Source organism: Equus caballus, chromosome 20 (genome assembly GCF_041296265.1).
Source record: "Equus caballus isolate H_3958 breed thoroughbred chromosome 20, TB-T2T, whole genome shotgun sequence".
Taxonomy (NCBI): domain Eukaryota; kingdom Metazoa; phylum Chordata; class Mammalia; order Perissodactyla; family Equidae; genus Equus; species Equus caballus.
Window position 1 is genome coordinate 31,815,048 of NC_091703.1, and position 144,179 is coordinate 31,959,226.

The following is a 144,179-nucleotide window of genomic DNA, read 5'->3' on the forward strand; positions in this document are numbered from 1 at the left end:
CTGCTGTGTTCATCAATTACTGTGTGAATTGCTGTGCCTGCCTGGCAATCTCGTGACTGCTATAAAAGAGACCTTCCAATCGTATGTGATACACGCTCTTTGATGATATATAAGCACTCTGTACACCCCCACTAATTTGGAGTGCTCCTTTCCTTTGTGAAAGGACTCTCCGGGGCTATAGGGTCCTCAGATCTGGCTCCTAATAAACTCACCCCAATTTTGATTTATAGAATTGTTATGGGTTATTTGCATCAACACAGACATATTTCACTTCACCTGTAAATGCTTCCATGTGCTTTTCTAACAGATAGGGACTTTGCTTACATAACCAAAATGCCATGATCACACCAAACAAAAGTATTCAGATAATTATTCAATATTTTCATAATATCATTTAGTACCCAGACCATGTTCAAATTCCCTGATTTCCTCAAAGATCTCTTTTTACAGTTAAGCTGTCTGAATCCAGGTGCAAACAAGGTCCACACCATTAAGAAAAAAGTCCCAAACTTGGAAATAGGTAACATGATGACTGTGTGTCTCTTCTGTGCGACACTGGAACATTTTCCAACAGGCTGGCTCATGACAGAATTATCAAAGTCTCTAGGGTAGCTTTGCTTTGACTTACTCTTTGAGGGTTTTTAGAGTACTCTTTAAAGGTAGATATTAACTTATAGAAAAGTGATATAGATGCAAATAATACGTGGTCAGTAGCAACGTAAGTGAATATTGTTTATAGAGATTAAAAGATGTACGTCCAGTGCCCATGTGCATTCAGTCTTTTGAATTCTTTTTGAACTAGTTCTTTTTTACTGGTCCCCTTGTTAACACATCTTCAATACGTGCTCACTATATATTTGTATATGACAGTGTGTTTAACTTTTTCAAAATCATCTTTTGACAATATATTGCATATTATTACTATGTCTCTTAATCCTTTTCTTATCTATAGCAATCCACCCTCCTTTTATTTTCATACCATTGATTTGGTGGAGAAACCAGTTCATTTACCCTGTAAAATGTTCCACATTCTGGATTTGTCTGGTTTCCTCTGTCAAAATTGACTATAGTGGAGTCGTCTTAACATGGAGTCAGAGCTGCCTGTCCAGAGAAACTGCTTTGCTGTCTGGACTGTGGAGCAGGCCAAAACTTTGGACTATAGCAAAATGGCAATTGTTTTACACCAATAGTCTGGAAGTCAGCAGGAGGATGGACATCCTGATCACAGAGACTGGGGATTGCGGACTTTCTGAAGATAAAATCAATAGTCAATCCATGTTTAGTCAAGACGACTAACTCTCTGCCTCCAACTCCGATTAAAATTCTTTGTAATACATCCCCCCTTCCTTGCCTTTAAAAGCCCCTGACTTTTACTCCCTAGTAGGACAGTATTTTGATTTCTACTTGAATCTGGGCCCCCCAAATTTCAGTTCTTTGAACCAAAATAAATACCTTGCCTTTTAAACTGGTTTCCTTTTTTGTAGATCAAATGTCATGGTGTCAATTAACTTGTTCCTCTAGCCCCTGTATTTCTTGTAACTGGTAGTTAATCTAGAGGCTTTGTCAGATTTGGGTTCAATCTTTTAAGGCGAGAATATTTCATAGGTGGTGCTGTGGACTTACTGCCTCACACGAAGAGGTGCATGATCTCTGTCCCACTTTTAGTGCTGGTAAGTTTGATGGAAGGGTCGGGTATTGTCAGCCTGATCCCTTCATTCCCCATTGTGTTGGTGATGGATTTATTGCTTTTCAGCTCCCAAAATGGACTTGACCCCTTTAAATATTTCTCTTCTGCCAGCATTCACTGAGCTTTGTCAGTAGAGGGCACTAGAGAGTCATTGCAAGAAAAAATGATTTTTGCTTCCTGCTTCTAGGGAGCTTCTTGCCAGGCTCCTGCAGGGAGCGCCTGGCTTGTACAGCACGGGCTCCTGAAGCACCGGAAACTTCCCTAGCATCCAGCTTCTGCCGTGCACGGTGGTCAGCAACGGCCAGCGGCCAGCGGCTTCCTAGACACTTCCCTCGGGAGGTTTTATATTGGAGCATCCCTGGCTGGAAAGGGCTTTCTCTTGCACCGGAGAGGGTGGATTTCTGGAAAATTCCAGAGGGCAGGTTTCCAGCAAGTTCTGTTGTGGCAGAACCACCTTGACTTCCTTCCTCCTGGTGAGCCACAGTCGCACCTTCACCTAACAAGGTGAGATCCCACCCCCTCTGTTTTCTCAAAGACTATGCATCTGTAAATACGCTGTCTCATGCTTCAGCATTTTTTACCTCTTCACTAACTTATTCTCATGAGCATACGAATGAAATATCTCCCATAAAAAAAAAAAGACTCCTTTATACCTAAGTTTTTCAAGGATTTTTGCTCAGCGAACCCTTCCGCCCGTTTCTCTGCTCCCCGTAACTTGAAACTCTTGTCTGTGCTTGCCGTCTCAATTTCCTTTCCTCCTTCTCTCTTACCAGCTGTGACAGATATGTTCAGAAGAGTATATATAATCGTGTATATGTTTTAAAATATTAATAATAAGATAATAATGTAGACTCTGGCATTCAACTTTCATTCTAAGAAATCAGACATTTCCAGTCTCTTTCACTGTGTGCTCCTAACAGATATCTCACTCCTCGTCTCCTCTAGAGGAAGCATCATTCTGCATTTTTGTGATCATCATTCCTTAGCTTTTCTTTATACTTCTTTTACACATGTATGTATCCCTAAACAGTACATTATCTGGTTTTGCCTATGTTTGAACTTCATGTATGTGGAATCATATTGCATGTGTTCTCCTGTGACTTGTTGTCTTTATTTTTGAGATTCTCCCTCTTGATGCATTTAGCTTTGGCTCATTCCTTTTCACTGCTGTGTAGTATTCCAAACATGAACAGTCTACATTTTTTTCTTCTCCATTCTACTGGGATGGTTCGTCTGCATCTTTTTAGTATTATGGACAGTGCTGCTATAAGCATTCCCATATGTGTATCCTGGCACATACCTGTAAGACTTTTTAGGCTATGTTAATAGGAGTGGAATTTCTGAGTCTTAGAAAGTGTATTTATATTGTGTTACTAGGCAAGGCGAGACTTTTTCCCAGGAGTTGTACTACTTACTCTCCCTCCGGTTCCAGATGAAGTTCCCATTGAACCACATCCTCAACGTCACTTGGTATTGTCAGACTTTCAATTGTTTGCTAGTCTGATGTGTGTGAAATGTTATCTCCTTTTGGTTTTAATTTGCATTTCCTGATTGTTAGGTTAAGCATTTTTTATTTCTTTTCTCTTTTTTTTTCCATTTGTGTTTCTCTTTCTATATAATGCCTTTTATCCATTTTTCTACTGATCTGTTTTTAGTTTTTGTGGATTTATGAGAGGTGTTTGTTTTTCATATATTCTGGACACTAATTCTTTGTTGGTTTTGTGTGTTACAAATATCTTCTCAGAATTTCTGGCTCATCTTTTCACCCTCTTGATGATGTCTTTTGACAAAGAATGTTCTTCATTCTAGAGTAGCTGAATTTGTGAATCTTTGTATTTTGGACTCTGGGTCTAGTTTAATAAATCCTGCCCCGTCCTGAGGTCACAAATATCATCTTCCATATTATTTCCTAAAGATTTTAAAGTTTTTTCTTTCCAATTTAAGCTCTGAATATCGCTGCAAGTATTTCATTTTTGTATTTGGAGCAAGATATGAGTTTGTTTCTCTTTTCTTGATGGCTCACTAATCATCTAGGACTGTCTATTGCTTCCCCCTCATTGCCCCACTGCTCTGCACTGCCAGCTCTGTCATATTATTTACCCATTCGCTCATTCACCAATACTCATTGAACATCTACTTTGTGCTAAGTACTTTTCTAGATGCTGAGGATACAGCAGTGAACAAAACAGACAAAATCCCAGCAGAGCTTATATTCTACTGGGGGAAGACAAAGAATGGACAAAACAAAGAAATAAAATATTTGTTATGTTAGACGTTGATAGGTACTATGGATAAAAACAAACAAGGAAGGAGAATAGGGAGTGGGGAGAAAGGATTACCATTTTATTTTCATTTTTATTTTATACTTTTTTGGCGAGGAAGATTGGCCGTGAGCTACTATCTGTTGCCAATCTTCCTCTTTTTGCTTGAGGAAGATTGTCCCTAAGCTAACATCTGTGCCAATCTTCCTCTATTTTGTATTTGGGATGCTGCCACCACATGACTTGATGAGTGGTGTGTAGGTCTGCACCCAGGATCCGAAACTGCGAACTCCAGGCTGCTGAAGTGGACCGCATGGCCTTAACCACCGGGCCAGCCCAAGTGTTACCATTTTAAATAGGGAGGTTAGGGAAGGATTCATGGAGAACGTGACCTCTTGACAAAGACCTGAAGGATGTGAGGGAGCCAGACTTAAGAATGTCTGAGAGAAATGTGTTCTAGGCAAGGGGAAGAGCTTGTGCAAAGCCCATAAGGCAGGAGCATGCCTGGTGTGGATAAAGGACGATAGTGGGCCAGTGTGTCCGGAGCAAAGTGAACAAGGGAAGAGCGTAGGATGTGAGGTCAGAGAGGTACCTGGGTCTGGATTGGGTAGGGCCATGTGGACCATTCCAAAGACTGGTTCTACTCTGAGTGCAGTGGAAGCCATTGGAATGTTTTGAACAAAGGAGTGATAGGCTCTAACTATAGGCTCTAACTTAGCATTCAATTTCTCTGGCTGCCCTGTTGAAAATGGAAGCAGGGAAGCAAGGACGGAAGCAGGGACACCTGTCAGGGGACTGTTGAAATGAACTAGGTAAGCGATGATGGGGTTATGAGAAACAGTCAGGTTCGGAATAAATTTGAAGGTAGAACCAACAGGATCAGAGGTAGTGTGACAGGAACAGTGGAGACAAGGATGACACCCAAGTTTGTGACCTAAGCAACGGGAAGGACAGAGCTGTGCTGACATGGAGGACACTGCAGGTGAGCAGACCGGGGGAGAAGGTCTGGAGTCTGACTTTGGGTACGTTCATTTTGAGGTGTCTGTTAGAGGTCCAAGTGGAGATGTGGGGTAGACGCTCAATTCATTTGAGCTGCCGTTAACGGCAGCCCTCTTCTCCCTCCAGATTCTTCTTCCAGGCTCTGGGCAGCACTTTAGTCTTCTTGATGCGTAATCTTGGGGTCAGCCTGGGACACTACATTTCAACAAGCAAGACATCCTTACACATACCAAAGTTTGAAAAACATTGCTTTGGGCCTGCTCCCTTCTTCCAAGTGCCACCAAATGTATATTTAATACTTTTATAATCAGAAAAGTGTTAGAAAATCAAATACCCAATAAAAATTCCCTATTTTCACAGCACACTATACAACTACTTTAGATGGAATCTCTTTAACATTTTGCAGTTAAGATCATTATTCAGAATTCCTTTGACCATATTTTATGACAAATGGTAAATACTATTCTATGACAAATGATAAAAGGTGGCTGGGACTGAGGGGTTTTCTAGGATGCAGGACTTCTGGTGCTAAAACCAGGAGAGTCCTGGGCACCATGGACAAGTTGGTCACTCTGCGTGTGAGGATGAAGCAGGTGGCAAAGTGCCCCGTTGGGGAGGGCAGCATGGGGCAGTGCTACCGTCTGAATGTCTGTGTCCCTCCAAAATTCACATGTTGAAAACCTTCTGCCCAGGAGATGGTGTCCGGAGGTGGGCCTTGGGAGGTGATTCAGTCATGAGGGCAGAGCCCTCATGAATGGGATTAAGGCTCGCATTACAGAGGCTCCAGGGAGATCCCCCCACCCCCTTCCACCCTGGCCATGGATTTCCAGCTTCTAGAACTGTGAGAAGTAAATTTCTGTTGTTTATAAGGCAGCCAGTCTGTGCTATTTTGTTCTACCGCCTGAACTAAGGCAGACAGTGAATTGGGGTGGACAGTGAGGCTGGGTTCCTTTGTGGGAGGAGGTTCTTACGAATCATAAAGAGTGCGGTCACTCACCAAGTTCTGACCTACACCCTTTCCTTCCCAGAGAATGTCCTTCAGGTGTCCTCCCTGCTCTGGGAAGCCCTCTCCATCCCCTCCATCCCCATCAACGGGGACAGAGCACACTGCAGCTTCCGTGCTCCTCTAGTAACAAGAACAGGCCTCTTTTAGCCATGGATTTGTTTCCTGTTGCTGCTGTAACAAATTACCACCAACTTAGCAGTTTAAACAATACAAACTTGTTATCTTACAGCTCTGTAGGTCTGAAGTCTGACGCAGATCTCACTGCTAAAATCCAGGTGTCACAGGGCCGCGCCACTTTCTAGAGGCTCAAAGGAAGAGTCCGTTTCCTGCTCATTTGGGTTGTTGGCAGAATTCAGTTCTTTGCAGTTGTAGGACTGAAGTTTCCATTTTTTTGAAGGCTGTAAACTGAGGGTTGTTACCAGCTCCTAGAGACCGCTGAATTCCTTGTCTCTTGGAATTGCAGTAAAATCATTCCTCTGTCTTCAACTACAGGTCACGCCCTCCTCAAGTCACATCTCTCTGAACCACTCTTCTGCCTCTTCCCTCGGCCCCTTCCACTTTCAAGGACTCATGTGATTAGACTGGACCCACCATGGCCTAATAATCTCCCTATGTTAAAGTCAGCTGATGAGTAGGCAACCTTAATTCTTGTAGCTCTGTAACGTATTATAGTTACAGGTTCTGGGGAGGGGCATTCTTTGGCCTGCTACAAGTTGTGTGGGATTTATTGAACTCCTACCATGTGCCAGGTGTTATCACAGGTACTGGGGATACAGTACTGAGCAAAACACAGCCCAGCCTTCATGGAGGTGGCGTCCTAGTGAAATCACATAAGCAATAACCACGAGTATGTATCTGTATTTACTTTTAGTACCCTTTTTTACAGCTTTGCTGTATTTACAATTGATGTTGAATAAACTGCATATATTTAAAGTATACAATATGATGTGTATTGACATAGGTATACACCTGTGAAAACATCACCACAATTAAGACAGTGAATATATCCATCACCCCCAAAAGTTTCTTCCTATTCCTTGGTAATCCATCCCTCCTCCAACCCATCCTCAGACAAATACTAATCAGCTTTCCGTCATTGTAGACTGGTTTGCATTTTCTAGAATTTTATATAATTAGACTCATAGTAGGGACTCCATATTTGCCTGGCTTCTTTCATTCAGCATAATCATTTTGTGATTCATCCATCATTGAGCTTATCAGTAGTCCATTCCCTTGTACTGCTATAGAGTATTCTATTGTATGGATGTACCATAATGTGTCTATCCATTCACGTGTTAACGGAAATTTGAGTCGTTTCCAGTGTTGGCTACGCCTTGTTGGATTTAACAAGATATTGTAAGAAAGCATGAACACTGGCAAGAAGAGACCAGACTGCAAGAAGAGACTGAAGTGAATAGAATGAATCCAGATATGTGGGTCCTTATAAGGTTGGGAAATCCACCTGCTTTTGCACATCAAGTAGTAGGAGATAAGACTTTAGTTGCCTGTGGTGAGCAGAATAATGACCCCCCGCCCCAACAATGATGTCCACATTCTAATCCCCAGGACCTGTGAATGTGTTACCTTACATGGCAAAGGGGACTTGGCAGATGTGATTCAGGTTGAGGACCTGAGATGGGGAGATTATCCTGGTGGGTCCAATTAAGAGACAGGGGCCTGAGGAAAAGATTAGATTAAGGGTGCTATCTTCCCACCCAAGGTTGTTATCATAAAGTTGAGAGAGGCATGGATCACTCAAGGACGTATAGAACTAAAACAGACCGAAGAACTAGATTGAGACAAGGACTTTGGTTGTGGTTACTGACACATGAAACAAATAGACAAGAAGCTCTGTGAGTTTCTGAGGGGATTGTTTTGCAAAGAAACCTTGAGCAGTACCTGAAAAAGCCTGGGGCTGAGTCTCAAAATAAACTGACAGCCCCTAAACTTCATCAACAGAAGGCAGGCTGCCAAACCTATACAGAGCAATCCTAAGAGATAGATACTCCTCAGTTCCTCTTATATTGGCCATGGTGGATAATGGAGAAGGAAGAATCTTCCAGAAAACAAAGTCAGGAGTCACACAGTGACAGACAAGAATTTCCTCCCATTGGGAGCACCAGGGACAGCCAGAGGGGCTAATCAAGGAACTCACTCCACTGGTAGGGTAAGGAGTATTTCGGATTCCCACCCAGCAAGATTTAATCATCATTATAGACCAATGACTGCTGTGTGTTTCCCTTTGCTTAATGGGGGTTTATGTCCATGATCCTGCACTTATTCCACCATTGTATATCGTCTGTGTGTATCTGGAGGGGGGAGTAGATAATTTAGGCTTTATTATTTTATAGGTCACTGGTCCAAGAGGAACCATGTGTGGGTCCAATAGAGATACCTACACGTTACTTCAAGAGCCTGGATTTTGAGCTGGAGGTCATAACTGAATGAGACTTAAATTAAATGTCCCTCTAAGGATGAGGTGAGTTTTTTTCTAAATGTGGAAAGAAGGGTATGTGTGAATGTTTGGTGACCAGAGGCAGACTGTGTAAAGGCTTCTAACTGTCTACCAGAATCCATTCTTCCTTCTTCCACATGAACAGAGCTGTAGCTGAGACATGGCTGCACACGGATCACATTTCCAGGCCCCTTCGCAGCTTGCAGCTAGATGTGACCATGCGATGAAGGTCTGGACAAAGGGATGTGAGTTGTGATAAGTGAAACATTCACCTCACAAGCTTGAGGCCTTGAACTTCAGTTCAACCTGACACCCCTCATCATTGACTGGGAGCAAACGGACCTTGGAAATGATGTGTTGTAGATGGCAGAACTTCCAGCAGCCTGGATCCCTGAGTGATCGCGTGGAGTACAACCACTTACCCTCTTGGTAAACAAATCCTGGACTGTGAAGTGAGAAGAAAATAAACTTTTTTGTTTGAGCCCTTTAATTTTTCTTACTATTTCAGTTTTGTTTTCTATCTTGATAAACTGAATAAATTATCAATAGGAAGAAATAAATGGTTTTCATATACCTTACAACATGTAGGGAAAAGATAAAATGTAAGAAAAAATACCATCTACAAAATAGCAACAAAAAGATAAAATACTCAGGAATGAATTTACTATGATGTGTAATTCTTACATGTAACAACTTTAAAATGCTTCTGAAAAACAAAAATTGTTCTTGAATAGATATACTAATCATCATAAAGTTAATCCCCCTGGTTAGTATATTAGTTTAACTCAATAACAAATAAAGATATCACAGTCTTTCTTGTTAACTGGAGAAGCTGATTCAAAGACTCATATGCAAAATAAGCAAAGAAGAATACCAAGGGACCCCAAACAAGAGGAGCTTGAGGGAAGCCAGCCTCACTAGACGTGAGAACATCGTAAAGCCACAACAATGAAACAATGTGACAGAGGCGCATAAATAGACAGACGAGTGAAAAAGAAGAGAAAGTCCACAAATACGACCCAAAGCATATAGCAATTTGGTGAATGATAACAATGAGATATTAAATCGCTGAGAAAGATGGATGAGTATTCAATAAATGATTTGGGAATAACCAGATACCTGCACAGAAAATAATAATGAAAGTTGGAGCCATAGCTCACGCTGTATACCATGATAAACTCCAGTTGGGTCAATGTTTTTAATGTAAAAAGAGAAGGAAATATTCTTTTATAATTTTGGAATGGGGAAGCCTTTCTATAACTCAAAATCCTGAGAAGTCATAAAGGAGAAAATTAATAAATAGAACTACGTAAAAGCAAAAAACAGTACTGAATGGCAAGGAATATCATAAGAAAATAAAAATACAAATGACAAACTGGTAAAAATATTTTTACTATATATCACAAAGAAATGATCTCTCTAATATATAAAAAGCACCTAAAAACTGAGAAGAGACTAATAAGCCAACAGAGAAAAGGATAAAGGAGTGCTACAGACAGATCACACAGAAAAGCAAACAAAAACAGCTTTAACTATGAAAAAATGCTCAACCTCATAATAAAGAAAGAGCAATAACTACAGAGATTCCATCTCTCTCTTGTCAGATTGGCAAGAATCCAAAAGTTTTACGTGGACTTTCTGGGTGAGGATGTGGATAGAAAAGCGCATTCGTTTATTGTTTCTAGGAGTTCGACTTGGACAAACCTTTTGGAGGACAATTAAGCAATGCTCGTCAAAATAGTAGGGTATATGCCCTTAAACTCTGCAATCCCATTTCTTGGAATTCTTCCTAGAGATATACTCACATAGATGCAAAAAATATTGTGTTCAAGTTTATTGACTGCAATTTGTTTTAACAAAAGATTGAAAACAATACATGCATCCATCAATTTTGGACTAGCTAAATTTTTACACATACACACTGGAATACTATGCATTGAGAAACTCATCGCAATGCAGGAGTTCTCTGTGTACTTTTGGTAAGATCTCTAAGGTGTATTGTAAGTGAAAAGAACAAAGTGAAGAACACTGTTTCATAGGCTACCTCTGTGTTAGAAAAGAGGAGGGAACCAGAGTCTATCTACATTTTCATAAACTGGAAGGTACACAAGAAACTAAAGAAGGTGGTTATGTGTCTGGGGATGAGGTGTGAGCTGGACAGATGGAGGACAGGATTGGGAGCAAGACTCTTCTCAGTGTCTCTACTGTGGCCATGAGTGTTTCTTAAAGCCAAAGGATAAATAGAGGAATGGTGTGGGCATAAAGTGAAGCTGCATTCTGTAATACACAACTGTCCCAGCACGGCAATGTTTTGTGCTGAGTAGCAGCAGCTGAATGCAAAGTACCAAATGCAATTGAACACAGCCAGCTGGGGAAGAATGCAACGCGGAGCGCGAGGCCATTCACCCTCCTCCTCCCTCTTCACTCCGTTTGGACATATTCTCTGTCTTGAAGTGCTTACTAAGTAATCCCCCCAATCTTCAGGCACATTTTTGAGAACAATAAATTAAGGTGCTGATGTAGTCCCATTCTACACAAGGGCCGCAACGACTTGTTGCTGAGGTCCCCTCAACAGTGCAGAAGAAAAGTGTCATTAGGCTGCCCCGCAAGAGCTTTCTTAGGTGTCTTCTGCTGTAAGTGTCAGTGAGATGCGTTTTTGCAGTGATAGGAAACGATGATGTCAATGCAGACCGCACTTTGTGGCATAAGGTTGTATTGGAGCTGTATAAGCTGCTTGTTAAGGAAGGAAGGAAGCAGGACAGCAAAAACCCAGATGTCTTTTCTAAGCCAGTGCGAAAGAAACAAGCACAAAACAATGAGCCTCAGCCACCCATTGTTGGCATCTACGTTTAGTGCTAAACCTCGGCTGCTTGTCTGGACTTCTGATGGTGACGTCCCTCCTCCTTGTCTCCATAAACACTTTCCTTACACTCTCAACGTATCTTTACCTTTCATTAAAAAAAAAATTAGTAAAAAAAAAAAAAAAATTTGTAAAGTCCCTTATTTCGTATTATAATCTTTATCTTCTAGGAATTTAACAAGTCTTTTAAAAATTCTGCTAGTATTTTTATTTGGATTGTTATTATTTTGCTGGTGTACGGCTACAAAATGCATAGATTCCATGTTGTCTGCCCAGAACCTATTTTCCCTATAAACCTTGTTATTTTTGTGGACACTTGGCAGCTTGGGAGGTTTTTTCCAGGATGCATACATGGTATTAGGGCAGAAGTATCTGTAAATCTTTTTATACTGTTTGATTATAGAATCATGTCAATGCCCTGCTATTCAAAACTTTTTAAACAAAGAAATGAGTAAACCATAGCAAGATTAAAAAACAGAATAAAAAAGTTACCTGTACTCCCAGCACAACAGGCCTCATAGCAGGACAGGAGCACCTGGCTGGAGAGTGACAAGCTTCCCTCTGGCGAGAGGATCAGTCTTCCGTCTGGCCCAGGAGCGGGCTGGCAGCAGCTGAGGCTGTCCTGCTCCATGGAGAGGAAGGCCTTGAGTTCAAAAGCCCAGGGGCTGGCGGATGCTGGAAGAATCTCGTTGCCAGAGACTCTAGTGGGGTTGGTCACAGACACCCATAGCTCTGTGAGGCCTGAAGGAGGCGGAGCCCAAAGGCGGGGCTTGCTTTACAGCTGATTGGACGCTTCCAAGTCTTCTTGTTCCCAGGTCCCAAGTCCTGTTCAAATTTTGTTGCTTGTCGGGGAATTTGATACAAAGTCATGGGATGTGCTGCCTCCAATGTCCAAAGAGGTTAATCAGATATTGGCAGGAGGGTGGGGGCACTTTCTCTCGGAGGCTGTAAGGCTAACGGTTCATCCTCACTAGGTTGTGGCATGTCTCTTTGGGCTCTGCTGGGTGGCTCCCAAGAAAGATAGAGAGCCCTGGATTTGATCTTCACTCAAGGCCCACCCAGCCTTAATCAGGTGTGCAACGTGATCTGAGCGGTTTCTTCACTAGGGGCTGCTATCAGTATAATGCCAGCAGCTTACATTGTGCCGAGGTCTATTCAATCCATTGATGCATATTGCAGAATACTTTAAAGACTCCTGCAGAAGTATAGCAAAACTTATTGCATGACTTGCTAAATAAAGAAAAATGTTCCTGTTTGGAGGACTATAGAACAGAAGGTGTTAGCAACGTCCAAGGCTGCCTCCCAAGGCCCGTGGTGGCAGCAGTTTGTCCACCCACAGTAACGATACCAGGGTCTGCAGGAATAGTGGTAAACTGCCTCCATAGTGCACAGTGAGATGCCAGGCACCAGCGACCTTTTCATTGGCTGGATGGGGTGGGGGCCGGGATGAGTAGCATCTCACCTGCTTTAACTACTGAATGAAAAGGATAATTTCCTTTTCACCTTCGGGATCGCAAGTCTGTTTCAGTTGCACTACCTCCACCCACCTTGGAAGCACAGACAGGCTCTCTCGGCCAACAGGTATCTGAGGCTGTTGAGAGTACAGACCTTGAACCTGGTCAACATCATCTAATGCTGCCAGCAGGGGTCACAATGACCTTGTCCAACCAGCAGGTAGGTATACATTTCAGGACTTAAGTACCTCCAAATACTAATTTTACAATCTGATAAGGGGACAATCGCCACAATCCAAACAAAGGAGTCAAATGCCCTACAGTGACATGACTCTCTCTTGGCTCTCGCTAACACATGTACCAACTCTGAGGGGCGATTCTTTTATGAAGGCCCTCCTCTGATCCTGGGACAGCAGATCATTGAGCTCCTGGGTCCAGCAAGCACAGGAATGTTTTGAGACCTCACCCTTTTCCAACATATAAAGTGTAGCGTATGTGGATAATCTCCTGGAGGTGGTGGGGCACCAGGCCCAGCCTTAGACCTTTTGTTTGAAAGAACTGTAGTTAGGATGTAGGGAAATTTGAATTTTCAGAGGCAGGGCTGCAATTATTTCCCCAGAAATCCTAATTAACTACAGTTGGAGTTATAGTCCCTCAGTGTTATCCCCTAAGAGCTGCGCTGGGGATTCTGGGGGCTGTGGGACCTCAGAGGCTGGGCCTTGGGACACAGACCTAACAATCCCAGGCTCTCAGAAGGACCCCACCCTAGGGACTTCCTCAATTCATTTTTCTGATTTTTCTCTTCCAATAACTCCTCAAGCTCACAGAGCACTCTCTTTTCGAGCCCTCACATGTCCTTTCCCCATGGCTTCTGCAGGGCCTGCTCACTTTCACACAGGCCCGCCAGCCTCCTTCCATCTCCTCTGTAATTTCTGTCTTGTCCATTTGTTCAGGAGCCATCGCCACGTTTCCCTCTGCAAAGGGGCCTCTGCAGGGAATCCAGCCATTGGTCCTCCCCTTCATGCTCGCCCTTTCCTCATCTCCCAGAAAGGAACCCATGTCACATTATGGGGCCCTTTTTACTGCACTCCTTCTCCTGAGGTGGGGCATGACTATTCTGTTTCTGACAGGCCCTTCCCCTACCTGTCAGAGGAGTAAAATCAAAGCCCGCGACCTCTGGTGGATGGCTGTTATTAAATCACCCAACATTCTCTCAGGTCAAAGGCTCATATTGTCAGGGGGTCTCCTCAACAGCTTCTCATAAAACACAGTTGTTTCAGGGGCCGGCTTGGTGGCACAGCAGTTAAGTTCACACACTCCACTTGGGCAGCCCGGGGTTCATTGGCCTGGATCCTGGCATGGTCATATGTACTGCTTACCAAGCCATGCTGTGGTAGGCGTCCCACATATAAAGTAGAGAAAAACGGGCACAGATGTTAGAACAGGGCCAATCTTCCTCAGCAAAAAGAGGAAGATTTGCAGTGGATGTTAGCTCAGCGCTAATCTGCCTCAAAAAAAAAAAAAAGACAAACCCCAGTTGTTTCAGAGAGGCTGTAGCTCTGTGCATGTATCTCAGGGAAATCTCCCCAGTGGGAGTAGGTATACCCAATTCCCCCAAGTACCCACTTTAGGAATGGGAACAGGATGCTTGACCCTGCATTTTCACCAAGGTCACTCTTGATAACAGTTATGGGTTCCCCCTACAACCCTCCATTCAGCTTCATTCAACAGCACCCATGTTGCTCCATCATGCAAAGGAATAATCCACGCTCACCAGATGCCGACAGTAGTAATTCCAGCTCCAGAGGGAACCTTGTTCTTATTCTGTGCACTGCTGTGCCTGCTCTTGCTGATGCTGCCCTCGGCCCCTGTAGAGTGTGCTGCACAGAACTGGCTTTAGAACTAGAGACGGCTGCCTCCACCTGTTGAAACAGAGGCTCAGAGGAGGCCTATCCCACTTTCCTCCCGGAGCAGCTAGTGTTACTCCTCCTCATTTTCCTTTCTTCTTCTTCTCCTTCTTGGAAGAAGACTTCCACCTAGAAAAAGGAGTCAGGGAATTGAGTTTGGGCCCCTCGTCTGCCTCAGTTGCCCTTTCCCGGAGGAGCCACCTCACTAGTGCTTTCGTGGTCTTTAGACTCATTCCCACAACCACCAGTCACTGACCATCCAACAAGGCCAAACAAACTTCCACTGCCTTCGGGGGGAAGTCTTCGACTCTAAGGGGGGCCAGGTCAAACTTTCCCCCACTTACAGAATGCCATGACACCCAATCTGGATGGCAACCATGGTGTGAGGTGTGGTGACTCACACTCCTGGTGACATATGATGTTACTCATATTAAGATTCACTGGTTGACAGTTACTTATAAGAGTAGGAGGCACAAAATGTAAAGGATGCACCAAGCCCCTTAGTTATTCCATAGAGACTAGGGTCAACGCCAGTAAGGCTGGAAATGCCACGAAGAGTCGTCCAGTAAGGGGAAAGTGCCCTGCAACAACTTCACATAGTTACAAGCTGGCCCAAGGGAGGTTTGGGAGCACTTAGTCTTCTGTGCAGCAAAGAATGTAAGAAGAAACTTCCCGGCCCAGGAAACAACCTTGAGGGCTTTCCAGAGCCCTAAGGAGTTCACAAATCAAGGTGGCTGACATCAGCGAGAGGCCCTGCTGTCCTGACATGAACCAGTTGAATATAGTTCAGTGTCAGGCCATAAAGAAGGACAAGGAGAGGAAGCCCCCATAACCATCCATCCAAGACCAATGGTTTATCTCTCCACACTTTCAGAGCACTTACTTCTGGTTTCAAGGAGGGCAAGATGGCAGCTTAGTCCTAAATCTCCCCACTTACATTAGTCAAGATAGGCTAGCTATGGTAACAAGCAGTGCAAACTTTCTGTGGTGTAATACTATAAAGATTCGTTTCTCACTGATGATACAGGTCGATGCAGATCAGGTGGCTCTGGTTCATGCTAAAGGACACAGGCCCCTTGAATGCGTGGCTCTGCCCGTACCTTAGGGCTGCAGAGTCCTCCACTGGCTCCTCTGCATCTGTCCAGCTGATGAATGAAGGCAAAGGGCATGGAGAAGGCACACGCACTCTTGATCACCTCCACTCAAGCTGACACACCTCAGTTACACCTTGGGCAGTTCTCGAATGAATGGCTTCACCTAACTGAAGGATAGGCTCAGAAATGTAGTCCTCATGAGTATCAAAAAGAAGAACAGATTTGCTGAATAGACCCATCTATGTCTAAACATCTCCCCCTCAGAAACCCTGTGGAGCCGTATGTTCAATAGGTAGCTACTAGTCACATGTGGCTATTTAATTTAAATAAAGTTTAAAAATTCAGTTCCTCAGTTGCACTATCCGTATTTCAAGTGCTTAATTGCCACCTGTGGCCAGTAGCTACTATATTGGACAGTGTGGATAGAAGTTTCTATCATCACAGCAAAGATCTATTACATGGCACTGATATAGAGTCTATTAGACAGGATCTCAGACAGAAACGGATGAAATATTCAAATAGAATAATCTTAGGAGAGTTTAATAAAAGGAAAATTTACTTAGATATGGGCAGGTTTTAGGATAAGTTTAAGAGCTAGAGCAGTACCTTGGGACTAGTTAGGCAATGGTTACTGTCCCTGGGCTTGAAGCAGTGGTGGGAGGGAGCAGTTACTGGAACCTGGAGTAGAGGCTGTGTGGAGATGGCCATCTGAAGGAGCTATCACCTTTGGCTGAAGTGTCAGTCAACATGTGGCCACCCTGCAAGCAGGGAGCTAAGAGAATAAACAACCTGATCTCACTCTCCTCCCTCCATCTGATCTCCTTCTGGAATGTCCCACTAGCTGGACACAAACAGACCCCAGTGGGCAAGGGAGTTCATTGAGTTAGTACTTACAGGTCAGTAGTTCAGGACACTGAGCAGGGTGGAGAAGGGTAGATAGTGGATCTGGAGGGACAAATGGGGAAATTTCAGTAAAGTCCACCCTTTTTGTCCCTTAAAGGGTTGGGGTTGAGGGGAAGGTCTTACTCTGGAAGAGGGGAAGCCCCATAATCACCTCCCCTCTCCTCTTCTTTTCCTTGTCTTCTGTGTTTGAGTTATACCACATCTGTAAGAATGGAAAAATGCCTAAACCTACGTTTAGCTACTGACCAATTACAGAGCTGATACCTGTGTAATTACCATCCAGGTGAAAATAGAGACCTCACTGCCCCAGCGAGGAGTCCCCGTGCCTCTGCCCACACAGAACCCATCCCTCTCCGCACAGTGTCCACTAGGTTGACTGCTTCCTCTGCCCCTTTCCTTCCTGGTTCCTCCCCTTCCACTCCTCTTGGCCTCATCCCCCTAAGGTCACTGTTTCCTCTCTCTCCTCACTCCTTCAGGAGCTTCCCCATCTTCCTAGGCCATTACCCTGGGGCTCTCTTCCTCCTAGACCCCCTCTTTCATCCCATCCTAGGGATGGAGAACCCAGAATTGATTCCCTGGAGGAGGAGAGTTCACCCTGGAAGCGGCAGCAGGAACAAGTGACATGATCTCCAGGGTTCAAGGTCTCATCCAGGAGACTGAGGGCACCCAGTATGTTTGTGGGGTTCACCCCAATCTGGGAACTAGCCGGTACAGCCTGGAGATCTTGCTGCTACCTGTGGACAAAGTCCACAGCCATTCAGTGGGGAGGGAGACGTCTCTGTCAGCATGTAGTTTGGGAAACAATTCAGACTGTGAACCTGACACTGGATGGGGGCTCCCCGTTGTGTGCACAGCCCTGTCCTGCTGCTGGGAGCCCAGGGAGACCCTGCGGAGGTTCTGGGGAAGAGGCCAAAGGGGAGCTCTGGTCTTCTGTTCTCAGCCATGTGGCCTCACGGGGACGCCACCACTCTGCTCTCTCCTATTCACACAGCCAGGGAAGAGGATGGGCTGTGGTCTGATCAGGCAGACGTGGTTGACCTGGAGGCTGGGTATCAATGGGGGATGAAGATGCCTTCTGAGCAGCCCTGGGCTCAGGCTCGGGGGTGGGGCAGGGATTGGCGGAGAGGGGAGCTCTGGAGCCCTGCCCTGCGTCTGAGGTTTCCATGGGTTCTCCCCACAACACCTCTCTCCAGCCCCTGGATGACAACACTCTGGAAAACTGAAAAGTAGATCATGTTTTTCTTCTACTCCCTATTCGTTTTCCAAGGGCTACTTTAAAAAATAATCTCTTTTATTTTAGAATACATAGTTTGAGAGTTACAGAAAAGTTGCAAAGTTAGTACAGAGTTCCTGTATGTCCCACACTCAGTTCCCCAGATATTAACGTGTATATCACTATCATATATTTGTTACAGCTAATGAAGCAATACTGATATTAAAGTCCATACTTTATTTGGATTTCATTAGTTTTTCTTTTTTCTGTTCCTGGATCCCACCCGTGATACCACATTAAGTGCCAATCACGTCTCCTTCAGGCTCCTCTGGCTGTGACAGTTTCTCAGACTCCTTGTTTGTGATGACCTTGACATTTTTGAGGAGAGCTGCTCAGCTATACTGTAGACTGTCTCTCAATTTGTGTTTGGTTGACCGGGGCTCTGGGGTTTTTGGGAGGAAGCCCACAGAGGTGAAGTGCCATTCTCAACACAGCATATCAAGGGTATGTAATACCCACTCGATTGATCACTGATGATGTTAACCTTCACCACTAAGCTGAGGTCATGTTTCTCCCTGTGAAGTTCATTTTCTTTCTTCCTGCCCTTTCTATACAGTAGTCTTTAGAAGGAAGTCAGTCACTATAAGTAGCGCACACTTAAGGGGTGTTCCTCTATAAACATTGCATGCAGATTTTTGTGCAAATGTAGGTTTTCAAAGGAGTAGGTGAATACCTAGGAGAGTGATCAGGCTGTATGGTAAGTCGATGTTTCGCTCTGTAAGAAACTGCTGAATACCTTCCATGGAGGCTGTGCTGCTTTGTGTCCCGCCCACAGTACATGAGGGCTCCTGCAGCTCCACATCCCGATCAGCCCTTGGCATCAGCAGTTTTTGGATTCAGGATGTTCTAATAGGTGTGTAATGGTTATCACTGTTGTTTTCTTTTGCATTTCCCTAAGGACATATGATGTTGAGCATCTTTTCATATGCTTATTAGCCATTCATAGATCTTCTTTGGGAAGGTGTCTGTTCAGACTTTTGCTCAGATTTAATTGTTATCTTATTGTTGAGTTCTAAGGGTTCTATAGATATTCTAAAACAAGTTCCTTATCACATATGTGATTTGCAAATATTTTCTCCCAGTCTGTCACCTGAGCCCTTTTACTGACATAACAGTATACGTTAATGCATCCATACATTTTTCTGGGAATGGAAATGAGAAGCTACTGAGTGATGATTTCTGGATAGAGGACTTGGGTGAATGGGAGATGGGGAATGGATGAAGTGACATTTATTTTTGTATGTTCTTGAGAATCGTTTGAATTCTCTTGTGTGTGCATGAATAGTGTTTTCAAAAATAAATTACATTAAAATTCCTTAAACTTGTAAAACACTTGACAGGTCACCCTCAGACCAGGATTTCAGACTCCGATTCTGATCCTGTCCTCGAGGATCTCTTCACTCAACTATTTTGCCTTAGAATGTCCATTTCTGAGAAAGGTGGGCTAGATTATATGGACCAATCCTCCCACTGGAAATAGCTAAAAATGCCGTGTAAACTACAAAAAGCATCTTCTTAAAAGCATCAAAGAGCTGACAAGATACTAATAAATGACCACTCCCCAAAAAGAAGGGAAGATCCTGCTTGGCGTCCACAGAGAACAGCGTCCTGAGAGATGGAGAAAAGGCTCTGTGAGCTCATTGCCCAGACAGGGAACCCTGCACTTCCAGCTCTGAGCCCCGAGCTCTGGCCTTTCCTACCCATCTGCTTCCCTTTTAAAATTTAAACAAAGCTTTTATACTCTTCTTATGATGTCTATGTATAATGAACAATATATCTGATATAATGTATACTCACTGTAGGAAAACTATAAAATGTTAAAAGTTATAAGTGATAAGTAATAATAACTGTAATCCTCACACTTGGAGATATTTTGTTGCAGTTTCTCCTGGTCTATTATGTACCCTCCTGCTGCTGCCCCAGTGCTGGAACTCTCTCTAAGTTGATGAGCACAGAGCTCAGTGACCCCAGCCCTGCTCTCTCCAGATGCCACTTCCTGAGGCAGTTTACTCTCACACCTCCTGAGGGGGCTGTTTCTCTTTCTCCTCCCTCCTCAATCCCCTCCACTCTCTCCCCACTCCCCTCTCAGGTGATGAGCTTATTTCTTTTTTCACTCAGAGAAAAGGACTAGGTGAGAATTGCACCATCGTCCCCCCACATCCCACATCTGTACTGTATCCTCTGCCTTCACAACAGTGATGATGGATGGTCCTGCTCATTTCTAAGGCCATCTCTCAGCTTGGGGAGAGGATCAGGTCCCCTCCCTCCCCTGTATCATCAACCTCCTGCTCTCTACTGGCTCCTTTATTCCTGCATACAAACGTGCTGTAATAGCTCCCATTTAAAAAGAAAAGAAAGAAAGGAACTAAATAAATCAAAACAAAATCCTCCCATAAAAATCCACCTCTCAATCTCATGTCTCCTTCCAGCCACCGCCCCATTTCTAGGACACTCCTGGGCAGACAATCCAAGAGTCTATTCTCTCACTGACCATGTTGTCTTTTTATTAAAAATCCATGTGCACATAGTTTAAAAGGTCCAGCACTTCCACAAGGCTTGTTAGGAAGACAGATGCCCACCCCCACCCCCTTTTTCCTGAATCTCAGAGACAGCGTGTTTCAGTTCTTTTAGCAGATTCTCTGATGGTTACTTCTATGCCTTTAAATAGAATATTTCCAATACTCCTTCTTTGTTATTCAGTTTTATGCATCATCTTTAGTGAACTGGCTTTTCTTTCACACACCCCCATCCACCCAATATAATTACTTTACAGTTTTGATTAGCTCAATGTCCCATGTTTGCATTATGACCACGTAAACACTAGTCACAACTGAGCATTTTGTAGACTATGATTACTTTTCCTTTCTTGAATCAACTTTTTATGTTCCCTAGAGTTAGTACATGTCTTCTTTCTTCATTTGCTTAGTTTCTGTTGGATTCATTACTAAATGATTCCACTACTCTCTCCAGAGTCTAAATGTCCATGAATATATTCAAGCACCCCTGACAATCCACCAACTTCCTCTTTGTGAACACACATGTCCCACAGCCCTCAGTCCTGCCCCACGTGGACTGGTTGTCTGCACACCTGGGGCAGGGCTGACATCCCGGATCTCCTTCTCCTTTTGTCTCTCCTTTGTCCTAGCTCCCCTGTTGCCTGGATCTGACTTTTCTCCCTTTTTTCGTTTTCTCCATCATTGTTCCCCACATTGCCTAGCAGTATCGTGAGGAAGGGAATGTGGAAAGTAAAATATTGAAACCCTAAACATCTGAATTACGTTTAGGCTGCCCCAGCCCTTACTCACATCTTGACTTGGTATAGAACTCTGCCTTGGAATATGTTTTCCTTGGAATCTGGAAGGCACTGCTGCAGCGTCTGCTAGCCTCCAGCCCTGTGCTTGTTGCCTCTTAAAGTTTTCAAGGACTTGCTTTTCCATCTTCTCTCAGAAATTCCATTGTGTTTGTCACGGTGTGGGTCCGTTTTCATCTAGTGTAGTGAGAACTTGGTTAGGACATTCAAAATGTAAATTTTTGTCTGTAAACTGAGAAATTTTCTCAATTTTTTCTTATTACTTCCTACTCTCCATTCTTTTTGAAACTGGTATTACTAACATGTTGGAATCCCTCGACTGATAGATTAATATTCTTCTAGGTCTTGTCTTCTACTTGCTGTGACTTTTCCATCTGTACTACCTCATGGGAGTATGACTTTAATCTCCCAGTTCCGCTATTGAGTTATTCATTTCTATGATCATATTTTTAATTTTCAAGAGCTCTTTCTTGCTCTATGACTGTATATAGTTTTATATAATTCTTTCTTGTTTCATATACCATGTATCTTTTCCATCTTTTAGATATTATTGATAGTAGCGGTAGGGAACCGGTCAGTTCTTCTGGTTCTCTGCTTTCAGGTCAACATGAACGTTTTCCTCACAGCACTTGCTCAGTAGTGATTTCATTTATCTTTGTCATTTCTGCTAAATGTCCATTTCGCTCAGGACAATGCCAGAGTCATATCACAAGGGTCTTCTTTTGCTCTTCACTGTATCTCGAGAGTCTAGCTGATCCTGATTCACTGGAGGCCTTGAAATATACACTGGTTGATGGACTTTACCCTGTCTTGGGCAGTTAAGTCACAGTGCCCCTTGAATATCCTCCTAGCTCTGAGTCTGGCAGCCCATCACAGAGTATTCTGGAACACTGCAACAATTCACTTGCATGGAGTGCAGAGTCATATCCACCACCTGAGGGACAGGGAACCAATGGGAGACAAGTCAACAAGGCCTCTAAGAGAAAGTCCCTGGGTTCAACCTTCAGTCTATCACCTCCTAAACCTCTTGGAGTCTCCCTTTCCCTGTTCATACAAAGGGATCACATGTTGGGAGCCTCATGGGTTTGCTTTGAGGATTAAATTTGACCTTCTATGTATATCATATGGCATTAATCCCTGAGACATATTAAGTGTTCTTCTAGTCATAATTACCATCATTATAGTGATCATAGCATTTAGGTAAATTTCATTCTTTGCTTTTATAAACCATAATCAAGAAACATCCTTGAATATATACTTTTAAGAACATGTGTGATTATCTTCTTAGAATAAATTTTTAAAAGAGAAATTTCTGTGTCAAAATGTAAGCACATTTAAATTGCTGAGACATTTTTCAAAAGCATCCTTTAGAGATTTTGCACCAGTTTTCAACCCCATCAATCTTTATGACAGTGTATTCTCCCGGCCCTCTGGTTGATACTCTCATCACTTACTTTCATCTTTGCCAAGCTGGTAGATTGTAATTTTGATTCCCATTTCTTATTCTGCATTCTCTTTGTTTGCCATTTATTTATTTAATATATTTGTTTGATATTGTCATTTCTTCTTTTCCAAATTGTTTTCTAATATTCTTTAATTAGTTTTTGATTGAGTTGTAGTTATTTTAAAATATTGAATTTACAAATAAAAAGGAGCCCCAGCATCAGGAACTGGTCTGACACTTACAGCGGGGCCTCAGTGTGGGCAGAAGGCAGCCTGATACTCACAGCTGGACCAGTTATTCTCCTGTTGGACACAGGTCATCTCACAGAACATCAACAATAGACAAGGACACTCTGAAAACAGGTAAAAGTGAGACAAAATGAGACCACTACAGCACTTTGTCTCAGCACCGACAAAAACAAGGCACTGTGCAACTCACAAAATACCAAACATCTCCCCGTGCTGGCTCATATGAGCGACTGCTGCTTCTTTCCAGTCAGAGCTTTATCCTTGCTCTAGTCGGCCCTGTCAGCAGATAACATTTATTGAGATGCCCAATCATAGAATTGGCCCCACTTCCAGACAACACCCAACCTAGAGTGAGCCTCTGTTTCTATAGACCCTACCCCAAATCACCCAACCAAAGCCCAAATCCTATATAGATTCTAACTCCTTTATACTGAGATGCCCACTGGTCCCTGATGCTGTGTGCTCTCCCTCACAGCAACAAGTAATAAACCCAACTTGGCTGCCCACAGATGTGCTCCTGGTGGTCTTTGGTTGAAGAACATTGAGGCATGTTATTACCCCTTTGTCTGTCAAAATTTTTTACTTGTATTTGATTATGGGCATGTGTTCGTATGTTGTGAGTGTGTGGTTCACACAGAGAAGTTTTATGTTTTTCTCTATGGTTTTTCATCTTTGGGTCATGCTTAGAGAATTCTCTATTCCACAACTGTAAAAACTTAATGTATATTTTCCTCTAGGAGAGCGGTCCAAGGGTGAAGGGAAATGGAACTGTTTGAACTTTGGGGGAAAGCATGGGAAGGAGCGATAGGTGAAGAATTCTAAGGTGGTGGCATTCTAAGGTTGACATCTTCTGCTCTATAATTTTACAAGTATGTAGAGGGCCTACAAGGTAGTCAATATACGTTGTGTTCAATAAATCTTTTCTCTGGGGCTAAGTGAAAACATACATGCCTGCTTATTTACCAGGTTAATGAAAACACCACCAAGAGTCCCAATGTAATATACACAAGGATTAGCTCCAGTGACGGGCATCTTTGAATACTTATGACATGGATTTGATAAATCATATTTTGGTTAATGTCTATATGCTCTATTTTTAAAATACAAATTAATTCAACTTCTTGGGGGCTGTATTTTAAGGATATGTCTAAGACCCACATGGACAAATCCATGACCCCCACATGAAGATAATTTTAATATACATCAACCTCTGAGTCACACAGTATCTCTGTTGGGGGAGGAGACTGAAAACTAAGAACATTCTAGATACACACTGTCCAATATGGTAGCTACTAGCTACATATGGTTATTTAAATTTAAAGTAAATAAAACTGAAATTTCAACTGCTCAGCACAGTAGCCATATTTCAAGTGCTCAATAGCCACATGTTGCTTCTGATTTCCATATTAGACAGTGTAGATAGAGAACAATTCCCTCATCACAGTACATTCTATTGGACGGTACTGCTCTTCATACTTTGTAGGCCTCAAGTCAGATGCATGAGACCCAGGTAAAAGGAAAGGCCCAATATCATTTCTCTTAGAGATATGTCAGATTTCTGTCTGAGATATGAATACATCCTAAGCTGATATACAGCGAAACCAACATAGGTCATCAGTGGTTCTGGTGCCTTCAGGCACAAATTGTTTCTAGTTCCAAAGGGAAACACCTGTCCCTCCACCTCACTTCCCAGACTGAGGACACATTCTGGCATCCAATTTCTAGAGGGTGAGTTCTCTTCTAGCGGAGACTGGGGACAATGCTCTAAGCTAAATTTTTGGAGGTGGGGAGTCCAACTCAGTGAGAGGGATTCTGGGAAATGAAGGGGAGACAGAGGTGGAGACCCATTGGGAGACTCTCCCTGGTTTATTTAGAACAGCGTTCTCCAAGTGTGGTCTGTGGAACCTTTGCAGTCCCCGAGATCCTTTCATGGATCCATGAGTCAAAACTCTTCATATTATTACTAGACATCATTCGCCTTCTCACTATGTTGACATTTGCTGAGGTAAAACTCAGTAAGAATGGAGGCCATGGTGCCAAACTGCAATAGTAGTTACCTCCACCACCTCTTACTTGCAGAAAAAAACAAAACACTTTCACTTTAAAATGCCCTGAAGCAGTAAAAATTATCTTTACCAAATCATTATCCTTAAATCCACATTTTAAAAATATCTTATATGATGATGTGGGAAGTACACATAAAGCCTGTCTGCTACATTCCAACATACTATGTCCCGAGGAGAATAATTTGAGTGAATTCAGCTAGCCTCTTTTCTATCGAATACCAGTTTCACTTGAAAGAATGAATGACAGAAACTATGATTAGTCTTGATTATTTGTCATACACTTTTCAAAATGAATGTGAGCTTCTCCCTTCAAGAAAATCCACTGACAGTACTTATTGCCTTGATCAAAAGGAAGCTCTCAAGAGAAAACCAGAATTTTGGAAAACTTGTGTCCACCAAGTAAGCTTGACAGCTTCCCAGTACTGACAGACTTTCCCGGTGAGATCTGTGGTAATATTAACAAATGTGATATTTTGATAATTTCTAGCTAAATGCATCAATAAGAGAAGATCTATATAACTAGGGAAACAATGCATTACTTTAAATCATACATTAGAATAAGAGCCACTCAGTATGTAAAATAGGCCTGTGGATTTTAATGTAACAGAATAGGAAATATTCAATGATACTGTTTCAGGTTCCACTGCAAATAACCATTGAGAAACTACCACTGGTGTAGTTTTATTTTAGTATCAGAGTGGAATATTCACAATTATCTGAAAAAGTTATTAAAAGTACTACTCCTACACATTTGTGTGAGGCTGTAGTTTTTTTTCATATACTTCAACCAAAATAGCAGATTAAATGCAGAGCAAATATGAAGATCCAGTGGTCTTCTAATGAGACAGACAAGAAAGAGACTTGCAAAAATGTAAGATGTAAAAAGATCCACTCTTCTCATTACCTTGTCTATTTTGGGAAATAGCTACTTTTCATAAAAACTTTCTGTTAACTTGCAAGGGCTTAAGAATGTTACTCTAAAGAAATTAATAAAAGCATTGAAAAATTTTTATTCCTAGTTGGTAAATACGGATAGATATAACCAAGATAAACAAAATTCCCCTTGGGGCCCTCGCTAATTTGAAGACTGTATGGATATCCTGAAACCAAAGTGCTTGAGAATCGCTGACTCAAACAGCCCCCGGGCCAGGACTCAGGGAGACGGTGTGACAAAGAGCTCTCGGTGCAGGAGGAGAGGGGTCAGGACAAAGTCCCAGGTCCCCGGACTTGGCTCTTAGGGTCTCAGGTCCTAGGGCGGAGTCTGCAGGTCAGTGTTGGGGAGTCCCCGTCTCCCTGAGTTTCACTTCCCCCTCTCACAACCTGTGTCAGCTCCTCCTGCCTGGAGACTCATGACGCGGCCCGAGTTCTCACTCCCACTGCGTGTCCTGTTTCTACAGAAGCCAATCAGCGTCGCCCCGGTTCCCGATTATAAAGTCGCCACCGTCGTGCGGAACTCAGATTCTCCCCAGACGGCGAGGATGTTGGTCATGATGCCCCCAACCTTCCTCCTGCTGCTCTCGGGGGCCCTGACCCTGACCGAGACCTGGGCGGGTGAGTGCGGGGTAGGGAGGAAACGGTCTCTGGGGGTTCGCAGCGAGGGGACCGTGCGGCTGGGGGCAGGACCCCCGGGGAAGGCGCGTCTCCGCGGACCCAGCCCCAGATCGGCCCACCCCGCCCCTCCTCGGCCCCGCCGCGTCCTGACCCCTCTCCTTACACCCCAGTCTCCCGCCCTCTCCTCTCACCCACTGGGGTCTCCCGCGCTTCTCCGTCCGCCGCCCCTTTTCCGTCTCACGACCCCATCACCCTGGGACCCGGGACCCGCGCCGGGAGGAGGGTCGGCCGGGTCTCAGCCCTCCCCGCCCCCAGGCTCCCACTCCATGAGGTATTTCAACACCGCCGTGTCCCGGCCCGGCCGCGGGGAGGCCCGGTACCTCTAAGTCGGCTACGTGGACGACACGCAGTTGGAGCGGTTCGACAGCGACGCCGCGAGTCCGAGGGCGGAGCCGCGGGCGCCATGGATGGAGCAGGTGGGGCCGGAGTATTGGGAGATGAGCACGCGGAACGCCAAGGGCACCGCACAGACTTTCCGAGGGAACCTGCGGATCGCGCTCGGCTACTACAACCAGAGCGAGGCCGGTGAGCGACGCGGGCCCGGGTCCAGGTCGCGATCCCCCATCCCCACGGACGGGCCGGGGTCTCCCCGAGTCTCTGCGTCCGAGATTCACCCCGAGGCTGCGGGACCCGCCCGGCCCCCGACCCGGGAAGAGCCGGCGGGAACTTTGCCGCGGTTTCATTTTCAGTTTAGGTTTAATCTCTGCGGGGGGGCGGGGGCGGGGCCGGGAGCGGGGCAGAGGGGGCGGGGCTGACCTCGGGGCGGGGTCAGGGTCTCACACCTTCCAGTGGATGTATGGCTGCGACGTGGGGCCGGACGGGCGCCTCCTCCGCGGGTACAGTCAGTTCGCTTACGACGGCGCCGATTACATCGCCCTGAACGAGGACCTGCGCTCCTGGACCGCGGCGGACGCGGCGGCTCAGATCACCCGGCGCAAGTGGGAGGCGGCCGGAGCGGCGGAGCAAGAAAGGAACTACCTGGAGGGCCCGTGCGTGAAGTGGCTCCGCAGACACCTGGAGAACGGGAAGGAGACGCTGCAGCGCGCGGGTACGAGGGGACACGGGGACCCACTCTCTCTCGTCTCGGGCCGGGCTGGCTTCCCACAAAGAGGGGAAATGGGATCAGTGTCAGAATACTGCTCCTCAGGAGGGGGAGGAATCCACCCAGGTTTTCATGTTCTGTAATGAGTTACCCAGAAAGCAAAGAGAGAGGCCCGCCTTTCTCTAAAGGACGGTTAAGGAATCCATTTTCTTCAGGAATAGGAGGGGAGATGATCCCTGAAATCACCGTGATTGGTTCCCTTTGACCCTAGCAGCCACCTTGTGAACCCTGACTTTCTCTCTCAAGGCCTTGTTCTCGACCTGAGAACATCTGTGTGACTTTGACTCCAGCTTTTCTGAGTCGTTCACCCTCCACCCACGTCAGGACCAGAAATCTGTGTTCTCCTCTTTTGAGACCTGGAGCCTCCTACCCTGGGCCGTCACCCTGATTCTAGAACTTTCCAAGGGGTCTGAGATTGTCGCATATCCCCAAGTCCAGGCTGCTGTCTGCGTTTTGTTCTTCCTCCTTCCAAACCAGTTGTCCTGTCAGTTTTCAGGATGGTCACATGAGTGCTGCTTCAGTGGCCCATGGAGGTAACTCAAGGTGAATTTTCTGATCCTTCTCCTCAGACCCCCCAAAGACACACGTGACCCACCATCCCATCTCTGACCGTGAGGTCACCCTGAAGTGCTGGGCCCTGGACTTCTACCCTGCGGAGATCACCCTGTCCTGGCAGCGTGATGGGGAGGACCTGACCCAGGACACGGAGCTTGTGGAGACCAGGCCTGGAGGGGACGGGACCTTCCAGAAGTGGCCGGCTGTAGTGGTGCCTTCTGGGGAGGAGCAGAGATACACGTGCCATGTGCAGCACGAGGGGCTGGCTGAGCCCGTCACCCGGAGATGGGGTAAGGAGGGAGCCGTGGGCTCAGAGTCTCTTCTCAGGGAAATCAGGAGCCCTTCTGGAGACCTTCAGCAGGGTCAGGGCTGAGGCCTGGGGTCAGGGCCCTCACCTTCCTTTCCCTTCCCTTCCCAGAGCCGCCGCCTCAGCCCACCATCCTCATCGTGGGCGTCATTGCTGGCCTGGGTCTCCTTGTTGCTGTGGTGACTGGAGCTGTGATCTGGAGGAAGAAACACTCAGGTAGGGAAGGGAGTGGGGATCTGAGTTTTCTTGTCTCACTGGGGGATTTTAAGCCCCAGGTGGAGGTTGCCCTGTGTCATTAAGGGGAGGTACCACCCACACACATGTGCTTGCCACTCTGGAGCTGATTGCTAATGCTCTTCTGTAAAGCTCTTGTGAAAATGACAGAAAGATTTTTTCACCTCGATAATTCTGGTGCTGGGGACCTGATTCCCAGCAGTTGAAGGTCAGAGGGGAGGGCCCTGCTGAGGACGGACCTCCAGGAGGGTAGTTGGTGCAGTCCCCACACATCTCATTTCTTTGTGTTTCCCGACCCTGCCCTGGGTTTTCAGTCACATTTCTGGAAGCCTCTCTGTGGTCCAGGACTAGGGGGTTCCTCTAGTATCTCATGACCTAGTCTTCTACCTGTTATCTTCCCACAGGTGGAAAAGGAAGGAGCTACGCTCAGGCTGCAAGTAAGTTTGAGTGGGGGGTTCATCCCTGAGACCCTTGGGATAGTGCAGACAGGAGCCCATGAGGGAGCTCACCCAGCCCATAGTTCCTCCTTTAGTCTCATCTCCTGTGGGCTCTGACGAAATCTGGTTTTGTTCTACCCCAGACAATGACAGTGCCCAGGGCTCTGATGTGTCTCTCATGGATCCTAAAGGTGAGCCTCTGGAGGCCTGAAGTGGGGAGGGGTGTTGGGGAGAGGGGATGGACCTGGGTTTGGGGATTCTTTGAAGGGGACATTTTGAGCATACTGAGGGCTGTTGAGAATGTCAGCATGTATGTGACTGGCCTGAATTTGTTTATCATTATTCTCTTTCATAGTGTGAGGCAGATGCCTTATGGGAGACCGAGTGATACAAGATTTGTTCATACCTCTGCTTTGTGAATTCAAGATCCCCTGACTTCTCTTTCTACATTGGCATCTGAATGTGTCTGGGTTCCTGTTAGCATAACGAGAGCAGGTGGAGAGACTGGCCCACCCCTGCCCTCCATGACCCTCTCCCCACACTGATCTATGTTCTTTCCCTGATCCACTTTCCTGTTCCAGCAGAGTCGGGCCTGGACTGTCTCCATCTCTGTCTGAACTTGATGTTGTGCTGAGTACCGGTGACCTGCTTCCTTATTGATAATACAAATCTGGATATGAATTTGTTTTTTCTAATTCTTGTGATAAGGGATTGATGTGTTAATTAAAGGAGAAATTTCCTAAAGTTTGAGAGAGGAAATAAACGGAAGCACTGAGAACCTTCCGGAATCCGTGTGTTTGCTGTGCTGAGTCAGTTGCAGGTGGGGACAGGAGAAGGCTCTGAGGAGCTGAGCATGGATGGGGCCTGTGCCCAGTCAGTGCTGAGTGCATCATGGGCTGTGATGTTGTCATTCCTTGCCTGGCGCATCTTTCTGCTCCTTTGTTCTGGCTCCTTGTATAGAACCTTATTCCATCAGTACCTGTGATCACAGGGATGAGGACATCACCTGGGCATTGTCGTGTCTTCAGGACTGTGGGCAGTGAGGGCTTCCTGTGGCCAGGTCAGCCTAGGCTCAGGCCTGGGTCTGGCCCTCAGCCCCTACCTTTTGTGTGTTTATACTTTGTTTCTTAGGGGTTTTTTTTTGGATTATGCCTGTTCTTGTTCATGTTTAGAGTCCTGGTCTCATTCTCTTCTGGGTGTCCCCCATCTCTGACAGCAGCAGGAGCCATTTGACCTGTCATTGTCCCCACAAGGCCTAGGTGGACCCTGCACACAGAAGTCTGTAGTATTGAGAGATGAATTTTTAGACTTATCCAGCTCTTGCCCTCCTTCTAGGGCTGTTTCCAGAATATTTTTTCCATCTTTTACCTCTTTTTAAGGAACCAGATTCTAGAATTAGTAAAGAGGAAGGATTCATTAGTTCCTCATCTTAGATAAATTCCTGTTGGGTTTCTGTCTTCTCTGCAGCCTGCCCCCTCTCTCCCTGCCGTTAACTCTAGTCACCCTAGTGCTGGCTTTGATCCAAACTCACGATTGATTGGAAAATAGGACCCATAAGCATAGGATTGTCTTTCCTGAAGAAAGAAATATAATTGTGTGTGAGTGTGCAGCAGGGCAGCTGTGGGAGAGAGGGGAGAGCAGCGCTTGTGAGAAAGATACAGGCGGCACTGATGTCAGTGTGAGTAGACATTGTGCTGTAGTTGCCACAAAATAGCATGTGGCCTGAGGTTACATTAATAAAGATACTGTCTGTAGAATAGGGAGGTGCTCTACACTCATCATTCATTCAACTGATGATTGTTGTTTGCCAGATATATGACAAACTAATTTTGCATCTAGGAAACCTCAGTGAACTAAAAACAGGCAAAAATTGGCTGGTTTTGTGGAGCATGTGTTCTCGTGGGGAGGGGCAGACTGTGTGCTATAAGCATAGTGAATAAGGGAAGTGTTTATGTTATAAGTTGTAAGTGCTTTGAGGAAGGTGACCCAGAGTGTAAGTGTGTGGGGACAGAGAAGATGGCTGTTTTACTAGAGTGGTCAGTGAGGGCCTCACTGGGAAAGTGACCTTGAGGAAACATTTGAAGGACACGAAGGTTGTCCATGAGGATGTCTGGGGGAAGTTCTTTCCAGGCAGGGAACCTCCAGTGTGGATGCGCTAGGGCAGGAATGTGTCTGTGTGTCCTGGAAAGAGGGAGGAGGCCCGTGTGGCTGGAGCAGAGAGCAATCGAGATGAGATAGAGGTGCGGCCAGACCACGTAGGCCTGGAGGACGTTAGAAGAGTTTCACCTTTTCTCTGAGTAGGATGTGGAGTTACAAGATGGTTTTGAACATGGTTGACCTGATACAACTTCTCTTTAGAAGCATCACTCTGGTGCTGTGCTGAGAACAGAACTGAGAGGTGAAGGGCAAGTGACACAGAGAAAACTGCAGGAAACTAGTGCCATGTCCAGGCTAGAGAGGTTGCTTGCTTTGTCTGGGATGAGAGCAGGGACAGTAATAGGAAGTGATCAGATTCTGGGTATGTTTGAAGATGAGCTTTACAGCATTTCCTAATAGATTAAATCTAGGTTATAAGAAAGAGAAATCACACCCAAAATTTCAGATGGTGCAAGTGGAAAAATATGGAGCACCTTCAGTGGAAATGGGGAAGACTCTGGACAGATTAATTTTGAGGAAGTGGCATCATCCAGTTAGGAAATGTTGAATTTCACATATTTATTAGAAATGCAAGTAAGCTGGCAGTTGGACAGAGGAGTCCGGAGTTTAGGAGAGATGTCTGGGCTGGAGAAATAAATTTGGGAGATGATACCATAAAAATGATATTTAAAGCCTTGAGAATGGATGGGTCACCAAGGGAGTGATGGCTATAGAAGAGAAAGGAACAAGGACTGAACCCCAGTGCTAAGGGCTCTGATCAGACCACATGCACAGGGTGGACTGAACAGTTCTGACACTGTGTCTAGAAGGCTCTAGACCAGGGAGTCACAAACTTTCCTGTGTACAGGAATCTCCTGGACATCTGGTTAAGATTCAGAGTCTGGAGTAGAGTGTGAAAGTCTGTATATATAGCAGGGTTGGTGCTGATGCTGCTGGTCTTCAGATCACACATTTAGTAGCAGAGTGTAGACCAGGATTCTCCCAGGCTGTGCATCAGCCTCACATGTAGCTTGTTAAAGAAGTGATTCCAGGACTCTGTGCCCAACATTCTAAGATGGTGGGTCTGGGGAGAGGCCTGAGTATTTTGTAACAAGCCCACAAGTAATCCTGGGGCTCAGCCAGATTGGGAACCGCTGAGGTTAGTGATCAAAGAGCACTCAAGGTGGGGAGGGGTCTTAAATCCACATTTAAATATTGTTTTCTCCTGGGGAGAAAAAGACAAGACATATGCTGGGAGATATGTGTTGTTTCTTCTACCATGGGGCGTAGCCAGGTGGAAATGAGGAATGGTTATCAGTTCAGCAAAAGAAAATCTCTGAATCCTCGCTCTCTGAACCTATTCCCTAGATGGATTTATTTCTTTGTGTACACAATGGAATCCAAGTTTTTCTACTTAAAATAAAAATGAATATTATATATATATATACACAGTTCTGGATCTCATTTTATTTCAAGGAAAGCCATAGAACAAGCTTGAGGCTACACGGCCAGGAACAGAATCCATCCAGCCTTGGCCAGGTCCCACGTAGGAACCACTGCCCCTACAGCTGTGTATAGATGCCACTACTCACCCCAGTGACACCCCTGATGCAGCCCCACTGGGCTAGGACTGCTATCATTGCTTGTCTTGGCAATTGGATGACATACTGCCACTCACACCACCTTTGCCAAATGCATTCTGCACTGTCCCAGCTTCTCTGTGTCACCACATCCTGAGTCAGAGTCCAGCATGTGGTCACCTGCTTGATGGAGCTTCACACCGTGACCAAGAATGTTTGGGAAAGTGGGTTTTCCTCTCTTGTGGAGGGAAATGGTCTCTGCCTCCTTCCAAGACTTTAAGTGTGGAATTCTTCTAAGGTGGGAAGAGGGTACAGGTTCTAAGAGTAGACGTTGGGGGTGAGGGATGGAAAAAGAACAAAAAATTCCAGTTTGCCTAAGTGTATTTGAACATTGCGATGGACTGGCGGCTCTTTGTGCCTCCCATTTCCCCCTTTTTAGTTGTGTATAGCGGTTATCCTATGCCTGTCCCACCATTGTATATCAGGTCTGTTGGGGGAGGGGAGCAGATAACTTGCCTCTTTACTTCACAGGCCTTCATTCCATGAGGAACTGTCCTTGAAGGGCTTCATTTGCATGAATACACGAGGACACTCATCTGTGCCTGATCCTGATTTAGATGATGACATTCTGGACTTTACGCTGATTCTGTAATGGAATGAGACTTTGGGGGCCCTTGTGTTGGAGTGAGCTGATTTTGCATGTGGGAGGGATGCAAATAATTAGTGCCCAGAAGGTGGACTGTGGTGGTTTTCAAATGTCCACAATTTCTTTGATACTCAAGAGGCAGTGACAATTCCCCTCCCTGTGAGTGTGGGTCAGGCTTATTGGCTCATTCCTAACGGATAGAATACAGCAGAAGTGACAGTGTGCAACTTCAGAGACTGGGTCTTAAAAGGCACTGTGATTTCCTGCCTGGTCTACTCTCCTGGTCACTCAATCTGGGGTAAGTCACCTGCCATGTTGTGTGGACATTCAGCTAAGGAGACACCCACATGGCAAGGAGCTGAAGCTTTTGCCAACAACCACACGAATGGGCTTTGAAGTGGGTCCTTTCATGCTAATCAAGCCTTTCTGTTCTGGCCGACATCTTGATTGCAACCTTATGAGACCCAGAGCTAGGACCACCAAGCTAAGCCGCTCCTTCTTCCCTCACCCACTGGAAACGTGTAAGATGATAAATCTTTGTTGTTTCAAGCTGCTTAATTTTGGAGTACTTGTTACAAACCAGTAGATGACTAATGCACAGGGGAGCAACTATGTGATTGATGGCTGGTTTCTCATTAAAAGCAATGGAGGCCGGAAGAAATTGGAGTGACCTATTCAAAGTCCTGATGGGAAAAGGCTGCCAAACAAGAACTCTTGAGAGCACTGCAACTCTCCTAGAAAACAAAGATGATTTTTTAAGTTATTTATATATTTTTAGAGTTCCATTTTAATTTTGCCGTTAGCTTTTTTTTTTACATTATTTTTTATAGTAGGTATCTATAGAGATTACAATATGCAAGAGGGGCTCTCCAGGTTGCCAAGCGCTAGGAGCCACGGCTGGACACAAACTCACCTGTGAAGTCATAGTGCAGGGAATGGGGCCCTGGAAACCCCAGAATCAGGACCCAGGGCTGGTCCCTCCACGGCGACACAGGCCTTGTTCTCTCCTCCTCTTGGCTCCTTGATTCTCCCTGCCATCCTAGCACTGGGGAATCGAGGGGGGTGTTCTGGCTCTGGAAGAGGTGGAATCTCCTTAATCACCAGGCCTCCCTTCGTCTCTTTTCTCCGTTCGTCCGCACGTGTGTGTGTGTGCATGTGTGTATGTTTGAATTATACCATCCGTGCAAGTACAGAAAAATGCCCAAAACTTAAGTATAGTTTACTGATCATTTATAGAGCCAACACCTGTGTAATTACCATGCTGGTGAAAAATAGAGACCTCGGCGCCCCAGCCAGGAGCCCCTCTCCCCACACAGAACCCATCCCTTCGCACACAGGTGTCCACTCAGCTGACCCCTGCCCCTGCCCCTCTCCTCTCTGGTTCCTCTCCCTGCACTACTTTCAGCCTCTATCCCCCTAATGACCCTATTTCCTCCCTCTTTTCACTTCTCCAGGAGCCTCCGCATCTTACTAGCTGGTGTCCTGGGCACTCTCCTTGTCCCCTCTTCTCATACTAGAGTTGGAGAACCCAGAGTTGATTCCCAGCAATAGGTGCCTTCATCCTGGAAGCAGCAGCAGAAACAAGTGACAGGGATCCTGGAGTCCAAGGTCCCATCTCAGGAGATTAACGGCACACAGTATATTTGGGGGCCCATCCTGGACCTGGGAACCAGATGTTATGACCTGGAGACCTGGCTCTGCCCTGAGGCGGGAGTCCAGGATCACTCAATGCTGGGGAGACATCAGTGGACTTAGAACCTGACACAGGCTGGCGTCGCCCCCTTATGGGCAGAGCCCTGTGCACCTTCTGGGAGCCAAGGGAGAATCTGTGGAGGTCCTGGCTGAGTAGGAGAAAGGCAGGCTCCCCTTGTCTGTCCTCAGCCCTGTGGCCACACAGGGGCGCCACCACACTGCTCTCAGAGTCTAATGGAGCAGCAGTGGAGGGGACTGGGCAGTGACCTGAGTCGGGAAGAGCTGGCTGACTCGGATGCTGGGCTTCAGTCTCAGGATGAAGATGCTTTGTGAGGAGTCCTAGACTCCACGGAGATCAGAAGAGAGGAGAGCTCAGGAGCCCTACCTGTCTCTAACGTTTTCATCTCTTCACCCCACAACCCCTCTCTCCAGCCACTTGATAGCAACCCCCTGGAAAACCAGAGTTAATTTTTTTCCCCCACAACCTATACCTTTTCTGTGGGCTATTTTAAATATAAACTTTAATATTTTAGAATACTGTTAAATTTACAGAAAAGTTGAGAAGGTCGTGCAGAGTTTCTGTATATCCCACTCAGTTTCCCCTGTTAACATCTTACATTGTTGTCATTCATTTGTCACAGGTAATGAAGCAATATTTTATGTCCTGCCATGTGGTGACCTTCATCCAGATCCAGCTATCCTAGGATTTGCTGACCACATCAAAATCTCTTACCCCTCACACTGGATGCAGGAGAGAGTGAGCACAGAGACAGTGCTGTGGGTAGGACCCCACCTCAGCTTCCTCCCTCCTCTCCCAACTTTCTTCCGCTCACAGGCCCTTCATCCTCCTCTAGTCTCCAGGATTCCGTGAATCTCACAAATGGGGAGCAGGTCATGAGATGTACAAACCCAGATCCCCATAATTCCTCTGCAGGAAGTCCTTCCTGAAGTCTGCCCACTCCCATTCCTGCTGTCCCCTCAGCGTTTCCCCAGTAGAACCCCAGGCCTGTGCAGAGGGTGATCCCAGAACACGCTTCCTCCCTATAACCACAGGGCTCACTCCCTCACCTCCTTCAGGACTTAGCTCAAATGTCACCTCCCTGGAAAGCCTCCGCTGAGGATAATATTTAAAATTATAACCAGCTCCCTCATCTTCCCTACCCTGTTCTTCTCAGCATGTAAGCTCTGTGAGGGCATGGATTTTGCCTGAGTTGGTTTGATATATCCCAAAGGACCTAGGATAGTGCCTGGCACAGAGCAGATGCTAAATAAGTATTTGTTCATGAATGAAGAAGCATAGGGACCAGATCTCCTCAAAGCTGAGACTGACACAGGAGAAGTGAGCAGTTCCCTGGGAAGTGATTGGAGGAGGGGGTGTCTCTTTCAGTTGGGAGGGGGAGGAGCTGCTCACTGGCTTATCCCAGGCCAGAGCCAAGCAGGCAGAAGGCCACACAGAGCCCCGCCACACTTCCCATGCAGCTAAAGCACAAGGCCAGAGCACCTGCTGCCTCTGCAGACCCTTCCACTCCAGAGGGGCACCCAGCCAGGTCGTGGGGTTTTAGACAGTGCAGTCCTCCTGGTGGTAGACTTATGTGCTGAATCCTCTGATTGTGTCGGGCTTGAAGGCAGGGCTCAGCTGCAGCCTGTGGGGCTTTGGGGAGCCGTCCCCTGACCCATGACCCCCAAATTCCTAGGTCATTCAGCAGGCCCAGAAATCAGTTTTGCATCTAGGATAGCAAAACCTGTAATTTTGGGGTTTGGAGGTAGCAGGGAGAGGGGCGTGAGAGATCTAGACAGCAGGCCCATATCTGCTTTGGTCCCAGAAGGGGAAGAAGAGGCAGAATGCTGGGGTCCTGGGCTCTAGGGAGGGGGAAGAGGGAGACGCTGTCCTCCAGGCTCCAAGAGGGTGAGTGGTCTGATGCCTGGACAAAAGTGTCCACTCTTGGCGTCATTGGGTGTGGTGTTTGGACATGTGGGTCCTGGAAGCCTGGGGAGGGGGGTGGGACACATTGGAGTTCCCTGGAAGATGTTAGGCAGAAGCCTGGGCCCTGACTCATCACTGACCTCCTTGTAGCCCGCTGTAGTCTCCAGACTCCATCCGACACCCTGCCCTCCGCGCTCCAGGAACGCTGTCCCAGTGGCCTCCAGAAGCTGGACAGCTCCCTGTCCTTTGCCCAGGGGCCAATCTTCTGGGAGCCCTGGTTCCTGCTGTCTTAGCAAATAAAGAGAAGGTGTCCAGGTAGCTGAGGGCTGTGAAATGGGGATGAACTCAGACACAGCTGTTAAGTCATGGCTCGGGGAGTGGGACTCTGGAAACCCTGGAAACAGGCCCAGGCTGTCCCCTCCAGGGTGACAGAGGCCTTGTTCTCCCCTGCTCTCAGTTCCTTCATTCTCCCTGTCACTCAAGCCTAAAGAAGTTGAGGGTGGAGGGAAGGGTCTTGCTCTGGAAGAGGGGAAGCCCCTTAATCACCTCCCCTCTCTTCTTCTTGTCCCTTTTTTCCCTGTGTTTGAGTTATACCACACCAGCAAGTATGGAAAAAAGCCTAAACCTAAATATAGTTTAATGACCAATTATAAAGCTAACACCTGCGTAATTACCACCCAGGAGAAAACAGACACCTCAGTGCCCCAGACAGAAGCCCCTGTGCCTCTCCTCACACAGAATCCAGTCCTTCCCACCCCGATGTCCACCAAGCTGACCCCTTCCCCTGCCCCCTCCTCTGTGGTTCCTCCCCCTCCAGTCCTGTTGGCCTCCATCTCCCTAATGTCACTGTTTCCTCCCTCTCCTCACTCCTCCAGGAGATTCCCCATCTTCCTAGGCCATTACACTAGGGATCTCTTCCTCCTCCTCCGCCCCTCCCACCCTATCCTAGGGATGGAGAATTCAAGTTGATTTCCAAGAGGAGAAGCCTTCATCTCTGGAAGCAGCAGCAGGAACAAGTGGCAGGGACTCCGGGGTTCAAGGTCTCATCCTGGAGACTGAAGGCACTCAATATGTTTGTGGACTCCTGGACCTGAGAACCAGGTGTTATGGTCTGGAGATCTGCTCCTCCCTGAGGCCAAAGTCCATGGTCATTCAATGGGGAGGAAAACGTCTGCATCAACATGTATTTTGGCAAAAAATTCAGACTCTGAACCTGACACTGGATGGGGGCTCCCCCTTGTGTGCACAACCCTGTCCTGCTGCTGGGAGCACAGGGAGACCCTCGGGAAGTCCTGGGGAAGAGGCCATAGGGGAGCTCTGGTCTTTTGTCCTCAGCCCTGTGGTCACACTGGGCCTCCACTTCTCCGTTCTATCCTATTCCCACAGCCAGAGGAGAGGATGGGCTTTGGTCTCAGTCAGGGAGAGGTGGCTGACCTGGAGGCTGGACATCAATGGGGGATGAAGATGCCTCTGAGCAGCCCTGGGGCCAGGCTTGGGGGTGGGACAGCGATTGGAGGAGAGGGGAGCTCTGGAGCCCTGCCCTGCATCTAAGGCTTCCATCTTTTCTCCTACAACCTCTCTCTCCAGTCCCTTGATGACAACACCCTGGAAAACTGAAAAGCAGATCATATTTTTCTTCCATTCTCTCTTCCTTTTCTGAGAGTTGTTTTAAAAGATAAACTCTTTTACTTTAGAATACGTAGCTTCAGATTTACAGAAAAGTCGCAAAGTTAGTACAGAGTTCCTGTATGTCCCACAGTCAGCTGTCCCTGTTGTAACATCTATATTACTATAAAATATTTGTCACAACTATTGAAGCAATATTAATACATTATTACTGAACTGTGTACTTTATTTGGATTTCATTAGTTTTTCTTTTTTCTGTGCCAGGATCCCATCCATCATACCACACTAAGTCCCAATCACGTCTCCTTCAGGCTCCTCTGGCTGTGACAGTTTCTTAGACTTTCCTTGTCTTTAATGACCTTGATATTTTTGAGGAGTACTGCTCAGCAATATTGTAGACTGTCTCTCAATTTGAGTTAGGTTGACTGGGGCAATAGGTTTTTGGGAAGAAGACCCCAGAGGTGAAGTGCCATTCTCAACACAACATATAAGGGTGTGTAATACCCACTTGATTGATCACTGATGATGTTAACCTTCACCAGTGTTTCTCTCCGTGAAGTTCCTTTTTTTCTTTCTCCCTTTCCACATGGTACTCTTTGGAAGGAAGTCACTATGCACAGCCCACACTTAAGGGGTATTCTGCTATAAACATTTACACGCAGGTTTTTGTGCAAACATAATTTTTCAAATGAGTTCAAATAAATACCTAGGAGAGAGATCAGTAGATTGTATGGTAAGTCCATGTTTAGCTTTATAAGAAACTGCTATTTTCCGTAGTGGCTGTGCTAGTTTGTATTCCTGCCCACAATAAATGAGGGTTCCTGTTGCTCCACATCCTGGTCAGCACTTGGCGTTACTAGTTTTTGGATTTAGGCTATTCTAATAGGTGTGTAGTGGTATATCATTGTTGTTTTCATTTGTACTTCCCTAATGACATATGACATGAGCATCTTCTCATAAATTTATTAGCCACCCTTATACTTTCTTTAGTGAGGTAACTGTTCAGACTTTTGGTAATTTTTAATTGTTATTTGTTTTATTAGTGTTGAGTTTTAAGAGTTCTATATATATTCTAAAACAAGTCCCTTATCAGATATGTGATTTGCAAACAATTTCTCTCAATCTCTGGTTTGAGCCCTTTTCTTGACATAACAGTATACATTAATGCATAGAAATATTCTGGGAATATAAATGAGAAATTGCTAACCGTGATGGTTTCTGGGTAGAGGACTTGGATGAACGGAAGATGGTGGAGGAGTGATTTACTTTTGTATATTCTTGAGTATTGTTTGAATTCTCTCATATGTGTATGAATAATGTTTTCAAAAATAAATTACATTGAAATTGCTTACACTTATAAAACACTTGACAGATCATCCTCAGATCATGTGTTAAGACTGAAATTCTGATCCTCTGCTCAAGAACCAATCATCTTTTCACTCAACTATTTTGCCTTAGAATTTCCATTTCTGAAAAAGTTGGGCTACATTATATATGGACCAATCTTCCCACTGAAAATAGCTAAAAATGCCATGTAAACTTCAAAAACCATCTTCTGAAGAGCAACAGAGCTGACAAGATACTAATGAATGACCACACCCCAAAAAGAAGGGAAAGATCCTGCTTGGCGTCCACAGAGAGCAGCGTCCTGAGAGATGGAGAAAAGGCTCTGTGAGCTCATTGCCCAGACATGGAGCCCAGCACTTCGAGCTCTGTGCCCCAAACTCTGGACTATTCCTACCCATCTGCCTCCCTCTTAAAATTTAAACAGAGCCTTTTTATTCTGATTATAATGTATATGTATAATATACAATACATATCTTACAATGTATATTCACTGTAGAAAATTATAAAATGTTAACGGTTATAAATGACAAAGTAAAAATAACTCTAACCCTCACACTTGGAGATATTTTGTTGCATTTTCTCTTAGTCTATTATGTATCCTCCCGGCTGCTGCCCCAGTGCTGGAACTCTCTCTCTAAATTGATGATCACAGAGCTCATTGGCCCCCATCCCTGGTCTCTCCAGATGCCATTTCCTGACACAGTTCACTCTCACACCTCCTGAGGGAGGTATTTCTCACTTTCTCCTCCCTCCTCAATCTCCTCCTCTCCCTCCCCACTCCCCACTCCCCACTCTCAGGTGATGAGCTTATTTCTCTTTTCACTCAGAGAAAAAAGGACTAGGGGAGAACTGCACCATCATCCCCCCACACCCCACATCTGTACCTGTATCCTCTGCCTTCACAGCAGTGATGATGGATGGTCCTGCTCCTGTCTAAGGTCACCTCTCAGCTTGGGCACAGGATTACCTCCCTCCCCTGCATCATCAACTTCCTGTTCTCTACTGGCTCATTCAGTCCCACATACAAACAGGCTGCAATATCTCCCGTTTAAAAAAAAAAAAAAAAGAAGCTAAATAAATCAAAACAAAATCCTCTCATAACAATCCATCACTCAATCCCATGTCTCCTTCCAGCTATTGCTCCATTTCTATGACACTCCTGGTAGGACAATTCCAGAGTCTATTCTCTCATCTACCACGTTGTCTTTTTATTTTTTTTACTATTTTTTAAAGATTTTATTTTTTTCCTTTTTCTCCCCAAAGCCCCCCGGTACATAGTTGTATATTCTTCGTTGTGGGTCCTTCTAGTTGTGGCATGTGGGACCCTGCCTCAGCGTGGTTTGATGAGCAGTACCATGTCCGCGCCCAGGATCCGAACCAATGAAACACTGGGCCACCTGCAGCAGAGCGTGTGAACTTAACCACTAGGCCACGGGGCCAGCCCCCGTTATCTTTTTATTTTTAATAAATATTCATTTGCACATGATTTAAAAGGTCCACTACTTCTACAAGGCTTGTTATGAAGACAGATGTCCCCTCCCTACCCCATTTCCTAAATCCCAGAGACATCTTGTTTCAGTTCTTTTAGCTGATTCTCTAATTGTTACTTCTAAATAGAATGTTTACAATACTCCTTCTTTGTTACACACTTATGCATCATCTTTAGTGAACTGGCTCTTATTTCACACACCACCAGCTACCCAATGTAATTACTTTACAACTTTGATTAGCTCAGCGTGCAGTGTTTACATTATTATGACCATGTAAACGTTAGTCACAACTGAGCATTTAGTAGACTATGATTACTTTTCCTTTCTTGAACCAACTTTTTATGTTCCCTGTAGTTAGTATATATCTTGTTTCTTCATTTGGTTAGTTTCTGTTGTATTCATTACTAAACCATTCCACTACTCCCCCCTGAGTCTAAATCTTCATGAATATATTCGAACAAATCTGGTATTCTACCAACTTTGTCTTTGTAAAGACACCTTCCCACAGCCCTCAGTCCTGCCACACGTGGACTGGTTCCCTACACATCTGGGGCAGGGCTGACAACCCAGATCTCTTTCCCCTCATCCTGGGCAGCCCTTCGTCTTCTTTGTTCTGGTTCCCCTGTTGCCTGGATCCCATTTCCCCCCTTTTTTTGGTTTTCTCCATCATTGTTCCCTACTTTGCCTGGCAGTATCCTGAGGAAGGGAACGTGGAAAGTAAAACATTGAAACTCTAAACATGAGCAATGTCTTTAGGCTGCCCCAGTCCTGACTTGCATTTTGACTTGATACAGAACACCGTGTTGTAACATTTTTCCTGGGAATTTGGAAGGCATTGCTGCAACGCCTTCTTGCCTCCAGGCCTGTGTTTGTTGCCTCTTGAAGTTTTCAGTCTCTTCTTTCCCACCCTCTTTCTGAAATTTCATTGTGATTGTCATTGTGTATAATTGTCACACTGTTTTCATCTACTGTAGATTCACAGACAAAAATTTTCAGTTTGTAGGAGGGGGGTACAAGGGTGAAGGGAAACAGAATTGTTTCAATTTGGGGGGAAAGTAGGGGAGGAGCAATAGGCAAAGAATTCTAAGAAGTGGAATTCTAAGGTTTACATCTTCTGCTCTATAATTTTACATGAATATACAGGGCCTACAAGTTATTTAATATACATTGTCTCCAATAAATACTTTCTCTTGGGATAAGTGAAGACTTATGTCCCTTCTTATATTTATCAGGTTAATGAAAACAACACCAAGAGTCCCAATGTAATATACACAAGGATTAGCTTCAGTGATGGGCATTTTTGAACATTTAGGACCTTAAGATGATAAATCATGTTTTGGTTAATGTCTATATACCCTAGTTGTTAAAATACATGTTAATTCAACATCTTGGGCACGCTGTATTTTAAGCATATGTCTAAGACCCACATGGACAATTCCATGACACCTATATGAAGATAATTTTAGTCTACATCAACCTATGAGTCACACAGTATCTTTTGGGGTGGAGGAAACAAAACTAAAAACATTCCAGATATTCACTATTCAATATGGTAGCTACTAGCCACATATGGTTATTTAAATTTAAAGTAAATAAAATTAAAAATTCAACTGCTCAGCACAGTAGCCACATTTCAAGTGCTGAGTAGCCATATGTAGCTACTGGCTACCATATTGGACAGTGTAGATACAGAACAATTCCTTCATCACAGAACATTCTGTCAGACAGTACTGCTCTTCGTATTTTGTGGGCATCAGGTGAGATGCATTAGACCCATGTGAAATGAAAGGGCCAATGTTATTTCTCTTAGAGATACAACAGATTTCTGTTTGAGATAGGAATACATAGTAAGCTGGTGTATAGCGAAACCAAAATAGGTTGTCAGTGGGTCTAGCGCCTTCAGGCACAAACCGTTCCCAGTTCCAAAGGGACACCACTTGCAGAAAAAAAACCACGAACAAAACACTTTCACTTTAAAATGTCCTGAAGCATTAAAAATTGTCCTTACCAAATCGTTGTTCTTAAATCCACATTTTAAAAATATCTTATATGTTGACGTGAGAAGTACACATAAAACCCTTCTGCTACATTCCCAAGTACTATGTCCCAAGGAAAATAATTTGTGTGAGCCAAGCTAGACTTTTTTTATGGAACACCAGTTTTACTTGAAAGAATGAATGACAGAAACTATGATTAGATGTGGTTATTTGGCACGCACTCTTTCAAAATGAACATGAGCTTCTCCCTTCAAGAAAATCCCCTGACAGTTAACAATTGACAGTACTTATTGCCTTGATAAAACGTAAGCAGTCAAGAGAAAACTAGAATTTTGGAAAACTTGTGTCCAACCATGTAAGCTTGACAGCTTCCCAGTACTGACAAACTTTTCTGTTGGGATCTGCGGTAATATTAACAAATGTGATATTTTGATAATTTTTAGTTAAATGCATCAACGAGGGAACTTAGTGAAACAATGGATTACTTTAAAAATCATACGTTAGTACAAGAGTTATTCAATATGCAAACTAGGTCTGTGATTTTAATCTAACAGAATAGGAAATATTCAATGATATTGTTTCAGGTTCCACTTTGCAAATAACCTTTGAGAAACTACCAGTAGTGTAGTTTTATTTCAGTATCAAAGGTGAATATCCACAATGCTGTGAAAAGGTTATTAAAAATACTACTCCTACATAGTTGTGTAAGGCTGTATTTTTTTCATACACTTCAACCAAAATAACAAACTAAATGCAGAGCAAATATGAAGATCCAGTGGTCTTCTAATGAGACAGACAAGAAAGAGTCTTTCAAAAATGTAAGATGTAAAAAGATCCACTCTTCTCACTACCTTGTTTATTTGGGGAAACAGCAATTTTTCATAAAAACATTCTTTCTGTTAACTTGCAGTGGGTTATGAATATTATTCTAAGTAATAAAAAATATTTTAAAACTTTTATTCCTAGTATGGTAAATATTGATACATATAACCAACATAAAATTATCCTTGGGGTCCTCACTAATTTGAAGACTGTATGGATATCCTGAAACCAAAGTGCCTGAGAATTGTTGACTCAAACAGCACCTGGGCCAGGACTCAGGGAGACGGTGTGACAAAGAGCTCTCGGTGCGGGAGGAGACGGGTCAGGGCAGAGTCCCAGGTCCCCAGGCGTGGCTCTCAGGGTCTGAGGCCCGAGGGCGGAGTCTGGGGCGGGAAAGCCGTGTTGGGGAGTTTCACTTCTGCTTCTCACAACCTGTGTCAGGTCCTCCTGCTGGAGACTCATGACGCGGCCCCAGTTCTCACTCCCATTGCGTATCCAGTTTCTAGGGAAGCCCATCAGCGTTTCCGCCGTTCCGGGTTTTTACAACCGCACTGATCAGCCGGGACTCAGATTCTCCCCAGATGGCGAGGATCCCGGTCATGGCGCCTCGAACCCTCCTCCTGCTGCTCTCGGGGGCCCTGACCCTGACCGAGACCTGGGCGGGTGAGTGCGGGGTCAGAAGGAAACAGCCTCTGCGGGGGGCGGAGCGAGGGAACCGCGCGGCGGGGACTCAGGACCCCCGGGGAAGGCGCGTCTCCACAGACCCAGGCCCAGACCCCCGCCTCGGCCCTGCCCCTGTCCTGACCCCTCCCTTCTCCTGCCCCCTCCTTTTCCCACCCAAGTCCCCGCGCTTCTCCATCCACCGCCCCTTTTCAGTCTCACGATCCCTTACCCCCATCCCACTCCTGGCCCCATCACCCTCGGACCCGGGGACCCGCGCCGGGAGGAGGATTGGGCCGGGTCCCGGGTCTCAGCCCCTCCCCGCCCCCAGGCTCCCACTCCCTGAGGTATTTCCTCACCGGCGTGTCCCGGCCCGGCCGCGGGGAGCCCCGCTTCATCGCCGTCGGCTACGTGGACGACACGCAGTTCGAGCGGTTCGACAGCGACGCCGCGAGTCCGAGGATGGAGCCGCGGGCGCCTTGGATGGAGCAGGAGGGGCCGGAGTATTGGGAAGAGCAGACGCTGCTCGCCAAGGACGTAGCACAGACTTTCCGAGTGGACCTGAACACCCTGCGCGGCTACTACAACCAGAGCGAGGCTGGTGAGCGACGCGGGCCCGGATCCAGATCACGCCCCCTCCCATCCCCACGGACGGGCCGGGGTCTCCCCGAGTCTCCGGGTCCGAGATTCCCCCCGAGGCTGCGGGACCCGCCCGGCCCCCGACCCGCGAAGAGCCGGCGGGGACTTTTCCGCGGTTCCATTTTCACTTTAGGTTTAATCTGGAGGGGGTGGGGGGACGCTGGGCCGAGTGGGCGGAGCTGACCTCGGGGCGGGGTCAGGGTCTCACACCCTCCAGGTGTTGTATGGCTGCGACGCGGGGCCGGACGGGCGTCTCCTCCGCGGGTACAGACAGTCCGCCTACGACGGCGCCGATTACATCGCCCTGAACGAGGACCTGCGCTCCTGGACCGCAGCGGACGCAGTGGCTCAGATCACCAAGCGCAAGTGGGAGGCGGCCGGTGAGGCGGAGCGAGAAAGGAACTACCTGGAAGGCAGGTGCGTGAAGTGGCTCCTGAGACACCTGGAGAACGGGAAGGAGACGCTGCAGCGCACGGGTACGAGGGGCCGCGGGGTCTCCTGATCTCCACTGGGGCCGTGCTGGCTTCCTACAAAGAGGGAGGAAATGGGATCACTGTCAGAATACCGTCCCTCAGAAAAGAAAGGAATCCACCCAGGTTTTCATGTTCTGTACTAATGACTTGCCCAGAGGGCCCGTCCTTCTCTAAAGGACAGTTAAGGAATCCAGTTTCTTCAGGAATAGGAGGGGAGACCATCCCTGAAATCGCCGTCATTGGTTCCCTCTGACCCTGGCATCTTGTGAACCATGACTTTCTCAAGGCCTTGTTATCGGCCTGAGAACATCTTTGCAGGCCTGACTCCAGTTTTTTTGAGTCATTTATTCTCCACCCAGATCAGGACCAGAAGTCTGTGTTCTCCTCCTTTGAGACCTGGAGCCTCCTACCCTCGGTGCTCACTTTGATTCTAGAACTTTCCAAGGAATAGGAGATTGTCCCAGATCCCCATGTCCAATCTGGTGTCTGGGTTTTCTGTTTCCTCCTTCGAAACCGGTTGTCCTGTCCATTCTCAGGATGGCCACATGAGCGCTGCTTCAGTGGCCCAAAGTAGATGTGAAGTTCTTGAATTTTCTGATCCTTCTCCTCAGGCGCCCCGAAGACACATGTGACCCACCACCCCATCTCTGACCATGAGGTCACCCTGAGATGCTGGGCCCTGGACTTCTACCCTGCGGAGATCACCCTGACCTGGCAGCGTGACGGGGAGGACCTGACCCAGGACATGGAGCTTGTGGAGACCAGGCCTGCAGGGGACGGGACCTTCCAGAAGTGGGCGGCTGTGGTGGTGCCTTCTGGGGAGGAGCAGAGCTACATGTGCCATGTGCAGCACGAGGGGCTGCCTGAGCCCCTCACCCTGAGATGGGGTAAGGAGGGAGCCGTGGGCTCAGAACCTCTTCTCAGGGAAATCAGGAGCCCTTCTGGAGACCTTCAGCAAGGTCAGGATCAAGACTGAGGTCAGAGCCCCTCAGCTTCCCTTCCCTTCTCAGAGCCGCCTCCTGAGGCCACCATCATCGTGGGCGTCATTGCTGGCCTGGGTCTCTTTGTGGTCACTGGCGCTGCAGTAGCTGGAGCTGTGATCTGGAGGAAGAAGCGTTCTGGTAGGGAAGGGGATGGAGAATCTGAATTTTCTTCTCCCACTGACGGATTTCAAGCCCCAGGTAGAGGTTGCCCTGCCTTGTTAATGGGAAGTACCATCCACACACATGTATTTGCCACTCTGGAGCCAATTGGTAACACTCTTATTAAAGCACTGGTGAAAATGACAGAAAGATTTTTTCACCTGGATAATTCTGGGCTGGGGACCTGATTCCCAGCAGTCGAAGGTCAGAGGGGAGGGTCCCTGCTGAGGACAGACCTCCAGGAGGGCATTTGATCCAGTCTTCACACATCTCCTTTCTTCGTGTTTCCCCATCCTGCCGTGGGTCTTCAGTCATGGTTCTGGAAACTTCCCTGTGGTCCAGGTCTTGGGGGTTGCTCTAGGATCTCATGGCTCAGCCTTCTCCCTGTTTTCTTCCCATGGGTGAAAAAAGAGGGGGCTGTGCTCAAGCTGCAAGTAAGTTTCTGTAGGGAATTGATCCCTGAGACCCTTCAGATGTGTAGACGGAGCCCATGGGGGGATCTCACCCAGCCCATTGTTCCTCCTTTAGTCTCATCTCCTGTGGGCTCTGACCCCATCCTATTTTGTCCTACCCAGGCAGTGACAGTGCCCAGGGCTCTGATGTGTCTCTCATGGATCCTAAAGGTGAGACCCTGGAGGCCTGAATTGGGAAGGGTTGGTTGGGGAGAGGGGACACGACTGAGTTATGGGGATTCTTTGATTGGGACACTGTGCATGTGGTGGGCTGTTGAGAATGTTAGCACTTATATGCTGACCTGAATTTGTTTATGATTATTCTCTTTCACAGTGTGAGACAGCTTCCTTGTGGGGGACTGAGTGATGCAAGATTTGTTCACACTTCCTCTTTGTGACTTCAAGAACCCTGACTTCTCTTTCTGCACTGGTAATTGAATGGGTCTGTGTTCCTGTTAGCATAATGCGAAGAAGTGGGGAGATTGATCCACCCCTGCCCACCAGGATGACCCCTGCCCACACGGACCTTTGTTCTTTCCTGGATCCACTGCCCTGTTGCAGCACAGGTGGGGCTGGGCCATCTCCATCCCTGTCTTAACTTCGTGTTTCTCTGAGTGGTAATGACTTGTTTCCTTATTTAAAATATGAATCTAGATATGAATTTGTCTTTCCTAATTCTTGTTAAAAGTGATTGATGTGTTAATTAAAGGAGAAATTTCCTAAACTGTGAGAAGAAATTAATGGAAGCACTGAGAACCTTCCAGAATTCATATGTTTGCTGTGCTGAGTCTGTCGCAGGTGGGGACAGGAGAAGGCTGAGAGGAGTCGAGCATGGATGGGGCCTGGGTCCACTCACTGTTCAGTGCTTGGGCTCGGGGCCAGTGCTCAGTGGGCTTTGGCATTATCATTCCTTGGCTGTCATCTCTGCTGCTCTGTTGTTCTGGTCCCTTCAGTAGAACCTTGTTCCACCAGGACCTGTGATCACAGGGATGAGGACATCACCTGGACCTTGTCCTGTCTCCAGGACCATTGGCAGTGAGGGCTTCATGTGGCCAGGTCAGTCTAGACTCAGGCCAGGGCCCAGCCCTCAGGCCTTGCATTTTGTTTGTTTATATTTGGGTTTTGGAGGGTTTTTTTTATTGTTAACTCCCTTTTCACGTTTCGAGTTCTGGTCTCATTCTCCTCTGGATGTCCCCCATATCTGACAGCAGCAGGAGTCGTTTGGCCTGTCATTGTCCCCACGAGGTCCGGGGTGGCCGCTGCACACAGGAGATTCTTTGGTATCGAGAGAGAAATTTTCAGACTCATCCAACTCTTACCCTCTTTCTAAGGTTGTTTCCTGGATTTTTCTTTCTACCTTTTCTCCTTTTAAAAGAAGCAGATTCTAGAATTACAACAGAGGAGGGATCTGATAGTTTCTTATCTTAGATAAATTCCTGTCGGGTTTCTATCTTCTCTGCAGCCTGCCCCATCTCTTTGCCCTTAGCTCTAGTCATCCTAGTGCTGGCTCTGATCCAAACTGATGCATTTATAAATTTGAGTGTACTTTAGATTCATAGTTGCTTGGAAAATAGGACCCATAGCCTAAGATTGTCCTTTCTAAGGAGAGAAATATAGTTGTGTGTGTGAGTGTGCAGGAGGGCGGCTGTGGGAGGGAGAGAGGGGAGAGCAGCACTTGTGAGAAAAGTAAAGGCCACATTCCTGTCAGTGTGAGAGGAGGTTGTGCTGTAGCTGCCACAAAACAGCGTGTGACCTGAGGTTACATTAATAAAGATACTGTCTCTAGAATACGGAGGTGCTGTACACTCATCATTCATTCAACTGATGATTGCTGTTTCCCATATATATGAGAAATTCTTTTTGTACCTAGAAAACTTCAGTGAACTAAAAACAGGCAAAAATTTCCGGCCTTGGGGAGCATGTGTTCCAGTGGGGAGGGGCAGACTGTATGCTGTAAGCATAGTAAATACGGGAAGTGTTTATGTGAGAAGTTGTAAGTGCTTTGAGAAAGGCAACTCATAGTATAAGTTTGTGGGAACAAGAAGGATGGCTGTTTTACTAGGATGGTCAATGTGGGCCTCATTGGGAAGGTGACCTTGAGTAAAGACTTGAAGGGCGTGATTTGTGCACAGGGATGTCTCAGGAAGTCGTTTGCAGGCAGGGGAACCTCCAGTGCAAATGCATTAGAGCAGGAGTGTGTCTGTGTGTTCTGGGAAAAGCGAGGAGGCCGGTGTGGCTGGAGCAGAGAATATTGAGATGAGATAGACATGTGGCCAGACCATGTAGGTCTGGAGGATGTTGGAAGGTTTTAACCTCTTGTTGAGGAAGATGAACAGAAGGTCAACCTATTGTGACTTGAGAAGCATCACTCTGGTGCTGTGCGGAGTCAAGAGGTGAAGAGAGAGCAGCCAGTGGAGAAAACTGTAGGAAACCAGTGCCGTGTTCCAGGCTAGAGATGTTACTTGCTTTGTCTGGGGTGTGAGCAGGGAAAATAATAGGAAGCATTTGGATTCTGGATACATTCTGAAGATGGGCTTTCCAGAATTTTCTAATGGATTAAATCTGGGTTGTGAAAAAGAGGACTCAAAGAGGACACCCCAAATTTCAGACTGCACAAGTGGAAATATAGAGTGTCTTCAGTGGAAATGGAAATGACTCTAGAAGAAATGGCATCGTAATCATCCAATTAGGAAAGTTGAAACAGAGTCATCTATTAGATGCAAGTGAGGTTAGTTTTAGCAATTGGATATGTGAGTCTGGAGTTGAGAAATGTCTGGACTGGAGAAATAGAGTTGGGAGATAACACCATAGAAATGATACTTAGAGCCTTGCGAGCCAATGAGGTCACAAGGGTTTGATGACTGTAGAAGAGAAAGGAACAAGGACTGAACCCTTGATCCCCAGTCAGACCACACACCCAGAGCAGGCTACACATTTCCGCCTCTGTGCCTAGAAGGTAAAGAAACCAAGCAGTCCCAAACTTTCCTGTGCACAAGAATCCCCTGGACATCTCATTAAAATCTAGACTGTCTGGAGTAGAGCATGAGATTCTGGATGTGTAAGCAGTTTGTTACTGATGCTGCTGGTCTTCAGATCACACGTTATTAGCAAGAACGTAGACCAGGATTCCAGCATAGCTGTGCATCAGCCTCAGAGGTAGGGCTAGCTAAATATGTGATTCTTGGGCTCTGTGCCCAATATTCTGAGATGGTGGGTCTGGGGAAAGGACTGAGTTTTTTGGTAACAAGCCCACAAGCAGTCCTAGTACTCAGCCAGATTGGGACCCAGTAATGCCAACGATCAGGTATCATTCATGGCAGGGAGGGGTCTTAGATCCACGTTAAATGTTTTTTCCTGAGACAAAAAAGGCAAGACATATTCTGAGAGATATATGTTGTTTTCCATACCATGGGGTATAGCCAGGTGGAAGATTTTGGAAGTAGTTACCAGCTCAGCAAAAGAAAGTCTGAGTTGCTAAGAGAGTTCTCTAATGTTCTCACCGTAAAAAAGAAGTGGTAATTATGTGACATGCTACAGATATCATTTAGTTAACACTATGCTGTTAATCATTTTGAGGTATATAAATGTATCAAATCAATAGGTTGTACATCTCTATTGTACACAATGTTATATGTCAATTATATCTCAATAAAGCTCGAAAAATATCTCTGAATCCTTGCTCTCTGAAACTATTCCCTAGGTGGATTTCTCATTCACTTCTTGGTGAGAGCAACAGGTTCCAAATTGTTCTAATTGAAACCTAAATGAATACAGACAGTTATACAGAGAGAAAGTATTGGGGCCTTGGATCCCACATAGGAATCACTGCCGCTGCTGCTGAGCGCAGACGCCGCTGTTCATACTGCTGACTCTCCTGATGCTGGACACGGGATCTTGTGGTTGCACTGCTGTCTCTGCTGCTCCTGGCAACTGGATGACACTATTGCCACTCCTACCACCTTTGCCAAAAGCATTCTGCACACTCTCAGCTTCTCTGTGTCACCACATCCTGAGTCAGAGTCCAGCATGTGGTCACCCAGGTGGTAGAGCCTCATGCCATTTCCAAGTGCAAGAATGTTTGGGAAAGTGGGTTTTCCTCTCCTGTGGAGGGAAATGGTCTCAGCCTCAAACCAAGACTCTTTAAGTGTGAAATTCTAACGTGGGCAGATGGTCCAGGTTCTAAGTGTGGAGGTTAGGGGTGAGGGATGGGAAAAGAATGACAAATTTCAATTTTTGGAGCAGTGATCTGAGACCAGAACTTGATCTGGTACACTGTAGGCACTCAGATTTGGTTGGATAATGAGTGACTAATCAATGACATCTTTCAACTTATTCGCTTGATAGTCTGTTTTGGGTCTAGCTTTTGTCTACTGTAGTTTATACTCACAAATAAGTAGAGTGGCATTGTGGGATGATGAAGTGATTACTCAAAATGTCTTATCCCTGCCTTTGTCTCCTGCTTGAATTACAAAACCAAGATCTATAAGACTTCACAGGATGTATATATATATATATATACACACGCTGACATTTTATATTAACATTTATACTTGTTTGTATATGCACATATTTCTTGGGAGAGTATGTATAACATTTATCAGTATTTATGGACCCCAACAAAAGTCTAAAAACCATCCTAGTGTAGATACCATGCTACTCAATCTTTGGTCCATGAAGAGCTAAGAATCAAACTGTTTCAGCAGATCCAGTGATGTAATGTAAATGCTCCTTTTTTCTTTGACAGTTACTGGGGCAAGGCAAGGTAGAGGTTTACCTGCTTACACTCACTTTCAATTTCTGTACCTATCTTACTGTGAGTTGATAACAAACACCTCACAGGCCAGCAGTGGCTCACAGACCACACTAAGTAGCACTGGTTTAGATGACTTGTATTCTAGAATGTACCCTGGAGCCAGATAAATAGCATATGAAAAAGCAGTTAATGGGGATTCCATTTCCAGTAATAAGGTAGGCTAGGTTTTAAGGCTGCCTCTTGCACTAAAAAGAACTAAAAATCGTCAATAAAATATAAAAAGCATCCTAAATTATAGTAGAACAATCAAGAGAATAATCATTCAGGCCAATATATAAATGTAGGCAAGTAATCCAGAGAGAAAAGTTTTTATCCTTAGGGCATATAGCAAATCTGGAAAAATGTTAGCTGTGGTTTTCTCAGGCTCATGAGCTGTAATAGACAAGAAATTATGCCCAGAGCTTACTCACGTGGGGAACATAAGGGACATCCCCTCCCTGAAAATCTGGGCCAGGAGTGTCACTGAGTGAACGGGACAGAATTTTGAATTGGGGAGACCAGCAGAGCCAGAATCAAAGGTGAAGGCACAGAGAAAGGAGAGCTGAACAGAAAAAGCATTGGAGGTCTGCAAAGGGTTCCCCTCAAGTCTTCAGCTCATCAGTGCATGCATGTAAGGAAACTATCCAAAGACAGGAAAGAATAATCTAGAAAGACTACAAGGAATAGTACTTAGTGCTCCACAGAATTGGAAATAGTGCCTGTTCCCACCAACCAGACTGGAAAACCTTACAATTTGCTGGGTAGAGTATTCAGAAGGGTCTTGTGTCAGTAGTTGGGAATAATCTGCCCTGCTCCAAACATTGTCCTGTTTTGCTAACAAATGTTAAAATGTTAAAAGCATGACCCAAAAGGATCCAAGAAATTGCAAATAACTCAATGTATCCCAGAACTAAAAGCTGACGATTATTTGTGGAATGCATAAACATCTAGAACCTAATGAAGTAAAATCATGTCTGGCAACAAATAAAACATAACCAAGCATGCAGAGAAAATACAACACATAAGGCAGAGAAAATTAATTAATTTAAACTAACCTAGAACTGACACAGATGCTAGCATTAGCAGTAAATGACTTTAAAGAAGTTATTGTAAATGTATTCCTTCTGTTCCAAAAGTTACAGAGGAGACATGAAAGTATATAAAAGACCAAAATCAAAATTGTAGGGATGAAAATGTCTAAGTTGAAAAACACTCTGAATGCAAGATGAGATTAAAGATAGATTTGCGATTGCAGAAGAAAAGATTAGTAACTTTGATGACATAGCAAAACAAACTCTCCAAAATTATGCTAAGTAGTAATTATCACAGTGTATTGTTGGGTTTGTAACATATTTAGATACGATGTGTATAACAAAACAGCCCAAAAGGAAGAAATAGAAATAGAGCTACAGAAAGTTATGTTTGTATATCTCACTGAAATTAAGTTAGTATAAACTGAAGTGAGTTTTGATAAGTATATGGTAAACTCTAGAGTAACTACTAAGAAAATAACTCAAAAATATAGTGAAAGTTATTAATTAATTAAAATATTACAGTAGAAAATATCCATTTAATAGAAAGGAGTCAGTAAAAGAGGAATGGGGGAAAACTTGAGACACAGAGAAAATAAAAATAAAATAGCATCATAAATCCACTGTATACATAATAACATTATATTTTAATGGCTTAAACAAGTAGATCAAAACACAGATTGTTAGACTGAAAACAAGACAAGATACAAGTATCCTGTATACAGTAGACACACCTGAGACTCGATTACAAATGGATGAAAATTACAAGGATGTAAAAGATGCCTCAGGCAAATGGCAACCCTAAGAAAGCTGGACTAGCTACACTCATATTAGATGAAAGAGACTTTTTAAAAAATGCAAGTAAGATAAATAGAGACATTTTATAATTTTATATTTCTAGTCAATCCACCAGAAAGATAAAACAATTATTGACATATATGCACCTAATAACTAAGCACCAAATACATAAAAACAAAACTGATGGAAATTGAGAGAAATAAATGACACAACGATAATAGTTGGAGACTTCAATATGAATACAACAGCTATGTGGAAGATCAACAAAGAAAAAGAAAACTTGAACGATACTATAAACCAACAGTATAAACCTAACAGACATTTATGGAACACTCCATTCCAATCATAGCAAAATATACATTCTTCTCAAATGCACATGGAGCATTCCTCAGGATAAACCATATGCTAGGCCATATGACAAATCTTAATGAATTTAAAAGGATAGAAATAATACAAAAGATGTTCTTTTATCAGAGTGACATGAAGTTAGAAATCAACCAATTACTCAAAGAAATTTGAGAAACTCACAAACGTGGAAATCAGATAACACACTTCTGCATAACCAGTGGATCAAAGAAGATATCAAAATGGAAATTGGAAAATACTTTTAGATTAATGAAAATGAAGTATCCTCAGAAAGTTAAAGATAGATCTAGCATATGATCCAGCTATCCCACTGCTGGGTGTTTATCCAAAGAACTTGAAAATGCAAAGGCATAAAGATACTTGCACCCCTATGTTCATTGCAGCATTATACACAATAGCCAAGACTTGGAACCAACCTAGGTACCCATCAAGGGCCAAATGGATAAAGAAGATGTGGTATTTATACATGATGGACTACTATTCAGCCATAAGAAATGATGAAATCTGACCATTTGTGACAACATGGATGGACCTTGAGGGTATTATGCTGAGTGAAATAAGTCAGAGGGAGAAAGTCAAATACCATATGATCTCACTCATAAGTAGAAGATAAAAACAACAACAAACACATAGCATTGGAGATTGGGTTAGTAGTTACCATAGGGGAAGGGGGAAGGAGGGGGGCAAATGGGGTGATTAAGCTCACATGTGAGGGGATGGACTATAGTTAGTTTTTGGGTGATGAACATGATGTAATCTACATGGAATTCGAAATATGAAGTACATTAGAAAATAAATAAAAAAAAAAGAAAATGAAGACGTAGCATACCAAAATTTATGGGATGCTGCTAAAAGAATAAGAGAGATTTACAGCTGTAATGCCTACATTAAAAAAGAAACATCACACTTCAATCACCTAACCTTCTACCTTAACTCAAAAGGAAAAGAGGACCAAACCAAACCAAAAGCAAGCAGAAGGAAGGGAAAAGTAAAGATTAGAGTGAAAATTAATGAAACAGAGAAAAAAGAATAGGGAAACAATATATAAAATTCAGCAACTCAAATTTGGTCCTTTGAAAATCAACAAAACTGACGAAACTTCAACTGCATTCGTTTAAAAAAAAACAGGGGCTGGCACCAGGTCTAGTGGTTAAGTCCGGCACACTCCACTTCGGCAGCCCGGGTTCAGTTCCTGGGCATGGGCCTACACCACTTGTCAGCAGCCATGCTGTGGGAGCGACCCACATATAAAGCAGAGGAAGATTGGCAGCAGATGTTAGCTCAGGGCTAATCTTCCACAAGCAAAAAGGGGAAGATTGGTGACAGATGTTAGCTCAGGGTGGATCTTCCTCAGCAAAAGCAAAAAGAAACAGAAAGAGAAGACTCAAATTTCTAGGCTCAGCAATGAAAGAAAAGACATTATGACTGACTATACAGAAATGAAGAGAATATAAAAGAATACTATGAACAATTATATGCCAAAAATTAGATAACTTTGATAAAATAGGCAAATTCATAGATACAAACTACTAAAACTGATTGAAGAAGTAGACCATCTGAATATATGTATAACAAGTCAAAAGATTGAATCAGTTACCAAAATGACCCACAAAAAAGCCTAGGCCCAAATGTCCTCACTGGTGAATTCTACCACATATTTAAAGAAGAATTAAAAACAATTCTTTATAAAGTCTTTCAGGGAGGAACAGTACCACATCATTTCTGAATAAACCTGAGGCCAGATTTATTCAGATACCAAAACCAGACAATGATATCCCAAGAAAAGAAAACTACAGGCCAATTATCTCTTATGAATATGGACTCAAATCCTCAACAAAGTATAGCAAATCAAATCCAGCACGTATAAAAAGAATTATATACCATAGCTAAGTAGAATGTATTCTAGGAATGCAAGGTTGGTTTAACATTCAAAAAAATCAATTAATGTAATATAACATTAATATAATAAAAAGCACATGCTTATCTCAATAGATGGAGAAAAAGCCTTTGATAAAATCTGACAGCATTTCGTGATTAAAAAAACACTCAAATAACTAGTGATAGAAGAGATTTTCCTCAATCTGATTAAGGGCATTTATGAAAACCCTAAGGCTAACATCATATTTAATGGCGAAAGAATGATTGTTTTCCTCCTAAATCAATGATAAGACAAGGATGTCCACTCTCAGCACTTCTATTCAGCATTGTGCTAGAGGTTCTAGCCAGACCAATTGTGTAAGAAAAAGAGAATTTTATCTTTCTGCATTCAATGCATTCAAAATGTAAATGAAGAAGTAAAACCACCTCTATTCACAGATGACATGATCTCGTACATAGAAAATCCTAAGGAATCCACCAAAAAGCTATTAGAACTAATAAAGAAGTTCAGCAAGGTTGTAGGATATGAGGTCAATATACAAAAGTCAATCATATTTCTATACAATAAACAGTAAACAATCTAAGAATGAGATTAAGAAAATGTTCCACTTACAATAGCATTTTAAAAAAATATTAGGAACACGTTTAATACAAGAAGTGCAAAACTTAAGCTCTGAAAACTACACAACATTGGTGAAAAAAATTAAAGAACACCTGCTATGTTCATGGGTTAGAAGACTTAATGTTGTTAGAATGGCAGTACTCCCCAAACTGATCTATAGATTCAACACAATCAAATACCTAACTGACTTCTTTCTAGGAATTGACAAACTGATTCTAAATTCTGATGGGAATTCAAGGGACCTACAATATCCAAACTTATTAAAGGTGAACAAAGCAACAGTACTCAACACACTGTGGTACTGGCATCTGGGTAGACATATAGATCAATAGAATAGAAGTGAGAGTCCAAAAATAAAACCATGTGTCTATGGTCAACTGACTTTCAACAAAGGTGCCAAGACCATTTGATGGAGGAAAGAATAGTCTTTTCAACAGGTGATGCTGGGAAAACTAGGTAGCCACATGCAAAATAATGAAGCTAGACACTTACCTTACACCATATACAAACATTATTATAAAATGGATCAAAGATGTAAACATAAGAGCTAAAACTATAAAAGTCTTAGAATAAAACATAGGGGAAAATCTTCGTGACATTGGATTTGGCAGTGACTTCTCTGACATGAGACCAAAGGCATGGGCAACAAAAGAAAAAGTAGGCTAATGAGAGTTCATCAAAATTCAAGGCTTCTGGGCTGACCCCATTGCCTAGTGGTTAGGTTCCGGTTTGGTTCGTGAGCGCAGACCTTTACCACTTGTCAGTGGCCATGCTGTGGCGGCAACACACAAACAAAGTAGAGGAAGGTTGGCAACAGATGTTAGCCTGGGGCTAATCTTCCTCAAGCAAAAATAAAAAGAGAAAGATTGGTGACAGATGTTGGCTCAGGACGAATCTCTTTCTACAAAAAAAAAAATTAAAAACTTCTGTATATCAAAGGACCATATCAACAAAAAAAAGCAACCACAGAATGGAAGAAAATATTTGCCAATCACATATCTGATTAATATCCAGAGTATATAAAGAAATCTAATGACTCAATGACAAAAACAACACTATTTTAAAATGGGCAAAAGAATTGAATAGATATTTCTCCACATAAGATATACAAATGCCAGCAAATGCACGCATAAGTGTGTGTCTGTATATATACACACAACACACACACACACACACACACACACACCCCTTCCTAATGGATGTGAAGTGGTGCCTCATTATGGCTTTGGTATCCATTTCTTGACTGATTAATGATGTTGAACATCTTCTCAGGTGCTATGATACACCTATATGCCTGGTGGTTAGTTGGTCTGAGGACAGGGTGAATTGACACTTATGTTTATTGGAAATACAGTTTCAATATGGGATGATGAAAAGTTCTGCTAAGATGGTTATATCTCCAAACTGATCTACAGATTCAGTGCAATCTCTATAAAAATCCCAGCTAGTTTCTTTGCAGAAACAGATAAGTTGATCTTAAAATTCATGTGGAAATTCAAGGGACTGGATAAAACACACTTGACAAAGAAAAGCAAACTTTAAGGACTCATACTGCTGGTTTCCTCCTAAGACAAGGATGTCCATTCTCAGCACTTCTATTCAGCATTGTGCTAGAGGTTCTAGCCAGAGCAATGGTGCAAGAAAAAGAGAATTTTATCTTTCTGCATTCAATGCATTCAAAGTGTAATCATTACACTGTATTACCAGCATGAGGACGGACATATAGATCAACAGAATAGAATTAAAAGGTCAGAAATCAACCCTCACATTTACGGTCAGTTGAATTTCAACAGGAGCGCCGAGACAACTCAATGAGGAAAGGCTAATCTGCTGATATAATTATGTAACCACATGTAAAAGGATGAAGTTGGACCCTTGCCTCCCACAATATGAAAAAATTGTCTCAAGGTAGATCAAAGACCTAGATATAAATGCTAAATATATAAAACATTTAGAAAGCAATATATACATAGATCTTCGTGACCTTGGACTAAGCAATGGTTTCTTAAATATGACACCCAAAATACATGTAACAAAGGAACAAATAGTTTAATTGGACTTCATCAAATTTAAAGCATTTGTGCTTTAAAGGACACCCTCAAAAGAGTAAAAATATAGCTCCAGACTGGGAGAAAATATTTGCAAATCTTATATCTAAGCAACTAGTCTCTAGAAGATATAAAGAACCCTTCCAACTCAAAAATTGAGAAAAAATAACCCAGTTTAAAAATTAGCAAATGTTTGATAGATATTTATCCATGGGAGATATACAAATGGCCATAGGCACCTGAAAAGATGCTTCACCTCATTAGTCCTTAGGGAAATGCAAATCAAAAATACAATGAGCTACCACTTCATGCTTCCTAGGACAGCTAGAATCAAAAAGACCAATATTAGGGGCTGGCCCGGTGGCACAGTGGTTAAGTGCACGTGTTCCGCTTCTCGGCGGCCCAGGGTTCACCAGTTTGGGTCCCGGGTGCAGACATGGCACCACTTGGCAAAAGCCATGCTGTGGTAGGTGTCCCACATATAAAGTAGAGGAAGATGGGCATGAATCTTAGCTCAGAGCCAGTCTTCCTCAGCAAAAAAGGACGATTGGCAGTAGTTAGCTCAGAGCTAGTCGTCCTCAAAAAAAAATAAATAAATAAGACCAATATTAATAAGTGCTGTGAGATTATGGAGAAATTGGATGGGTAGGAATATAAAATGGTGCTACCACTTTGAAGAGAGTCTGGCAGTTCCTCAAAGTTTGAACATGGTGTTACTAAATGACTCAGCAAGTCCATTTCTAGGTATTTACCCAAGAGAAATGAAAATGTATGTACACACAAAAACTTGTACATAATATTCACAGCAGCATTATTAATAATAGCTAAAAAGTAGAAGCAAATGTTCATCAATTGATGAATGAATAGATATAAGTAGCATCCATGCAGGGGAATATTATTTGGCAATAAAAAGGAATGAAATACAGATGCATGCTACACGTGGATGAACCTTGAATACATTAAGCTCCATTTTAAAAAACCAGAAACAAAGGATCAAATGGATTGTTTGATTCCATTTATATGAAAAGAGCAGCCTCTTTTTGGGCAACAAGATTGGATGAGCTTCCAGGTTAATGAAGGCATCCATGTGCCAGGAAGGTGGCACATCCCCGTTCCACAATGAGAGGAGCTCCACTTTGGCGGCCCAGGGTTTTGCTGGTTCCAATCCTAGGCACAGACATGGCACTGCTCATCAAGCCATGCTGAGGCGGTGTCCCACATGCCACAACTAGAAGAACTCAGGTGTGTCAAAAAGGGGCTGGGTCCTGGGAGAAATGGAGAATATGATCATGGGACATCAAAGGATCATTGTCCACGTTTTCCTTTCATGATCAGGGTACTGTCAGACTCTAGCAGCAATCCACTCTAAAATGGAAGTGATACATGCAGGATTGGATTAGCACAGGGGTCAGCAAACTACAGCCTATGGGTCAAATGCAGCCCACTGCCTGTTTTTGTAATAAAGTTGTTGTGGAACACAGATATATCTGTCCATTTAGGCATCATCTATAGGTGCTTTTGCACTATAACAGCAGACTTAAGTAGTTGTGAGACAGACTTACGCACACAAAGCAGAAAATATCTACCACAAACTAGTTGCATAACAAGTGGCTCGGATCCCATGTCAACTACCACTGTTATATCTTTACATTTTCCTCAGCTCTTACGAAGACCTAATGGGGAGTTGCAATGACCAGCTGACAGAGAGAAAAGACGAGCTTGGCTCACAAGTGTGTAAGCTCACTATATTGGTGAGCCAAAAGTGAATGGCTGCTGCACTATAGCCCCATTCATGGATGGCCGAAGACAATGTTGAGGGAACTTCCTTCCAATGGGCAGAACTTCAGGTGCTGCTCCTATTCATCCACTTAGTGCAGAGACAAAAGTGGCCCAAGGCAAGAATATGCACAAACTCACAGGCAATGGCAATGGCTTATCTGGTTGATCAGGGTCCTAGAAGGGGCAAGATGGGAGGATCAGGGACAAGGATATCTAGGGAAGAAGCATATAGTAGACACAATGTGTTAGGATCTTTTATATCAAGTGTTAATGCCCACCAGAAATAATCCACTATACAAGAGACGCATACACACAGGATGACTCAGCTGGTGGACATTAACCAGCCTTTGTCGTTACCACCACAGAGCTTGCACAACAGGCTCATGAAAGGAGTATGTGTGGTGGCAATGAGGGTGACTATGCATGGGTCTGACAGCATGGGGTCCCTCTCACCATGGCTGATATAGTTACTGCTAAAATGGATGTGTGACTTTCCAGAAACAAATAAATTCTAATACAGGACCAACATGGTGGAGGCCAACCTGCTATTTGGTGGCAAGTTGATAACTGTTATTCTTCTACCCTTGAAAAATCAAAGATTTATCTTAATATAGATTAACGTGTATTCCAGCTATGGGTTTGCCCTTCCTTCCCACAGTGTCTCATTCAGAACCACTATCCAAGCACTCGCACAGGTATGATCTTCTAATATGGGACCACACATAACAGTGCCCCAGACTAAGGAAACCATTTTACAACAGAGGCAATGTGGCAGTGGGCACATGACCATGAGAGCCACTGGTCCTACCCCATACCACACCATACAGAAGCTCCCAGCTGACAGAGCAGTGGAAGGGCCTCTTGAAAGTGCAGCTGTGGAACCAGGCTGAAGGTGACACCCTGCAAGGATGGGCACTATTCTGCAGGACGAAGTATACACAAAGGTTTAAACCAACAGCCATTATATGATGCTGTGACCTTAAAGGATAGAATAAGTAGGTCTTACAACCAGGTGTGGAACAGGAGTGACTCTACTCACCATCACTCCCAGTAATCACTTGGGGTCTTTGTGCCTCCCATCCCCTCAACAGGCTCTACTGCTCTAGAAGTTCAGGCTCCCAGAGGAGGGTGCTTCCATCAGGGAGCACAGTAAGAGTCCCATTAAACTTAGAGCTGTGGCTGCCACCTGTTCTCTTAGGGCTTCTCATGCCAGCAGACCAGTGGACAACAGAAGGAATTACTATATGGGCAGCGGTAATTCATGCTGATCACTATAAGGAACATGAGGGGAGTCAAGGGGGATGTGTTTGGCATTCAGGTGATCCACGAGGGCTTTGCTTGGTATGCCCATCTCCATTTTCTGCTGTAAGTGTGCAGGTTGGAAACCACAGGTGGTAAAATACTGGAAACCAGGACTCGGACTCCTCAGGGATGGGATTTAGGAGAATCTAGAATGACGATAGAAAAGTCGATGTGTTGCTGCCTTGGAACGAACTGGAGCAAGGGCTTCTTCATTCCACTAACAGTCCTTGTTCCCCTTTGCTCAGTTTTCTACAAATTATGACCCTCTAGAATTCTGGAGAAGCTGTGCCCCCATGGAGTAAGTAATGTAAGAAGAAAGTGGAACTGATTAGTGCAAAGGATGGACTGTAGCAGAATCTTTTGGTACCCCGCCAAGATTTAGTACACTCATGCCTCAGCTGCTATCTGTGTTATGGCTAAAAACACACGGCTGCCCCATTCTCCAGAGAACTGCCTTCAGCTCATGGAAGCTGCTGGTTATAAAATAGACAATTTTGAAGAACCAGACTCCTTGAGGGGTCTACAAAGCACATAGGTCTTGGCCTACGAATTCTGGAGCTCTTTAAGTTAGAAAACAAAAGCTCCACATGCTGGAACACTAAATCATCCTTCTCTTCTCCTCTCCCCATATTTCTGTGCCTCCTCCTTCACTTTCACTTTTCTCCTCCCCTCCACCTCTGCCCTCTTCTCTCCTTCCCCTCCACCTAGAAAATTCAAAGTAAATGTTTCATAATTTTATGATAGCAAAAGCCTTTCTAAACATAACCCAAATCTAGAAATCGTAAAGTAAAAGACTGAAAAACCTGACCATCTGTAATCAAAATTTTGGTATAGCAAAAAAACATGGAAAAGTGTTATTATTTGTAATATCTGTAATGAAGATTTATTAGTCAATGAGATCCACAAAATTGCTCTTCCATGCTCTTCACTCTTCCTTCTTCTGGATGAAGATGACCACAGCAACCTTAGGAGCCACATAATGAACGTGGTACCAACTCTGTCAGCCTGAATCCCTGAATGATTGTGTGGAGCAGATAGTGCTGCCTCCCAACCGCCCAACACACTGCTCAGTTAGGACCACACTGAGCAGCTTATAGGCCAAAATAATATTCTATTATGTTGAAACACTGAAATTTGGGGGTTTATTTGTTATAACTACCATGTTACCCTAATTAATATACGCTCTTATACCAACAGCCAGGGTCAGAACACTAACTTATCTCAGAGAGAAGAGAAGGCTAGTGTTATGGGCTGAATGTTTGTGTCCCCCAAATTAGTATGTTGAAGACCTAACCTCCAAATATGATGGTTTTTGGAAATGAGGTCTTTGGGAGTTACTTAGGGTTAAATGAGGTCATAAGGGTGAGGCCTTCAGGTGGGATTAGAGCTCTTAGAAAAAGAGATGCCAGGGGGCTGCTCCCTCTGTCCATCATGTGAGGGGTCACAGAGAAGGTGGCCGTCTGCAAGCCAGGAGGTGAGCTCTCGCCAGGAATGAATCTTCCTTGACTTTGGACTTTCCAGCCTCCAGAAATGTGAGAAAATAAATTTCTGTTGTTTAAGCAACCTCATCCATGGTATTTTCTTATGGCAGACCAAGCCAACTAAGACATCAAGATTCATATTTTCATTTCAAATTTGGGATTAAAGTTTTAACAGGATTAATTTTTTAATACTGCAATGAGACTGTACTAGTAACATAAATTAAATATAAAATCATACAATATAGCCAGCTAATTTTTATGGAACCCACTATCCAGTGAAGGAAAGGTTAAACGTGGCAGAGTTGGAAGCCCTTATCAGGAAAAACAACATAAAACTTTTTCATTGAGAATGGATTGAATAAACTGTTTTGCTTGTTTAGCAACAACAAAGCATAAAAGGTATATTGTCCAGAAGAACATCAATAGGTTGTGGCTATATATTGGAGACAAAAATGGAAAATGAGGAGGTAACTGTGGAAATAACCACTTGGTCCTCTTGGAAATGCTTGAGAGGGTCTTTGTAGGGGCTGGAGAGCCTGGTAAACAGTTATAGCCAGAACCTGGAAATGTGCTGAGGAGAGTCAGAGCTAGATTCTCCTTCTCTTCCACTCTTGTTAGCAGAGTAGGGAGCTGGGTCAGCAGGTCTGAATCTGCTCTTCAAAAGAACACGCTGATGCCAGCCACTGAGCTCCAGGGACTGCCACTTTCTAACAAGCTCAGATCCTTGACCAGGGACCTGCTATTGTATCACAGTAGCACAGATGTCCTCTCTTGCTGTCCCAGTAATACACAGAGCATTTTGGGGCATCCTCACTCCTGGAATGTTGGTCATGGGAATACAGTCCACTGTGCCAGCCTAGGCGCATCCCTCCATGGGACAATGAGAATGTGGACGTCAGTGTGTTCCAATCCTACTCTGCTTATGAATGTTCCCTGATAGGTTTTACACGTGCAACATGTGGCACTGTGACTTGTGTGCTGTGTCCCTTTGAATCACATTTGAGTTATATACTGAAGGATTTCTCTAGGATTGTTCTGACCCCGACTACACCATGGACTAATCTCCATCCTGATGTAACAAATGGGCATGAATAGCATTACAACCTGAGCACTGAAAAGTGAGCAGCATCAGACTGTTTTACATTTGAGTGGGAACATAACTGCAAAACAGCAGATATTCCAGCTGCCAGCAGGAAATATGATGGGTTTTAAGGAGAAGGAGCTTTTTTTGGTTTTAGGAGGACCTGACTCAGAGGAGTATAAAAGCGAAGAATGGTTATAGCTGGAGGAAGCCACCTCATGCAAGTTGGGAAGGTGTCAACAACACAGAGTCCCAGGCTTTTTCCTCCTCCTTCTTTCCATCCTTCCCACACTTTTGGTCCAGCAGTGATGGCAACAGTGTGGAACTCACAGATTCAAGGGAATAATCAATGTCCAGCATCACCTGCAAAGGTGATGGGGATCTAAAGGACTTCCCCGAAGCCCTAGGGGAGGGTTGTTCCAGGCACAGAGTGTATCTGGTTCTGAAGCTCTTCTATATTCACCGTGCCAAGTAGGGCAGAAGCTTGAGGCAGAATATAATGAATGATAGCATCACTGCCGCCTCCAGAGGTCTCTGAATGTGCAGTGACTGTGTCCTTAGCAGGACATGAATGGAAAATTGGTAACGTGAAAGGCAGAAAAGACATACATGTTAAAGTATGAATATGCATCAACAGTCGAATATTTTTCATGGGTTTCAGGAGACTCACAAGATAGAGAAACAAGTTAACACCACCATGAGAAATAGGTTAGCCAAATTCAGAATGTGAAACATTCTACAGGACAAGTGACCTGTTTCTCCAACAAATTTAAGCCTTAAAAAGAAAGTAAGGTGGGGTGGGTGGTATGTTGTAGAAGAAAAGATACTTAAAGAGACGTAACAACAAATGCAACATGTGGACCTTGTGTGGTTCCTACTTCAGAAAACCAACTGAAAAAGATATACCAAAAGACACTTGAATATGCACTAAGTATTAAGTGAAACTAGCCAATTATTCATAATTTTATCAGGTGTGATAATGGCATGGTTCTTATATTTTTTTGAATCCTAGTGAGAGATGCACATATATATATATGTATATAACTATGAAATTATATGTATAGGATTTGCCTTTAATATACTCCAGGAAAGATGAGTGGGAGGAATAGATGAAACATGAGGATAAAATGTTGATAACTGTTGAAGCTGAAGATGAGTAATGAGGGTTCATTATACAATTCTCCCTACTTTTGTGTATTTGAAAACTTCCAAAATAAAAATAGTTTGAAAAAGAAACATGGAGATAGGTACAGAAGAAACTGCTTACAGCATTAAAAGTGGCTTCTTATAAGGAATAGTAGTCCCAAGTGAAGAGGGGTGGGGCAGCAAATCATCTCTGTCTGGGAGAGTTTACAGTTTACTGTAAGCTTGGTAGTACTATTTTACAATAGTATTATATGATAAAGATGAAAATAAAGTGCACAATAAGCCTCACTGGTGCTGGGCTCTGGAGATCCCGGGAGGGAGCCCACAGTCCTCTGGGGAAGAAGCTGGTCACAGAACATGTGAGCACAGGTGCAGTGCAGAGGGGTCTCCAGGTGCAACTGTGCACAGAAAGTTTCCCTCTAGGGAGATGCTTCACATGGCTTGTGGAGGTGCCCTAGCAGAGGTGGCATTGGGAGGGGGAAGAGATGACATTCCATTGGAGAACTGGCAGTTTAGGCTCAAGAGTGATGTCAACACCGAGATTCTGGAATCACACTGTGCAATTGGCCGTGTCTCAAAAGTAACATTTTAAAATCTTACCTTCTTTATATCCTCCAAATTTGACCCTAAATTTAGCTTCTATATCTTCCTTGGTCTGAGTCTCCATCTTAAAAGTGGTCCTGATTCCAGGGTAGGACTTTCTCTGACTCCTTTCCTTTGAAATCCTATAGCCCAAAATTTTGCTTCCATCTCCAAGAAGACCACATTCAGGAGGAAATCCAGGAACACAGCATTCGAACATGTGAGGCTAAGGGCCATGGCGGGCTATTCCAATTCTAAAGGAACTCATGTGCCCCCTGTTCTCTAGATTCTGATGAAATGCCCAGCACCCCTATGGGAATTCAGGTGTCTTCATACAGGATAATATGCACTAGCAATTGTATATAGTAAAGGCTTTAGAGACATTCCATTCACTTTTGAGCATTCAACATGAATTGCACGACTCTGTATGTGGACAACGAGTAGCTGACCAAGTCAGTAATAAAGCAGGAAAACGTGGATATCTGTCTACTGGACTTTCAGGCTACACTTCATGCAGGACTGTCTCCTTAACTCAACATCAACCAGGAAACTCTCTTCTCCTGAGAATCAGTAATCTCCATTGACTATATGCTGCTTCTGTCCCTTACCCCACAAATCCCATAATGTATCATATCTTTGATAGCATTTCCTGGGTGAGGGAAAGAAATGCTCTTCCATGACATGTAAACATGGTCTAGTTGTCACCATTTTATTGACACGTGAGATATCTGTTATTCCAAGGAGGACTTACAAAGAGGAATGTTAGTCAGGAAACCATAATAACTTTTTGTCAGCATCCATTCAACTAAGCTAAGGGTAGATGTCTATCAGCCAGAAGGAAAGTTTTCATTCCCTCAGAGTTTTCAAATCCTGAGGATTCTTAAAAGTTGAATTAAAAATGCTGAACATATTACATGGAAGAAGCAAAGCTATACCACATCCCTGAGGGTGGCACTGCTTGTGTGTTTGGTGAAATGTGGTAAGGGGCTTTAAAATCTCTCACTGGAATGCTGAATCCTCTTCACAAGGTCTTAATAATCTCTGGAATTTATAAGATTTCGAAGTCAAGGGGTACAATCGTGATGGTTTGCTCACTCAGATATCAAAGCCTAGGAAAAGGCTGACATTTACTATTTTATAATAACTTTAAAAGCTATCTTTTTGTCTGACTTTATCCAGGCTTGCTGGGAAAACCAAGTTATATTTGTAGCAGAAAAGGATAAAGGAAAGAGCAGCTCTTCTTTCTTTTTGCTAAACAGAGAGCAGTGCTCCCTGACTGCAGTCTGGGAAGTTTGATGCTAAAATCCTCCACTTGATAAAGTGGTTTTGACTGAGCATCCTTGACTGGTTTGGCTCAGGAAGTACTTTCAAGGCAAAATTCTCAAGTATCCTTTGACAAGAATATTTCATCAGCTCCTGGATTCTAAAGGGCTCATTTTTTCACATCTTTGAAATTGGAGTTTTGGAAGATTCCTGTGGGGTGCCACCACAGAGACAAAGTTGTCTTCAGCTGATATTGCCTGTGCATGTCTGAAGGTGGCTAGTAACAGGCAGGAACTCTTTATCTGATTGTCACTTTGGCTAATTACCTGCATTAAAAGCACTACATGCAATTGCATTTAACCTAGGTTTAAATTTGTAACTGCCACTTAAAAGGTCTGGAGCGATTATAGTATAATTGAATATTGGTTATCAGGTACACAGAAGAGTCTGATATCACGTTCAGAGAATAAAATTCTTTAAGTAAAGTGGTTATTTATCCTGAGCAGAATGGCTGCACTTTTTTGTTTTGTCATGAAGCAACGTTCAGCTGTAATTGATAACCCAAACAGGGAAGAGAGCAGAATATAGAGGAAAACCCCCTTCCATCTTCCTCCTTGATATAGGGGTAAAATTCGAGTTGCTTATCAAATGCCTTGTAACGCATTAAGGGCAGAAGAAGTTGCCATTTTCTAGAACAGCTAATTTATGTGTTAAATCAGTAGAGTTTGGTTTGATCAATTTATGACACAATCAGGTATTGTTCAGTAGTTTCCTGTTCACCTTCAAAGAAACTGTTTCAATTACATTTGCGACTTTGGATTGGTTACTTTCTCCCTCAGTACCCCAGTCTCCTTACACCTGAACTGTAGGTTAGTAAAGTAACTATGATGTCTCAGAGGTTGCGGAATTAAATGAGCTGATATTTGAAAGCACTTGGAACAGTGGCCGGCACATAGTAAGTGCTGTACCAGTGTTTGCTGTTATTATTAATCTTATTACTGCAACACGTATATGAAATTAGAGAAAATAACATGAGAAAGTTTAACCAGACAATTCAGAAGGAATCCCTTGTCTTTCAATATGTTGTCAAAGGACATAGGTGACCTTGAAAGTGGTAAAATGACCAAGGTCACAAACAAGTTCTGAAGAGCAGAGTGTGGCAGCAGGTGTCTCAGTGATGCTGTGCAAAACGTCCCGTGGCCAAAGTGATTCAGAGAACACTCAGACTCTAGATTTCTCAAATTATGAAATCTTAAAACATGGGTATTGATGGGAACATATATAAGTGAATTGATAAATTTGTGGTATGCCAATCAGCCAAAAACACGGCATACATTTAATGTAGATTTATTTTTTCCTTCAAAAGCTATTAATAAATTAATTGTGCAGCATAAAAATGATGTAAAAGCTGTGATATGTTGAAGACTTTCCAGGTGCCAGGGGCTAGCACTTTACATTTATTCTATCTCTAATCTATATAATAGCTCAAAGCTCATTGTAGAAATGAGGACACTGGGGACTAGAAAGGTTAAGATAAGTAACGTGTCCAAGGCTACACTTCTAATCACTGAGGCTGAGTGATGGAGAGAACATTAAATTCTGCTGGACCCTCATTAAAAAAAATAATATTTGCATTATTGTGGCGAGATTCTTTCAGTTGCAAGTGAACAGTTTCAGGGGACGAGAATTAACACGGTTTACCTGGGACGGCCGAGGGTGAGGCCACCTTGAGACATAATTGGATCCAGGGACTCAAATTTGTCATCAGATTCTCTCTCTGTCTCTGTCTCTCTCTCTCTTCCTAGGGAAGATGACCAATATCAACTCCAACTCCCCTCACTTTATCCCACCTTAACAACTTCAGCAGAAAGAGAGACATCTTTCTCACAGTGTCCATACATGAAGTACCTGAGAAGATTATCCTTGGACCAATGCCTATTGCTATGGGGATGTGGTACCATGTGGTGCACCCTGACTGGTCAGCTCTCTATCATGTGATTCCCTCATCTCATGGTGTGTCATATTTCCTAAGATATTTAAGAGTGAGCTGTATTTAAATAACATAACTACTAAAAGAAAAGATCTTTGAAAATTCCCTGGTGTGTGAGAGAAATGAGAGACAACACTGACTGTTAGCACTGCTGACTTTCTCTATTTCCTTACCTTTATGTTTCCACCTAAAAGTTCCATCTTTTACTCCAAAAATTACCTGGAAGACAGAGTCACCTTTCTGGGATCATAATTTTGATCCTAATTCCTGTGAGATGAGCACCAAATGCCTTTGACCTGAGGTCTTTATTTATAAAAGTCTCTGCATTCGCAGCCACAGCCCTGTGGGGAGCATGCATTCAGATGGTTCCAAAGTCACCCTGAGGTTGGCAGACTCTCAGATTCCCCCAATGTTCCCATCCTCTGGTATTCCAGCCCTTGTGTAATATCTACCCTTGGAAACGAAGCCAGACCTAGTAACTTGCTGGTAACAACAGAATCTGGTGAAGTGAAGGAATATATATTTTGGGATCACCACAGGACAGGATATGAGGGACCTAGAGTCGGTGTCTCAAGGTTGGCTGTCCAAGCCAGGCTGTAGAAGCAGACTCCCCATGGAACCCAATGACAAATGGCCCTGCATTCCTTTTCTGCCTGAGGGGTTGCTCCTCTAGATGTTAACCTCCACAGTTCCTGTCATCAGACAGGATGATGAGAAGAAAGAGATCACCATTTGTGATTCTCATCCTGGCTGATATTAACTAGGGATCCCTCTTTAAAAAGGACAGGAAGGGAAGTGACTCCCAAACCTAACACCTAGTGAGCCCAAACACTCCCCCAAGGAAGCCTCATGGCTAGAAAGATGAGGAAGGTGATAGTCTCCAATTCTCCATGCTGCCTCTTGTGATCCAGCTCTCCCTTACTCCAACTTAGAATAAGGTCCCAGGGAGCCCACAGTGGTGAACACTGTAAATCTATTTCCCATCTCCAGAACAGACCACCACAGCCACCCACTCCTAGGAAGTCCTATTCTCTCTATATGTATTAGTTCCATTGTGTGCAACAGAAACTCAAATAACAGTGGTCTAAACAGAATAGAATCTTGTATGTGTTGCACATGACAGTGAGGCAGGCGGTCCAGGGCTGCTAGGGTGACTGCACTATGAGGTTGTCCAGGCATCCAGGTTCCTATGACCTTCCTTCTCTGCTGTCCCCTGGCTGTTGCCCTTATTAGCATGACCCAAGACACCTAAGACCATGTCCATGGTCCATGAGCAGGGCAGGGAAAGCAGGGAAGGAGGTAAATTTTCCTCCCTTTAATGACAAAACCTATAACTTCACATCTGCTTCATCTAATTGGCCAGGACTTAGTCAGATGAACACAACTAGCCTCAAGGGAAACTGGAGAATAAATGCAGTTTTTAATCTGTGTGGCCCTGTGCCCAGATAAAATTCTATTACTACGGAATAGGATGATTATGTTATACTTATTACATTTTTAAAAGTCAGGACAGAATTGTTATTATCAATACTTTAAACTGAGTGAGATTGATAATTAAAAAATGTAATAATCTCAGAATATATTGCAAATTGATAGCAATGGTGTAGATAGAGTGTGGTAAAATAACACCTGAAAAAAAGGGAAATCTCTCACTATAATACTGTGAATACTGGTAACAGTGATTAATGTTTAGGGAGAAAATTTGGAAGAATTGTGCACAAGATAGAAGAGGAAACTTTCGTCACTGTATACCCTTTTATGTTATATGAATTTTTAAAACGTTGTGCATGGATTACCTGTTCAAAATAAATTTTGGATTACCAAAGAAAAACCCACATTCACTTAGCAAACATTTATTGGCAGTTACTGGATGGCAGGCTTTCTGCTAGGCTCAGTGAGGGAAACATCAAGGAATTCACAATGGGGTTGGATAACCTGGTCAACATGTTAGAATTAGTAGCTGGGAAAGAGCTTTCAGGAGGAATCAATGTCTAGACTGAGACCTGGCAGAAGAATAGACTTAATCAAAGTCAGTGGACAGAAGAAGCCTTTTAGAGAAAGAGCATCACAAAGGCTCAGAAGAGAGAGAGAGAGAAAGAGAGAGAGAGAGAGAAAGAGCACGTGGGGAGTGTGGAAGAACTGTTAGCAGATAAGCGTGGAGATTAGAGAGAGAAGAGCTCAGTGACAAAAAGTAAGAGTGGAGTGGTCGCTACGCTCCAGACCACAAAGACCACCTCAGCTTGAGGAGAACCTTGGCTTTTAACCCAAGAACAACATGCAGCACATGGCGGCACTGAAGCCAGGGAGAACCCTAATCAGATCTGCATTTTGGAGCAATCTGTCTGGTTGAAGTGTGAAGAATGAATTGAGAGACACTAGACTGGATCCACGGAGAAGAAGCGGGGTGGGCAGGGAAAACTTTTGCAGGAACAATAATGAGGATATCAGGATGGAGGAAAAGAGTTGAAAGGACCAGAGAGTGCCGAGTGTAAGTTCAAGTGCTTGTCATGGGAGCAGGAGCGTGTGAAAAATGCAATGGGAAAGAGAGGTCCCCAAATGGTCAGCATCCTACCTGGGATAACAGTGGGTGGGTTCATAAGCTGTTGGGTGATGGGCAGGGGCGGGGAAGGGGGTTCAATTTAGTTGAGGTCGATAAACACTTATTGAGTGCCTACTATACTGCAGGTATTGTGCCACTTCCCGGGGACATAAAGAAGACTAAGGTACCTACCTTTGTGACCCAAATGTCTTGCCTTGATGAGGAACTGTGCCAATCCATGACCTTCCAGGAGCCCCTCTAATTTTATCTTGTCCCTGTGTGGGAAGTAAGCTGCGACCTGGAGAGGAAACTTCCCCCATTTGTTCCAAACGTTAGTGGGGAGTTTAGTCAGAGAATACTCATTTCCTAATGTAGCTGACTAATCAATACAAGAGAAATAAAATCACCAAGAAATCACCTGGATGAAGGAGAAGAAACCAACAAAGTGGAATCACAAGAAGTGACTTTGTGGGATCCTGTATGAAAACCAACTGGAAGAAACAGCGGGACCCAGGATTTGTCTGGCAGGATGACACGTGGAAGAAAAAAGAGCTTCAGTTTAATGATGATGCTTTCCTAGATATGCCAGAGGTCTGAAAGTAAAGGGAGAATTATTCCAAGAGGATGCTCTCTCAGGTTCACACAAAACTTTCCAATGATGACATGATTCTTGTATCCAGAACCGCACTTTGATAAACACAGCTCAGCTCTTCAGATCATCTTGTCTAACATGAGACTCACAGTTACTATGATGTTCAGTGATTGTCCAGCCTATGCATGAACACATCTAGAGAAGAGGCCTCACAACCTCTGGTTCCTGCTTTCTCTGACCTGGACCGTCCCTGTGCAGACAGATTCTAAGATGGTGCCCAAATATCCCCACCTCCTGTGACAAGTCCCTTGTGGAATCTGCTCCCATTGAGTGTGGGAGGCACCTGTGATTTGCTTATAACCAACAGAACATGGCAACAGTGATGTCACTTCTGTGATTAGATCATATGAGATCCTGACTTTCTTCCTGCTAGCTGACTCTATCCACTGCATTCTTGTCTTACAAGCTCTGATGAAGCAAGCACTTGTCTTGGAAAGGCCTTTGTGGCAAGGAGCTGAGGTCAGCCTCCCCATCAACATCCACCAAGGAAGAGAGGCCACCAGTCTAACAGCCCACAGGAAACTACTAAGTCCTCTTCCCAATGACAGCTCTTCCCTTTCTTGAAGACAGACATCCTGCTTTCTCTTTACCAACATAAATGTCAACTTCTCTTACAATACTAGTTGCTTTCCTCTCACGGTCCAGGAGTCCCCAGTAGGGAGCAGCGGGGGTGGGGGGAGGGAGTGCTCTTGAACAGGGGTGTGGTTAGACCCCCTCCTCATGTTTTCACTTTGGAGAGCAGATGTTACCAGGAAGTCAGTTGGAAGAAGAGAAGTCAGGGGCAGCAGGATTAGAAGGAGATGAGTGAACAGCACTATCTCTCAGGCCCATGTGGGGCTGTGATTTCAAGTTGTGATATAAAACAGTGAGGAATAAACTCTGCATGGCCACTTCTTGTCTTTACCCCTTCAGCATTCTGGATAGCCCACCTCACACCCCAAATGTAAATACCACTCATTCCCTACAGCCCAGATGTGACCCTCCCTTCCTGCCATTGCCAGCAAACAAACTCCATCAGCCAATGCAGAACCAACTCTCCTGTCACTTCAAACCCCATGGGCTCACCTGTAGGCACTGTGAGAAATGCCGTAGACTCCCAACCAGTCTCAGTACCTGGAGAAGAATTGGAAGCTGTCACACTCCATAGGAGGAGATGACCCTTAATGAGGCAGGTATACAGGAGTCAACATAACAGAGTGGGAACCTGGGCTCAGCAATCAGACTGTTTTCTTAGAGTCAGGGCTCAGCCAGGTGAAAGTCAGTTAACCTCTCACTGCCCTCGGTTTCCTTATCTGAAAATGGGCTTGATAGCTGTCTCTATCTCATAGGACTTATATGAGGTTTACATGATTTAATTCATGTAAATCCCTTCCTATCTTAGTAAGGACTATTTCTGACACTTTTATTAAGGCAGAATCCTGGAAACAGAGGACGTCCCACTATTTACCTATTGTTTCCTTCTTCCAAGTGTGATGAGGACCAGTTCTCCCAATGTTCATCACCCTGAGCCTCCTCTTTCTTGCCTGAAGATGGAGGGCTGCTCTATCCCTTACAACCTGTGGGCTGGGGATGGGGGAAACCATGGAAAGGCCAGAGTGGAGCCAAGGATGAGGAGGTCTCAGAGCAACACACACATAAATTCACGCACACCCACACACACGCACCCCCCCCACACACACATATACAAACACCCATAAATGCTTATATACCCACAGGTACACATATACCCTCAAACAACCCACACACACACATATGCCCATACATGCTTCTATTTACACACAAGCACACACATACATACACTCACACATGCAAATATAACCACGTTTCCATAGCGTAGTAGTTATCATGTTTGCCTAACATATGCAAACGTACCCATACATGTTTACATGTAGACAGACACATAAATGCACAACACACACTCCTTTAAGATTTGGGGCCTGGCTAATTCTCATTTAGTCTAAGAAATTTAGGACCCTGAGGGAGAAGGACCTAAGAAAATTTGTCCTACCAGAAAGAGACTCACTTTCCTGGTACTCTGGGACTTTCTGGATTTCATGTGACCTTGCTCCTGGCCCTCCTCCTACATGAGCAGGGGATCTGAACTTAGATCAAGATCCTGGAGTCCAGAGGCAGCCACATGCACTGGCCCACCCTGGGAATTGGGCTCTGGGAGTCTAACAGGCCACCAGCCTCCCAACTTACCTGCCTCTTCTTGGCCTGTCCTCCCACAGTCCGATGTCCCTCCCAGGTTTTGCTGCACAACAGGATGTCTACACATTGACTCCAGAAGTAGCAGGGACAGGAGGTGCTACTCAGTCCCTTGGGGTGAGACATTCTTAGATCAGGATGGGGAAGCCCAGATCCTCTTCCTCATCTGAGCTCTTGTCCTGTGACCCCAGCTCCAGTGAACTCAGCTCCCAGGAGATCCTAGCTGGAAAATCTCACCCCACACCTTGCTGAACTCTTATCTCTGTGTACTTACCCACTACACACTTCAGTTTCCTCACCTGTGAAATGGGTGATGTTTTAGGGATGTGGTGAGGATTGGTTGAGTTGATACATGTGAAGAGCTTGGAACAGTGCCTAATACACAGTTGATGCCCAATCAATGTTTGTTCTTGTGGCTGGAGGGAAGCAAGGTGGGAGAGAGAGGGGAGGCTGATGATAGAGGTTGGGCCCTGTGAGCCCTCGTTGCCTGGCATGGTAAACAGAGAAGTGAAGATGAGAGTCCATTCTGAGAAAGGTCACTCTGGTGCAGTGGGAGAAGAGATTAGAGAGGATGAGAATGTATCTGCAGGGACCAGTTAGGATGCTGTTGCAGGGGCCCAGCAGCAGTGATGTACATTATCTGTCTCCATCCTAAACACCTCCTTTTCCCACCTCAATTCCTTTGCACATTCCTAACCACATCCTCCTCCCATCACAGAGTCAAAGTTAGTTAGGAAGGAATTGCTGAGTGCTCCTTGGACAGTGTAGTCATAGTGACTGGGCCCACTATTGGGAACCTCCTCCAAGAGGTCACCTGCAGTGTCTGCCTGGTGCACATGAAAGACCTGTGAGCATATTCTGTGGCCACAACTTCTGCCAGGCCTGAATCACTGAGTGCTGTGTCACTTTCACATGCCCCAAGGGAGCCATGTGCTGTCCATTCTGCAAAAAGCCATTTCAAGAGGGGGACATTAGGTCCAACAGGACTCTGGCCAGTTTGGTCTCCATCCTCCTAATACTGGAGCCCAGGAGTGAGAATCCAGCATGGGAAGTCTGGTTCTGTAAGCAGCACAAGGAAAGACCTTTTGCTATTTCCTGGAAGACCAGCATTTCCTGTGTATGGTTTGCAAAGATCTCAAAGAGCACAAATGCCACTCGGTGCTGCAGAGGGAGGAAGATGCTAGGTCTTATGAGGTAGGTAAACCTTTTTACTGCCTAGTCTAAATTTGGGCCAAAATTTTGGTGACTGCTTTATTACTGGCATTGACACTATTATGCACTAATAACACTATTAATACTTTTACTGTATTCTAAACACAATTGTGAATGCAACAATAGTTTCCTTTCCATCCTGGATTATATTGGTAAAAATTACTTCTATACGCATGCTACTTCTAAAATTCTCAGGCAACAGAAGGCATCATAATTTCTCTGCCTGCAGATTACAGAAACTTTAGTGTTACTCTAAGATTTCACATACTCTCCAAAATCCTCTTGAGATTTCTCGGTGTGCAGGAAACATAATTGGACATATACTGAAAAAGGCAAGAAAGTTCTAAATAGATAGTGCTTTTACTTGAGCTGGACCATGCTGTTTGGACAAATAAAAACACTATACTATTTCTAGAAAAAGTGAACCTTGACATATTCATCAGGCATTTTTTGGCTGAACTGGGAAAATCTAACTCAAACTTGTCAAAATGGGAGTTCATTATCTTATTGAACAAACTAAAGGAAAATCAGGGATACAAGTGAACCTGCAACCAAGCCTGATTCCCCTCTGCTGCTCCTGCTGGAAGGTGTGGAGCAACCTGTCCAGGGAGGACAGTGCTGGACAAAGATTCAGGCCACAGCTCTGATTCAGCAGCTACAAGTCTGTCTCAGATGGGTCTATTCCTGGTCCTGGGTTGAGTGTAAGTTAAGATATCTGATCATAAAGCTTTAAGCTGCACATGACAACATCATTCTAAGTGATGGGAGTGAAGTAGCAGAAGGTTTGTTTTTTCTCTAAATAGTTCAAGCCACCCCACTAAAAGGTTATAAATATAGAGGGAAAATGAGGAATCAAGGTTAGATATCAAAAAGATATCAATTTTTAGGAGTGATGGGTATTACAAGTCATATAACAAATAAATTATTGTTATTATAGCAATCCAGATGAATTTCAGAAATTCAGGTCACCTCGTGAACAGAAGCAGCTATGCTAGAGACCAGAGTATCCAGAGTAAGCTATCCAGGGTAAGGCCTGCATGCACAAAGCTAAGGGAGATATTTAGGACTCACAGTCAACACAGACAGCCCTATTTCCTTCCTGGTGGCATCTGTACAAGATGAATAAATATTTGTGAATGAACTCATGAAAGACTCTCCAAAGTCTGTGGTGGGGGAGCAATGGTGCCTAAAATAGCACAGTGGGAAAAGTTGGAGATTCTCTGGTTGAAGAAATGATAACTTAGACTTAAGGCTTTTAAAAGAAATGATGACTTTCTATTTATTTTAGGGACCATGGCCATCAACCCAAGAGAGAACAAAGGACATCTAGGATTTTTTTGAACAGCAGACTGAAGTGTCCACTTCAGTCAGAAATCGTTCTGTGACAGCAGCCGCAGACGGTGAATAATGGAAATTATAGGATAGAGATATCTAGAAAGTCCCCTTTCCTCACATGGACAATGCAGGAAGCAAGAAAAGTAAGGTGAACCTCCAGCGGTCACATTAGAGTTACTTTTCTGTCTGAGGTAGCCAAGTGACCAGAGAGAGAACACTTCACCTTTCTGAGACCCACTGCTCTCCTGTAAAGGAGAAATAACAATTCCCCTGTTTGATTCTCATAGTTTTCATGAGCTTTAGATGTGTTCTTTGTAATTTGCAAGATGCTACGTAATTTAAGTTGTTTTAATAGTATTCAATAATAATAATGATGACTTCTCCTATCTTGTGGAGGAGGAAATTTAGGAACACCTTGCTGAAGTGATTTACCCCAAGTCTAGCCAAGGGTAAGATATGGTTCTCTTATTTTCATCCGGTGGAGTTCTGACCCTCAGTCTCTTTCTCTAGCAGTGGAAGTAGTCCTGGACAGGGATATGACTAACTCAAAGCTCCAGGTCTCCGAGGATGGAAAACACGTAACTAGGAGAGGCTCTCTGCTTGGGCCATCAGCTCAGCCCAAGAGACTGGACATCAACCCCTACGTGAGGAGGACTGCTCCTCTGGGACACACTGCTGGATAGTAGAACTGCCATACTGGGGAGACTGTATTTTGGGGGGTGTCTCGAGAGCCAGTGAGAAGAAAGGGAAGGATCTCCTTCTGCTAGAAGGAGGGAATCTGGACTGTGAGAGTCACCAGGGGACAGTTTGAGACTCTCACAACCCCAGAACCAAACTGACCCTGGGTGAAAATCTCCAGATGGTAGAGGTGACCTGGATTGCAGGAAGTATCAAGTTTTCTAATACAGAAAAAGAGGCCACCGTTATTACTTTTCAGGATTCTTTTACAGGGGAATTAGTACCATTCTTTGGCCTCTAAAAACCAGAGGCATAGCTGACCCTGTATCCCTGAGAAGGACTGGCTTTCCCTTGGCCTTTCATGAGAACCTGATCAGAAATGGGTTAATTACCAGGGTCAGTGGTTCCTATCATGTTAGGTCCATGTTGACCATCAGTGAAGGGACAGATGTGACAGACTCCCTGCCATCACACCCATGTGATTTTTAAGGATGGTAAGAGGTCTGTGTTCTCCACATATCAACTGGATCCGCCCCACTGATTCCCAGCAGAGGTCATGGCATGTGTGTTCCAGTTCCTAAACATCATCATTCCATTTCCAGCCCACAGCCCAGCACAGCCCAGATTTCAAACCATCTGAAGCAGCAGTCCTCAAACTTTAGTGTGCACAAAACCTAGGAGGCTTGTTGAAAATGCAGATTCCTGGGTCTACCTGAGATAACCAGATACAGTACCTCTGGTGCTGAGCTTGAGAATTTGATTTTTGAGAGGAGCTCCAGGTGTTTTGAGATCATCCTATAAGAAAAATAGTCTTAGAGGCCTGTTTCTGTAATTCTAGCGTGTAAGCAAATGATGTGAGGATCTTGTTAAAAATGCAGATGCTGATCCTGTAAGTCTGGTGCTGGTCCTGAAATCCATTCTCATGGGCATGAAATGTGTAACATAAAGATTATGTTTTTACTCTAGGTTTTTAAATATTATTTATAAAAGGGTTCACCATGTGACGTGCCCATCAAAATCCAGTATTCAGAAGCCCAATGGCCTGATCATCCACCAGCTCTGTTACTAAAGGTCCATGAATCTATTTACTTCAGTCAATGCCACTTTGTGTACTCTATGGCCAATCAATGTTGACCTTAACGGCACAGAGTCTCCAGTGCTTTGGGCTGTCGGCAGTTCACCATCAAACAGCAGATGGCTGCAGACTCCTTTGGATTTGCCACAATGGAATAAACAACTTTTCCATCAGTGAAACCCATGGAAAAAGAAAAAAAGGCAAATAAACCTTCAGTTAGAGGTCAAAAATGAGAAGCAAGAGAAAAAAGCAGAAAGAAAATTTGAAGAGATCATGTTTGAAAGTTCTCCAAATTCAGTGAAAAACTTTAGCACATTGATGCAAGAACCTCAACAGACACCAAAAGAGAGAACCACAAAGAAGGTCACACCTAGGTTCATCAAAGTCAAGCTGCTGAAAATCAAAGATAAGAAAAAATCTTGAAAGCATCAAGAGATAACCTTATATACTAGGTGTGCTAGTTTTAAATGTTTACAAATTCTTTAATATTCTTTCCTTCAAAAGGTAGAACTAATTCCTCTCCTCTTGAGTGTGGACTAGACTCAGTGACTCACTTCTAAAGAACAGAATAAAGTGGAAGTGATGTTGTGTGACTTCAGAGGTTAGGTCATAAAAGGGACTGTGGTTTTCTGCTCTCTCTTTCTCTCTCTCTCCCTCTCTCCGATCATTTGCTTGGAAGAAGCCATGTCCTAATCAAGGAACCTCTGACATTTGCCTGGTTGGATGTGAACATTGCTATGCACCAGTAACTTCTTTGTGCCTCTCACTTCCCGCCTTTTTAAATGTCCTATAGTGCTTATCTTTTATCTGTCTCATAGCTGCATGTTAGATCTGTTAGGAGAGGGGGACAGGTAACTTGTCTCTCTAGTTCACAGGCCTTCACATCATGAGGAACTCTATGTGAAGAGCTTCACTTACAGAAACACACTCAATGAGCCTCATCTATACCTGAACCTGATGTAGATAGATGATGAGATTTTAGACTTTTAACTGATTCTGTGATGGAATAAGATTTTTGGGTCCTTGGGCAGGAAGCACTTTATTTTGCAGGTGGAAAGTGACAAAGATTCCCTCTCTGACTAAACTTGAGTTAGGCTTCTATGAGACCTCTGCTCGACTAGGCCTTGACTTGTGGGCTTCAATATCCGTTTTTGCTCCAAAATGGATTCTGTCAAGTCAGTTTTGCAAGAATCCCTCACCCTACATATCTGGTCAAATTCCACATCTCCCACTATGCCCCAGGTAATATTAGATTATTCTGGCCTGCCCTTAGTAAGAATCCTATTAGGTCAGTTTAGCAAGAATTACCCTATCCACTTAGGAATTTTCTATCGATGAACATCCTCCCCCTTGATTATCAATACCTCATTTTTCCCTGTTGTACTCATAGTTGAGCCAATATCTCTCCCCTACTGCAAAACTCCTATTGCAGTAGTTCTTTAAATAAAGTCTTCCTCACCATTCTTTAACAGGTGTAAGAATTACTTTTATTTCTTTAACAGAGGAATATAAGTAGTTAGTGACCAGAAGGTGGACTATGGTGGTTTTCAAATGTCCACAAATTCTTTGATATTCAAGAGGTGGAGACTAATTCCCCTCCCCCTGAGTGTGAGCTGGACTTATTGGTTCACTCCAAATGAACAGAAGAAAGCAGAAGTGATAGAGTGCAACTTCACAGAATAGATCTTAAAAAGTACTGTAATTTCCTGTTTGGTCTACTGTCTCCTATATCACTTTCTGAGGCAATTCACCTGCCATGTTGTGTGGACACTCAGCTAAGAAGACACCCACATGGCAAGGAACTGAGGCTTTTGCCAACAACCACATGAATGAGCTTTGAAGTGGATCCTTCCATGTTAGTAAAGCCTTTCAGTTCTGGCCAACATCTTGATTGCAACCTTATGAGAGACACAGAGGTAGAACCACCAAGTTAAGCCACTCCTAGATCCCTTAACAACTGGAAACATGTGAGACAGTAAATTCTTGTTGCTTTAAGCTGGTATGTTTTAGAGTAATTTGTTACAAACCAATAGATGACGAATGCACAGCAGAACAATAGTGCAATGAATGGCTGATTTCTCATTAGAAACAACAAAAAGCAGAAGAAATTGGAGCAACATATTCAAAGTCCTGATAGGAAAAAGGTGCCAAACAAGAATTCTATATCCATTGAAGCTGTCCTTCAAAATAAAGGTGATTTTTAAAATTATTTATATCATTTTTAGAATTCCATTTTAATTTTCCAGTTAGGTATTTTTTGGTATTATTTTTATTTTTATAGTGGTTGTCTTAGGAATTTCAACATACATCCTTAACTTCAAACAATCTACTTCCACTTGCCAATGTACTATTTCACATAAATATAGAGATCTTACAAACATTTAGGCCTCTATACTATGCCCATCTTTTATGTTAGTGGTGTTATATGTAATACATCTATATAGCTTACAAGCCCCACAAGAAAAAGTTACAATTTTAGTTTTAAATAGTTATTTGTTTAGAAGTAACAGAGAAAGTGCAAAAAAAAGAAGAGATGGCCTTTTGCATTTAGTCAAATATTTGCCATTTCTGACACTCTGTATCTTCTGAGAGTCTGAGTTTCCATCTGGTGTCATTTGCCTTCAGGCTGAAGAACTTCCTTTGCCCTTTCTTATAGTGGAAGTCTGTTAATGACAAATTCTTTCAGTTTTCTTTTATCTAAAAATCTCTTTATTTTGCCTTCATTTTTGAAGGACGTTTTTGCTGGATATAGAATTCTGATTGACAATTTTTTCTTTCAGGTCGTTATAGTTGTTCCACTTTCTTCTAGCTCTATGTTTTTTGATGGGAAGTCATCAGACAGTAAAGAAAGGACAAAAGAACCAAAACCAAAGAAAATATCATGATAGACATAGTATCTCTCATATCAAAAACTACCATATAAACCTGATGGATCACCACTCCAATTAAAAGGCAGAAATTGTCAGAATAGGTTAGGAAACAAAACCCAACCGTATGCTGCTTACAAGAGATGCACTTCAATATAAAGACACAAGTTGAAAGTACGTTGATGGAAAGAGATATGCCATGCAAACAGAAACCACGAGGAGGCTGAAGTGGCTATACTAATATCAGAAACAAAAGAGATTTCTAAGTAGAATATATTGTCCGAGATAAAGAGAGATACCACAAAATGATAAATCTAACACAATGAGAAATTTCACAATTACAGACAGAAAGAAGGTCAGTAGTTGCCTAGGGTTTGGGGTAGTGAGAGAGGATCAAATACAAAGGGGCATGAGGCAACTTTTTAGGATGAAGGAACTCTTCCAGATGTTGGTTGTGGTAGTAGTTCTGTGATTCTAAACAATTAGGGATATTCATCGAACTGCTCATTTAAAATTGTTTAATTTTATTTCACATAAATACCTTAAGAAACTTTAAAAAGTGGGGAGAAAGAAGGCAAAATAAAGACACTTTTAGATAAATAAAAACTGAAAGAATTCATTGCTAGCAGTCCTGTATAAAGTAATTTTAAAAGAAGTCCCCCAGGCTTAAGGGAAATGACACTAGATGAAAACTCATATATACAGAAAGAAATACCTAACAGAAATATAGGTAATATTCTTGTTTATCTACATTTTTCTTAATTTTTTAAAAGACATGACTGTTTAAATCAAAAAAGTATTGCATTGCATTATTTGGCTTATAATATATATTGATGTATGTATACCGTGATATATATATATGACAATAACAGCATAAAGGCAGTTAAATGGAACTATATTGTTTCAAGTTTCCTATATTTTCCCAGATGTACTTGCAATGTTGCCTTACGTAGACTGTGAAAAGTTAAGATGCAAGTTTCAATCTTACAACAACTATAAAAAATTAATGGAAATAAATATAGCTAAAAAGCCATTAGAAGACATAAAATCATAAACAAAAGTATTTGCTTGAAACAAAGGAAGGTAGGAAAGGAGGAACAGGAATGGAAAAGAGATGAGAAAATTCAAAAACAAATAGCAAAATGATAGGGCCAAATCCTACCATATCAACAGTCATGTTAAATATAAATTGATGAAAATTTGAATTAAAAGGCTGAGATTATCAGACTGGATAAATATTAAGGCCGACCCTATGCTCTATAAAATAGAAAAATGTTAAAAACAAAATAAAAAATAGATTCAAAGTTAAAGGGTGAAGGAATATGCCACGTAAACAGAAAGTGTAAGAAAACTGGAATGTGTGTGATACTCTGAAGCAAAACAGGCTCTAGGAGAAGGAGGATGCCAGAGACAAAGAGGGAGCTTCCATAATAATAATAGGTCAGCATCACAAGAAGCCGAAAGTAGTAAATGTATAAACACCTGACTATAGAGCTCCACAATAGATGAAGCATAAAGTGGCAGAACTGAAAAAGAAATAGGCAAATTAACAAATACATTTACAGATCAGTACTCCTATCTCATTAACAGAACAAGTATACAAAAATTGAGTAAAGATATAAAAGACAGAAACCATGTTATGAGCCTTGACTTAATTCATATGTATTGAGCACCACATCCAGCAATAATAGAGTAGACATTTTTTCAAGTGTACCTGGAACAGGCACAAAAATAGACCATCTTCTGGCCTGAAAACAAATCTCAATAAATTTAAAGGGACTGAAACGAACAAGTACACTCTCAGACTACAGTGACATTAAATTAGAAATTCATAACATGAAGATGTCTGGAAAATCCTCAAATATCAGAAATTCATCAACACATTTTATACTCAAGGGTTATCATGGCTTAAAGAACTCACAAGAGAAATAAGAATCCCTTTTAATTGAATGAAAACGTAATAAAAATTTGTAGGATGAAGGAATAGCAGTGTTCAGAGGGAAATTTATAACATTATATGGATAATAAGAGAATATTTTGAACAATTTATGCAAATTAGACTTGATAGAGAATTAAATGAACAAATTCCTTTAAAGACACAAATTACTGAACTAAATCAGGTAGAAATAGGAAAGCTAAATAATCCTGGATGAATTAAAAAAATTAAATTCATAATTTAAAAATATTCTACAAAGAAAACTCCAGGCTCAAATGGCTTCACTGGTGGATTCCATCAAACATTTAAGTATCCAGTCCTACACAAACTCTTGGAGAAAACAGAGAAGGAAGGAACACTTTCCAATCATTTTATGAGGCTCGTATTACGCTGATCCAAAAACCAGGCAAAGATATCAAAAGGTAACTTCAGTCCAATGTCTCTCATGAACCCTTAAGTAAATATCAGCAAATTGAATCCAACTCATTATGACCAAGTAAGTTTTATCTCAGGATGCAAGTTTGGATGAATATGTGGAAATCAATCTAATGTATCATGTTGATAGAATAAAGAACAATGACCATAGGATCATCTCCATGCAGAAAAAGCATTTTAAAACTTCAACACCCATTCATGATAAAATCTCTCAGTAAACTAATAATAAAAGGCCAATTCTTCAATTTGATAAACTATCTATGAAAAACTTACAGTTGACATCATACTTTATGGTGAAACTGAATATTTTCTACTCAAGATATGGAACAAGGCAAGGATGTGGGCTTTCATTATTTCTGTTACACATTGTAGCAGAGTTCCTAACAAGTGTATTAATTCTATAAAAAGAAATAAAAGGGATATAGTTTATAAAGAAGAAGTAAAGTCTTAATATGCAGCTGACATAATCTTGTGATAGAAATTCTTCAGGTAAGGAAACCTTCCAGAGCTGATAGATGAATTGAGCAAGATTTCAGGGTACAAGGTCAGTTGTATTCCTATGTATTAGCTATGTAAAATTAAGAAAATAAAAAATTTTAAATTCCATTTATAGCAACACCAAAATAAAATATTTAGGTATCACTCTAAAGAGAGCGCTCAAAATTTGTGCACTGAAATCTACATAGCACCACTGAGAGAAAGTAAAGAAAAACTAAATAAATGGGGCGAAATACCATATTCAAGGACTTGGATACTCCATATTGTTAAGACATCAATTCTCCCAAAATTGATCTATAGATTAAATGCAATTCAATCCTCAATCCTAAACATGAATCAAAATTCTGGCAGATTTTTTAAAAAGAAATTGTCCAGCTTATTCTACAATTTCTATGCAAATGCAAAGGACTTTTTGAATAGTCAAAATAATTTTTTGAAAAGAAGAAAAAACTTGGAGGATGCACAAAACCTGATTTTAAGACTTACTATAAAGCTCCAGTAATCAAAATAAAGTGGTGTTGGCCTGAGGATAGTCTAGATCAATGGAATGCAGAAGTAGAATGATACATATATGCTCATGACAAAGGGTCAAGGTAATTCAACAAGGAAAGGATAGTCTTTTCCGTAAATGATGTTGGAACAAATCGATACAAGGAAAAGAACAAACACCGTGTCCTAAAACTAACTTGAAATGAAGCACAGACCTAAACACAAGATCTAAAATTATTAAGCTTCCAAAACTGTGCTATCCCATAGAAGTATCATTTGAACCACAGATGTAATTTTAACTTTTCTAGTAGTCACATTTAAAAAAGTAAAAAGTAATGGGTGAAAATACTTTTAATACTTTCTTTAACTCAAAACAGTCAAAATACTATAAGTTCAGCACATAACCAATAAGAAGATTATTAATGAGATATTTTACATTCTTTTTCTCATACTTTACCTTTCTTGAAACTATTGTTTTGAACCTACAGGAGCAGAAAATTCCTTAATTTTAAGTCCCACCATGTAGTGACCTTCATCCAGATTCAACTATCCTAGGATTTGCTGACCACATCAGAATCACTTACGCTTCAAACTGGATGCAGGACAGAGTGAGCACAGAGACAGAGTTGGGGGTAGGACCCCACCTCAGCTTCCTCCCTCCTCTCCCAACTTTCCTCCACTCATGAGCCCTTCATCCTCCTCCAGTCTCTAGGAGTTCATGAATCCCCAGACACAAATGGGGAGCAGGTCATGAGATATACAAACCCAGATCCCCATAATTCCTCTGCAGGAAGTCCTTCCTGCAGTCTGTCCACTCCCATTCCTGCTGGAGCCTTAGTGCTTCCCCAGTAGAGCCCCAGATCTATGCAGAGGGTGATCCTAGAGCTCACTTCCTCCCTATAAGCACAGGGCTCACTCCCTCACCTCCTTCAGGACTTAGCTCAAATGTCACCTCTCAGGAAAGCCTCCCCTGAGGATAATATTTAAAATTACAACTGGTTTCCTCATCTTCCCTACCCTGTTCTTTTCAGCGCGTAAGCTCCATGAGGGCAGGAATTTTGCCTGAGTTGGCGTGATGTAGCCCAAAGGCCCTAGAATAGTGCCTGGCACAGAGCAGATGCTCCATAAGTATTTGTTCATGAATGAGGACGTGTAGGGACCAGATCTCCTCAAAGCTGAGACTGACACAGGAGACGTGAGTGGTTCCCTGGGAAGTGATTGGAGGAGGGGGTGTCTCTTTCAGTTGGGAGGTGGAGGAGCTGCTCACTACCTTATCCCAGGCCAGAGCCAAGCAGACAGAAGGCCACACACAGCCCCTCTGCACTTCCGAAGCAGCCAAAAGCTCATGACCAGGGACTAAGCCAGACCACCAGGTGCCTCCACAGACCCTTGCTCTCCAGACGAGCACCCAGCCAGGTCGTGGGGTTTTAGACAGTGCAGTCCTCCTGGTGGGAGACTTATGTGCAGAATCCCCTGATTCTACCCAGCTTGAAAGCAGGGCTCGGCTGCAGCCTGTGGGGCTCTGGGTCACCCTCCCCTGACTCATGACCCCCAAACTCCTAGGTCATTCAGCAGGCCCAGAAATCAGTTTTGCGTCCAAGACAGCAAAACCTTTAATTTGGGGGTTTGGAGGTAGGAGGGAGAGACGCATGAGATCTAGACAGCAGGTTCATGTCTGCTTTGGTCCAGGAAGGGGGAGAAGAGGCAGGATGCTGGGGTGCTGGGCTCTAGGGAGGGGGAAGAGGGAGATGCTGCCTTCCAGGCTCTAAGAGGGTGAGTGGTCTGACGTTAGGACAAAAGAGTCCACTCTTGGCGTCCTTGGGTGTGGTGTTTAGACATCTGGGTCCTGGAAGCCTGGGGAGGCAGGGAGGGACACATTGGAGTTCCCTGGAAGATGTTAGGCAGAAGCCTGGGCCCTGACTCATCACTGACCTCCTTGTAGCCTGCTGTAGTCTCCAGACTCCATCCTACACCCTGCCCTCCGTGCTCCAGGAACGCTGTCCCAGTGGCCTCCAGAAGCTGGACAGCTCCCTGTCCTCTGCCCAGGGGCCATTCTTCTGGGAGCCCTGGTTCCTGCTGTCTTAGCAAATAAAGAGAAGGTGTCCAGGTAGCTGAGGGCTGTGAAACAGGGATGGACTCAGAGACTCTGTGAAGTCATCATGCAGGGAGTGGGACTCTGGAAACCCTAGAGTCAGGGCCAGGGCTGTCCCCTCCAGGGAGGCACAGGCCTCGCTCTCCCCTGCTCTCAGTTCCTTCATTCTCCCTGTCACCCCAGCATAAGACCATCGCGGGTGGAGGGGAGGAGCTTGCTCTAGAAGAGGGGAAGACCCTTAGTCACCTCCCCTCCCTTCTTCTTTTCCCTTTCTTCCCTGTGTGTGAGTTAGATCATACCTCTAAGTGTGGAAAAATGCCTAAACTCAGGTATAGTTTACCACCCAATTATAGAGCTAACATCTGTGTAATTACAACCCAGGTGAAAATAGAGGCCTGAGCACCCCAGCCAGGAGCCCCTGTGCCTCTCCCCACACAGAAGCCAGCCATCCCCGCACGGACGTCCACTACGCTGACCCCTTCCCCTGCCCCTCTCCTCTCTGGCCCACCCCTCCCACTCCTGTTGGCCTCCATCCTCTTCATGTCACTGTTTCCTCTCTCTCCTCACTTGTCCAGGAGCTTCCCCATCTTCCTAGGCCACTACCCTGTGTTCTCTTCCTATTCCTCCCCCTCTTCTACCCCACCCTACGGATGGAGAATCCAGAATTTATTCCCTGGAGGAGAAGACTTCATCCCTGGAAAGAGCAGCAGGAACAAGTGACAGGGACTCTGGGGTTCAAAGTCTCATTCAGGAGATTGAGGGCACCCAGTATGTTTGTGAGGTGCACCCTGGACCTGGGAATGAGCTGTTATGGTCGTAGTCTGCTCCTCCCTGCAGCCAAAATCTATAGCCATTCAATTGGGAGGAAACCCTCTGTCTCAGCACCTATTTTGGAAACAATTCAGACTCTGAACCTGACACCGGATGGCGGCTTCCCCTGGTGTGCACAGCCCTAGCCTGCTGCTGGGAGCCCAGGAAGACAGTGGGGAGGTCCCTGATGAGGAGGTTAAGGGGTTGCTAGGATCTTCTGTCCTCAGCCCTGTGGCCACACCAGGGCATCACAGCTGTAATCCGTCCTATTCCCACAGCCAGGGCAGAGGATGGGCTGTGGTCTGATCAGGCAGAGGTGGCTGACCTGGAGGCTGGACATCAATGGGGGATGAAGATGCCTCTGAGCAGCCCTGGGCTCAGGCTCGGCGGTGGGGCAGGGGTTGGAGGAGAGGGGTGCTCTGGAGCTCTGCCCTGTGTCTGAGGTTTCCATCTTTTCTCCCACAACCCCTCTCTGCCGCTCCTTGATGACAAGTGAAAAGTAGATAATTTTTTCTTCCACTCCCTGTTGCTTTTCTGAGGCTGTATTTTTAAATAAATATTTTTATTTTAGAACATATTGAGATTTACATAAAATTTGCAGTTAGCACAGAGTTCCTGTATATCTCACACTCAGTTGTCCCCGTTGTTGACATCTTATGTCACTATCATTCATTTGTCACAGCTAATGAATCAATATTGATACATTATTACAGAAGCACATACTTTATTTGGATTTCATTAGTTTTTCTTCTTTTCTGTTACAGGACTCCATCCAAAATACCAAAGAAGATTAAGTCCCAATCATGCCTCCTTCAGGCTCCTCTGGCTGTGGCAGTTTCTCAGACTTTCCTTGTTCTTGATGACCTTGACGTTTTTGAGGAGTACTGCTCAGCTATACTGTAGACTTTCTCTCACCTTGAATTTGGTTGACCAGGGCTATGGATTTTTGGGAAGAAGCCCACAGGGGTGAAGTGCCATTCTCAACACAACATATAAAGGGTATAAACTACCCACTTGATGGATCACTGATGGTGTTAACCTTCACCACCTGGCTGAGGTTGTGTTTCCCAGCTTTCTCCCTGTGAAGTTCCTTTTTTCCTTTGTCCTTTTCCTCACAGTAGTCTTTGGTAGGAAGTAACCATGCGCAGCCCACCTTTAAGGGGTGTTGTGCTATAAACATTTACATGCAGGTTTTGTGCAAATATAAGTTTTCAAATGAGTTGGGGAAATACCTAGCAGAGTGATCAATAGGTTGTATGGTCAGTCTATGTTTAGTTTTATAAGAAACTGCTGAATATCTTCCATAATGGCTGTGCTAGTTTGTATTCCTGCCCACAGTAAATGAGGGTTCTTGTTGATCCACATCCTGGTCAGCACTTGGCATCACCAGTTTTGGGTTTTAGGCCATTCTAATAGGTATGTAATGGTATAGCACTGTTATTCTCATTTGCATTTCCCTAATGACATATGATGTGGAGCATCTTTTCATGTGCTTATTTACCGTTGGTATTTCTTCTGTGGTGAGGTGGCTGTTATGACTTTTGCTCATTTTTTGAGGTATTTATTTTCTTATTCTTGAGTTTTAAGGGTTCTATATATATTCTAAAACAATATCCTTATCAGATATGTCATTTGCAAGTTTTTTTTTTCCCATCTGTGGCCTGAGCTCTTTCACAGACATAGCAGTATACATTAATGCATAGATATGTTTTTTCTGGGAGGAAAAATGAGAAATTGCCAACTGTGATGGTTTCTGGGTAGAGGACTTGGATGACTGGGAGATGAGGAGGATGATGTGAATTATTTTTGTATATTCTTGAGTATCGTTTGAATTCTCTTGTGTATGCATGAATAATGTTTACAAAAAATAAATTACATGAAAATCCCTTACACTTGTAGAAAACTTGAAAGATCACCCTCAGATGATGTGTTAAGACATAGATTTGGATCCTCTACTTGAGAATCAATCATCGTTTTCACTGAGCTATTTGCCTTAGAATTTCCATTTCTGAAAAAGATGGGCTAAATTGTATGAACCAATCCTCCCACCAAAAATAGGTAAAAATGCCATGTAACATGAAAAACTATCTTTTTAAGAGCATCAAAGAGCTGACAAGATACTCATAAATGGTCACAGCCTCCAAAGAAGGAAAAATCCTGCTTGGCCTCCACGGAGAACAGCTTCCTGAGAGACAGAGAAAAGGCTCTGTGAATTCATTTCCCAGAAATGGAGCCCAGCACTTCCAGCTCTGTGCCCTGAGCTCTGAACTTTCCTGCCTGTCTGCTTTCCAGTTTAAAATGTAAAGAAAGCTTTTTTATTCTGACTATGATATATATGTTTAATGTACAACGTATATGATATAATATATATTCACTGTAAAAAAAATTACAAAATGTTAAAAGTTATTCATGACAAAGTAAAAGTAACTGTAATCCTCACACTTGGAGATATTCTGTTGCATTTTCTCCTAGCCTATTATGTATCCTCCTGCTGCTGCCCCAGGGCTGGAACTCTCTCTTTAAGTTGATGAGCACAGAGCCCAGTGGCCTCCAGCCCTGCTCTCTCCAGATGCCATTGCTGGAGGCAGTTCACTCTCACTCCTCCTGAGGGGGCTGTTTCTCACCTTCTCCCCCATCTTCAATCCTCTCCACTCCCCACTCTTAGATGATGAGCTTATTTCTTTTTTCACTCAGAAAAGAAACACTCAGATGAGAATTACACCATCTTCACCCCACACCCCCACATCTGTACCTATATACTCTGCCTTCACATCAGTGATGATGGATGGATCTGCCCTTGTCTAAGGCCGCTTCTCAGCTTGAGCACAGGATCAGGTCCCCTCCCTCACCTGAAACATCAGCTTCCTACTCTCTACTGGCTCATTCTTTCCTACATACAAACATGCTGTAATAGCTCCCACTAAAAAACAAAAACAAGTAAAACTAAATAAACCAAAACAAAATCTTCCCATAAAAGTCCACCACTCAATCCCATGTCTCCTTCCAACTACTGCTCCATTTCTATGATGCTCCTTATAGACAATTCCTGAGTCCTTTCTCTCGCCTACTGTGTTGTCTTTTTATTTTTACCAAACATGCATTTGCACATAGTTTAAAAGGTCTTACACTTCTAGAAGGCTTGTTATAAAGAGAAATGCCCCAACCCCATTTCCGTAATCTCAGAGACAACTTGTTTTATTTCTTTTAGCTGATTCTCTAATTGTTACTTCCATGCTCTAATAGAATACTCATAACGCTCCTTGTTTCATCATCTTTGCTGCATCATCTTTAGGGAATTGGCTCTTCTTTCACACACCCCCATCTTCCCAATACAATTACTTTACAATTTTGATGAGCTCAATGTGCCATGTCTGCATTATTACGGCCATGTAAACGGTAACAACTGAGCATTTGGTAGATATGATTACCTGATTACTTTCCTTTTCTTGAGTCAACTTTTTATGTTCCCTGGAGTTAATAAATATCTTGTTTCTTCATTTGTGTAGTTTCTGTTGTACTCATTACTAAAATATTCCACTACCCTCCCCAGAGTCTAAATGTTCATAAATATATTTGAGCATATCAATTATTCTACCAACTTCATCTTTGGGGGAACACCTGTCCCACAGCCCTCAATCCTGCCACACGTGGGCTGGTTCCCTGCACACCTGGGGCAGGACTGACATCTCCCATCTCCTTCACCTCATCCTAGGAGCCCTTTTCTTCTCTTTTTCTGGCTCCCCGGTTGCCTGGGTCTCATTTTTCCCCTTTTTTTGTTTTCTCCATCATTGTTCCCCACTTTTCCCAGTAGTATCCTGAGGAAGGGAACATGGAAAGTAAAACATTGAAACCTTAAACATCTGGAATGTCTTTAGGCTGCACCAGCCCTTGCATCTTGACTTGGTATAGAACTCCGCGTTGGAATATTTTTTTCCTCAGAATTTGGAAGGCATTGCTGTAATGCCTCCTAACACCAGGCCTGTGTTTATTGCCTCTTAAAGTTTTTAAGGTCTCTTCTTTTCCACCCTCTTTATTAAATTTCACTGTCATCGTCATGGTGTGGATCTGCTTTCATCTACTGTAGTAAGAACTTGGTTAGGCCACTCAGAATATAAATTTTTGCCTGTAAACTCTGAGATTTTCTTGAAATCATTTATCATTTCCTACTCCCCATTATTTCTGAAACTGATGTTATTAACATGTTGGAATCCCTTGATTGATAGACTAATATTCTTACAGGTCTTCTCTCCTGCTTTGTATGACCTTTCCATCTGTACTACTTAGTGGGAGTATAACTTTAATCTTCCAGCTCACCTACTAAATTATTCATTTCTATGATCATTTTTTAATTTCCAAGGGCTTTTTCTTGTTCTATGATTGTATATAATTTATAAAATTCTGTTTTTTTAATATGCCATATATCTTTTACATATATTATATATTATTGATAAAAGTAGCAGGGGACCTGTTAGGTCTCCTGGTTATCCACTTTCATGACATCATGAACTTTTTACTCACAGCACTTGGCTCAATAGTGATTTCATTTATCTTTGTCATTTCTGCTAAATGTCCATCTCTCCATGACAACACAAGCTCCATATCACCAGGGTCTTATTTTGCTCTTCACTGTATCTCCAGAGTCTAGCTGATCCTGATCCACTGGAGGCCTCAAAATATACACTAGATGATGGACAGTGCTGTGGTTTGGGCAGTTAAGTCACACTGCCCCTTGATGTCCTTCTGAGCTCTGAGCCTAGTGGCCTCCTGTCATAAAATGTTCTGTAACATTGAGACAGTTCATCTGCATGGGTTGCAGAGTCATCCTGCCACCAACATTGGACAGGGAACCAATGGAAGATGAGTCAACAAAGCTCTGAGACAAAATCCCTCAGTTCACCCCTGGCTCCACCACCTCCTAAACCTCTCTGAGTCTCCATTACTCTGTTCATACAAAGGGATCACATGTTGGTGCCTCATGGGTTTGCTCTGAGGATTAAATGTGACCCTCTATTTAAATTAGGGCATCATCGCCTGAGACATATTGAGTGTTCCTCTTTTCATAGTTGCTATCATTATACTCATTACATCATTTAGATAAGTTCCATTCTTTGCTTTTATAAACCATAACTCAGGAAACATCCTTGAATACACATTTTTGAGAACACGTGTGATTACCTTCTTAGCATAAATTCCTAAAAAAGAAATTTCTGCATCAAAATGTAAACACATTTAAATTGTTGAAACATTTTTCAAAAGAGCCCTTTAGAAGAGATTTTGTACGGTTTTCAATCCCATCAATCTTTATGACAGTATATTTTCTCTACGTTCTGGTAAATACTCTCATCACCTACTTTCATTTTTGCCAAGCTGATAGATTTTAATTTTTATTCCCATTTCTTATTCCACATCCTCATTTTTGTTTACACTTATTTAGCACTAATATATTTGTTTGACATAGTCATTTCTTCTTTTCCAAATTGTTTTCTAATATTCTTCCTTTTTTTATTGTATTGCAGTTATTTTAAAATATTGAATTTAGAAAGTAGAAAAAGCAGCCCCAACATTGGGAACTGGTCTAACAACTATAGCTGGGCCTCAGTGTTGTCAGAGTCCACCCTGTGCTCACCACTTGGCATGTTATTCTCCTGTTAGAACTAAGTCAGCTCACAGAACATCCATATCATACAAGGACACTCTGAGACCTGACAAAGTGAGACAAAGCTAGACCACTGCATCACTTTGTCTCAGCACAGACAAAAACAAGGCACTGTGCAACTCACAAAATACCAGACATCTCCCCGTGCTGGCTAGTATGAGCGACCGCTGCTTCTTTCCAGTTACAGCTTTATCCTTGCTCTAGTCGGCCGTGTCTACAGATAAGATTTATTGAGATGCCCAATCACAGAATTGCCCCCACTTCCTGACAACACCCAATCTAGAGTGAGGCCCTGCTCATAGACTCTGCCGTAAATCCTCCGACCAAAGCCCAAGTCCTATATATGTTCTATCACCTTCACACTGAGATGCCCTGTGGTCCCCGGTACTGTGTGTTCTGCATCACAGCAATGAGTAATAAATCAACTTGTCTGCCCACAGATGTGCTCCTGGTGGCCCTTGGCTGAAGAATATTGAGGTGTGTTATTACTCTTTGTCTGTCAAAGTTTTTATGTGTCTTTGAGTTTGATTATTGGTATGTGTTTGTATCTTTGTGAGTGTGTGGTTGACATAGAGAAGTTTTATGTTTTTCATCTTTGAGTCAGGCTTAGAGAATTCTTCATTCCACAGTTGTAAAAAGTTAATGCATATTTTCATCTAGGAGAGAGGTCCAAGGGTGAAGGGTGATAGAATTGTTTTAATTTGGGAGAAAGTATGGGAAGGAGCAACAGATAAAGAATTCTAAGGGGGTGGAATTCTAAAGTTTGCATCATCTCTAAAATTTGACAATTATGTACAGGCCCTACAAGATATGTGATATATACATTGTGTTCAATAAATGCTTTCTCTTAGGCTAAGTGAAGACTTATGTCTCTGCTTATGTTTACCAGGTTAATGAAAACAAAACGAAGAGTCCGAATGTACATAGTCAACTATTAACTCCAGTGATGGGCATTTTCGAACACTTATGACCTTAAGGTGATAAATCATGTTTTGGTTAATGTCTGTATATTCCAACTGTTAAAATACATATTAATTAGACTTCTTGTTCATGCTATAGTTTAAGGATGTGTCTAAGACCCACATGGACAAAATCATGACTTCCATATGAGAATCATTTTAATGTACATCAACCTATGAGTCACCGAATATCTTTTTGGCAGGAGGAGACTGAAAACTAAGAACATTCTAGATATGCACTGTGAAATACAGTAGCTACTAGCCACATATGGACATTTAAACTTGAAGTAAATAAAATTAAAAATTCAACTGCTTAGCACAATACCCACATTTCAAGTGCTCAGTAGCCACATGTAGCTACTGGCTACCATACTGGACAGTGCAGATATAGAACAATTCCTTCAACACAGAACATTCTCTTTGACAGTACTGCTCTTCATACTTTATGGGCCTCAAATCAGATGCATCAGCCCCATGTAAAATGAAAGGGCCAATATTATTTCTCTTAGAGATACGTCAGATTTCTGTCTGAGATATGAATACACAGTAAGCTGGTGTATAGCAAAATCAAAATAGGTCATCAGTGGGTCCAGTGCCTTCAGGCACAAACTGGTCCCAGTTCCAAAGGGAAATACCTGTCCTTCCACCTCTCTTCACAGACTGAGGACACTCTCTGGCACCAATTTCCAGGGGGTGAGGAGGTGACCAGGGCAATGCTCTATGCTAAGTTTTGGAAGGCAGGGAGCCCAAACTCAGAGAGAGGCATTCTGGGAAATGAAGAAGAGGCAAAAGTGGGGACCAGTTGGGAGACTCCCTGGTTTATTCAGAATAGCAGTTCTCAAAGTGTGGTCTGTGGAACCGCTGAAGTCACAGAGACCCTTCCACAGGATTCATGAGGTCAAAACTATTTTCATAATATTTCTAGACATCATTTGCCTTCTCACTATGTTGGCATTTGCACTGAGGTAAAACTTACCAAGAATGGAGGCCATGGTACCAAACTGCAATAGTACTTACCTTCACCATCACTTACTTGCAGAAAAAACAAAAAACAAAAAAAAATACTTATACTTTAAAACGTCCTGATTGAAGCATTAAAAATTATTATCTTAACCAAATAATTATCCTTAAATCCACATTTTAAAAATAGCTTACAGGGTGACATGGGAAGTACACATAAAGCCCTTCTGCTACATTCCAAAGAACTGTGTCCCAAGGAAAATAAGTCGTGTGAGTTGAGCTAGCCTCTTTTTAATGGAGTACTATTTCTACTTGAAAGAACAAGTGATAGAAACTATGATTATTTAGATTTGGTTAATTAGCATATGCTTTCCCAAAATAAACATAAGCTTCTCCCTTCAAGAAAATCAACTGACAATTAATGTATCAACATAAGAAGATGTATAGAACTAGTGAAACACAATATTACTTTAAAAAATCATACAGGGGCCGGTCTGGTGGTGCAGCGGTTAAGTGAGCACATTCCGCTTCGGCAGCCCAGGGTTTGTCGGTTCGGATCCCACGTGTGGACACGGCACTACTTGGTAAGCCATGCTGTGGTAGGCATCCCACATGTAAGGCAGAGGAAGATGGGTACAGATATTAGCTCAGGGCCAGTCTTCCTCAGCAAAAAGAGGATGATTGGCAGCAGATGTTAGCTCAAGGCTAATCTTCCTCAAAAAAAAAATCATACATTACTACAAATGCCATTCAATAGACAAAAGAAGTCTGTGGATTTTAATGTAACAAAATAGTAAATATTCAATAATATTGTCTCAGGTTCCACTTTGCAAATAACCATTGAGAAGCTACCACTTGTGTAGTTTTATATTAAAGTTGAATATTCACAATTATCTGAAAGTTATTAAAAATATTACTCCTGCATATTTGTGTAAGGCTGCATTTTTTATATACTTCAACTAAAATAACAGATTAAATGCAGAACAAATATGAAAATCCAGCGGTCTTCTAACAAGCCAGACAAGAAAGACACTTGCAAAAATGTAAAATGCAAAAAGATCCACTCTTCTCACTGCCTTGTTTATTTGGGGAAATGGTTATTTTTCATAAAAGCATTATTTCTGTCAACTTGCGATGGGTTATTAATATTATTCTAAACAAATTGATAAAAACTTTTAAAAACTTTTATTCCTAGCACAGTAAATATTGAACGATATAACCAACATAGTGGGGTCCTCACTAATTTGTAAGACTGTATGGATATCCTGAAACCAAAATGCTTGAGAATCGCTGACTCAAACAGCCCCTGGGCCAGGACTCAGGGAGACGTTGTGACAAGGAGCTCTCGGTGCAGGAGGAGAGGGGTCAGGGCAGAGTCCCAGGTCCCCGGGCGTGGCTCTCAGGGTCCCAGGTCCGAGGGCGGAGTCTGGGGCGGGGAAGCTCAATGTTGGGGAGCTCAATGTTGGGGAGTCTCTGTCTCCCCGAGTTTCACTTCTCCCTCTCACAACCTGTGCCAGCTCCTCCTGCCTGGAGACTCATGACGCGGCCCCATTTCTCACTCCCATTGGGTGTCCGGTTTCTAGAGCAGCCAATCCGCGTCTTCGCTGTTCCGGGTTCTAAAGTCGCCACCACCTTGCGGAACTCTGATTCTCCCCAGATCGCAAGGATGTGGGTCATGGAGCCTCGAACCTTCCTCCTGCTGCTCTCGGGGGCCCTGACCCTGACCGAGACCTGGGCGGGTGAGTGCGGGGTCGGGAGGAAACGGCCTCTGCAGGGGGCGGAGCGAGGGGACCACGCGGCGGGCACGCAGGACCCCCGGGGAAGGCTAGTCTCCGCCGACATCTACCCAGACTCCCCGCCTCGGCCTCACCCCGTCCTGACCCCTCCCTCCTTCCGCCTCCTCCTCTCACCCACTGGGGTCTACCGCCTCCTTTATGTATCTCACGACCCCCTCACCCGTCCTGTCTCCCGGCCCCATCACTCTCGGACCCAGGACCCGCGCCGGGAGGAGGGTCGGCCGGGTCTCAGCCCCTCCCTGCCCCCAGGCTCCCACTCCATGAGGTATTACAAAACCATCGTGTCCAGTCCCGGCCTCGAGGAGCCCCGCTTCATCACCGTCGGCTACGTGGACGACACGCAGTTCGTGCGGTTCGACAGCGACGCCGCGAGTCCGAGGATGGAGCCGCGGGCGCCGTGGATGGAGCAGGAGGGGCCGGAGTATTGGGAAGAGGAGACGCGGAAAGTGAAGCGCCACGAACAGACTTTCCGAGTGAACCTGAACACCCTGCGCGGCTACTACAACCAGAGCGAGGCCGGTGAGCGACGCGGGCCCGGGCCCGGGTCCCGACCCCCCATCCCCACGGACGGGCCGGGGTCTCCCCCAGTCTCCGGGTCCGAGATTCACCCCGAGGCTGCGGGACCCGCCCAACCCCCGACCCGGGAAGAGCCGGCGGGGACTTTTCCGCGGTTTCATTTTCAGTTTAGGTTTAATCTCGGCGGGGGGGCGGGGGGGCGGGGCTGACCTCGGGGCGGGGTCAGGGTCTCACACCTTCCAGAAGGTGTCTGGCTGCCACGTGGGGCCGGACGGGCGCCTCCTCCGCGGGTATAAACAATACGCCTACGACGGCGCTGATTACATCGCCCTAAACGAGGACTTGAGCTCCTGGACCGCGTTGGACCCAACGGCTCAGATCACGTCTCGCAAGTGGGAGGTGGCCGGAGCGGCGGAGTACGACAGGAACTACCTGGAGGGCACGTGCGTGGAGTCGCTCCTCAGATACCTGGAGAACGGGAAGGAGACGCTGCAGCGCGCGGGTACGAGGGGCCGCGGGAACTCCCGATCTCTCCTCAGGCTGGGACTGGCTTCCCACAGAGAGGGAGGAAAATGGGATCAGTGTCAGAATACTGCCCCTCAGGAAAGGGAGGAATTCACCCAGGTTTTCATATTCTGTGATGACTTGCCCACAGAGGGCAAAGAGAGAGGCCCGCCTGTCTCTAAAGGACAGTGAAGGAATCCAGTTTCTTAAGGAATAGAAGGGGAGACCATCCCTGAAATCGCCCGTCATTGGTTCCCTTTGACCCTAGCAGCCATCTTGTGAACCATGACTTTCTCAGGGTCTTGTTCTTGCCTTGAGAACATCTTGGCAGGTCCGAATCCAGCTTTGCTGAGTCATTCACTCTGCACCCAGGTCAGGACCAGAAGTCTGTGTTCTCCTCTTTAGAGACCTAGAGCCTCCTACCCTGGGCTCTCACCCTCATTCTAGAACTTTCCAAGGAGTAGGAGATTGTCCTAGATCCCCAGATCCAGGCTAGTGTCTGAGTTTTCTGCTTTCTCCTTCCAAACCAATTGTCTTGTCTATTCTCGGGCTGGGCACGTGAGTGCTGCCTTAGTGGCTCATGGAGGTAACTGGAAGTGTGAAATTTCTGATTGTTCCTCCTCAGAAGCCCCCAAAAGTCGCATGACCCATCACCCTATCTCTGACCATGAGGTCACTCTGAGGTGCTGGGCCCTGGGCTTCTACCCTGCGGAGATCACCCTGACCTGGCAGCGTGATGGGGAGGACCTGACCCAGGACATGGAGTTTGTGGAGACCAGGCCTGCAGGGGACGGGACCTTCCAGAAGTGGGCGGCTGTGGTGGTGCCTTCTGGAGAGGAGCAGAGATACACGTGCCATGTGCAGCACGAAGGGCTGTCTGAGCCCCTCACCCTAAGATGGGGTAAGGAGGGAGGTGGGGGGACACCTCTTCTCAGAGAAAACAGATGCCCTTTTGGATACCTTCTGCAAGGTCAGGACTCAAGCCTTACATCAGAGCCCCTGCCCTCCCCTTCCCTTCCCTTCCCTTCCCAGAGCCGCCGCCTCAGCTCATCATCCCCATTGTGGGCATCCTTGCTGGCCTGGTTCTCCTTGGAGCTGGAGCTGTGATGTGGAGGAAGAAGTGCTCAGGTAGGAAAGGGAGTGAGTGATCTGAGTTTTCTTGTCCCACTGAGAGGTTTCAAGCACCAGGTAGAAGTTTGCCCTGCCATGTTAATGGAAAACGCCATCCACACTCATGTACTTGCACTCTGGAGCTGATTGCTAACATTGTTTTCTAAAGCGCTTGTGAAAATGAAAGACAGGTTTTTTTCACCTTGATAATTCTGGTCTGGGGACTTAATTCTCAGGAGTCAAAAATTACAGGGGAAGCTCCCTGCTGAGGATGGACCTCCAAGAGGGCAGTTGGTCTAGTCCCCGTATATTTCCTTTCTTCTTGTTTTCCAATCCTGCTCTGGGCCTTCAGTCATGTTTCTGGAAACTTTCCTGTGGTCCAGGACCAGGGAGTTCCTCTAGTATCTCATGATCCAGTCTTCTCCCTGTTTTCTTCCTCAGGTGAAAAAAGAAGGAGCTCTGCTCAGGCTACTGGTAAGTTTGAATGGGGGTTGATCTGAGACCTTGGGATAGTGTAGAAGGGAGCCCATGAGGGGAGCTCGCCCACCCCATAGTTCCTCCTTTAGTCTCATCTCCTGTGGGCTCTGACCACATCCTGTTTTGTTCTACCCCAGTTAATGACAGTGCCCAGGGCTCTGACGCATCTCTCATGGATCCCAAAGGTAAGACAATGGAGGCCCAAACTGGGAGGGGTATTGAGGAGAGGGGATATGACGGGATTATGGGAATTCTTTGATTGGGAAATGTTGAGCATGTGATGGGCTGTTGAGAATGTTAGCATTTATGTGACTGACCTGAATTTGTTCATAACTCTTTTCTTTCACAGTCTGAGACAACTGCCTTGTGGGGGATGGAGTGATGCAAGATTAATTCACATCTCCCCTTGTGACACAAGAATCCTTGACTTCTCTTTCTGCAACTGGCATCTGAATGTGTCTGTGTTCCTATCAGCATAAGGTCAGGAGCAGAGGAGATTAGCCCACTGCCGGTCCACCATGACTCCCTCCCCACACTGATCTGTGTTCTTTTTCCTGATCGACTTTCCTCTTCCAGCAGAAGTGAGACTGGCCTGTCTCCATCCTTGTCTTAACTTCATGTTGCAATGAGTAGTAATGACTTGCTTCCTTATTGAAAATATGAATCCAGATATGAATTTTTTTCTATTTCTTGTCTAAGGGATTGATGTTTGAATTAAAGGAGAAATTTCCTAAAGTTTGGGAGAGGAAATAAATGGAAGCACTGAGAACCTTCTAGAATTCATGTGTTTGCTGTGCCGAGTCTGTTGCAGGTGGGGACAGGAGAAGGCTGTGAGGAGCCGAGTGTGGACGGGGCCTGTGTCCACTCAGTGCTCAGTGCATCGTGGGCTGTGATATTGTCATTCCTCGGCTGGGTCGTCTCTCTCCTCCTTTGTTCTGGTCCCTTCAGTAGAACCTTGCCCCACCAGGACCTGTAATCACAAGGACTCAGACATCACCTGGGCGTTGTCATGTGTTCAGGACCATGGACAGCGAGAGCTTCGTGTGGCCTGGTCCGCCTAGGCTCAGGCGAGTCTGACCCTCCTCCCCCATCTTTTATGTGTTTATATTTTGTTTCTTTGACCCGAAAGAAACAAACAAAATTCTTTTGGATTATTCCTGTTTACTTTCATGTTTCGAGATCCACTCATTCTCCTCTGGGTGTCCCCCATCTCGGACACCAGCAGGAGTCATTGGGCCTGTCATTGTCTCCACAAAGCTCAGGGTGACCCTTGCACGCGGGAGACTCTGTGGTATCATGAATTTTTGGACTCATCCAGCTCTTGCCCTCCTTTTAGGGCTGTTTCCTGGATTGTCCTTCCTATTATTTCCCTCTTTTTAAGCAACCATATTCTGGAATTAGCAGAGAGGAGGGATCTGGTAGTTTCTCACCTTAGATGAATTCCTGTTGGGTTTCTGTCTTCTCTGCAGCCTACGCCCATCTCTGCCCTCAGCTCTAGTCATCCTAGCCCTGGTTCTGATCCAAACTCATGGATTCATAAAGTAAAGTCTACTTTAGATTCACAGTTGGTTGGAAAATAAGACCCATTAACCTAGAATTGTCCTTTCTGACGTGAGAAATATAATTGTGTGTGAGTGTGCAGGAGGGTTAATATGGGAGGTAGGGTAGGCAGAGCAGCACTTGTGAGAAAAGTAGAGGTGGCACTGATGTCAGTGTGAGCGGATGTTGTGCTGTAGCTGCCACAAAACAGTGTGTGACCTGAGGTGACATTAATAAATGTACTGTCTCTAGAATAGGGAGGTGCTCTACGTTGACCATTCATTCAACTGATCATTGTGTGCCTGATATATGACAAGTTAGTTTTGCATCTAGGAAACCTCAGTGAACTAAAAATAGGTAAAAATTACCAGCCTTATGGAGCATGTGTTCTAGTGGTAAGGGGCAGACTGTATGACATAAGCATAGTAAATAAGGGGAATGTTTGTTAGAAGTTCAAAATTCTTTGAGGAAAGTGACCCAGAGTAGAAGTGTGTGGGGGCAGAGAAGATGGCTGTTTTACTACGGTGGTCAGTGTGGGCCTCATTGGGAAAGTGACCTTGAGGAAAGATTTTAAGGACATGAAGGTTGTCCATAAAGATATCTGAGGGAAGTTCTTTCCAGGCAGAGGAACCTCCAGTACAAATATGCTAGGGCAGGAGTGTGTGTGTTCTGGGAGGAGCAAGGAGGCCAGTGCGGCTGGAGTAGAAAGCAATTGAGATGAGGTCTGAATTACATCCCGGTCTTGTAGTCCTCGAGGATGTTGGAAGGTTTTGACTTTTCTCTGAGTAAGATGTGGAGTTAGAAGACAGATTTGAACAGAAGATCAATCTGGTGTGACTTCTCTTTAGAAGCATCAGTCTGGTGCTGTGTGGAATCAAGAGGTGAAACACAAGCAACCAGTAGAGAAAACTGTAGGAAACTAGTGCCATGTCCCAGGCTAGAGATGTTAGTTGCTTTGTCTGGACTGTGAGCAGAGAAAATAATAGGAAGTGATTGGATTCTGGATACATGCTGAAGATGGGCTTTACAGCATCCCCTAATGGATTAAATTTGGGTTATGGGAAAGGATCAAGGAGGACACCCCAAGTTTCAGACTGTGCAAGTAGAAATATGGAGTGCCTCGAGTGGAAATGGAGAGGACTTGAGAAGAAACACATTTGAGAAAGTAGCATCATAGACATCCAAATTGTAAAGCTGAACAAGAGACATCTATTAAATGCAAACAAGGTTAGTTTTAGCAGTTGGATATGCAAGTCTAGAATTTAGGAGAAATGTCTGAACTGGAGAAATACATTTGGGAGGTAACACCATATAAATGATATTTAAAGCCTTCAGAACAGATGAGATCACTGAAGAAAAAAGAACAAGGACTGAACCCTGGACCCCCCAGTGCTAAGTGATCTGATCAGACCTCACACGCAGAGCAGACTGCACAGTTCTGGCACATCATCTGGAAGGCATGGAGACCAGGGAGTCTCAGACTTTAGTGTGCACAGGAATCCCTTGGACATCTCATTAAGATCTAGACAGTCTGGAATAGAGTGTGAGATTCTGCATTTATAACCAGTTTTGCGCTGATGCTGTTGGTCTTCAGATCATACATTTAGTAGCGTGAACCTAGACCACAATTCCCACATGACTGTCCAGCAGCCTCAGATGTAGGGCTTGTTAAATAAATGGTTCTTGAGCTCCATGCCCAATGTTCTGAGATCGTGGATCTGGGGAGAGGCTGGTGTGTTTTGTAACAAGCTCACAAGCAATCCTAGTGCTCAGCCAGAGTGGGAACCACTGATGCCAATGATCAGAGTGTTCAGGATAGGGAGGGGTCTTAAATCCATGTTGTTTTCTCCTAGGAAAAAAAAGACAAGACATACACTGGGAGATAAAATGTTGTTTGTGGGATCAGAATTGACCATCACAAAACGTGCGTTTTTACCTTGATTATTTATTTTTTTTTAAGATTTTATTTTTTCCTTTTTCTCCCCAAAGCCCCCCAGTACATAGTTGCATATTCTTCGTTGTGGGTCCTTCTAGTTGTGGCATGTGGGACGCTGCCTCAGCGTGGTCTGATGAGCAGTGCCATGTCCGCACCCAGGATTCGAACCAACAAAACACTGGGCCGCCTGCAGCGGAGCGCGCGAACTTAACCACTTGGCCACGGGGCCAGCCCCTACCTTGATTATTTTTTAAGAACATAACACTCTGAAAGAAACTTTGACCTTTCCCCTAACTGCCTAAAAAAATTTAAGATAGAAGGCCTGTTCCAGGAATACCATAAGATAACGGTAGTGAAATGTAAAATGTATCTCTAGGGTCACATTGTCTATACATGACCCAGCAAAAACTTGTATAACAAACATTTGCATTTCCATCTCCGTGTAAATTGTCTTCCTCCCCTCTGAAGCCCCAAACCGCTACCCCCAACATCCTTGTTTGTCTTTAGCTGAAGATGGTATTTAAGGTGGCAACTTTGGCCATTCTGGCAAGTTACTCAGGCTTCCTGGGTTTTTCCTATATATGCATGCTATAAACCTTGTTTGATTTCTCCTGTTATTCTATCTCATGTCGTTTTAATTTTTGGACCAGCCAGAAGGACCTAAATGGTAGAGGAATTGTCTTCCTTCTCATACCAGCTCAACACCAGGTTGACATAAGGGAAACAGTATTGCAGAAAAGAAACTGGTAACTTTGAATGATCTCTGATTAATTATCCCAGCTGGATATGTACCTTCCACGAGCTATACATGCTCTGTAAAGTTTATGGCTCCTGCTTGTGTAGGTACCTCCCAGCTGCAATAAGTCAACAACATTGTTCTTTTGAGTTCCTTAGGAATGTGATGACCCCTGGACAGTGAGTCTATACTGATAGCTATCATCAGTGACAACTGAAAGATCTGGTGTGGTCACTCCCAGTCTGTAACACTAGAGGGTCAACATTCCTAACCCTCTCCCCTATAACTCACTGGCCTATATACCTACTTCAAGATTCTGTGTTCCCCTTAAGATGGTGCCTTAGGATACTAGTCCCCACCTTCTGACTTGCTAGCTAGTTGCTTAATATATGCCCTTTCTGTGCCACCATCTTGCTTCTTGATGATTGGCTTTAGTCTTGCAGCAAGCAGATTATGCCCTTCATGTGGTAACACTCCCCTGCAGTTGCTTTTCCTGCTAGGTAAAAGATTTGGGAAGTTGTTATTAGCTCAGCAAAAGAAAATCTCTGAGTTGCTAAGAGAGTTCTTAAATGTTCTCACACAGAAAAGAAATAATAATTATCTGATGTGATGCAGGTGTTAGTTAGCTAACTCTATGAAGTTAGTGATTTTGCAATATGTAAGTGTATCGAATCAACAAGTTGTACACCTCTAACATACAAAACGTTCTATGTCAATTACATCTCAATTAAACTGGAAAAAAATCTATGAATTCTTGCTGTCTGTAACTATTCCATACATGGATTTCTCACTCACTTATTGCTGTGAACAATGGATTCGAATTGTTCTAATTGAAACCTAAGTTAATATAGATAGATAAGTAGAAAGAGATGGAAAAGTATTAGAACCTCAGGTCCCTAGTAGGAATTACTGCTGCTGCTGCTGCCGGGCACAGATGCCACTGCTCATAACACTGACTGCCCTGATGCTGGGCACTGGACCCTGCAGTCAGGACTGCTGTCTCTTCTGCTCCTGGAAATTAGTGACATATTGCCACTTACACCACCTGTGCCAAATGCATTCTGCACAGCGTGTCACCTATCTGCCACCACATCTTAAGTCACACTCCAGCATGTAGTCTCCTGACTGGTGGACCTTCATGACATGTCCAACTGCAAGAATGTTTGGGAAAGTGAGTTTCCTTCTTTTATGGAGGAAGGTGGTCTCTGCCTCCTACCAAGACTCTTCAAGTGTGGAATTCTCCTAACGTGGGAAGAGGGTACAGGTTCGAAGGGTGGAGGTTGGGGTGGTGGAGGGAAAAACAATGACAAATTTCAATTTTTGGAGCAGTGATATGAGATAAGAACTTGATCTGGTACGTTGTAGGAACTCGGGTTTGATTAGATGAATAAGTGACTAACAAAAAACATCTTTTAACTTACTCCTTTGATATCTGTCACGGAATCCAACTTTTTTCTATTCTAGTTTATACTCACAAACGAGTGGAATGGCATCGTGGGATGATGAATGATTACTCAAAATGTCTTCTCCCTGACTTTTTCTCTTGCTGGGTTTAAAAAGTCAAGATCTATAAGACTTCAGAGTATCCATATATATATACACTGACATTTTATACTAACTTTTATATTTCTTTGTATATGTACATATTTCTTGGGAGAGTATCCATAACATTTATCAGTATTTGTGTGACCCCAACAAAAGTCTAAAAAACTGTCCTAGTTTAGATACTGTGCTACTCAATCTTGTCCTTGAAGAGCTAATAATCAGACTGTTTTAGCAGATCCAATGACATGATATAAATGCTCATCTTTTCCCTGAGAATTACCAGTCTTGGACAAGATAAGGTAGAGATTTTCTTGCTTGCACTCACGTTCAATTTCTGTGTGTATCTTATTGTAGGCTGATAGCATACACCTCGTGGGCCAGCACTGGCTCACAGACCACACCAAGTAGCATTGGTTTAGGTGGATTTATATTAACCTAAAATGTTGTTGGATAAATAGCAGGAATGAAAAAATAATTAATGGGGATTCCATTTCCAGTAATATGGTAGGTGAGGTTTTAAGGCTGTCTCATGTGCTTAAAACAACTAAAAATAATCAATAAAATATAAAATGCATCCAAATGTTTAATGAATAATCATTCATGCCAATATATAAAAATGTGGGTAAATAATTCAAAGAGAAAAGTTTTTATCCTTCGGGCATTTGCCAAATCTAGAGGAATCTTAGCTTTGATTTCTCAGGCACATGAACTATAACAGACAGGAAATGATGCCCAGAGCTTATTCATGTGGGGAGCGTGAGAAACGTCCCCTCCCTGAAAATCTGGGTTCATATCCTCAGAGTAAGGGTGAAACAAAACAAGTCTGCTTCATCTTTCAATGCAAGAGGAGTGTTCTAAGGAAATTTGCCCTTGAGCCAGGAAAAAAAAAAAAAAAGGAGCAAACAACTATTTGTTAGAATTTACAACCTCAAGCTACCCCTGCTGTGATTTTGGTCCAAATTTATCATTTTGGGCCAAAATAACTTCATACCATGAATTTATTTTATAATTGTCCTGGATTGATGATGACCCAAAGATTGGAAGAGTGAAACAAAACCTCTGTCGAAATCTGTATTTAAACTAGGTGTCAAAGAATCTACATAAATACTTACATGAGGAAAAAGAGCAGCTTGTAGCAAGAAATGTATAAGTACAAGTGGAAAAAAAGACTATGATCGAAAAGCAGTAGAAACAAAGGATAGTATAAAGAGGCTCATAAAACTTCAATATTGGAGTTATGAGACATGAAATATAATATAACCGGGATATGATATAAACATTTAAATATATATTATCTATATGATATAAAGAAAAACATGAAAAATTGAAAATAATTGCAGATAAAAAGACAAAATTAAAAATGCCTGCAGAACATAGAAAATTAAATATAAGCAATGTGATTTTCAAAAGAACTAAACAAGTTCTTAAAAATTAAAGTTAAAATAATTTAATTAAAAACTCAGTTTATGGACTTTTGGGCTATGACGGGGTAAAGAGACCAGCTTTACTCTCCTGTCTTAAACAACTACATATTCAGATAAATATATGAAACAATGATATTCAGACCTTGGAAAACAGGCAGCATAAGGATTGTGATCCTTAAGAGAAGAGAAACAAAAGAAGTGAGGCCCAACTTCCTTCCTGGAGGGAGTTTCCATGACACAGTGCAGGAAAGAGGAGCCCTAAGAGAGCCCAGCAGTCTCATTGTGTTGAGGGGACGGAGTTGTGAGTTGGAGAGGCCAGCACAGCCAATTGAAGGTGAAGGCACACAGAGAAGAGATTTGAAAGAAAAAGCTGGAAGTCTGCAGAGGGTTCCCCTCAGGGGTTCAGCTCATAGGTGCGTGCATGTAAAGAAACTATCCAGGGACAGAGAAAGGCTAATCTAAAAAGACTACAGGGAACAGTACCTAGTCTTCTACAGGACTGGGAATGGTGCTTGCTCCCACCAACCAGACTGGAAAACCTTATAATTTGCTAAGCATTGGGTATAATATTCAGAAGGTCTTGTTTAAGTAGTTGGGCATAATTTGCCCTAACCTAAATGTTGTCCTGTTTTGCCTAACAAATATTAAAAGCAAGACCCAAAAGAATCAAACAACTTCCAAGTAACTTAATGTGGTCCAGAAACAAAAGCTGAAGAATATTTGTGGAAGGCTAAATGTCTAGTACCTAATAAGGTAAAATCATAACATCTGGCATAAAATAAAAAATAACTCGACATGCAAAGAAAGCAAGAAAATACAACACATAAGGCAGAGAAAAGTAATCAATTTAAACTAATCTAGAACTGACACACGTGTTAGCATTAGCAGTAAACGATGTTAAAACAGTTATTGTAAATGTATTCCGTATGTTCAAAAAGTTACATAAGAGATATGAAAGTATATGAAAGACCAAAATCAAACTTACAGAGATGAAAATGTCTGAGTTAAAAACTACGCTGAATGTGAGATGGAATTAATGGCAGATTTCATATTGCAGAAGAAAAGATCAGTGACACTGAAGACATAGCAATACAAACTCTCCAAAATTATATAAAGTAATAATTATTACAATGTATTGTTGAGTCTGTAACATGTTTTGACAAGATTTGTGTAACAAAACAGCCCAAAAAGGAAGAAGTAGAAGTAGAGCTATAGAGAGTGGCATTTCTATTTTGCACCAAAATTGTTAATATAAATCTGAAGTGAGTATTGATAAGATAAGCATATGGCAAACTCTAGAGTAACTAGTAAGAAAATAACTAAAAAATGCAGTGAAAAATCTTTAAATAATTAAAATATTACAGTAGAAAATATCCACTTAATGAAATGAAATCAGTAAAAGAGGACTAGAGAGGTGGAAAAGACATGAGACACATAGAAAACAAAAAGTAAAGTAGCATCATAAATCCACTGTATTAACATTAACATTAAATATAAATGGATTAAAAAGTCAATCAAAGCACAGATTGTTAGATAGAAAACAAAACAGGATACAATTATGCTGTCTACTGTAGACACATCTGAGATTCAATTACAAATAAATTAAAATTAACAGGATAGAAAAGATTTCTCAGTCAAATGGTAACCATAAGGAAGCTGAAGTGGCCACACTGATAAGAGACAAAAGAGACTTTTTATAAAATACAGGGACATTTTATAATAATAAAAGGGCCGTGCTACCAGAAAGATAAAACAAGTATAAACATATGTGTACCTAATAACTGAGCACCAAACACATAAAAACAAAATTGACAGAAATTAAGAGAAATAAACAATAAAACAATAATAGAGACTTCAATATACTGCTTTCAATAATGGATAGAAAAACTACGCAGAAGATAAACAGAAAAAAAAGAAAACTTTAGCAATACTATAGAACAACAGTATCAACCTAACACCCATTTGTGGAACACTTCAACCAACCACAGCAAGATATACATTCTTCTCAATTGCACAGGGAGCATTCCTCAGGATAAACCATATACTAGACCATAAAACAAACCTTAATAAATTTAAAAGGATAGAAAGAATACAAAGTATTTCTTTTATGCCAGTGGCAGAAAGTGAGAAATCAACCCATATCTAAAAGAAATTTGGGAAACTCACAAACACATGGAAATCAAATAACACACTTCTACATAACCAATGGATCAAAGAAGATATCAAAATTTAAAATTAGGAAATACTTTGAGATTCATGAAAATGAAGGCGCAGCATACCGAAATTTATGGGATGTTATTAAAACAATACTTAGAGGGAAATTTATAGCTGTAATGCCTACATTAAAAAAGAAACATCTCAATTCAATTACCTAACTTTACACCTTATGTCAAAGGTAAAAAAGGAACAAACTAAACCAAAAGCAAGCAGAAGGAAGGAAAAAGTAAAGATTAAAAGGAAAATTAAATAGAGAAAAGAGATTAAAGAAACAATACAAAAAATTCACTAAAACAAATTTAGTCCTTTGAAAATTGACAAAACTGACAAATCTTCAACTAGAATCACTAAAAAGAGAGAGAAGACTCAATTACTAGAATCAGCAGTGAAAGAGAGGACGTTATGACTGACCATCTAGAAACGAAGAGAATTACCCAAAAATGCTATGAATAATTGTATCCCAACAATTAGATAACTTAGATAAAATAGACAAATACATAGAAAGATACAAACTACTAAAGCTGATTCAAGAAGTAGACAACCTGAATATACGTATAACAAGTCATAAAATTGAATCAGTTATCCAAAATTACCCACAAAAAGTGTCCAAGACCACTTCACAGGTGAAGTCTACGAAATATTCAAAGAATTAAAAACAACTTTTTATAAACTCTTTTAAAAAGGAGAAGAGGACGGAACAGTATCAGATCATTTCATGAGGCCTGTATTATTCAGATACCAAAACCACACAATGACATCACAAGAAAAAAAAACTACAGAGCAATTATCTTTTATGAATATAATTGAATATATTCATGATATCTTTTATGAATATAACTTTTATTGAGAAATTCTCAATAAAATATAGAAATTTGAATCCAGCAACATGTAGAAAGAATTATACATCATGACTAAGTGGACTTTATTCCAGGAATACAAGGTTGACTTAACATTCCAAAAATCAATTAATGTAATACACCATGTTAATATAATAAAAAATGGAAATCATATGCTTATCTCAATAGATGCAAAAAAAAAATCTTGCCACCATTTCATGAAAAAAACACTCAACAAGCTAGCAATAGAAAGGAATTTCCTCAATCTGTTTAAGGGCATTTATGAAAATCCTAAAAGTAACATCAAACTTAATGGCAAAAGAATGGTTGTTTTCCCCCTAAATTAGCAACAAGATGTGGATCTCCACTCTCACCCTTCTATTCAACATTATTCTAGAGATTCTAGCCAGAGTAATTGTGCAAGAAAAAGAGATAAAATGCATTCTGATTGGAAAGGAAGAAGTAAAACTATCTCTATTCAAAGATGACGTAATCTCCTACATAGAAAATCCTGAAGAATCCACTAAAAAGAAACTAGAACTAATAAAGAAGTTCATCAAGGTTGTAGGATATAAGGTTAATATATAAAAATCAATTATATTTCTATACAATAAACAATAAATAATTTAAGAAAGAAATTAAGAAAATATTCTATTAACAATAGCTCATAAAAGAGTAAAATATTAGGAATATTTTAATAAAAGAAGTGCAAAACTTATACCATGAAAACTACAAAACATTGTTAAGAGAAATTAAAGAACATCTATGTAAATGGAAAAATGATTATGGGTTAGGAGACTTAATATTGTTAAGACAGCAGTACTCCCCAAATTCATCCATGGATTCAACACAATCCCTATCAAATACCTAACTGACTTCTTTCTCGGAATTCACAAACTGATTCTAAATTCATATGGAAATTCAAGGAACCTACAATAGACAATCTTATGAAAGGAGAACAAAGTAGGAGGACTCACAATTCTCAATTTAAAACTTCCTACAAAGCAATGATAATCAAGACAGTATGGTACTGGCATATAAATAGACATACAGATAAATGGAACAGGATTGAGAATCCATAAATAAAATCATGTCTATGGTCAACGGACTTCCAACAAAGGTGCCAAGATCATTCAATGGGGGAAAGAATAGTCTTTTCAACAGATGGTGCTGGGACAGCTGGACAGCCACATGCAAAATAATAAAGCTGGACACTCACCTTGCACCATATACAAATATTAACATAAAATGGATGAAAGACCTGAACATAAGACATAAAACTGTAAAATTCTTATAATAAAACATAGGAGGAAATCTTCATGACATTGGATTTGGCAATGATTTCTTGGATATAACACCAAAGGCACAGGTAACAAAAGAAAAAATAAGCTAATGAGAGTTCATCAAAATTAAAAAATTCTGTGTATCAAAGGACCATATCAATAGTTAAAAGCCAACCACAGAATGGAAGAAAGTATTTGCAAATCATGTATCTGATAAGTGATTAATATCAGGAACACATAAAGAGCACCAACAATTCAACGACAAAAAGACAAACAACTCTATTTTCTAGTGGGCAAAAGAATTGACATTTCTCCAAATAAGACATACAAATGCCAGCATATGCACAAATATGTGTGTATATGGGGCATCCTAACATGTATGAGGTGGTGTCTCATTGTGGTTTTGATATTCATTTCCTGCCTTATCTACCATGTTGAGCATTTTTTCAGGTGCTATGATACGTATATATACCTGGTGGTTTCTAGGGTCTGAGGAAGGAGTGAATTGGGAGTTATTGTTCATTAGGAACATAGTTTTAATAAGGAATGATGAAAAAGTTCTGTTAAATAGTTGTATCTCCTAATTTATCTCCAGATTCAGTGCAATCTCTATATAAATCCTAGCTGGTTTCTTTGCAGAAACTGATGAGTTCACCTTAAAATCATGTGGAAATTCAAAGATCTGGATAAAACACTCTTGAAAAAGAAGGAAAAGATTGAGGATTCACATTCCTGGTTTCAAAATTTACTACAAAGTGCAAGTAATCGAAACAGTGTGTCACTTGCATAAGGCCAGACATAGAGATTAAGAGAATGGTACTGTGAGGTCAGAAATCAACCTTCACATTTACGGTCAATTGAACTTTGACAGTAGCGCCAAGACAACTCAAGGAGGAATGGCTAATCTGCTGATGTGATTGTGTATCCACATGCAAAAGAGTGAAGTTGGACCCTTATCTCCAACTGTTTGAAAAAATTATCTCACAGCAGATCAAAGACCTAAATATAATGCTAGAACTATAAAACTCTTAAGAGACAATATATGCATAAATCTTTGTGACTTTGGACTAAGCAATGGCTTTTTAAATATAACACCTAAAATACATGTAACAAAGGAACCAAGAGATTAATTGGACTCCAAGCAATTTAAAAACATTCGTGCTTTAAGAGACACCATCCAAAAAGTAAAAATATAGCCCCAGACTGGGAGAAAATATTGCAAATCTTATAGGTAAGGATATGTAGTCTCTACAATATATAAGGTACTCTTCCAAATCAATAATAAAAAAAGAAAAAACAATTTAAAAAGGAGCAAATGATTGGGCCAGCACCAGTAGCCTAGTGGTTAAGTTCAGTGTGGTCCACTTTGGTGGCCCACATTTCAGTTCCCAGGAGTGGACCTACACCACTCATCTGTTAATGGCCATTATGTGGCAGTGGCTCATATACGAAAAAGAGGAAGATTGGCAGCAAGTGTTAGCTCAGGGCAAATCTTCCTCAGAAAACAAAAGAAAAAAATGAGCACATGTTTGATAAACATTCATCCATGGAAGATATGCAAATGGTCAATAAGCATCTGAAAAGATGCTTCATATCATTAGTCTTTAGGAAAATGTGAATCAAAAATACAATGAGATACCACTTCACACTTCCTAGGATGGCTAGAATCAAAAAGACCAATATTGAGGCCAGCCCAGTAAGGCAGTGGCTAAGTTCAGTGTTCTCCACTTTGATGGCCTGGGGTTCTCAGGTTCATATCCCAGACGCAGACCTACACCACACATCAAGCCATGCTGTGGTGGCATCCCACATACAAAATAGAGGAAGATGGGCACAGATGTTAGTTTAGGGTCACTCTTCCTCAAGCAAAAAAGAGGAAGATTGGCAATAGGTGTTAGCTCAGGGCCAATCTTCCTCACCAAAAAAAAAAGGCCAATATTAAGTGCTGTGAGGTTGTGGAGAAATATGAACCCTTGTAAACTGCTGGTGGGAGTATAAACTGGTGCTGCCACTGTGGAAAAGAGTCTGGCAGTTCCACTAAGTTTGAACATAGCGTTAACCATATGACTCAGCAATTCCATTCCTAGGTATCTACCCAAGAGAAATGAGAATGTATATCCACACAAAAACTTGTACATGATATTCACAGCAACATTATTCATAATAGCTAAAAAGTAGAAACAACTCAAATGTGCCTCAACTTATGAATAAATAAATAAAAGTGGTATCCATGCAGTGGAATATTATTTGGCAATAAAAAGGAATGAAGTACAGATTCAGGCCACACATGGATGAACTTTAAATACATTCAGCTCCATGAAAGAAAACAGAAACAAAAGATCAAATAGATTGTTTCATTCTATTTATATCAAATGTCCATAAGTAAATCCATATGGACAGAAAGTAGATGAGTGCATTCCTAGGGATGAGAGGAGTTTTGGAGGGAAATAGGGACTGACTGCTCAGGAATAAATGGTTATGGGGTGATGACAATGTTCCAAAATGGATTGTGGTAATGGTTGCACAACTCTGTGAATATACTATAAACTTGTTCTTTTAAATGGTTAAATTATATCTGGGAATTACATCTCAATAAAGCTGTTCTAACAAAAAGCGATGGCTCACATTAATGAAGTAGACATGCCAGAACTGCCACAGCAGATTGAAGAGAAAGAAAAGGCTCAGAGAAGTGGGCATGCTAGTATGAATCTACTCTATGAAACTGGAAAACCACCAGGTGACTATTTTCCTTGGAAGGGGCCCAAAGAATACTCTGTTTATCAGGCAATGAGGAATGAGCAGGTGAGCAGAGTATCAACCTCACTGTGTCTGTGCTTTGTAGGCTGGGCTGACTCTAGCAGATAATATCACAGAACTAAGTTCTCTAGCATCAATGGGGATAATAGGATCCCCAAAAGCCAGAAGCCAAGTGGCAGGAAGGTAGAAACAAAGGCAAAATTGCCAAAATAGCCAACAATATCAGAATGGAAGCCATGAAGTTCTGACTACAAGGGATTTGTGTAAATGGCTAATAGACCATGGTATTTCTGGGGGCAAGATAGAGTGTTCGTTAATATTATAATTAATAGATAAAGGAAGAATGACTAGAAGGCTGAGATTAGTTGCCCAATAGAAAGTTACAATCCCTTGCCCGGTTGCCTGACCTGAGCCAATGCTCAGACCCAAAACCCTTTGGTTGAAGGAGAGCCTCATTTCCCTGAGAAAGTATCCTGCAACACCATAGCAGTTGTATACAGCAATAATTCCCCAAGTCCTACCATAAAGGTACCTATGGCCATTTACTCACTTATCCATACATTGAAGAATGCGAATATCTATATCCTTTTAGGTATATTGGATACATATTTGTTCAATGTGACACTAGTACCTGGGGAACCAAAGCACCACCATGAATCCCCATTAGAAGAGAGACATATAGGGAACAGGAAATACTTTGCAGGTCCATTCAAATCTCAGTGGGTCTTCCGTGTCCACATACCTACTTGATGGTCTTTTCCTCAGTTTCCAAATATGTTATTGCAGTGGACATATTTAGAATTTGCAAGAAGCCTCACACTGGGTCTTTGGCCTGTGGAATACAAGCTTTTCATTAACACAGGCCAAATGAAAGCCCCTGAAACCGCCTCCCAAATTTGGCCAAGACAGAAAATTAAAACAAAATTGTATCTTGAGGGGAATGAAAGAGGTTATGTCATCTCAAAATACTAAAAGATGCAGCAGTGGTGGTCCCATCACATACCCATTTAACTCACTACTGTGGTTCTTGCAAAAACTGGATGGATCATTGCCAATGATAGTGCGTTACCAAAAACTTAATTAATAAATAGCCCCAATTACAGCAGGTGTGCTGAATGTGATATCTTTAATAGAGCAGATTTGCAGAGCTACTGGTATGTGGCAATGACTATTGACATGTTAATGCATTGAATACCTATGAAAGAGAGGATCAGAAGTTGTTTATATTCACATGGGACAAATAAGACTATACTTTCTATTTTTCCCCAAGGCTATGTTATTTCTCCTGCTCTCTATCATAATGTAGAAAGAAGAAATTCAGATGGACTCAAAAAGGCCACAGTAGCCAAAGCAATTCTGAGAAAAAAAGAACAAAGCTGGAGGCATCACACTTCCAGATTTCAAACTATATTACAAAGCTTTAGTAATCAAAACAGTATAGTACTGGCATAAAAACAGACACATAGACAAGGGAACAGAATTGAGAGCCTGTAAATAACTTTCATGTGGTATAATAAGAAATACATTTGGTCTCTGTCCCTTGTTCCTGGCACAGACCTCCCAAAACCCATGGAATATCCTGAGTGATAGGAGTGTCTTCTGTTACTCATAAGGAGCCCCTTTTGACACCTCCTAATGTATACAAATGAGATAACTTAGATTGGGGCCCCTAGATAGACTCTGGATGGGGCTGGTCACCAAAAAGACCAGTTGATTAGAGGGTTGGAAGTTTCACGCTCACCTACCAACTACTGTGAAGGTGGGGGGTGCTTAGATGAAGTTCTATAAAAACTCTTGGACAACAAGATTGAATGAGCTTCCAGGTTGCTAAATGCATCCACATGCCAGGAAGATTGCACACCCCAGTTCCACAATGACAGAAGCTCCTGTGCTGAGAACCCCTCTGGACTTCTCCCTATGTATCTCTTGATCTTGGCTGTTCTTTTATATCTTTTATAAAAATGGTAAACATAAGTGAATGGTTGCCTGAGTTCTGTGAGTGGCTCTAGCAAATTAATTGAACTTGAAGAGGGAGTCCTGGGAACCTCTGATTTATACTCAGTTGTTCAGAACACAAATAACTACCTGGACTTGCAATTGGACTGTAAAATGGAGGCAGTCTTGTGGGACTAAACCCTTAATCTGTGGGATTTGATGCCATCTCCAGGGAGAAGTGTTGGAATTGAATTATAATATAGGACACCAAGTCACTGCCATTGAGGAGAAGAATTGTTTTTTGATATAGAAAAATCAGATTCGACCATGCGTATACAGTCAACTAATATTTGAAAAGGGAGCCAAGAATACACAATGGGGAAAGGATAGTCTCTTCAATAAATGGTATTGGGAAAACTGGGTATTCACATGCAGAAGAATGAAATTGGATCCCTATCTTACACCACTCACAAAAATTAACTAGAAATAGATTAAACACTGAAATGTAAGACTTAAATCCATAAAACTCTTAGAAGAAAATAGAGAAAAAAAGCTCTTTGACATTGGTCTTGGCAATGATTTTTTGTATATGACAACAAAAGCACAGACAACAAAAGCAAAAATCAACAAGTGGGACTACACCAAAATAAAAACCTGCTCAGTGAAGGAAACTGCCATCAAAACAGAAAGGCAACCTGCTGAATGGGAGAAAGTATTTGCAAGTTATATATCTGGTAAAGGGTTAATAGCCAAAATATATCAGGGACTCATACAATTCAATAGAAAAAAAAAACAAATAATCTGATTAAAAAATGGGCAAAGGACCTGGATAGACAATTTTCCAAAGAAGACTTCCAAATGGCCAACAGGTACATGAAAAGGTGCTCAACATCACTAATCATCAGGGAAATGCAAATCAAAACCATAATGAGATATCACCTCACACCTGTTAGAATGGCTAATATCAAAAAGACAAGAGATAACAAGTGTTGGCGAAAATGTGGAGAAAAGGAAACCATCGTGCACTTTTGGCAGGAATGTAAATTGGTCCAGCCACTATGGAAATCAGTATAAAGATTCCTCAAAAAATTAAAAATAGAACTACCATATGATCCAGCAATCCCACTTCTGGACCTATATCTGAAGGAAAATGAAATCACTATCTTCGAAGACATGTCTACACACCTATGCTCATTGTAGCATTATTTGTAATAGCGAAGATGTGGAAACAAACTAAGTGTCCTTGAAGGAATGAATGGATTAAGTATAGAAATATATACATACTATATTATATATGTAATGGAATGTTCAGCCATAAAATGAAGGAAATCTTGCCATTTGTGACAACATGGAAGGTCCTTGAGGGCATTATGTTAAGTGAAATAAGTCAGACAGAGAAAGACAAATACTGTATGATCTCACTTATATGTGGAATCTAAAAATGCTGAACTCATAGAAAAGGAGAGTAGCTTGGTGATTGGCAGGGGCTGGGTATGGGGGAAATGAGTGATGTTGGTCAAAGGGTACAAACTTCCAGCTATAGATGAACAAGTTCTGGGATCTATTGTACAGCATGGTGACCATAGATAACAATACCGATTTGTATACTTGAAAGTTGCTAAGAGAGTAGATCTTAAACGTTCTCACCACACACCTACACACACACAGAGGTAACTATGCGAAGTGATGGATGAGTTAACTTACCTTATTGTGGTAATCACTTTGCAATGTATACATATATCAAATCATCATGTTTCACACCTTAAACTCACACAATGTTATATGTCAATATATCTCAATAAAGCTGGAAAAATATCATTTTAAAAAAATGGAACATAATTTCTGTTTACCAGTAAAGAATATTTTCCAAACAAAAGAAGGGACTAGGCCATCTGGACATTCTACAGAGCATCACATTGATATATTGATAACATCACATTATTAGGCTCTGATGAGCAAGAACCAGGGTGTCCTTGAATACATCCCAATGGTAGGTAGGTAAAACTTGAAAGATTCAGAGGCCTGCTACACTGGTAAAGTTCAAGGAATCCAGTGGTCTGGGGCATGAAGGAACATCCCCTCAGAAGTAAAGGACAGATTATTGCACTGTGTACCTCCTGCCACTAACAAAGAAGCCCAACATTTCGTAGCTCTCTTTGGGTTTTAGAGGCAGCATGTTTCATACTATCATAATATTGTTCTGACATACTTATCAGGTGACATGAAAGGTTGCTGGTTTTAAATGGAAGCTAGAACCATGTCCAGGCTATAGGAGGTAGCCTTGTTGCGTCGGCCATCTGACCCAGCAGATATCATAGTACTAAAGGTATGAGTGGTAGGAAAGGTTACTGTGTGGAATCTGGTATCTCTGGCAATTCCCAATAGCAGGGTCTTCAATGTAGACCCCTAGGCCTCTGGAGCAATGAGCACAGCCATCTGCTGTGGAGAACTATACACCATTCAACAAACAGCTCCAGGGATGTTACTGGGGCCTGGGAGAGATGGAGAATCTGATAATGGGGCATCGAAGGACCATTGGTCACATATACCTTTCATGATCTGGGTCTGGTCAGACCCTAGGAGCAATCCACTCTAAGATGGAAGTGGTATATCCAGGATTGGACTAGCACAGGGGTGGGGAAACTACAATCCATGGGTCAAATACAGCCCACTGCCTCTTTTTATAACAAAGTTGTAGTGAACACAGATACATCTGTTCATTTCGATATTGTGTATAGCTGCTTTTACACTACAACAGCAGAGTTGAGTAGTTGGGACAGAGATCATATACTCACAAAACTGAAATATCTCCCACAAATTAGTTGCATAACAAATTGCTAGGACCCCCATGTCATCTACCATTGTTAAACCCTGGCTCTTTCCTTACCTCTTGCCTGTGATCTAATGGGGAGCTCCTATGACCAGCCAACATAAGAAAAAAAAACCTTGATATTGGCTCACAAACGTGTCCGTGCAGCATGTTGGATTGAGCCAAAAATGAATGGCTGCTGCACGATAGCCCCACTCAGTAATGACTGAAGACAGTGTTGAGGGAATTTCCTTCTAATGGGCAGAACCTCAGGTGCTGCTCCTACTCATCCACTCATTTTGTAGAGATAGAAGTGGCCTGAAGTAGGAACATGCACAAACTCACAGGCAGTGGCAATGGTTTATCTGGTTGATCAGGGCCCTTGAAAGAGCAAGATTGGAAGATCAGGGGCAAGGATATCTGGGAAGAGGCATATGGTAGACACAAAGTGTTAGGATCTGTTTGTATCAAGTGTTAATGCCCACCAGAAATTATTATCTACTATACAAGAAACACTAAACAACGAAGCTCAGAGGATGACGCAGCCAGAAGACATTAGCCAGCCTCTGTCCTCAGCCACCAAAGAGCTTGCACAACAGGCTCATGAAAGGAGTACTCATGGTGGCAAAGAGGGTGACTGTGCATGGCTTTGACGGCATGGGCTCTCTCTCATCACAGTTTATATAATTACTGCCAAAAGTGATACGTGACCTTGCAGCAACAAATAAATTTCAATATGCATCAACACTAACGGAAGCCAACCTGCCATTTGGTGGCTAGTTGATAACATTATTACTCTTCCACCTTCAAAAAATTAGGGGTTCATCCTAATCTGGATTGACATGTATTCCAGATAGGGGTTTGCTCTTCCTTCTCACAGTGTCCCATTCAGAACCATTATCCAAGCATTCACGTATGTATGATCTTTTAATATGAAACCTGTACATAACAGTGCCCCAGACCAAGGAACATACTTTACAAGAAAGGCAGTGTGGCAGTGAGTATATGATCATGAGATCCGCTGGTCCTACCCCATACCACACCACACAGAAGTTCCCAGCTGACACAGCGGTGGAAAGGCCTCTTCAAAGTGTGGAACCATGCTGAAGATGATGCCTGCAAGAAAGGGTGCTGTCCTGTAGGATGAAGTATACACAGTGGTTTACACAACAACCGTTATATGATACTGTGACTTCGAAGCACAGATTAAGTATGACAACCAGGTGTGGAATAAGAGTGACTCTGCTCACATCATTCCTGATAACCCAGTGGGGGTGTTTCTGCCTCCCATCCCCTCAACAGGCTCTACTGCTCCGGAAGTTCAGCCTCCCAGAGGAGGGTGCTTCCATCAGGGAATACAGCAAAAAGTCTCATTAAATTTAGAGCTGTGGCTGCCACCTGTTCTCTGTGGGCTCCTCACGCCAGTAGACCATTGGACAAGGGAAGGAGTTACTGTATAGGCAGCAATAATTGATTCCAAATATCACGGGGAGCATGAGGAGAGCAGAGAGCAATATGGTTGGCACTCAGATGATCTGTGAGGGCTTCACTTGGTGTTCTCATGTCCATTTTTAGTTGTAAATGGACAGTATAGCAACCACAGGTGATAAAGTTCTGGGAACCAGGAACTCAGACTCCTTAGAGCTGAGGATTTGGGTAAAACTGCCAGATCACTTCCTAGACCACCAGAAGTGTTATCCAAGATTTAGGAGAATCTAGAATGGGTGGTACAAGATGTGATGTGTTGTGGCCTTGGAACCAACTGCAGCAAGGGCTTCTTCATTTCACTAACAGTCCTAATTGTCCTTTGCTAAGTTTTCTACAAATTACGACCTATTGAATTCTGAAGAAGCTATGCTCATGCAGAGTAACTTATCATAAGAAGAAAGTGGAACAGATTAGTGCAAACGATGGACTGTAGCAAGCACTTTAGGTACCCCACCAAGATTTAGTACACCCATGCTTCAACTGCTATAAATGTTATCACTAAAGACTCACAGCTGCCCCGTTCTCCAAAGAGCTGCCTTCAGCTCGTGGAAGCTACTGGTTATCACGTAGCCAATTTTGAAGCACCAGACTCCTTGCGGGCTATGCTAAGGAGGTGAGCCTTGACTCATGAATAGTGGAGACCCTTTAAATTATAAAACAAGATCTCTGCATGCTAGAACACTAAGCCATCCTTCTCTTCTTCTCCTCTCCCCATATTTCCTTGCCTCCTCCTTCACTTTCACATTTTTCGTCCCCTCCACCTCTTCCCTCTTTATCTCCTTTCCCTCCACCTAGAAAATCGAAAGTAAATATTTTGTAATATTATTATAGCAGAGAATTTTCTAAATATGACCTAAATCCAGAAATGATAAAGCAAAAAACTAAAGAACTAACCATCTCTATTTGAAATTTTGGCCTGGCAAAAAAATAATAAAACATATGGAAAAGTACTATTTTTCATAACATCTGTAATGAAGATTTATAAATCAATAAGATAAGATCCACATGCTCTTCTATGCTCTTCACTCTTCCTTCTTCTGCATGACGATCTCCACAGAAATCTTAGGAGCCACATAATGAACATGATACAAACTCTGTCAGCCTGAATCCCTGAATGATTGTATGGAGCAGATAGTGCTGCCTCCCAACCGCCCCAACACACTACTCAGTTAGAACCACACTGAGCAGCTTATAGACAAAAATCACCACCACTGTGTTGAGCCACTGAAATTTGGGGGTTTATTTGTTATCACCACTATCTTACACTAATTAATATGCTCCTAAACCAACAGCCGAGATCAGAGCACTCACTTACTTGAAAGAGGAGAGAAGGCAAGTGTATGGAATGAATATTTGTGTCCCCCACAAAGTCATATGTTGAAACCTTAGCCCCCAGTGTGACAGTTTTTGGAAATGGGGTATTTGGGAGATTACTAGGCTTAAATGGGGTCATGAGAATGAGACTCTCATAACGAGATCAGTGCCCTTATAAGAAGAGATGCCAGAGAGCCTGCTCCCTCTATCCATCACGGGAGGACACAGTGAGAAGGTGGCCATCTGAAAGCCAGGAAGTGAGCTCTCACCAGGAATGAATCTGCCTTGACTTTGGATTTCCCCCCATCCAAAACTGTAAGGAAATAAATCTCTATTGTTTAAGCCACCCAGACTACGGTATTTTGTTTTGGAAGATCAAGCTAACTAAATTACCAAAATTCATATTTTCTTTTTTAAAAAAAAATTATTGGTTTTCTATTTCAAAAGTATTGTATGTTTCATTTAGAGTAAAAAGAAAACATGGATAAGCGTGAAAAAGAATAAAGATATTATAACAAAATAAATCTTGGGAACCTGAGGAAATTTTTGGATTACGTTTTGGAATTCCAGCTCTACTCCCTACTAAGAAGTTTATCTTGACAAATTACTTCAACTTTCTGAACCTTGGTTTTCTCATACTTGAAACGGGGATAATTCTACTGCTGTTATACATGGGATATTATTTATAAAATAAACTATATTTATTTTGAACTATATATATATATAGTTTTTTGTACAGTGCTTGGGCCATATGAGCACTGAAAAATGGTAGCTATTAGTATTAATAATACTCTCCTCCTCCTCTCTAGCCATGACTTCCTCAATCTTGAGTTCTTAAACATTCTGATCCATCTTTCATTGTTCTGGCTCTTCATTACAGGAGCAACAACTTGACTGGGCAAAGCTTGTTCAAGTCACATTTTTTTCCTTGAAGCTCTTACAGATGCTGCTCCATTATCTTCTGGATTCAATACTGTAGAAGCAATGGCCATGGCCAAACTGAGTTTTTGGCTCTGTGAGTAACGATATTCTGCTTGCACAATGATGACTTTTTCTGGTGGTCGTTAAAGAATGAAAATTTCAGTATGTTACACATACCAGTATATATTAAATCTACCTAAAACAGTATGTGTCCATTTTTTAGTAGCACTTTTTTATGTTTCATAGAGATATAATGACATGCAGCACCATATAGGATTCATATTTTCATATCAAGTTGAGATTAGAGTTGCAACAGAATTTATTTTTTAAATACCACAATGAGATTGTACTAGTAACATAAAGTAACTGTAAAATCAGAGGATATACCCAGGTAATTATTAAGGAACCCACCATGCAGTAGGAAAAAAGGTTAAACATGACAGAGCAGGACAACACTATCAGGAAAAAAAAAACATAAAACTTCTTCATTGAGAATGGATTGAATACTCTGTTATACTTGTTTAGCATAACAAAGTGGAAACGTACATTGCCCAGAAGAACCTCAACAGATTGTGGCAATATATCAGAGACAAATGTGGAAAATCAACAGGGAGTTTTGAGAATAACCACTTTATACTCTTGGAAATGCTTGAGAGGTCTTTGCAGGGGCTGGAGAGCCTGGTGAGCAGGTGTAGCCAGAGCCTGGAAAATGTGCTGAGAAGACCCAGAGCTAGACGCCCTCAAGGCTCCTTCCCTCCCACTCTTGTTCCAGAGTAGAGGGCTGGGTCAGCAGATCTGAATCTGCTCTTCAGAAGAACAGGCCAGTGCCAGCCACTGAGCTCCAGGGACTGCCACTTTCTAACAAGCTCAGATCCTTGACCAGGGACCTGATATTGTATCAGAGTAGCACAGATGTCTCTGTCCTGCAGTTCCAGTAAATACATAGAGCATTTTCAGGTATTCCTGAACTCATTCCTAGAATGCTGGCCTTGGGAATACAGTCTACTGTGCCAGCCTAAGCACATCCCTCCACGGGACAATTAGAAAGTAGATATCAGTGTGTTCTGATCCTTCTCTGCTTATGAATATTCCATGATAGGTTTTACATGTGCACCACGTGGCACTGTGGCATGTGTGCCTGTGTCCTTTTGAGTTGCATTTGGGTTATCTAGTGAAGGGCTTCTCCAGAATTGTTTTGACCCAGCCTACATCATGGGTTAATCCCTATCCTAAGGTAACAAACAGGCAGGAACAGCATTACAGCCTAAGCACTGAAAAGTGTGAAGGATCAGACTGTTTTACGTTTGTGAGCAGAAACATTTAACTGCAAGACAATGGGTATTCCAGTTGCCAACAGGAAATATGATTGGTTTTAAGGAGAAAGGATTTTCTTGGTTTGAGGAGGACCAAACTCAGAGGAGCAGGAGAGCAGAAGAATGGTTCCAGCTGGAGGAAGCTGCCTTAGGAAAGTTGGGAAGACGTCGATAACACAGAATCCCCAGCTTTTTCCTCCTCCCTCTCTCCATTGTCCCTGCACCTCTGGTCCAGCAATGATGGCAGCAGTGTGGATGCATCTCCTAGCCACAAGGGAGTAACTGAGGTCCAGTGTCACCTGCAAAGGTAATGAGGAAACAGGACTTGCTGTTTAGATAAAAGGAGAAAAATGTCCCCAAAACCTGACGGGAGGGCTGGTCCAAGTACAGGGTGTGTCCGGTTCTGTAGCTCTTCTATATTCACCATGCCAAGTAGAGCAGAAGCTGGAGGCAGAATATAATAAATGGTTGCATCACAGCCTCCTCCAGAGGTCTCTGAAGTCCTGTGACTGTGTCCCTATCTGGACTTGAATGGAAAATTGGTAAAGTAGAAGGTAGAAGAGACATACATTTTAAAATGCATCAGAAGAAAATTATATTTTGTGAGTTTCAGGAAATGCAAGAGATAGAGAAACAAGTTAACAACAACACAACGAAACCCTTAGTCAAAGTCAGGCTATAAAACATTCTATGGGACAAGTGACCTGGTTTTTCCAACAAATCAAAGACAAACAAAAACAAAGGTAGGGTGAGTGGTATGTCTCTGGAAGAAAAGAGACTAGAGAGAGATAACAAGCAAATGCAACATGTGGACCTATTCTGCATCCTGCTTCAAGTATAAAAGACACCTTGAAGACACTAACTGGACATTTGAATATGCATTAAGTATATAGTGAAATTAGGCAATTATTCATAATTTTGTTATGTGTGATAATAGCATGGCCGTTAGATTAAAAAATAATCCTTATCAGTGGGAGATGCATACTGAACTATTTAACTGTGAAATTATATGTATAAGATTTGCCTTTATGGGGGTTGGTCCCGTAGCCGAGTGGTTAAGTTCACACACTCCGCTTCAGCGGCCCAGGGTTTTGCTGGTTTGGATCCTGGGTGCGGACACGGCACCGCTCATTAAGCCATGCTGAGGCGGCATCCCACATGCTACAACTAGAAGGACCCACCACTAAAAATACACAACTATGTACTGGGGGGCTTTGGGGAGAAAAAGGAAAAGGAAAAATAAAAAATCTTTAAAAAAAAAAAGATTTGCCTTTAATATACTCCAGGAAAGATGAGTCGGAAGAGTAGATGAAGTATGATGATAAAACATTAATAACTGTTGGAAGTGATTATGGGTAATGAGAGTTCATTACACATAATACACTTTTGTGTATTAGAAAATTTCCGTAATAGAAACAGTTTGAAAAAGAAACATGGAGATAGTACAACAAGAAACTGTTTAAAGCATTAATAGTGGTTGCTTATAAGGAATAGTAATCCAAAGTAAAGAGTGGTGGTGCAGGGAATTATCTCAGTCCTTGAAAGCTTCCAGTTCATTATAAGCTTTGTAGTTCTATTTTACAATGGTATACAATGTAAATGAAAATAAAGTGCACAATAAGACTCACTGGTGCTGGGCACTGGACATACAGAGAAGGAGCCCACAGTCCTCTGGGGAAGAAGCTGGTCACAGAACAGTGTGAGCACAGGTCCTTGGTCTGAGTCTCAATACTAAAAGTGGTCCTGATTTCAGGGCAGGACTTTCTCTGACTCCTTTGCTTTGAAATCCCATAGGCTGATATTTCACACCCATTTCTAAGAAGTCCACATTCAGGAGGAATCCCAAGAACCCTGCATCCCAGCACGTGAGGCTGAGGGCCATGAGGTGCCACTCCAATTCTAACAGAGCCCATCTTCTTCCTGTGCTCTAAGATCCTAATGAAATGCCCAGCACTCCTGTGGGAATACATGTGTCTTCATAAAGGATAATACGCCCTAGCAATTGTATATAATAAAGGCTTTAGGGATGTTACACTGGAGATCCATTCACTTTTGAGCATTCAACATGAATTGCATGACTCTGTGTGTGGACAGTGAGTAGCTCACCGAGTCAGTAATGAAGCAGGAAAACATGGAGATCTCTCTGCTGACTCTCAGGCAGAACTATCTCCTTACCTCAGTGTCAACCAGGAAACTCTCTTCTCCTGAGAATCAGTAATCACCATTGAGTATTTGTTGCTATTCTCCCTGACCCAACGAATCCAATAATGTGTTATATCTTTGATAGCATTCCCTAGCTGAGGGAAAGAAATGCTTTTACATGACATGTAAACGTGGCCAAATTATCACATTTTATCGACACATGAAATCTGTCTACTCGGAAGAGGGCTTACAAAGAGGAGTAACAGTCAGGAAAACATGCTGTGTTCTTGTCAGCATCCATTCGCCTAAGCTAAGGGTACATCTCTATCTGCCAGAAGGAAGGTTTCACTCCCACAGAGTTTTAAAACCCTAAAGATTCTTAAAAGTTTAACTAAAAATGCCGAACATATTACATGGAAGAAGCAAAGCTATACCACATCCCTGAAGGTGTCACTGCTTGTGTGTTTGGTTAAACATGATAAGGGGCTTTAAAATATCTCACGGGAACCATGGATTCTGTTCACAAGGTCTGAATAATCTCTGGAGTTTGTAAGATTCCCAAGTCAAGGGGCACAGATGTGGATGGTTTGCTCACCCGGATATTAAAGCCTAGAAAAAAGCTGACATTTAATTTTTAATAATAGCTTTAAAAAGCCATCTTTTTGTCTGACTTTATCCTGGGCTGCTCCAGAGGAAAACCTAGGTGTTTTTGTACAGGAAAAAGGATAAAGGAAGGAGCACCTCTTCTCTCTTTTTTGCCAAACAGAGAGAGATGCTCAGGGGACCGCGGTCCAGGGCGTCTGGGGCTAAAATCCTCCAGCTGAGGAAAAGGTTTTGATTTGAGCGTCTGTGGCTGGTTTGGCTCAGGAAGCACATTCAAGGCAAGAATCTCAAGTCTCTTGTGACAGCAGTACCACATCAGCTCCTGGATTGTAATGTGCTTGTTTTTTCACATCTCTGAAAAATCAAGTTTAGGAGGATTCTTGCAGGGTGCCATCACAGAGACAAAGTTGTCGTCAGCTCATGTTGCCTCTGCATGTCCTAAGGTGGCTGCTAATGGGCAGGAACTGTTTATCTGATTGTTACCTTAGCTGATAACCTACACTGGAAGTAGTACATGCAACGGCATATAACCTAGATTTAGATTTGTAATTGCCACTTAAAAGGTCTGGAGTAATTATAATATAATTTAGTATTGGTTACCATATATGAAGAAGGGTCTGATGTCAAATTCAGAGAATAAAATTCTGTAAGTAAAGTGATTATTTATCATGTGCAAAATGGCTGCACTTTTTGTACTTTTTCATGAAGCAAAGTTCAGCTACAATAGAGGACCCAGGCAGGGAAGAGAGCAGAATATAGAGAAAGCCCCCATCCATCTTTCTCCTTGAGACAGGGGTAAAACTTGTATTATCACATGCCTTGCAATGTGTCAAGGGCAGTACAAGCTGTATTTTTCTAGAACAGCTTATATTTGCGTTAAATCAGTAGAGGTTGGTTTGACCAATTTTTGACACAAACAGGTATCATTCAACAGTTTCCAGTCCACCTTCAAAGAAACTGTCTCAATTACAGTTGTGACTCTGGATTGGTTACTTTCTCCCTCAGGACCTCAGTTTCCTTATACATGAACCGTAGTTTAGTAAAGTAACTATGATGTCTCAGAGGCTGGGAATTAAATGAGCTGATATTTGAAAGCACTTGGAACGTGGCCAGCACATAGTAAGTGTTGTATCAGCGTTTGCTGTTATTATTAATCTTATTACTGCAGCATGTACATGAAATTAGAGAAAATAAAATGAGAAAGTTTAACCAAACAGACAATTCAGAAAGAATCCCTTTTCTTTCAATATACTTTCGAAGAACCTAGGTGATCCTTTTTTTTTTTTGGAATGACTGCTTTATTTATTTATTTATTTATTTTTATTATTATTTTTAAGTTGCGGTTATGTTGGTTTATAAAGTTATATACATTTCAGGTGTACATCGTTATACTTCAATTCCCTGTGTAGATCACATCATGTTCACCACCCAAAGACTAATTATAGTCCATCACCGCACACATGTGCCCAATCACCCCTTTTGCCCTCCTTCCTCCCCTCTTCCCCTCTGGTAGCCACTAAGCCAATCTCTGTGTCTATGTGATTGTTTGTTGTTGTTTTTATCTTCTAATTATGAGTGAGATCCCACGGTATTTGGCTTTCTCCCTCTGACTTATTTTGCTCAGCATAATACCCACAAATGGCTGGATTTCATCATTTCTTACGGCTGAGTGGTATTCCATTGTGTATATGTACCACATCTTCTTTACCCATTCATTCCTTGATGGGCACTTAGGTTGCTTCCAAGTCTTGGCTGTTGGTAATAATGCTGCGATGAACATAAAGGTGCATGTATCTTTACGCATTCGTGTTTTCATGTTCTTTGGGTAAATACCCAGCAGTGGAATAGCTGGATCCTATGGTAGTTATATTCTTAATTTTTTGAGGAATCTCTATCCTGTTTTCCATAGTGGTTGCACCAGTTTGCACTCCCACCAGCAGGGTATGAGTGTTTCCTTCTCTCCACATCCTCTCCAACACTTGTTTCCTGTCTTGTTAATTATAGCCGTTCTGATGAGAGTGAGGTCATATTTCATTGTAGTTTTGATTTGAATTTCCCTGATAGTTAACGATGTTGAACATCTTTTCATGTACCTGTTGGCCATCTGTATATCTTCTTTGGAGAAATGTCCACCAGATCATTTGCCCACTTTTTAATTGGGTTGTTAGTTTTTTTGTTGTTGGGATGTTTGAGTTCATTGTGCATTTTGGATAGTTAACCCCTTATCAGATATATATGTTTTGCAAATATCTTCTCCCAATTGTTAGGTTGTCTTTTCATTTTGTTGATGATTCCCTTTGCTGTGCAGAAGTTTTTTAGTTGTAGTCCCATTTGTTTGTATTTTCTATTGTTTCTCTTGCCCAGTTAGACATGGTACTTGAAAATATGCTGCTAAGACCAGTGTCAAAGAACATACTGCCTATGTTTTCTTCTAGAAGTTTCATGGTTTCAAGTCTTTAATCTATTTTGAGTTAATTTTTGTGTATGATGTGAAATAGCGATCTTTCATTCTTTTGCCTGTGATTGTCCAGTCTTCCCAACACCATTTATTGAAGAGCTTTTCCTTTCTCTATTGTATGTTCTTGGCTCCCTTTTTAAAAATTAGCTATCCATAGATGTGTGGGTTTATTTCTGAGCTCTCAGTTCTGTTCCATTGATCTCTGTGTCTGTTTTTGTGCCATTACCATTCTGTTTTGGTTACTTTAGCTTTGTATTATATTTTGAAATCAGGGAGTGTGATACCTTCAGCTTTTTTCTTTTTTTCTCAGGGTTCTTTTGGCTATTCAGGGTCTTTTGTTGCTCCACATAAGTTCTAGGATTCTTTGTTCTATTTCTGTGGAAAATGTTCTTGGAGCTTTCATAGGGATTGCATTGAATCTGTAGATTGCTTTAGTAAGTACAGACATATTAACTATGTTTATTCTTTGAATCCAAGAGCACGGAATATCTTTCCACTTCTTTCAACAATGTTTTATAGTTTTCGGTGTATAGATCTCTCACTTTCTTGGTTAAGTGTATTCCTAGGTGTTTTATTCTTTTTGTTGCAATAGCTAGGTGATCTTGAAAGTGGTAAAATGACCAAGGTCACAAACAAGTTCTGAAGAGCAGAGTGTGGCAGCAGGTGTCTCAACACTGCTGTGCAAAATGACCTGTGGCCAAAACAGAAAACACCACAGACTCTTTAGATTTCTCACATCAGGAAATCTTAAAATCTGGTTATTGATGAGATTGGATAATTGAACGGATAAATGTATGGTATGCCAGTCAGTCAAAATCATTGTGCACATTTAGCATAGATTTAATTTTTTCCTTCAAAAGCTATTAAGAAATTAATAGTGCAGCTTAGAAATGATGAAAGAGCTGATGTATTTTGAAAAGTTTCCAGTTGCCAGGTGCTGGCACTTCACATTTATTCTATCTCCTAATCCCTAGAATAGCTCAAAGCTCATTTTAGAATGAGGACACTGGGGATTAGAAAGACTGATATAAGTAAAGTGTCCAAAACTACAGTTCTAGTCATTCTAGCTGAGTAATGGAGAAAACATTAAATTTTGCTAGGACTTCATAAAACAAACAGTATTTTCATTATTGTGGCAAGATTGTTTCAGTCACAGGTGAACAGTCAGGGGAAGAGATTTAACATGTTGATTTACCTGGCAAGGGCAGGAGTGAGGATGACTTGAGACATGATTGGATCCGGGGACTCAAATTTGTCATCAGATTCTCTCTCTCTCTCCCTAGGGAAAATAGTCAATATCAGCTCCAACCCTCCTCACATTTTCCTACCTTAACAACTTCAGCAGAAAGATAACATCTTTCTCACAGTGTCCATATGTAAAGTACCAGAGAAGATTATCCTTGGGCCAATCCCTGTTGCTAGAAGATGTGGTACAATGTGGTACACTCTGATTGGTCAGGTATCTGTCATGATTCCCTCATTTCATGATGCATCATAATATTTCCTAAAATATTTAAGATCTAGCTGGTTATTAAACCATGTAACTATTAAACAAAGAGATCTTGCAAGTTGTCTGGTCTGTGAGAGAAATGAGAGCCAACACTGATTATTAGCACTGCTGGCATTCTTCATTTCCTTACCTTTATGTTTCCAACTAAAAGTTCAATATTTTAATCTCAGAATGACCTGGAAGACTAGGTCACCTTTCTGGAATCATAATTTTGATGTAGATTCTTGTAGGGTGAGCACCAAATCCCTTTGACCCGAGCTCTTTATTTATTCTAGTATCTACATTCCTAGCTACAGCTCTGTGTAAGACCATGCATTCACATGCTTCCAAAATCACCCTGAGGTTGGAAGACTTCTAAGATTCCCCCGGTGTTCCCATCTTCTGGTTTTTCAGCCCTTGTATAACACCCACTCTTGGAAACTAAGCTGGATCTAGTGACTTGCTGGCAACAATATAATACAGTAAAGTGATGAAATATATACAAATTTGGGGATCACCAGAGGACAGGGTATGAGGGACCTGAGGTCAATTGTCTCAAGGTTGGCTGTCCAGGCTGAGGAAGCACAGACTCCCCATGGAACCCAATGACAAATGGCCCACACTACTTTTCTACCTGAGGGGTTGCTCCTATAGATGTTAACCTCCACAGTCTCTGCCATCAGACAGGAGGAGGAGGAGGAGGAAGAGATTACCAGCAGTGACTCTCGTCCTGCCTGGGAATGAACAAGGGGTCTGTCTGTAAAAAGGACAGGCAGGAAAGTAAAAAAACAAGGACTCACAAATCTAACACTTGGTGAGCCCAAACATTCCTCCAAATCAGGTGCAAATGGATAGAAAAGGGAGAAAGGTAACAGTCTCTAATCTCCCTGTGCTGCTCTTTGTAGCCCAGAACCCCTTTCTCCAATTTAGAATAAGGTCTAGGAAGGCCACAATGGTGAGCACTGTGAATACGTCTCTGCTCATCTCCAGAAGAGACCACCATGCCCACCCACTCCCAGGAAGTCCTATTCCCTTTATATGTATTAGTTCAGTTGTGTGCAACAGAAACTTAAATAACAGTGGTCTAAACAGGATGAAGCTCATATGCGTCTCACATGATAGTGAGGCAGGCAGTCCAGGGTTGCTAGGTTGACTCTGTACCACGAGGTTGTCCCGGCTTCCAGGTTCCTATGACCTTCCTTCTCTGCTGTCCCTGTGATTTTACCCTTATTAGCATGACCCAAGGTACCTAACAGTACTTCCATGGTCCATGAGGAACCAGGGAAAGCAGGGGAGGAAGAAAAATTTCTTTCCATCATGGACAAAATCTACAACTTCACTTCTGCTTCATCTGATTTGCCAGAACTTCGTCAGATGAGCACAATCCTCAACGGAGGCTGGAGAATGAATATAGTTTTTAATCTGGGTGACCATGTGCCCAGATAAACTCTATTACTATGGAATAATGATTTTTTTTTTGATACTAAACAAATTTTTTTAAAAATGGGAGTGACAATTGTCATTATCAATATTTCAAACTGAACCAAATTTCTGTAAAAAGTGGAATAATCTCAAAATATAATGTTAATTGGTAACAAAGGTGTAGATAGAATGTGTAGTGAAATACTGCCTGTAGAAACTGGTAAGAGTGTTTATATGCAGGGAGGGAATTTGGAAGAATTGTGGATGAGATAGAGGATGAAATTTTTCACTATATACTCTTTTAAGTTATATGAATTTTTAAAAGCTTCTGCATCTATTACCCATTCAAAATAACTTGTGACTTACCCAAGAAAACACCACATTAATTTAGCAAATATTTATTAGGCAGTTACTAGATGGCAGCCTCTCTGCTAAGCTCAGTGAGGGAAATACCAAGGAATTCACAATGGGGTTGAATAACCCAGTAAAGGCAACGTATTATGATTATTGTTGGGAAACAGCTTCCAGAAGGGAGCTGAGTGCCTACTATGTGCCAGATGTTGTACCATCTGCTGGGGGCATAAAGAAGATAAGGTGCATTCCTTTGTGACCTAAATGTCTCACTCTGATGAGGAAGTGTGCCAATCCATGACCTTCCAGGATGCCCACTAATTGTCTCATCCCTGTGTGGGAAGTGAGCTCATGTTTGGGGAGAGAACCTTTGCTCATTTGATCCAAAAATTAGTGGGAAGGTTTAGTTAAAGAACACCAATTTCCTAATGTAACCAAATAATCAAAACAAGAGAAAATCAGTGAGAAATAATCTGGGTGAAGGGGAAGAAACCAACAAAGTGGAATCACAAGAAGTGACTTTGTGGGATCCTGTATGAAAGTCAGCTGAAAGAAAGAGTGAGAGCTCAGGATTTGCTCAGCAGGATGAAACAAAAAAGAAAAAAATAATTCAGTTTAGTGATGGTGCTTTCCTAGAGGTGTAGGATGTCTGAAAAATTAAGAATATTCAGAGTTCGCCCTCCAAGATTCACGTAAACTCAAGATGCCTTTCCAATGAGCCGATGACGCTATGATTCTTACAGCAGGATGCTGCTTTGATAAACAAGCTCAGCTCTGCAGGTCATCTTGTCCAATGCAGGACCCACGATCATAAGGATCTTGTTCAGGGGTTGTCCAGCCTGTGCACGAACACATTTAGTGCAGAGGTCTCACTACCTCTTGTTTCTGCTTTCTCTGACTGAGAACGTCCCTGTGCAGACAGATTCTAAGATGGCACGCAGTGATCTCCCCTTCATGGTGATCAATCCCTTGTGGAATCTTCTCCCATTAAGTGTAGGAGGAACCTGTGACTTGCTTCTAACCAATGGAATATGGCAATGGTGGTGTCACTTCTGTGACTAGATCATACAAGATCATGATGCTCCTCTTGCTAGCTGACTGTTTCTACTGTCTTTACTGCTTGCAAGCTCTGATGAACCAAGCAACTGTGTTGGAAAGACCTTCATTGCAAGGAACTGAGGTCAGTCTCCTGCCAACATCCGAAAAGAAACTGATACTGCCAGTCTAACAGCCCACAAGGAACTATTCTCATCCCTCTTGCCAATGACAGCCCTTTCCTTTCTTGAGGACAGACATCCTGCTTTCTCTATAGCAGCATAAATGAATTCTCTTACGATCCTAGTTGCTTTCCTCTCACCATCCAGGAGGCCCCAGTAGGGATTAGCAGGAAGAGTGGGACGACATGTCCATGAGCAGGAATGTGGCTAGACCTCTCCTCGTGTTTTCACCTTAGGGAGTAGATATTACTAGGAAGACAACTGGAAGAAAAGTTGAGGGCAGCAGGAATTGGAAGGAGATGAGTGAATACCGTTGTCTCTCAAGCCCATGTGGGTCTGCGCTTTTGGGCTGTGAAATAAAACAGTGAGGAATAAATTCTGCATGGCCATTGCTGGTCTGTACCCCTTCAGCATTCTGGATAGCCCACCTCACACCCCAAATGCAAATATCGTTGATTCCCTACAGCCTAGATGTGACCCTCCCTTCTTGCCACCTCCAGCAAACACACTCCATCAGCTAACAGAACCAACTCCCCTGTCACTTCAAACCCCGTGGGCCCACTTGTAGGGACTGTGAGAAATGCAGTAGATCACCAACCTGTGTCAGTGCCTGGAGAAGAAAGGGAAGCTGTCAGAGCCACAGGAGGAGGTGACCCTTAATGAGGCAAGTGAACAGTGTACAGAAGTCAACATAGCAGAGGGGGAACTTGGGCTCAGCAGTCAGACTGTTTCCTTAGAGTCATGGCTCAGCCAGGTGAAAGTCACTTAATCTCTCGGTGGCCTCAATTTCCTTATCTGAAAATGGAGTTGGCAGCTGTCACCATCTCACAGGGGTCATATGAGGTTTAAACAATTTAATTCATGTAAATCCCTTAGAACAATGTCTGACACTTTTATTAAGGCAGAATACTGCAAATGGAAGATGTCTCACTATTTAGTTCCTGTTTCCTTCTTCCATGTGATGAAGACCAGTTCTTCCCAACATTCATCGGCCTGAGCCTCCTCTTACTGGCCTGTAGATGGAGTGCTGCTGTGTCTTATAACCCATAGGGAGTGGAACGGGCAACCACGAAAAGACCAGGGTGGAGCCAAGGATGGGGAAGTTTTAGAACAATGCACAACTACACACAAACTCACAAACACATGCGCATATACACACAAACACCCTTACATGCTTATATATGCTTACGTACACACATATATACAACCCCCCACGCAAATATCCATATATGTTTTTATATGCATGTGAACCCAGACAGACACACATGCACATTACACACTCCTTTCAGATTTGCCAGTTCACTTTGGGCCCAAGCTTATTCCCACTGAGTCTTTTTTAAAAGCGTAGAGTCCTGAGGGAGAAGAACCTGAGAAAATTTTCCCACCGGAAAGAAATCCCATTCCCCAGGCACTCTGGTACTTCTGGGTCTCATGTGACACTGCTCCTGGAACCCTCATAGAGAAGCAGGGGATCTGATCTTAGATCAAGATCCTGGAGTCCAAAGGCAGTCACATGTACTGGCCCACCTGGGAATGGGGACTCTGGGAGTCTGGCATGTCTCCTGCCTCCCACCTCACCTGCTGCTTCTCAGCCTACCTTCCCACAGCCAGGAGGGCAGCTATTGAAAAAGCTTTGGATGAGGAGTGACAGACATGGGCTTTGCTATCAACTGTGTCCTTTGGACAAGTTATTCCACGGTTCTACATTTATCTTGTATAAATGGGAGGACACCCCATAGGTGTCCTCTGTGCTGACTGTCTCAGATTCTAAGTGCAAGTTCTTGAAGACATTATCACACTACACAGCATTCATGTAAGAGGGCACAAGTGATCAGTACAGTTTTCCTCGAGGTACTGGAGAATGTAAACAATATAATAGTAACAAGCGTCAAATTTCTGCTGAGAATATTCTCGACTGAATTTCAGAATCAAATATTGCTCTGAGATTGCCCCAGCCTGGATTAATCCCACTCTCCTCTGGGCTCCCACAGTCTACCAGCTCAAGTTCCTAATCCAACACTTACACACTGTACCAAACCTTATTCTATATTGCCTCTCTCCTCTTACCCTGTGAGACCTTAGGAAGTGAGGACTGTGTCATTGCCTGTAACATAATCATCTGGCAAATCTTTGTTGAATCCATGCTCCTATGTAGGTCAAGTGATAGAAGCTGAGCAGCCTCATTATTCAGCTTTAATTGTACCTCTCACTGGGTTACGTCTTGATTCATCATTCAAGGCCTTTAACAAACTGTTTCAATAGTGCTAAACCCTCAAGAGACACTAATGAGAAATTATTAAACTACAATCTATCCCCTGAACTAACTGTGCCCAATTTCACCCCACACCTTGCCATATGGTAACTTCCAACTGCTTAGAATGTCTTTTTGTTCCTTCATAGATAAAAATAACACATATCCTTCAAGTTCCATCCAAAGTTCTACCTCAATAGTGAAACTTTCCCTGACCACTGGGGTGCCTCACGTATGAACTTTGGTAAGCAATTTCTCTGCTTCTCACTTGGCATTTAAAGAGAGTCTGGCCTTTGACATCCCTGGGTATGCATCATAGGGTCAATAAACTGCTCCCAGAAGTATGGATGCCTGTCCATATTAATTGTAAAATTTTTCTGGTTCTCTACTTACAGAGTCCAAAAGGTATACGCTAAGCTTGTAACCATGACTCAATGAGACTGTTGAATTAATTAATTAATAATGGCATATAGACTCTGACCAGACTGAACCAGATGTCACCCTCAAGTGATAACTTGTGCACACTCACCTGAACCACCTTACCCTATGAGAATATTTGTTGAGAGGTTCCCCCATCCCTGGAGATTGTGGTAAGGTCGTGAGTACCGCTTTCCACTGCCTTCTTTCAGGTACCTACCTGCTTGATTGTGTGCACACTGTTCAGAACATGCTCCATAGTTTGGTTGTAGCATCTCTGCACATTTTTCAGGTTCAAGTGAAAAATCTTCATCTGACTTGAGAAGATCTTGGTTTCAGCATCAAAGGAACTTGGCTCCTCCATCAACTAGGAACTCCAGATGTTGCCTTCATCTCCTCTTGTCACAGTGGATGAAGGGTTGGTCATCCACAAAGCCATAGGCAATAAACGCAGGGACTCCTGGACCTGGCTCAGGCACAGCCAAATAGAAATACTGCAGAGAGTGGGATCCTGAGGTAGGATCAGCGGATTCAGAGTAAGCTCAAGTATTTACTGAGTGAGGACCCAGTCCTCAGTGTAGGGGGAATGAGTGTATATGTCCTTGTGTCTGTGTGTGCTTGCGCCTAATAGGAGAGACTAGGTATACAATAGAAACAATGGGGAGACAATTGCACAACCTCCTGTACAAGTGAATTCAAACCCCACACAGAGTATGCAGTCTTAGAATTTAGAGAAACAAAAGGAAATGTTAGTACAACACCTCACTAAGAAAATGTTCCATGAAGAAGCTGTTCTTAAGTAGGGCTAGAAGAAGTGGAGTTTTAGAAATATTCTCATGACTTGAATTAAAGTGTAAGTTGCCTAGAAATAGGACTCTCCCCAGGTTCCCTGCTATGATATTGTAGCATCTCAACCCTTGATGATTCCCTTGCTCTCCCAACTCTAACATTCCCTTCTCTCATCTCACCTTTAGTGTCGCTGTGGAAAACACACTGGCGTCAGGGTCAGGGAGTTCCATCCCTGTCATGCCCTTTGTTTCCTAGTAGAGGCCACTCCCCTCTGTGGGCTTCAGCTTCTTTATCTCTAGAACAAAGCCATTAAGTTAGAAGGCCCAGGGTCTCCCTGTCCTACAACTTTGTAATTCCAGGGTTTCTGAAGTCACGCAGGGACTCCATGTGATGAGTGTGTAGGAAGTGGTGCAGGTAGAGGGAGGGAGCACCCAGGTAGAAGGAACAGCCTGCAGCTCTCCTTGTCCCAGCCACCCTTGTGTTGTTTCTATTCCTCAAACATGTCCTTTCATTCTCAGAACTTTTTGATCCCTTATTCTTCCCTCATCTGGCATACTCTATCTCACCTACCTGCCACGACCTGTGATCTTGTCCCCTTCCAGTCTCTGCTGAAATGTTACTTCCTCAGGGATGATTTGCCTTACCCTCACCCTTTATCTCAGGCAAGGTGAGTTTCTCCTGCTTATGCGCCGCCATAGCCAAGGAGCCTCACATGATTGCGTGTTTACCATCTGCTTCTGTAAGGAATTGGCTCATCAATTGCGGGGACTGGCAAGTCCAAAACATGCAGGGTAACCTGAGAGGCTGGAGGCCCAAGGAAGAACTGAAGTTGCAGATTGAGTCCAAAAGCAGTCTGGACATCAATGGGCTGTGTTGCACTTTCTTCACTCTGATATTTAGGAAAGTCGTCAGTCTATAATTATCTTCATATTGCACAACTTCCAAAAAGCTGGTGTCTTGGCTTTTCCTTTGTTCTTATTGTTAATGTTCTGTTACCTTTGTGGAGATAATATTTTGTGATAATTTTTGCAGTGTTTTGGTATCTATAAATTCAAGAACTTAGAATGCTAAGAATAAACAGAATAAAGTGACAGGTGAAATTTGGATACATTTTTAACATTCTTTTTAAATATTATAAACATTAATCTTTTGGAACTGAGAGAGAACAAGGAAGTATTGATATTACTATTAATGATATTAATAATGAATCACAGCCTGAGCACACAGTCACAGAACATCTAATACTCTACAAAAATTATAACAGGTGGGAATGCCTTTGTTATTGTGTAAGATTTACCTCAAAGGAAAGAATAATTTACAGTTCTAAAATTTTTAAAAATCTTTGCTAGTTTTGTCAAAACTCTCTGGTGTCTTATCATTGCTAGCAATGTAAATATTACATGCAAATGATGCTCAGAAGCTGTGTGAAAGTTGGAAGTGCTAAGTACGTTCTGTGAGTGCTCAGAATTCAATGAAAATAATTAGCAATAATCAAAAAGAAAATTTGAAGAACATTGTGAATTAGCTTGGCAGAGTAAAGTATTTGAAATAAAAATTTCTAAAATAATTTTTTCAATGTTAATAAAGCAGCAAACCTTGAAAAAGTCCCACGAGAAGTTAGTGAGATCTGCTATGCTGTTAAGTAGAGCTATTTACATGCTAAACAGAGGCTTTTAAAAAGTTTCTAAGTAGTGTGCATCATTACAGTCTCATTGAATGGTTCTGCTGGGTTGCAAGCCATCTATCTATGATAATAAAACAAGTTTTTGGAAAACTTGGAAATCTGGGAAAGAAATCATTGTCAATGTAGTTCAACCATGCCACAAAAATGTGTTTTAATCAGCTACTTAAATACTAAAGTTAAGACTTGTAAGAATGATGGTTTTTGTTGATGTGAGGATTTCAATATAATGCACTCATCATGATGGTACAGGAGTTGTATGGTGCCAGTTTATGCCACAAAGAAAGTTCAGGGTCTCAGCCAAAATTTTAGAAAAATTTCAAGATGTTTTAGTTTAGAACTATCTAAGTCTCTGTATTCAACGATTGCAATAGAATGTGAATTCAAATAAATCACTTTAAATATTTGCTTCAGTAAACTTTTTATTCACTACCATACATTAAATAAACATCTGAGAAAAATAATACATCTGAAAAGGTTGGAATGAAAATCACAAAAGTGGGAAGATTTGGGCCTCCTGTAGTGCTAAGATGACAAAAAGCATTAGGAAATTTTTAAAAAATTATTTTATTAAGGTCATATTGGCTTATAGCATTGTGTAAATTTCAGGTGTTCATTATTATATATCAGTTTGTGTATAGACTGCATCATGTTCACCACCAAAAGTCTAGTTTTTATCCATCACCATACATATGTGCCTCTTTACCCTTTTCGCCCTCTCCCCATCCCCACCCGCTCTGCTAACCACTAATCTATTCTTCTTATCCATGTATTTGCTTATCTTCCACATGTGAGTGAAATCAAATGGTGCTTATCTTTCTGTGCCTGACTTATTTTTCTTAGCATAATACCTTCAAGCTCCATCCATGTTGTTACAAATGAAACAATTTTGTCTTTTTAATAGTCGAGTAGTATTCCGTTGTATTTATATACCACATCTTCTTTATCCATTCATCTGTTGATGGGTCCTTGAGTTACTTCCACATCTTAATTATTGTGTGTAATGCTGCAATGAACATAGGGGTGCATATATCTTTTTGAATTAGTTATTCCATGTTCTTTGGATAAATACTCAGAAGTGGAATGGCTGGATCATATGGTATATCTATTTTTCATTTTTTGAGAAATCTCCATACTGTTTTCCATAGTGGCTGCACCAGTTTGCTTTCCCACCAGCAGTGTATGAGGGTTCCTTTTACTCCACATCCTCTCCAATACACGTTATTTCTTGTCAAGTTGATTATAGCCCTTCTGATGGGTGTGAGGCGATATTCATTGTAGTCTTGATTTTCATTTCCCTAATAATTAGTGATGTAGAACATGTTCATATGCCTGTTGGCCATGCGTATATCTTCTTTGGAAAAATGTCTGTTCATATCCTCTGCTCATTTTTTGATCAGGATGTTCATTTTGTTGTTGTGGAGTTGTATGACTTCTTTATATATTTTGGAAATTAACCCCATGTCAGATATACGATTTGCAAATGTCTTCTCCCAGTTAGTAGGTTGTCTTTTCATTTTGTTGATGGTTTACCTCGCTATGCATAAACTTTTCAGTCTGATGTAGTTCCAGTTGTTTATTTTTTCTTTTGTTTCTCTTGCCTGAGGAGACGCATTCAAATACTGTTAAGACTGTTGTCAAGGAGTGTACTGCTTATGTTTTCTTTTCGGAGTTTTATGGTTTCAGTCTTATATTCAAGTCTTTAATCCATTTGAGTTGATTTTTGTGTGTGGTGTATGGTAATGGTCTACTTTCATTCTTTTGCATGTGGCTGTCCAGTTTTCCCAACACCATTTATTGAAGAGACTTACCTTTCTCTATTGTATGTTCTTGGCTCCTTTGTCAAAGACTAGCTGTCCATAGATTTGTGGGTTTATTTCTGGGCTCTCAATTCTGTTCTGTTGATCTGTGTGTGTGTTTTTGTGCCAGTACAATGCTGTTTTGATTAGTATAGCTTTGTAGTATATTTTGAAATCAGGGAGTGTGATACCTCTAAATGTGTTCTCTTTTTCTCAGGATTGCGTTTGCTAGTTGGAGTCTTTTTCATTCCATATAAATTTTAGGATTATTTGTTGTATTTCTGTAAAGAAGGTCATTAGGATTCTGATTGTAACTGCATTGAATCTGTAGATTGCTTTAGGTAATATGGACGTTTTAACTATGCTTGTTCTTCCAATTCCTGAACATGGGGTATCTTTTCATTTTTTTTTGTGTCTTCTTCGATTTCTTTCAACAATGTCTTATAATTTTCAGTATATAGGTCTTTCAACTCCTTGCTTAAATTTATTCATAGGCATTTTATTCTTTTTGTTGTGAGTGTAAATGAGATTGTGTTCTCAATTTCTCTTTCTGCTAGCTCAGTATTAGTGTATAAAAATGCAACTGATTTTGGTATGTTGATTTTGTACCCTGCAACTTTATTGTATTTGTTAATTATTTCTAATAGTTTTTTGGTGGACTCTTTGGGGTTTTCTATATATAGAATCATGTCATCTGCAAATAATGATTGTTTACTTCTTCCTTTCCAATTTGTAGCCCTTTTCTTTCTTTTTCTTGACAAATTGCTCTGGCTAAAACTTCTGATACTATGTTGAATCAGAGTGGTGAGAGCAGGCATCCTTGTTTTGTTCCTGTTCTCAGAGGAATAGCTTTCAGTTTTTCACCATTGAGTACGATGTTGGCTGTGGGTTTGTCATATATGGCCTTTATTATGTTGAAGTATTTTCCTTACATATCCACTTTATTGAGAGTTTCTATCAAAAATGGATCTTGTCAATGTTTTCTCTGCATCTATTGAGATGATCACATGATTTTTATTTTTCATTTTCTTAATGTAGTATATCACATTGATTGATTTTGGATGGTGAACCATCCCTGCATCCTTGGAATAAATCGCACTTGACTGGGTGTATGATCCTTTTAATGTATCGTTGCATTCTATTTGCTAATATTTTGTTGAGGATTTTTGCATCAATGTTTCTCAGCAATACTGGCTTGTAATTTTCCTTTTTTGTGTTGTCCTTGTCTGGTTTTGGTATCAGGATAATGTTGGCCTTGTAAAATGAAGTAGAAAGTGTTTCATTCTCTTCAGTTTTTTGGAACAGTTTGAGAAAAATAGGTATTAAATCTTGTTTGAATATTGATAGAGTTCACCAGAGAAACCTGGTCCTGGGCTTCTGTTTTTTGGGAGGTTTTTGATTGCTGTTTCAATCCATTTACTTGTGATTGGTCTATTCAGGTTCTCTATTTCTAGATTATACAGATTACCAGTGTATAGCTTTTCATATTCTTTTATAATCCTTTGTATTTCTGTGGTGCCCATTGTAATTTCTCCTCTTTCATTTATTATTTTATTTATTCAAGCCTTCTCTCTTTTTTTCTTAGAGAGTTTGGCTAAGTGTTTGCCAATGCTGTCTATCTTCTCAAAGAAACAGCTCTTAGTTTCATCAATCCTTTCTATTGTTTTTTCTCTTTTTTTAGTCTCTATTTCATTTACTTATGCTCTGGCTTTTATTATTTCCCTCAATCTACTGACTTCAGGCTTTGGTTGGTCTTCTTCTTATAGTTGTTTTAGGTATAGTGTTAGATTGTTTATGTGAGACTTTTCCTGTTTCTTTAAATAGGGCTGTATTGCTATAAACGTCCCTCTTAGCACTGCTTTTTCTTCTTTCTGTGAGTTTTGGTATGTTGTGTTTTCACTTTTATTTATCTAGGTATGTTCTGATTTCTCCTTTGATGTCTTCATTGATCTAATAGTTGTTCAGTAGCATGTTCTTTAGTCTCCACGTATTTTTTACTTTTCTAGCTTTTTCTTGTAGTTGATTTCTAGTTTCATGCCATTGTGGTCAAAAAAGATGTTTGATATGATTTCAGTCTTCTTAAGTTTATTGAGATTTGCTTTGTTTCCCAACATATGGTCTCTCTTTGAGAATGTTCCACGTGAACTTCAGAATGTGTATTTTGCTGCTTTTGGAGGGAATGTTCTACATATATCTATTAAGTTCATCTCATCTGGTGGTTCTTTTAAGGTCACTGTTTCCTTGTTGATCTTCTTTCTGAATCATCTATCCATTGATGTAACTGGGGTTACATCACTGCTGTTATTGTGTTGCTGTCAATTTCCCTCTTTAAGCCTGTTAATATTTTCTTGATATACTTTGGTGCTCTTGTGTTCGGTGCATATATTAGTAAGTGTTATGTTGTTTTGGTGGAATGTCCCTTTTATCATTACATAATGTTCATCTTGGTCTCATTATCCTTTTTGTCTTGAAGTCTACTTTGTCTGATATAAGTATGGCTATACTCACTTTCTTTGGCTTGTCATTTGCTTGGGGTATCATCTTCCATTCCTTCCCTCTGAGCCTATGTTTGTCGTTAGAGCTGAGATGGGTCTCCTGGAGGCAGCATACTCTTGGGTCTTGTTTTGCAATCCATCCAACCACTCTATGTCTTTTGACTTGTGAATTCAACTCATACACATTTAGGGTGATTATTGATATATGAG

General features: G+C 42.5%; 3 protein-coding genes and 1 long non-coding RNA gene across 17 annotated transcripts; 3 read left to right on the plus strand and 1 right to left on the minus strand.

The window, feature by feature from the left end:
- Positions 1-26,226: 26,226 nt before the first annotated feature.
- Positions 26,227-40,717, plus strand: LOC100056309 (saoe class I histocompatibility antigen, A alpha chain). 5 transcript variants are annotated; one of them, XM_070245066.1, is made up of 9 exons: positions 26,363-26,518; positions 26,834-27,103; positions 27,351-27,626; positions 28,250-28,525; positions 28,654-28,758; positions 29,181-29,213; positions 29,357-29,404; positions 35,909-36,048; positions 38,067-40,717. In XM_070245066.1, exons 2-9 carry the CDS (start codon positions 26,986-26,988, stop codon positions 38,097-38,099), a joined length of 1,029 nt encoding a protein of 342 aa, XP_070101167.1. In that variant the 5' UTR covers positions 26,363-26,518; positions 26,834-26,985; the 3' UTR covers positions 38,100-40,717. The 5 variants fall into 5 exon arrangements, with proteins under 5 accessions (XP_070101169.1, XP_070101167.1, XP_070101165.1 ...); XM_070245064.1 differs by having other exon boundaries at positions 38,141-40,717; XM_070245065.1 differs by having other exon boundaries at positions 26,424-26,518; positions 26,689-27,103; positions 38,141-40,717.
- Positions 40,718-44,265: 3,548 nt separating this feature from the next.
- Positions 44,266-45,898, minus strand: LOC138919615 (uncharacterized). Its single transcript, XR_011429941.1, has 2 exons — positions 45,493-45,898; positions 44,266-45,128 (listed from the first exon to the last, which is right to left on the minus strand). It is a non-coding gene; the product is annotated as an uncharacterized lncRNA (long non-coding RNA).
- Positions 44,994-91,263, plus strand: LOC138919608 (saoe class I histocompatibility antigen, A alpha chain-like). 9 transcript variants are annotated; one of them, XR_011429928.1, is made up of 9 exons: positions 45,006-45,136; positions 45,465-45,734; positions 45,973-46,248; positions 46,857-47,132; positions 47,256-47,366; positions 47,963-48,010; positions 48,174-48,269; positions 48,812-48,895; positions 89,589-91,263. XR_011429928.1 is itself a non-coding variant. In XM_070245071.1 (7 exons), exons 1-7 carry the CDS (start codon positions 45,055-45,057, stop codon positions 48,176-48,178), a joined length of 1,068 nt encoding a protein of 355 aa, XP_070101172.1. In that variant the 5' UTR covers positions 44,994-45,054; the 3' UTR covers positions 48,179-48,563. The 9 variants fall into 9 exon arrangements, 1 of the variants encoding a protein (XP_070101172.1); XR_011429925.1 differs by lacking the exon at positions 89,589-91,263 and adding an exon at positions 72,684-74,078; XR_011429926.1 differs by lacking the exon at positions 89,589-91,263 and adding an exon at positions 69,814-71,835.
- A 6,732-nt stretch (positions 91,264-97,995) lies between these two features.
- LOC100056231 (popy Class I histocompatibility antigen, A-1 alpha chain) lies at positions 97,996-101,571 on the plus strand. Of its 2 annotated transcripts, XM_070245082.1 has the most exons (8): positions 97,996-98,138; positions 98,445-98,714; positions 98,938-99,213; positions 99,841-100,116; positions 100,248-100,343; positions 100,767-100,799; positions 100,940-100,987; positions 101,152-101,571. In XM_070245082.1, the coding sequence occupies exons 1-8, from the start codon at positions 98,066-98,068 to the stop codon at positions 101,154-101,156; spliced, it is 1,077 nt and encodes a 358-aa protein (XP_070101183.1). In that variant the 5' UTR covers positions 97,996-98,065; the 3' UTR covers positions 101,157-101,571. The 2 variants fall into 2 exon arrangements, with proteins under 2 accessions (XP_070101183.1, XP_070101182.1); XM_070245081.1 differs by lacking the exons at positions 100,767-100,799; positions 100,940-100,987; positions 101,152-101,571 and having other exon boundaries at positions 98,001-98,138; positions 99,841-100,345.
- Positions 101,572-144,179: the final 42,608 nt, after the last annotated feature.

Excerpts from the sequence above, each read along its gene's own strand:
- LOC100056309 (XM_070245064.1), top strand. The coding sequence starts at position 26,986 with ATGGAGCAGGTGGGGCCGGAGTATTGGGAGATGAGCACGCGGAACGCC. Across the intron at positions 27,104-27,350 it reads CTACAACCAGAGCGAGGCCG|GGTCTCACACCTTCCAGTGG; the intron begins GTGAGCGACGCG and ends GGGCGGGGTCAG. Across the intron at positions 36,049-38,140 it reads GCACAGAGACAGTGCTGTGG|GGATGGAGAATTCAAGTTGA; the intron begins GTAGGACCCCAC and ends ACCCTATCCTAG.
- LOC138919608 (XM_070245071.1), top strand. The coding sequence starts at position 45,055 with ATGGCGAGGATCCCGGTCATGGCGCCTCGAACCCTCCTCCTGCTGCTC. Across the intron at positions 45,137-45,464 it reads CCTGACCGAGACCTGGGCGG|GCTCCCACTCCCTGAGGTAT; the intron begins GTGAGTGCGGGG and ends CCCCGCCCCCAG. Across the intron at positions 47,367-47,962 it reads CTGGAGGAAGAAGCGTTCTG|GCAGTGACAGTGCCCAGGGC; the intron begins GTAGGGAAGGGG and ends TGTCCTACCCAG.
- LOC100056231 (XM_070245081.1), top strand. The coding sequence starts at position 98,066 with ATGTGGGTCATGGAGCCTCGAACCTTCCTCCTGCTGCTCTCGGGGGCC. Across the intron at positions 98,715-98,937 it reads CTACAACCAGAGCGAGGCCG|GGTCTCACACCTTCCAGAAG; the intron begins GTGAGCGACGCG and ends GGGCGGGGTCAG. Across the intron at positions 99,214-99,840 it reads GGAGACGCTGCAGCGCGCGG|AAGCCCCCAAAAGTCGCATG; the intron begins GTACGAGGGGCC and ends GTTCCTCCTCAG.